The sequence below is a fragment of the Solanum dulcamara genome, chromosome 11 (assembly GCF_947179165.1).
Source record: "Solanum dulcamara chromosome 11, daSolDulc1.2, whole genome shotgun sequence".
Taxonomy (NCBI): Eukaryota; Viridiplantae; Streptophyta; class Magnoliopsida; order Solanales; family Solanaceae; genus Solanum; species Solanum dulcamara.
Window position 1 is genome coordinate 35,623,102 of NC_077247.1, and position 144,179 is coordinate 35,767,280.

General features: G+C 32.7%; 10 protein-coding genes, 1 non-coding gene and 1 pseudogene across 14 annotated transcripts; 3 read left to right on the forward strand and 9 right to left on the reverse strand.

The window, feature by feature from the left end:
• Positions 1-10,980: 10,980 nt before the first annotated feature.
• Positions 10,981-13,732, reverse strand: LOC129872532 (uncharacterized). The gene is made up of 7 exons (XM_055947496.1): positions 13,553-13,732; positions 12,654-13,001; positions 12,228-12,476; positions 12,022-12,132; positions 11,788-11,856; positions 11,575-11,685; positions 10,981-11,499 (listed from the first exon to the last, which is right to left on the reverse strand). Exons 1-7 carry the CDS (start codon positions 13,730-13,732, stop codon positions 10,981-10,983), a joined length of 1,587 nt encoding a protein of 528 aa, XP_055803471.1.
• Positions 13,733-21,892: 8,160 nt separating this feature from the next.
• On the reverse strand, positions 21,893-23,472 carry LOC129873641 (uncharacterized). The gene is made up of 3 exons (XM_055948769.1): positions 23,140-23,472; positions 22,213-22,334; positions 21,893-22,132 (listed from the first exon to the last, which is right to left on the reverse strand). The coding sequence occupies exons 1-3, from the start codon at positions 23,325-23,327 to the stop codon at positions 22,062-22,064; spliced, it is 381 nt and encodes a 126-aa protein (XP_055804744.1). The 5' UTR covers positions 23,328-23,472; the 3' UTR covers positions 21,893-22,061.
• A 14,344-nt stretch (positions 23,473-37,816) lies between these two features.
• On the forward strand, positions 37,817-37,888 carry TRNAE-UUC (transfer RNA glutamic acid (anticodon UUC)). The gene has a single exon. It is a non-coding gene; the product is annotated as a tRNA-Glu (tRNA).
• Positions 37,889-38,108: 220 nt separating this feature from the next.
• LOC129874523 (ATP-dependent DNA helicase DDM1) lies at positions 38,109-47,765 on the reverse strand. The gene is made up of 16 exons (XM_055949813.1): positions 47,643-47,765; positions 47,342-47,436; positions 45,687-45,950; positions 45,505-45,591; positions 44,758-45,104; positions 44,486-44,675; positions 44,176-44,351; positions 43,548-43,617; positions 43,278-43,467; positions 42,706-42,801; positions 42,526-42,620; positions 42,321-42,440; positions 41,445-41,564; positions 39,078-39,176; positions 38,895-38,996; positions 38,109-38,460 (listed from the first exon to the last, which is right to left on the reverse strand). Exons 2-16 carry the CDS (start codon positions 47,417-47,419, stop codon positions 38,230-38,232), a joined length of 2,265 nt encoding a protein of 754 aa, XP_055805788.1. The 5' UTR covers positions 47,420-47,436; positions 47,643-47,765; the 3' UTR covers positions 38,109-38,229.
• A 703-nt stretch (positions 47,766-48,468) lies between these two features.
• LOC129872535 (uncharacterized) lies at positions 48,469-52,306 on the forward strand. Its single transcript, XM_055947497.1, has 3 exons — positions 48,469-48,492; positions 49,620-49,771; positions 49,891-52,306. Exons 1-3 carry the CDS (start codon positions 48,469-48,471, stop codon positions 52,304-52,306), a joined length of 2,592 nt encoding a protein of 863 aa, XP_055803472.1.
• A 4,135-nt stretch (positions 52,307-56,441) lies between these two features.
• LOC129872536 (proline-rich receptor-like protein kinase PERK4) lies at positions 56,442-60,074 on the reverse strand. Its single transcript, XM_055947498.1, has 9 exons — positions 59,905-60,074; positions 59,037-59,812; positions 58,403-58,939; positions 58,157-58,243; positions 58,005-58,075; positions 57,760-57,836; positions 57,468-57,612; positions 57,206-57,367; positions 56,442-56,936 (listed from the first exon to the last, which is right to left on the reverse strand). The coding sequence occupies exons 2-9, from the start codon at positions 59,731-59,733 to the stop codon at positions 56,739-56,741; spliced, it is 1,974 nt and encodes a 657-aa protein (XP_055803473.1). The 5' UTR covers positions 59,734-59,812; positions 59,905-60,074; the 3' UTR covers positions 56,442-56,738.
• A 385-nt stretch (positions 60,075-60,459) lies between these two features.
• Positions 60,460-62,510, reverse strand: LOC129874489 (F-box protein At5g49610-like). The gene is made up of 3 exons (XM_055949781.1): positions 62,350-62,510; positions 61,821-61,881; positions 60,460-61,734 (listed from the first exon to the last, which is right to left on the reverse strand). The coding sequence occupies exons 2-3, from the start codon at positions 61,875-61,877 to the stop codon at positions 60,661-60,663; spliced, it is 1,131 nt and encodes a 376-aa protein (XP_055805756.1). The 5' UTR covers positions 61,878-61,881; positions 62,350-62,510; the 3' UTR covers positions 60,460-60,660.
• Positions 62,511-65,080: 2,570 nt separating this feature from the next.
• Positions 65,081-72,048, reverse strand: LOC129873976 (F-box protein At5g07610-like). 3 transcript variants are annotated; one of them, XM_055949185.1, is made up of 3 exons: positions 71,857-72,048; positions 66,938-67,052; positions 65,081-66,388 (listed from the first exon to the last, which is right to left on the reverse strand). In XM_055949185.1, the coding sequence occupies exons 2-3, from the start codon at positions 67,046-67,048 to the stop codon at positions 65,291-65,293; spliced, it is 1,209 nt and encodes a 402-aa protein (XP_055805160.1). In that variant the 5' UTR covers positions 67,049-67,052; positions 71,857-72,048; the 3' UTR covers positions 65,081-65,290. The 3 variants fall into 3 exon arrangements, with proteins under 3 accessions (XP_055805160.1, XP_055805159.1, XP_055805161.1); XM_055949184.1 differs by lacking the exon at positions 71,857-72,048 and adding an exon at positions 68,845-69,047; XM_055949186.1 differs by lacking the exon at positions 71,857-72,048 and adding an exon at positions 67,132-67,150.
• Positions 72,049-80,983: 8,935 nt separating this feature from the next.
• LOC129873123 (uncharacterized) lies at positions 80,984-91,445 on the forward strand. Of its 2 annotated transcripts, none has more exons than XM_055948145.1 (14): positions 80,984-81,131; positions 81,341-81,589; positions 81,696-81,762; positions 81,863-81,973; positions 82,923-83,118; positions 85,006-85,091; positions 85,282-85,477; positions 85,677-85,788; positions 86,775-86,902; positions 87,029-87,235; positions 87,354-87,463; positions 88,071-88,200; positions 89,320-89,469; positions 91,030-91,445. In XM_055948145.1, the coding sequence occupies exons 2-14, from the start codon at positions 81,496-81,498 to the stop codon at positions 91,249-91,251; spliced, it is 1,809 nt and encodes a 602-aa protein (XP_055804120.1). In that variant the 5' UTR covers positions 80,984-81,131; positions 81,341-81,495; the 3' UTR covers positions 91,252-91,445. The 2 variants fall into 2 exon arrangements, with proteins under 2 accessions (XP_055804120.1, XP_055804121.1); XM_055948146.1 differs by lacking the exon at positions 80,984-81,131 and adding an exon at positions 81,168-81,184.
• Positions 91,446-96,906: 5,461 nt separating this feature from the next.
• LOC129872537 (probable polyol transporter 6) lies at positions 96,907-97,884 on the reverse strand (annotated as a pseudogene).
• A 7,023-nt stretch (positions 97,885-104,907) lies between these two features.
• LOC129874790 (probable polyol transporter 6) lies at positions 104,908-106,555 on the reverse strand. Its single transcript, XM_055950149.1, has 2 exons — positions 106,459-106,555; positions 104,908-106,338 (listed from the first exon to the last, which is right to left on the reverse strand). The coding sequence occupies exons 1-2, from the start codon at positions 106,553-106,555 to the stop codon at positions 104,939-104,941; spliced, it is 1,497 nt and encodes a 498-aa protein (XP_055806124.1). The 3' UTR covers positions 104,908-104,938.
• Positions 106,556-116,704: 10,149 nt separating this feature from the next.
• LOC129873841 (probable polyol transporter 6) lies at positions 116,705-118,697 on the reverse strand. The gene is made up of 2 exons (XM_055949031.1): positions 118,457-118,697; positions 116,705-118,347 (listed from the first exon to the last, which is right to left on the reverse strand). The coding sequence occupies exons 1-2, from the start codon at positions 118,551-118,553 to the stop codon at positions 116,951-116,953; spliced, it is 1,494 nt and encodes a 497-aa protein (XP_055805006.1). The 5' UTR covers positions 118,554-118,697; the 3' UTR covers positions 116,705-116,950.
• Positions 118,698-144,179: the final 25,482 nt, after the last annotated feature.

Here is a 144,179-nt window from a genome sequence, read left to right on the forward strand (position 1 = left end):
AAGACTAAATGGTGCACTTGATTGAAGAATGATTTTTTTACACTATGGAGTAATTCGCATTAAATACATTTTTTTCTTTTTTTTTTAGTGGTACACCCAAATTCTAGAATTTAGAAATCCTAAATTTGCCAATATTCACGAGGCAAATTGCATACATACCACCTTATCCAAATTCCTCTTATAAATTCTGAGATACACTAGATATGTTGTATTTAAAGATCGTCTAGCTATGAAATATAAAATATTTCTTATATAAGGACCAAAAGTATGCATTTTGATTAACTGAAAGTTAAATATACTTAATCAGTCAATATGATGTTATGGTACTGATATGATAGTTATTATTCAAGAAATGCTTTCTTTATCAGTTAGTTTTCTTTTTGGTCCATATATCTTTCAAAGAGCTGGAGTCAAAAATGAGTTCATTCTATGTTTTTGCTTATTAACTTTTCCTTCTTTTAGTAGCAGGACACTACTACTTAGTTACTTTAACTTTAATTTCTCTTTTGATGATCAGTCAAATAGATTGACTAAATAGTACTCTTAACATTCCTTTTTTCTGTTAATTAGTCTGCTTCACAAATCCCAAGTGTAAATACACTCGGAGTTCGATATCCATTTTTTGGATTTAATTAAATTTAAATTTGTACTAAAAAATTTGAATTAGAGGTAAAACACTCTATCACAAAGATAATGTTATACCTAACAAAACTCGAACCCAAATTTTTTGATTAAATACTTATTACTTTGTCTCAATCTTGATTGGTACAAGTGTACATATACTTTCTTGAATATGATGATCCACCAATTCACTTTATCAACTGAAAGTTTGCTGCTATTTAGCTCGTTTCATTTCATTCTGGGCCATAATTTGTGACACTTCATGAAGTTGATACTTGTCATTGGAAAAATGATATATACTCTGCAGTTTTTCTGTCTTTTACTTTTCTACAGCTGAACATAATACTGCACAATATGGTATGGTATGGTGGATCAATCAAATATATATATATATATATACACTATCAAATGAACTACTCTTTCCGTTTTAATTTATATGGTATTATTTTATTGGACTTAAAATTTAATAAAATAAAGAAAAACTTTTATAATTTATTTATTTAAATCAAAATTTAGATATTTGAATGATATTATCTTATTAAGAAAACAAAATAATATTTTAAAATTAAATTAGTTTTAAATATAGAAAGTGACATTAATTCTTGTTTAGTTAGAATAAAAAAAATGCTATAAAAATTGTTGTTTATGAAGTATAGTAGGATTTAGGAGTTATAATACACATTGAATTTCTATACCTTGTTCCTTGATAAATATGTCATATTATCCTGCATTAATTTTGACCAAAAAGTAGAAACAAACTAGTTGGTAGTATATATTGTGATGCTTATGGAACTGACAGTGATAGTAATTATTCAAGAAATTCTTTCTTGAATATGATTATCCACCACCACTTTACTTTTATCAATTGAAAGCGTGCTACTATTTACTTGTACAATATATTTCTTATGTATGAATGATCAAATTATTGCCTAGCTAAAGCTGCTGCATTGATAAGTTATTTCATCTTAATTAGGACAGATGATTACTCTCTCTACACTTTTTTGTTTCGTTTTCTTTGTATGCAGCTGACACAACACTGTTGCACAATATGAAATCGTTCTATTAATCAATTAAGAAACACAACTTTCCATTGTTGTCCCTAATTCAATTATTTGACTCACTTACAGACTCTCCACTCAAAGTACGGATTTGATAATTGGACTGATTAGGAGATGACACATGGCAATTCGAGTCTAATCAAATTCAGCTCAGTGTTAGTGGCGCAGATGATTCACCATATGGACTTTGTTTTCAGACTGTTTAAGTGACATATTCGCGCAACTGAACTGGTTCTTGCTTTTTTCCTTGATTTGGTCTGAACATCCTTTGTCTGGACTCTTTATTTCCGTGATCCTTCTATTTGGACTTTCTCTATCTGAACCTTAGCCTTTAATTGATATCCTTGATTTGGTCTGAACATCCTTTGTCCGGTCCGTGATTCCTCTATTTGAGCTCCTTCTATCTGAACCTAGGCCTCTAATTGGTGTCCTTGATTTGGTCTAAACACCCTTTGTCTGGACTCTTTGTTTTCGTAATTTTTTTATTTGAACCTCGACCTCTACTTAGTATCCTTGCTTTTGTCCTTCATTTGGTTTGAATTTTTTTAGTAATCCCTCTGTTTAGGCTTTCTCTATCTAAACCTCAACCTCTAGTTGGTATCCTTGCTTTTGTTCTTGATTTTTTCGGAACACCCTCTATCCGGACTTATTTTTTCAGTGATCCCTCTGTTTGGGCTTCCTCTATCTGAACTTCAGCATCTAGTTGGTGTTGATGTCAGTTTTGAAAAGAAGAAAAAGAAAAAAGTTAAAGCAAAATTTTTATCCAACATCAAAGAAAAGAAGAATGGTCAATTGCTCTTGTACTCACTACAAGAAAAGGTACCTGTTGTGACTACTTGTTGGGCCGACACATATAGATGCCACAAAGAAGCCTTTTTGTGGCGACACATATAGTTACCACAATAACTTGCGGTGCGCCATTAAATTGCACCATATTTAGTGGCGACTCAACTCTTGTCGTCACAAAGAGCTACTAACTTTTTCAATAAAATATAGTTGAAATAGTATTTGTGGCGACTTTTAGGCCGTCGACGCTAAAATATAATTGTGGCAACTGTGTCGCCACTAAAATTATAACATTTGTAGTAGCCTTTTATGTCAACAAAAATTCCTTTCTGTTGATAAAATAAGATTTTGTATGTCAATTTAACATTTAATCAATAGTTGTAAAGAAACTATGTGTCTTTACTCATTTCTTATTGCTAAAGAAATAAGTGTCAAAAATACACTTAAACTATTCCTCTTTTTTGAGTTTCATACCCAAACTATTGGGAGTGTGAGTTTTATACCTAAACTGTCACTTCTCTATTTGAGAAACACACCTCAGTGTTGTGTGTAATACATTATCTCTACTCTCTCTGTTTTTTTAAATTTTTTTGCCACATAGCTAAAATATTCTATATTGATTTTTTTTAAAAAGTTATTTTTTTAAAAAAAGTTTAAAATATTTTTCTCACTCATTTGTATGTATCTAACACAAAACGAGAAAAAAATTTGAAAGCGGAAGGTTAGGTGTGGCGGGATAGAATTTTAAAAAAATATATATATATATAAAAATAATATCTAAATTATTGTTTGAAGGGGGAGGGGGAAGATGAGGTAAGAATTTTTTTAAAAAACTTTTATAAAAGAAATTTAGAAAATAAAAATAAAACAAAAATATTTGGGGGAGGGGGGAGTATGGTGAGAAAAAGTGGTGGAGTGGAGTAATAAAAATATTTTATATTTTATTTTATAGTTTTTTGAGGGTGAATAGTAATACTTTAATATTTAATTTTAACTGATTATAAGAATTTATTTAATTTTAGTCTAAGTGGAATATTTTGTCTATGTGGAATGTGATGTGACAATTTTTTTAAAATGAAAGAGAGAGTGTAGCACACATACCATTGTGAGAGTGAAATAAAAGAGAGAGATGTGTTTCTCAAACTAAAAATTGATAGTTTAGGTATAAACTCACACTCCCAATAGTTTAGATATGAAACTCAAAAAAGAAGGATATTTTAGGTGTGTTTTTGACACTTATCTCATTGCTAAATAAATATTTAGACTACTTTAATACATCTAATCATATATTTTAAATATAGTATTTAGGAATTAAATAATGTTACTGAAATTAGTCATTCAAGTATATTATATGTCTAATAAGCTTATTATTTAGTAAGTACTTAGTGATTGAAATATTTTACACATTACAAAAATAACTAGTTTTAGGCATATGTATTAGTATTACTTTTATTGAAAAGTAAATAAACTAATTATGATGATAAAGATGTAGAATTAATAGTGAATATTTTTGGTTCACTATTTTTAGTTCATAAGAAAGTCATTTTTAGCTTTTATTTAAAGGGAAGAGATAATTATAGTATATGTTGTCGTTGTATATGGCTCACTTTGAGATACTTCTTCTATTTTTTAAAATCAAATACTAATCTCATATAACATGAAATTCTATGCTTACAACTACTAATGATATACATATCTTAAGCTAAGTATATTGAAATAAAATTATTAAAAAATAATTTTAAATTATAAATAAAAGTTTTGTTTATGTAATTGAAAGATAATATCGAAGAATAAATAAATAAACAAACTAAAATAAAAATGAGATTTCTATAAAATAAAATATTATATTATAATTAATCAAAATTCAAATAACTTACTTATTTAAAGGGCAGAAAAATTATTACTAATAATTGGCGTATCTTATTGTTGACACTCAATTTTGACTCCTTTTTATACACTGAATTTCTCGTAATTAATTTGAAAACAATATTTTCTATAATTTTAATTACTTTTATAATTACTAATATTATAATATATGCAAAAAAAAGCACCCAAGAAACATTTTGAGTATTGGAATATTTCACTTTAAATTCTATTTAATTATTAGAAATAATTAAAACGTTTTACTACTCTATTTGCTAAATTATAAATTCATGCTTTCCTTAAATTAAAATACTCCTATTAAATTATTTCTATTGTAACTTATTTATGAACACGTTTTGGATAAACAATTGAGATTCTTTGATTAATTTGAGTATGAAAAAGAATGAGAAAAGTCGGATTAATTCTAAACTAATATAAAATCCAATAAATAATTAAGCTATTTACATTAATTTTCGTAAACTTTACCTAAATCCCATAATGGAAAAGTCTAATTACTATACATCCCTCATTGTATCAAAATTACCCGATATCCCCTTTTTTTCAACTTTTCTGATACATTAGTGATGTATCTGATACATCAATTATCTAATGAGTAATTAATGAAGATCATCTATTTATGGATAGTATCTTAATATAAGTGATGATTGGTTCTTTAAATCAATTACTGATCTAATTAATGGGATTAATTTGGTTTAAAAAATAACGGTTGTGTACTTGAAGATTCAAGCCAAAAAACAGAGCATAAATTCAAACCAACTACGATTTCAATTTTTTTTCAGTTTTGGTGATACATAAGTTATGTATCTGATACATCAATTGTTAAAAAAAGCAATTGTTATGTCCATGAAGATTCAAGCCAAAAAATAGAGCGTCATCTCGAATGGAAAAAACAGAGCATCAATTCATACCGAAGTTGATTTCAATTATTTTTTCACTTTTGCTGATACATAAGTTATGTATCTGATACATAACTTTAGCTATAGAATAGGTAATGCACATCAGCTATTTATGGATAGAAGAATGAGATAAGGTATGATTGGCTCTTTATATCAATTACTGATCTAATTAATGAGATTAATTGATTAAAGAAGGCGACAGTTATGTACATGAATTTTGAAGCCAAAAGTCAGAGCATCGACTCCAAGAAAAACAACAGAGCATCAATTCAAAGCAAACTTCGCGTTTCATCAATTAATTGATATGAATATTCCGATACTACTGAGACATTCTGGAGTTTAGCAATTCGATACTACTTATGAACAATACAAAAGTGATGGAATCGTTATCGGTGACAATGTATCTTACTCAAATCTAAAAGCAGCAATCGCTGCTGAATTGAGTGTGGATGAATCAGAGAAAAAAATTGAAATCTGATACATAGTTGAAGGTAACTCGTTGCCAATATATATTCATAATGATATGGGTGTTAATCTTTACATAGAGTTGAAGAAGAAAGAGCCTGGTTTCGTAAATTATCCCCTGTGCATATCAAGCTCTGATATAATAAGATGTGAGATAAAATCATTCGACAGTACATCTGGAGCAATCGTTTGTGCCGAATCAAACGTGAATGAGTCCCACATTTTTGGTTTAGAAGAATCTGGTAATGTCGCAAATTGTTATATAGCAGAATTGAATTTGACAAACTACATAGCTGATACAAATGGTGCGGAAGTGAAGGAGAATCAATTCTATAAGGATAAAGCAACTCTAGTTGATGTAATGGCCAAATATAAAATCAATAATGAATTTAATTTCAAAGTTAAAAGATCCGACAGTAAAAGGTATGCGCATATTCTGCATTTGGAAATTTTGATGTTGGATATTATCCAACAGTATGAATCAGATACATATGAATGTGTGTATCTGATACATTCTTAAATAAAATTATTTTTTTCTGTCATGATACATCAAAACTCCATTTTTGTAACTCAGTTAAAAAATGATAATAATGTTGTCAGTATGTATCAGATTCATATGACTCTATGTATCAGATGTTTTTTTTTCATAATACATACAAAGAAGCATGTATCAAGTACATGCGTTGACACACTTCCTATCAGTATGTCACTTTATTTGTTGATATTATATATGAAAAAAATTGGTATGATACATGTCATTTTTTTATACAAATGAAGTTATGTGTTAGTATGCCTTTCAGACGGCTGTTGTTGGAGAATGAAAGCTTCATGTTGGAAAAAATCCGATATATTCAAAGTTAGATATTTCAATAGTGAACATTCATGTGCACTGAGAGATAGGATTTTCAACAAAGTTCATGCTACAAAGGCTTTTATTAGTGCATTCACAGCACCTAAATTGGTTAATCATAAGAGAATTCTCACCCCTAATGATATATGAGAGGATATTAAATTAGCGTATGGAATTGATATTACCTATCAACAGGCATGGAGTTCAAAAGAGCATGCTTTGGAGATGTTAAGAGGAAAACCTGCTGATGGATATAGACAGCTGCCTGTATACATACATATTTTAAAAACCGTATATCCAAATTCGTACATAAGTATGCACAAGTCATCAACTGATGAGTTCATGTATTTGTTCATAGCGTTAAGGCCCTTGATGAGGGGTTTCAGTTTTGTCGACTAGTAGTTGTTATTGACGGTGCGCATCTTGATGGACCTTATAAAGGGACGTTTGTATTAGCTAGCACACTTGATGGGGCAGGTATTACTTTCTTATACTGTTTCTTATTGAATAACAGTGTGTCATCTCATTTTTCACGTTTGTTGTGATTCTGATGAATTCTAATAACTATTGTAACGCTATTATTGATTTATTAGGTTGCATATTGCTGTTGGCATATGGTATTGTTGATACGGAAAATGATGCATCATGGATGTGGTTTTTTCAGAATTTTAGGAATGCATTTGGTGAGAGGGACAATATGTGTGTTGTATCAGATAGGAACGAAAGCATAATCAAGAGTGTAAGCATGGTATTTCCCAATGTTCCTCATTTTGCATGCATATAGCATATATGGAAAAATGTGTGTACTAAATACAGAAGGAGCAAAGCTGTACTAAGTGACATCTTCTATTCAATGGCCAAGGCATACCAAAAAGATGAAGTCGATAAATTAATGGCCAAAGTTGAGAGAATCGATCAACGGATGGCACAATATTTAAAAAATACAGGACACAAAAAGTGGTCAAGGGTTCATGCCACTGTCAACAGGGGTAGAATGATGACTTCTAACATCGCAGAATGTATCAATGGATGTCTTGTTGGAGCACGAGAGCTGCCTATAATTGACTTTTTGGAGCAAACGGGAATGTTATTTGGTTCTTGGAACTACAAAAATAGGGAAATAGCATCTTATACAAAACATACTTTGGGTAAAAAATTCGAAGATATCCTAATTTCAAACACGATCAAGTGTTCGAGAATGAAGGTACACGATACATACTTTCTGATACATATATACTGATACATCAGTTCTGGTACACGATACATACTTTCTGATACATATATACTGATACATCAGTTTTGATACATCATTTTTGTAATTGATACATACTTTCTGATACATATATGTGAAATTTATTTCTTGGTGGCTGCTGATTCATCAGTTATGTATAACATGTGCTTATTAAATAATGAAACATCAATTATGATACATAAGTTCTACATTTGATACATAAGTTCTGATACATATATGTAAAGATTATTTTCCTTCAGGCTGTTGATTAATCAGTTATGCATAACATGTTCTAAATATATACTGATACATCAGTATAGATACATTAGTTGTGTAGATGATACATAAGTACTAATAGATATATGAGAAGTTTATTTATATCAGTTTGTTGCTTCGTCATTCAGGTATAGCCTGTGCTCATTATACACTGATATATCAATTCGAATACATCAAATGTGTAGTTGATATATAAGTACTGACACATATAAACATAACATGTTTTAAATATATACTGATACATCATTTCTGATACATCATTTCTGTAATTAATACATACTTTTTGATACATATATGTGAAATTTATTTCTTGCTGGCTGTTGATTCATCTGTTATGTATATCCTGTGATAATTATTACCCTTTTACATCAGTTCTGATACATAGTTGTGTATGTGAGGAAGGAGTACTGATACATATATTTGAAATATAATTCCTGCAGGTTGTTGCTTTATCATATTATCTTTATTCTGTTTACGAATTAGGTATAAGATACATTGTGTGTCTAGAGAGAAAAACATGCACTTGTGGTAGATTTCAACTAGACGAGATACCATGTCCACATGCAATTGCAGTGTTGAAGAGCAAGAACATTACTGACCTGCACCCATACTGTTCTGATTACTACAAACCAGAGGCGTTGGCAAATACTTATGAATTACCAATGGTTCCAATGCCAGATAAGAAAGACTGAATTGCTCCGAAGGAAATTTTGAAAGAATTTGTCTTGCCGCCAATATACAAAAGGATGCCAGGAAAACCAAAAAAAGAGAGAAAAAAGTTCGCTAGTGAGAAGATAACAAGTAGCACAAATTCTTGTGGACGTTGTGGCCACGAAGGCCACAACAGAAAGACTTGTAATTTCATTCCTAAATAGATATGATGTTTGTGGTATCTCGGTATACATTCTATTTGAATCATATAATAACATCTATTTTTATATTTTATATTTGAGTTTGACACGTGACATAAATATAAAAATCTTTTTTCAGTTGATATGTATCAAGATTAGTACATTTTATTGCTATAATATTTTTTAAAATAAAATACAGGACGTCCATCGATTCTCCTTAACTTGGATTAATGAAATCTCACATGGTTTATTTTTTGGATCGTTATTTTCCCAAACATAAACATTCTTGTCTTTTCGACAACTATAATTACACAAGAGTTGTGGGTGATACATAAGATCTTATTTGATATAGGTTGTAGATTATCATATGTAGTAAATCTTGATAAATGCGAATTTAATACATAAGCAAGATGTATCATAAACGTTAAATCTTGAGACATGAAATTCTTATGCAAAAAAATAATGTATCGGAATCATTAAATGTTGAGAAATGAGAATCTGATACATGTGCATGATGTATCATAATAAATAAATCTTGATTCATGAAAATCTCATACACATATAATATGTATCAGAATTCATAAAATGTGACACTTATGAATATTATACTCGATACAAGTTTGATACAGAAGAATATAAAACATAAACTTTGATTTTATATTCGAGTTTGACACCAGAGAAAAACATATTAAATCTGATATATGAAAATATTAAAACATACTAAATCTGATACATTACAGTTTATGTATCAGATACATTAAAAGTAGCAAAAACACTTAAAATGTTTACTATCAAAAAAAAACTATTTGACATCAATCAGTTCTCCTTGGCTTGGAGAGATGTCTCTCCTAGGTTTTTTTGGATCGTCGTTATCGCTAACATAACCATCCATGGCCTTCTGACAATCATATCTCCATAAGAGTTCGGCATATCTTGAACGAAAGAATTGAGCGTTTAGTCCAGTATTTGAAATAGAAATTCCATCACTAAGATATTCAGCAAAAATGGCCAGGAAAACTCCACAATCCCTGCAAAGAAAGGAATACACAAGTTTAAAAAAAGTAAAATTGACATATGAATGATTTAGGTATACATAATTGTTAATACTCACAAGCTGTCACTTCCCTGTTGCGCAATTCCTTCAACATACTCAACTGCAAATGGGTGATGTGGTTCAAGCATGTTACCGGTTGATTTTTCCTTGTATGAATCAAGAGACGACCAATCAGTACGTTCGTTGTTGTCAAAGAAACCACTGTCTTGCAGGTATGTTGGTAGCATTGCTGCTATCTTTTGGATCTCTAGGGAAGGGTTGCTATTTCTTCGTCTAGGCGATGAATCATACACACTTATCAACCTCTCTTTCAACACAACTACCGCAAGAACCCAATGAAAATCCCTGTCGCAGTTTACTAGAATGTATACCTCATCTACCAAATGCCAAGGCAAACCGGCTGGTATTGAGAAACCTCTTATTATGTTCTTCACGGATCTCTCGTGATGAGCTGTAACAGTGGCCCTTGCCATATCTTCTTGTGTAGAAATATTAGGTGGAAGGTGATAGTAGCGTGTGCGTGTATATTCGATGTAAATTTTGAAAATGCAGTTTGTCGTTGTGTATCGATACTGATTGCTCAACTACATCTTCAATTTCTTTCGAAGGTAGTAAAATATTACATCGATGTGCTACACATTTTAAGAAAGTATTAGTTATATAACAACTAGCATCATGTATCAGATTATGTATGTATCAGATACATTAATCTATGTATGTATCAGATACATTAATATGTATGTATCAGGTAGTAAGTATGAGTTGTATCATATTATTTATGATGAAAATTTTACCCCATCGTTCCAGCATCTGTTCGGCTGTGACATTAGGTAGAACCAGTTCTTATCTTTAGGAAATGCCACTACAAAGTCTATTTTTTCAAAGCCGAATGAAGAGCACTTAGATCTGTAATGATCCTCCTTCGAATTTCTGAATGGAAGCTTATAGTTTAATAACATAACAAATATAATACACAACTTGTATGGGTATAAGTTGAATATATCATACTTACTTGTTGCCATGTGATTTTAGTAGTCCTTTATCTATCCATTGAGAGTAGTCTGTGACAAGCTCGGATGGAGGATGATAGCATATGCCAAAACCTTTAAAAGGGTGTGTCTGATGCATAACAGCTGACAAATTTTCCTTTTCCTTTTCACTCGACCCAAAGTTTAAAAGATACGGCGACTGTAAGATCTTCGAAGGAATCCTGCTTCTTCGAAATGGTGTCTTCGCATCGTCAGACAATACATTGGCTTTTGATGGAAGAGTGGTTGGTAGCTGGCTATCGCGTAATAGACATTCATCCTGAACTTGCTCATGACTAACAGCTGTCAATGGCATGGCTGGTAATGGAAGTCCGTATATTAGAGCATCTATCACATCCAGAGTTTCGGTCGAAAATGGTGCTGAAGTATTGGATTCTGATGTGCTTGGTTTGATTTTTTCTTTTTCAATCTCCTCAACTTGCTCTTCTACTTTGTCAGTTTTATCATCGGCTACTCTTCCATCTTTCTTTCCAGTGTTCTACATGTAATGTATAACGTCATTAAAAAACTTAATAATGTTGACTTTATCTCAGTAATGTATCTGATACATTACCTGTAATGTATCAGAATCAGCAATAAGTTGATCAGTATTTGCTCTTTGTGATTCCATTTGGCGTGCTGATACATCCTTCAATTGTGGTGTAAAAATTAATGTTTTCGATTCCTACAAATGTTAAAAAAAATAATTACTTAATAAAAAATTGCGGATATCATACATTATCTTAAAAAAACCAATTACTTAATAAAACATCTGCAGATATCATACATCATCTGCTACAATGTTATGTTGTGATACATCATCCACCTTTTGTATCTTGACGGATGGTTCATCTTCCTGGAAACATAATAACATTTACTTATGATATATATGTACTAAATGTCTAGATATATATATATATATATATATATATATATATATATATATATTTAAAGAGGTTGAGCTTATACAATATATATATATAGCATCGAATTGTTCATCAATTTGTTTCTGATACATTACCTTTAATGTATCAGAATAAACCTGCTGATCAAATAATTCTGGAACATCTGCTGAAATGTTTTGTTCTGATATATTATCCTCCTGTTTTATCATGGTGGATGGTTCAGGTCCCTGAAAACATAATAACATTTACATTTGATACATGACAATGAAAAGTATCCAGAAGTTTAAAAGCATAAATATCAAATATTACATGATGTATGTACCTTAATATGTTTCTGGACATTAGATTTGTCATTTTTGGGGGGTGGATCAGATTTATTTGCAAAATTGTGCACCTCCAATTCAGTAGGTGCTTCTTGTTGTTCAACCACATGGAATGTTTGATCAAAATCATCTGTTTTAACTTGAGATGATGTGCCAGTCATTCGATTCGCCATACTGTCCATGACTTTCAAAAGATCAATGTGATTTGAATCAATTTTATTCTCCAAACGCTTGAACTTCTGGTCAACCTTGATACATGTATATGAAAAATCAGAATATATCACCTAATTAAAAGTATATTGTATGTGATACATCTTAAAGTAAAAACTTACGTATCTCTTTAGAGACTTCTTTATGGACTTCTTCAATGCTTTGAATTGCATATGAATAATTTGATCCGAATGACCGGAAGATTCACCTCCTACAGCTGACTTCGCCCCTGGTACATTGTCAGGAGAAACAGGCTTTTCTGATTCATTTGGTGGTATGAAATCCTTGTGCATGTTGGCTGTTTCTACTTGAATTGGCTTTTTAGCAGGGAAAGTCTTCATTCTTTTAGAAGGAGGTGAAGAAGATGTATCAGCGACATGACTGGATCTTTTTAATAATTCTGTGGGTGGTGGTGTTGAAAAGTCCTCAAATTCGGGGACTTCATGAGGTTTTCTGAAATTGACCTTGGCAGCCGATGTTGAAGCTTCAGGTTTCTGTTGGCTGTCATGAATGACAATAGATTTCATTTCATGTTGAGATTGGACAATGTTGGAGCATGGATACTGCAAAAAATATTGATTGATTGTCAGAAAACAATTGAATAATTGATACATGTTAATGCTGATACATAAATATGATGTATCAGAAACATTAAACCTTCATACATGAGAAACTGATAGAAAAACAACATTATCTGATACATAAATGCAGATGTATCATGAGATGTAATTCTTGATACATTATAATTTGATACATAAGATAGAGTTTTCATGAGCTGTAAATACTGATAAATGAGTTTCTGATACATACAATTATATGTATCAGAAATGTTATATAAAGTATATGTATCAGATACATTATATCTTGATACATTTATATCCTGATACATAAATATATGAGCTGATACATCTACTTTATGAATTAAATTATACTGTATCAAGGTAATGAATATATAATGTATCTCAGATTTTATGTATAATGAATCAGTGCATAAACGAATAATATTCAAAGCATGTACCTCACTGAAGATGGTAGACATGAAGGTCTCAAATTTTGGCTTCACAGCGATAACACGTCAGTTAAGAATTCTGGGAATTTTATTACCCACTCTTACAGCAATTTCAGAGGTAACTTGAGATGCACATTCATATATCCAAACATTCAGAGCGTATGGCATGCCGCCTAGACGATACATTTGTTTGGCATTTGAAAACTCCTGACGCATTCCTTTTATCAATTTTGAAAATGCTATTTTCCCCCATGGATATTGCTCATACCTACCATCTTCTACCATCTTAAAATCATCAACTGATATAGGTGCATCACCTAGTTGAGAAAAAATAAAAGTGTGGATGAAATAGAGAATGGCCATCTGAACAGCGTCTTCGTTTGTTTTCCATCCTCCAACTAGAAAACGCTCAACGAAACGAGCTTTGTTGACCCCATTTTTGACACCAGGAAAATATAAAGACAATAATCTACTTGTTTGATCATCAGAATACCGAAAGTCATTGATATTACCAATACATCGCAAGCCAGTAATGATAGCAAAATCATTTATTGTAAATCGTAGTATATTATCCTGCGCATGATGAATGTGCAATTCTTCTTTGTTTTTTTTGTCTACCTCAAGAAGTAAGAGGCATTTGATGATTTGCCCTTGAAAATTGCAGTTTGGCATATCTAAGTAGTGACCAAATATGGATTGCCTAAATAACTTTACACCTTCTTCACCTATTGATGATTCAAAATCATCAAGAAAATTAGCCCTATATGCCGTTCCGAATCTCAATGGGTGGGACGGGATCTTCTTGATGACGTATTTCATTCTCTGCATTGACATAAAAATGGTTAAATACAATTTCAACTTTATACATAAATACGATGTATCATATGCATTAAAATATCTGATGCATAAGATGAGATTCTGATATATACAGAAGATGTATCAGAAACAATTATATAGTATATTCTGATACATAAATGTAGAAGTATCAGATTCATTAAAACTTGGAACATCAAAAAATGACACTAACACATGATGTATCAGAAATAGTAAATCTCCAAAAAATTGCATTTGAAAAAAATATTATGTATCTGATACATAAATGTAGATGTATCAGAATTATTAAAACTTGAAATAACAGATACTAAGACTTAAAGATGATGTATCAGAAATAGTAATTCTCAAAAAATTGCATTTGAAACAGACATTATGTATCTGATACATAAATGTAGATGTATCAGAATCATTAAAACTTGAAATAACAGAAATTGAGACTTAAACATAATGTATCAGAAATAGTAAATCTCAAAAAATTGCATTTGAAAAAGACATTATGTATCTGATACATAAATGATATGTATCAGCTTCATTAAAATTTGAAACAACATAAAATGATCAGAATATTATGTATCTGATACATAAATGTAGATGTATCAGAATCATTAAATCTCCAAAAAATTGCATTTGAAAAAAATATTATGTATCTGATACATAAATGATATGTATCAGAATCATTAAAACCTTCACAAAATTTTCATTCTAAAACAAAAAACTTAATTGAATTCATACCTTTGGAAGATTAGGGCGTGTTGAAACCCCTTCAATCTTGTTGTCTATTTCTTTGGGTGCATGTTTAACTGTAGCTTTCGACTTCAATTTCTCACGTAGCTTATTTATCACTGCTGGATCGTTAAGGATGTTTGGATCTAACTTCGTCGTAACCTTCCCAAGACAAATCAGAACCAGGAGAAACAAGAATTCCTTGATTTTTATTGGACTGTTTGAGACCATTAACGGATTCCATATGTATCATTGAAGGTATGAAAAACAAAAATAGAAAGATTTACAGAAGAAAGCAAATGATACAAATTTAGAAGATTTTTCAAAGATTTTCAGAAGAAATCAAAATATACAAATTTTAGGAGAAATCAGATTGAATGAGGATGAAGTGAAATTCCATATAAGGAAAGATTAAAATATACCTTAGTTGGAACCTTGAAATTGATTAACGGTTGAAGAAAATCAAATTAACTAGAGCATATTAGGGCAAGGATGAAGGAAGAGGCGGATGTATCAGTGAGGTATAGAGAGAGAAAGGAAAAAGAGGGAATTTGGAAATTTTTTGGTGTAGATGAAAATAAAAGTAAATATAGTAGGGGAATATGTGTAAAAGGGTAATTTAACCTTAATTTTCAGCCTCAATTTTTGCCCCCAATAAGCCCTGACCCGGCCCAAATAACCCAACTAAATACCCCAATCCTTTCTCTATTTTCATTAAACCACAATTCAGAGCCAAAAATCGCCGCCTCCAATCCTTCGGCGAAAGACCAGCGACACCACTCTCTAGAGCCCCAATTTCTTGGTGAAAAGAGTTGTCGCCTTTAAATCATCTAAAAAAGAAAAGAAGGAACATCTCCCTAGGGTCATGGATGAATTCCACTTTCAACAGCCTCCCAATGGTTCCAAAGAGCTCTGAAAAAGTGAGTTTTCGCTCTTTTTTTCATCATCTCCTCTCAAAATCACTCGGAAGATTTTCCCTCTTATTTTGGTTTTCATAATTTTAAACTCTTTAGCTTCATTGAGGATCTAAGTTTTAGTTTTTAGGCTACTCAGTTGAACAAGCTTTTCATAGGTAAAGACTCGACGACAATTTACAAGTTCACTGTCCCGGATAAGGTCAGCAACCTCCAATTTCCTTATTTTCCATTCTTGGTCTATAAATGAATGTGTGGATACTTGAATGTTCATGCTGCTCAACTATTTTTTTGTTTTACACATACAAACTTTTCATTTTTATTTGATAAAAATCAGCATGTGAAATGGCTAATATGAACTGAAAACCCTAAAAAAAAATACTGATCAGTTTATTTATCAAATAGGTGATTAACATCGTTGCTCGTCTAGTTTTTGTGTTGAGAATCACTAGGATGTGTTTTACTTCATTCTTGTTTTTGAAATCTGCATGAGAGTTTTAAAATATACTTGAACACTTGAGAGGCAACCACTAATTCATAGAAGAATTTAAATTTGTCAGAATTTGTGACTGCGAGAACAATATTATTGCTCATCTAAAATTTGTTTCTAATGCTCTTTATGAACATCCTATTGACAATAATAGAGAGAGGGCTGAGAAATTAGGCACCTAAACCTTGGATTTCAAGATTCTCAATATAGCACATCCATGTCATTGAATACTTAAAGAAAGCAAAGAAGAGTTGCTTGATGATGATGGAGATGTCACTGGAAAAGAACATAAACATATGGAGTGACAAAATACATTTACCACAATTAACTACATTTCGATTGTTTTGATAATTGAGTTCGAGTAAATGGTCATAAATTCAGTTTTAACTATATGCTTGTGATGGTCATAAAAGTGATCTTGTGTTTTTTCTAATAGGGGCAAGGTTCTAACATAATCTCAAAAGGCGTCGACAAAGGAGGAGCTTGAAGGCACTTGATATTCTTTTTCATGTGTATGTATTAATGAAATTGAACAATGAAATATTGTGAAGTATATATTTTATTGATTTCTTAGTAATGAAAGTACTTATGATATTCGGTTTGAGAATTATTTTGGTGTTTCTTGAATTACAATGGATGATATTGATATATGAATAGGTAATTGATAGAATTATATGAGGATATTAATTTTAGAGGAAAATATTTAAAATTGGTTATTGTAGTTGAATAAAAAAGTTTTAGTGATGATGAAATTATGTCACTATAAAAGAAGTAATTTTTGTAGCGACCAACAAGCTGCCACCAAATCTCAAGATTTAGTAGCAATTGCAGTTGCTATTGCAAGAATTACACATTCGGGCAACAATAATCGCTACTACAGTCCTTTATTTAGTGGCGATGAAAGTTGCCACTGGTAGTATAATACTTTTTGTGGCACCTATAACTGCCGCTAAAGGCCTACTTCGGTGGCGACTTACCTAACATATACTTTGTAGAAGTTTTTTTGTGGCATACTTATTTACCTTTAGCAGCGACTTAAGTCATCACAAGAAACATTTAGTTATGAAGGTACTTGCCACAGTGTTAAGGCGGAGATAGTCTATTTCTTAGTTCAAGATCCCTCTTACTAACTGGAAAGTATTAGTAGATCTATTCTGGGACTTTCAAGGCTTCTATAGCGACTTCTATCGCCATAAAGGAACTGATTTCTTGTAGTACTTATAAAATGAGATTTACTCATTTGGTTTAGTACATCACCAAAAATTCAATTCTTTGTATACTGGAGGAGAGGTTTAAAGATAATTCTCTTGAAAATATCTTTGGGAATAGTATTTTAGGAATTGGGATGTGTGAAGAAAAATATTGTTTATTGTATGGTGTAATAATTTCTATATAGTGAATATTTTTCTAGGAGGCTCGTCGTTTTCCTCCAATTGGAGAGTTTTTCACGTTAAATCTTTGTGTTGTTATTCTCTTTAAATTTTTCTGTTATTTTCTGCTTGAAGGCGGTCTGAAAGAGATGAAAATTAGTCAGTGCTTTTTATCAATAAGTGGTATCAGAGTCTTGGGAGTAGAATAATTCTTTTGAAATTTTAGTATGCTCTGTGGTTGCAACTTTGTCTGATCTTCCACATCAAAAAAATTCTGAATTAGAATTATTGTTTTCAAGCAGAAATTTAGTCCTAGTGGAGTAGCAAGCGGAGTCTGATTCCGGTGGAGTTTTCTATTCTAGTAGAGTTACTTTGAAGTACTTGTATATTTGGTAATAGTGGAAATAAGTACAATTTAAAAAGGTTTTCGCTAAGGAAAGACTTGACATTTAAGTGTATCCGTTGTGATCCACATCTCTTTCCTGGAAAACTAATTTAGTGGGTACTTTTTCATTATCATTGTCCATTTATTAGTATTGTTAAGCATGTGGGGAGAAGATTTGAGAATTTTGGTTAGAGAATTAGTTTTTGAGTTTAGTGCGTGAGAAAATAAAGTCAAAGCTGTTGAAAAATTATCCGCAGGTGTTGTCAAAATCTGATATCCATTAGTTAAAAGATGAAGAAGCTTCGGCGATGGTTCTCAAACTATGGCGATTGTGATTTATGACATGTATGATTGCGGTGGGGATGTAGCTTTGGGATTTTGTAGTTTTCTGCTAACGCAAGGAGGGATCAAAAGAGGTGGTCAAATATTCAAAGTCTGGTCAAATGGTAAGAATAAAATTGAGGATTTGACTAGTGGAATTTTGAAATCTTTTTGAACTGAAAATTTTGATCAACAGCTAGTAGACTCGGACAAGGTAGGATTGTAAGAAGTTGTTCGGCAAAGGCACCGACAGTACGCTGGGATAGGTATCCTTATGACATAATCTCCAAGATTGTCATAATAAAGGATGGAATAATTCTAACGTGTCCACAATTTGCACATGGGCATTGATTGATTGGTGATGCCAAGGTGTATGGTGGAAAGAATGTCGATGACTAATGAACTCTAAAGAAATCAACAAGAGAGTTGCACCACAAGTTATTGGCAAGTTTTTTGACATGAACCAAAATTGAAATTCTTGAAATTGGGAAGTGATTTCAAGTGAAAATTCTTGAATTAATTTTTTTAATCTGAGTGGATGTACTCTTTATGGTGGGGCTATGATAATTCTTGAATTTAGAAATATGATTTTCAGTAGCAGATGATGTGAAAGTTGCAGTTGCACATGATTGGCCGAGTTTAAAGTTAGGTGGAGAACTAATTCTATTATGTGTAGCTGAACAACTTTAAATCCAACAGACTACATCTTTTTCTCTTCAAAAGGTGGAGATTTGTTGATGTCAGTTTTGAAAAGAAGAAAAAGAAAAAAAAGTTAAAGCAAAAATTGTCCCACATCTAAGAAAAGAAGAATGGCCAATTGTTTTTGTACTTATAAAATGAGATTTTCTCATTTTGTTTAGTACATCACCAAAAATTCAATTTTTTGTATACTAGAGAAGAGGTTTAGAAGTAATTCTCTTGAAGATCTCTTTGAAAGTAGTATTTTTGGAATAGGGGTGTGTGAGAAAAAATATTGTGTACTGTATGATACAATAATTTTTATATAGTGAATATTTTTCTGGGAGGCCCGTGATTTTCCTCCAATTGAGAAGTTTTCCACGTTAAATTTTTGTGTTATTATTCTTTTTAAATTTCTCTGTTATTTTTTGTTTAAAGGTGGTTCAGAAGAGACGGAAATTAGTCGATGCTTTTTTCCAACAGTTGGTATCCTTGCTTTTATCCTTGATTTGGTCGGAGCACCCTCTCTTTGAGCTTCCTCTATCTGAACATCGACCTCTAGTTTGTATCTTTATTTTTGTATTTGATTTGATATAAATACCCTCTGTCCGGACTCATATTTTTCGTGATCTTTCTGTTTGGGCTTTTTCTATCTGAACATCAGCCTCTAATTTGTATCCTTGATTTGATCTGAACACCTTCTGTTCGAACTCTTTTTTCCCGTGATTCCTCTGTTTGGGCTTCATCTATCTGAACCTCGACCTCTAGTTGGTATCCTTACTTTTGTCCTTGATTTGGTCTGAACATCCTTTATTCGGACTCTTTTTTTCTTAATTCCTCTGTTTGGGCTTCCTCTGTCTGAACCTCAGCCTTTAGTTGGTATCTTAAACAGGGGTGATTTTTTTTCTCCTCAAAGTCACCACAATCTAGCAGTCAGCGTCGCAACTAACTTCAGCCTACCAACACATATACGTTTGACACTTAGTTTAATTTCGTATCAAACTCAATATAAACAAATGACACGCAGTGTTACAGGCAATGGCCAACCTTTTTATTATTATCTCTCACTCAGATATACAAAAAGGAACTCATGAATTTGGAAGGCCTACAAAACTCTTGCTACCTGCCTTAACCAAATTTTGCCTACATATATATAATTTGCCAGGGCAGTTACAAGCAACTACAAGGGGAGGGACGTGCATGGCATGTGCCAGCTTTTACATGGGGATCATGGGGAAATCATGGTCTACATACAGGCCCTAACATTTTGCCCATGTCTGCAAAGCCTTCAGAGAATCGGGCATAACTATCGCATGTGCCTCGCGCGTGACTCCTCTGCATGTGTCGCGCGCATGCCTCGCTCACGTGCCTTGCGCATGCCTTAGCCTGATCCTCGCCTCAGAGCTTTGCGCCAATGCCATGCCAACACCATGCCAACGTTTTCCCATGTCCATCTGCCTTGGTCTAGTAAACGCCTTGCCATATCCATCTACCTTGGCCTCGCCAACACCTTGCCATGTCTATCTGCCTTGGCTTTGCCAATGCCATGCCAACTCTTGCCACGTCCATCCGCCTTGGGCCCAGCCAACCCATGTCAATCTCCATGTCTGCCGGTGCCCACCTGGTGCCATGCGCCTATCACGCGCATGTCCGCCTTGTGCCATGTGTCTATCCGCCCAGTGTCGTGCGCCTGTCGCATGCATGCCTATCTGGTGCCATGCACCTATTGCGCGCATGCCCGCCTGGTGCCATGCGCCTGTCGCGCCACTGACATTCGTCAAGCTGCTTTGCCAATACCCAAGCACTTTGACTTAGCTGCACACCATGCCATCGGCATTCAACTCCGCACATTGCTTGCCATAGCCGCATAGGCCCGTGTCAAGGGGCAATATACAAGCCTTTGACACTTTCCTGGCCCGCATGTGTCTAAGTCCGAACTTGGGAGTCTAACAGTATCCTTGCTTTTGTCCTTGGTCCGAACTTTTTTTCCATGATCCCGCTGTTTGGACTTTCTCTATCTATACCTCGGGATTTGGTCTGAATATCCATGGTCCGGACTCTTTTTTTTGTGATCCCTCTATTTTGGAGGTTTCTATTTGAATCTCGGCCTCTAGATCCCTCTATTTGTGCTTCCTCCATTTAAAGCTCGGCCGCCTCTAATTAATATCCTTGTTTTTGCCCTTGATTTGGTCTGAACACCCTGTGTCTTTAATTTTTCATACACGATCGGTCTCATCTTCATCTCTAAGAGATACTTTGTCTTTGAACAGAGGCCAAGAGGCCAAGGTTCAGATAAGAGGAATATTCTAAAAACACGCATCCACGACTCTCACTTTCAAACTTGTCTAGTATTCTTTCGTCAATGACCAGAGCACTCATAAACTTGTCATATGTTGAGGAATTTCGAATACACAAAGTTTGGAATATGACTCTTGCTGTACAATCCTAAGTTAAATTCTTGTTTTCGATGCAAAGAGTACTTTTGAGTAATAGGAAATCATAAGGTCTTAAATATTTTCCCTGTTCTTTTCTGTTTGGCAATTTCAAATTGTCTTGATTCATCACATGCTAAGCAATAAAAGTATCTAGAGTTTCTGTTGGAGTCCAAATTATGTATCAATAACACGACATCCTTTATATTTTAGACTTTTAGTATCAAAAACTTATTGTAGCTAGTCAATAATTTTTTTCTTATTAAAACTTCAAATCGAACATTCTCAAAACTTTCCATTGACATGACATGTCATTTTTATCATTCACAAAAAAACTATAACGACGAAATATTAAATGATCCTTAATAAATTACAAGAAGATTAACCGTTACATAACAAACCTTGGTACATAAATATTATCTAGGAAAAAAGAAGTAAACATTTAAGATAAGGCATGGCAATTTAGTTCAAGCTGTTTGACGTTGATTACGAGTCTTCTCCTTCTCTTTGACTTCACTTCCTTGTTTAGCATCATACTCTATATTTATTATCAATAAAATTAATCAGAAAAATTATAGTGTTTAAAACATATAATATTTAATAAAGTAAAATTAATACCAGGGGCTTTGCAATGTTTAATGTTTTCTTCATCCTCTTCATTTCCACCATAGATGCCTCCAAAACCTTCATCATCTGATCTTGTTGCATATGCATCTCCATAGCTGCTCGACATCGTCTCCCTTCAATCCAATTATAAATACACACATATTATTATTATTATTAAGTTTTATGTATAGATAGTACTAGAATTTTAAGTCGAGACGATGAGTAAGCGGTGGGAGAATACTACATCTCAGCTGCTCCTGCCTCTATTTGAGACAAATTTTATAGTGATAGAACATAAGTTACAATTAGAAATAAAATAGTAAGAAAGCAAATTATTGGTACAAATCTGTTTATCCCTTGAATCCTTATCTTCGTGAAGTATTTGATTGCCAAAAAAAATTTATATCAATCTCAAGAGTTTGTAGAATATTCAAAATGTCTTTTTAAGGCCTTTATATAGGGATGAAAAGAGATTTAAGATTAAGAGCCCGTTTGGATAAGCCCTTTTTAAGGTATTGTGGTTATGTCAAAAATAAAAAATCAGCATTCCTAACTTTTTTTTTTAAGGGCTTAAAGTCATTTTTTTTATCATAAAAATTATTTGTATATCCCTTATATTTTAACTAAATTCCCAAACTACCTTTTTTATTCTTTTAACTTTAAAATTCACATTATTTTTCTCATTTTTTTGAGATAAGCACTTTTATCCAAACACTCAACTGCTTATTTATAAAAATAACTTTCAATACTTTAAAGTTCTAAAAAACCTACATACATAAAAATTATTTTTTTAAGCCAATCCAAATGAGCTATCTTAACTGAAATTAAACTCATCCCATAATTTTTTGATATCTACAAAGGCAAAGTTAGAATTTCAATTTGATTGATTTTGAATTTTAAGTGATAATAACAAAGTTGTGTAAATTCAATGAAACTTACGAGGGTTTGTCTTGTTTAGGTTTCTTAGTTTGATCCATGTTGTTGTCCGGTTGTCCAGCTGAGGTTACGACTTGTCGGAATCTGATGTCAGTTACACCTGAATTTCGAGCAATATGGTATGGCAGTGGATTTGACAAAACAGAGGGTGGTAGTTGTGTTCTGTTTGCTAATCTTATTGCGTTGATCATTCTTAAAACTTTGGAATTGGATTTTCTATGTAATAATAAATAAAAAGGAAACGAAAGTAGAAAGAGATGATTGAGGGCTCTGGTTCAAACCTATTCTTGTCTTTTCAGGACAAGTGTAGCGCCTTTAAAGTCGCCACACAAGTTTATTTCTTCTCCTCCATGACACGTTTAAGCTTTAAATTCTTCGCCAAAATCATTTTTAGCGAAAATAAATATATAAATTAATAAAAATTTTATTGATATTAATTAATTGTTATTGATGTTAATATTGCTATAGATTTTTGAAATATTTACGAAGAGTACTAATTAAAATTAAAAATATGTATTTAATAATGATTTAGCTATTATTATTAATTAATTATCGATAAAGATATTTTTAATGCAGTGATATACACCTTCTTGTTTTTTTTGGTCATTTCAGATAATGACACATACTCAAATTATATTCTATTATATTATGCAACAGTACAAGAGTCTACGATCTTCATCGACAGCTGTGCTTAGTGAAATTAAAATTGAATTAGAGGATAATTTTGTCTATTAACTTTATTTAAAAAAAGCTTTCAAAAAATTATATATTTAGAAATTAAGTAAAAAAATATTATAAATTACATTAATTAATAATTTAAATCTTTTTAAAAAAATTATATAAAAATTTAATTGACTCTAAATATTAATTGTGCTATATTACGTAACGATATCGAGACTCGTGAAGATATGACTTTCTGTTTTTTGACACATTGAACACCAACTCAACTAAAAAGAAAAAAAAGGATACTCACTCGTCGGTAAGGGAAAATTGAGACGATGAGGATAAAGACATTCCCATTAATTTATATATTTTACAAATTGCATTTAAAATATTATATTATAATAATTAACAACTTATAATAATGAAAAAGACATTCCCATTAATTTATATATTTTACAAATTACATTTAAAATATTATATTATAATAATTAACAACTTATAATAATGAAAAGAAATTACAAAAATCATGGCCAAAGAAAAAAAATTATTGATTCTAGAAATTCTATATGCATCACATAATATGTTATAAAGGAGTAACATATACTAGACTCAAAAATTACATTATAAATTATAATAATGAATAACTTAAATTAATTTAAAATTTTAAAAGATTACAGTCAAAGCAAATATTTGATCAACATATATTGAGATGAGTTTCATATCTTTGAGTATCTCAGTACTTATTTCTTAAATATCTTTAAAATTCCTTCAAACGTATTTTTTGCAATTCGAATATTGAATCAATATTTAATTGAGTGAAGTGTCAAAAGTATATTTAAAATATTTTTTTGTGTGTGTTTTATACCTAAATTATTACTCTATGCATTAGTTTGAAAAACACACTCACTTTTTATTACACTATCTTGATTGTGTGAGTACTTCTCTCTCTTTGTTTAGGAAAATATGTCACGTACACTCTATATGTACAAAATATTTTATCTTGACAAAAAATAAATAAATTATTAATATTAATTAAATTTAAAGATTAAAGTATCACTATATAAAAAAATAATTTTTTTAAAAAAAGAAATATTTTTCTTACCCCACTCCATTATCTCCTCCCACGTAACCCCCACCCCCACCCGAATTTCTTTTACAATTTTTTTAAAAAAGAATCTTACTTCATCCTCCCCAAAACACCTCCTTGTTGACACCCAATTTTAGCTGAGTTGGTAAAATTAAATAGTTCAAAAGTGTATTTTTATAATTTTAAATTAATTTTATCGATAATTATTCTTAAATGAGAATTTTACCAGTTTATTTTTTAAAATTTTTTAGTTATAGCTATTTTTTATCATAGTTCATTGATTTGCACTTTTACATGTCATTTGTTATATTTGTTCATATTCATTTTAGTATTTTTAGCACAATTTAGAAATACATTAAAATACAGATAAATATTAAATTTTTTTCCACAATTATACCTACCCCACTAATCACACAAATTTTTCACACAATTATACCTACCCCACTAATCACACAACTTTTTTACACAATTTTACCTACCCCACTAATCACATACAATTTTCTACACCTATATAACTATTTTCAAACTTTCTCTCTCTCCTCTCTTATTCTTCTTAAAAAAAACACATCTACCAACAACTAAACAAAAGTCTAACACTTATACACTACAATTTTCTACACCTATATAATCATTTTCAAACTCTCTCTCTCTCTCTCCTATCTTATTCTTCCTAAAAAACCACACTCATCAATAACTACAACAATTCCAACACATATATACTACAATTTTCTACACCTATATAACTATTTTCAAACTCTTTCTCTCTCATCTCTAAAAAAAAGACTCATAATATTTATTTTTCTTCTCTACTCTCTCCCTCACCCTCACTATAAATAACATCAATTTTAACTCTTCTTCATTACTTTTTATCCCTCTCCTTCACATTTCTCCATTAAAACCAACCAATAACCACCAAAATTCTTTTTTTTTCTAGCCAAAAACACTTCATTTTTTGTGAGGTTTGAGCTTTCACTCCCAAATCTAACTAGACATAAATGTTGTTTCACTTTGTTTTATGATTTTGTTGTTCTTGATGCTATGTTTTATTATTATTATTTATTCATTATTAACACGTTTACTAAGTGTCTTTATAGGTGTTGGAGCACAAACCGACTGATATACAATCCATGTATATCTGATATACAAGAAAACTGGTAGTTGTATATGTTGATATACGATGTATATACAGCTGTGATATATAACAGAATTGGGCCAAAAGCTCAAAGCGCAGGTGGCCCAGCAACTTAGTCCAGGCGTACAGAAATTAAGTGTGGGCAATATTTTTATGTGTTATTTATTGTTTATTTAAATTGATTCAAGTTGTAATAATTTATTTATTTATGTTATTTATGCTTACTTAGATATTAATTTTAATTTATTTTAACTTAATTAGATCCCCCTAAAGATAAACCAATTCATGTTAATTTACTCTTTAAATGATTTTCTATCTTTACTTAGTCATTTGATAAACTTTTTACTTTTTTTATACACATGTATATTATTTTCAAATGTTTAAGTTTGATCATTTTTCTAAAAAAAATAATTTTAAAGTCTTAGTGTTCTTTTAAATTAATATTTTCAAAAGTTAGTCAAATAATTTTTTAAATCGTCGGATAATCGTGCGTTAGCGGCCACTTTGAATGTTTAACACCTTCTCAAAGTAGAAATAAGAACCTCGTACCTTTTTCTCTGAATTTTTAAGACTTAAATCTGTTAGGGTCTTTTAAATTAAGTTTTCTTAATTTCTTTAAAAAATTAAGTGGCGAGTCTCCTTTTTCTAAAATTGATTCTTTCTCTATAAAGTTAAAATTAATTTTAAACCGTCTTTTTCTGACATAACACCCCTCCCAAAAAAAAATTAGATATACTTTTATTTTTTAAAAAAAATCTACCCCACTCCACCTTATCCTCCACTTTGATTTTTTTTTTTCATTTTTCTCATTTTTTTGTTATATATATATAACAACAACAATAACCCAGTGAAATCCCACAACGTGGGGTCTGGAGAGGATAAAGTGTACGCAGATTTTACCCCTACTAAGGTAAGACGGCTGTTTTCGAAAGACCATCAGCTCAATAAAAGCATAAAAAGAGGTCAGATAAAGCTAAGAAATTCAAAGTTATATGGGAAAGCAAATAACGAAAGCGACACAGATAAAATAGACTAATCAATGTACAAACAGTAATAGATAATAACAGAAATTAGAGCACAAGAAATTGTAATGCGCTTTTTAATAAGGACGAATAAAGAGACTATGTACTAGCCTTCTACCTTAATGTGGGTCCTCCACACCCTCTTATCGAAGGTCATGTCCTCGATAAGTTGTAACTGCGTCATGTCCTGTCTAATCACCTCTCCCCAATATTTCTTCGACCTACCCTACCTCTTCTGAAACCATCCATGGCCAACCTCTCACACCTCTGCACTAGGGCATATGTTTCTCTCCTCTTCACATGCCCAAACCATCTTAGTCGCATTTCCCGCATCTTGTCTTCCACCGAGGCCACTCCCACTTTATCCCGAATAGCCTCATTTCTAATCATTTCGCTCATGTGTGCCCACACATCCATCTCAACATTCTCATCCTGAAAACTTTCATCTTTTGAACGTGAGAGATCTTAACTGGCCAACACTCCGCCCTATACAACATAGACGGTCTAACCACCACTTTGTAGAACTTGCCCTTAAGTTATGGTGGCACCTTCTTGTCACATATCACTCCAGAAGCGAGCCTCCATTTCATCCATCCTGCCCCAATACGATGTGTGACATCATCGTCAATCTTTCCGCTACCTTGTATGATAGACCCAAGATACTTGAAACTAATTTTCTTTTGGATGACCTGGGCACCAAGCCTAACTTCTACTTCAACCTCCTGAGGTGTCTCACTGAACTTGCACTATAAGTACTCTGTTTTGGTCCTACTCAGCTTAAACCCTTTAGACTCCAAGGTTTGTCTCCAATCCTCCAACTTAGCGTTAACTCTGGTACGAGTCTCATCGATCAGGACTATGTCTTCTGCGAAAAGCATACACCATGGCACCTCACCTTGAATTTATCGCGTCAATCCATCTATCACCAAGGCAAATAAAAATGGACTAAGAGCTGATCCTTGATGCAACCCCATCACATCTGGGAATTGCTCTGAGTCCCCTCCTGCTGTCCTATATATATATATATATATATATATAGGAAAGTATTTTCTACTTGCCGCGAGATTATTTTTAAAATAATTTTTTCATTTTTGTTATGTTCGATATGCAAGTAAAAAAAATATTTTTCTCAAAACATATGGATATATCTAACACAAAACGAAAAAAAATTAAAAACAAAAATATGAGAGAAGGTGTAACGACCCATTAGGTCGTTTTGAGTATTAGAAATTTTTAGTTCATAAAAGACTCATCCCATAAATTTTTAATTGGGTATTTTGGACTTTTCCATAAGTATGATTATTTAGTTGAGGGATAATCTCTCAATTACCTATCCTGTGCTCGAGAAGGTCCCTCAGTTCCTCGGCAGCACCTCGAGGTGCATTTAGTTGTCTTACATGAGACGAGGGCTATTCCCCACTTAAATAACTAATTAAATTAATGGGTTAAAGTGGTAATTTAATTAATACCCTATACCACTTATCCATATTTATTAAATTAAAATTAGTAGGGTTACCCACTTTTAGTACTTAATAAATTAGAGAAGACAAGAAAAGAAAACGAAAGAGAAAATCTCACATGCGCGGCGAGCACGAAACAAAACCATTGAAGGCTGCAGGTAAATGAATATATATATGTATATAACCAAAAGTTGAATAGATGATATTATTTAATTAGTGAAGTTAAGAAAGAAAGGAGTCAAAATGTCAATTTTAAAGTTGTGCATAGCTAATAGCATTCTCTAATTGGGGTGTGGGGTCATGAGTAATGATTACAAGTTATACATATTAGGGATATTGTAATGTGAAGCACACTTTCTGCATTCAACCGGATTTCTCGTGTACAATGTTATTGTTAGATGTTTTTTTAAAAAAAATTATTTTTATTATGTGGTTTAGTGTTAATTTACGTAATTTTGTTTTTGATTTGAAATTGTTCTTATGGTCATCATATTATAATTCAAGTTTTAAAATATTGGTATAGGTAATTAATTTTAGGTGTATTATATTATATAAATATCATTAGATTTATGATATTGGAGGAATTGAGGTTTAACCCTAGGCTTGAATTTTAGAAAATTATTTATAAATTTAGGTGAGCTTTTGGGTCTAGGCTAGATGTATAGTAATATGGATGTCTACATACTAGTTTACTTACGAATATTGTATAATTGATAGATTGGAAACGTGAGGCTTTGAAGAAAGGAAAGACATTCGTGAATTAGCTTGCTTGGATTCGGTTCTTCGGTTGAGGTAGGTTATGGTTTTTATTCTATATCATAGATAGACTCTTAATAGTGGTTGATATTCATTGAGTGATATGTGTGAAGTTTACTACGCATTTAATTATTGTGGTTCGGATAATTGATATGTTGTTGTGATTGGCCTAAAATCCCGAGGCCATCAAATTCATAATCTTGATCTTATCCTATCAAAAATGATGCTTTGAATAAAGAAGGCTTGGTGAAATATCGTTAATGAAGTGGAATTTAATCATGAAGAATGATAAATTAATTATATTTGGATCGGGTGTCACGTTCCGACACGGTATATTTAGATCGGATGTCACATTCCGACACAATATATTTGGATCGGGTGTCACATTCCGACACAATATATTTGGATCGGGTGTCACGTTCCGACATGGTATATTTGGATCGGGTGTCACGTTCCGACACGGTAATATTAAAGAAAAATAAATTAAAATGACTTAATACTACCCAATCTCCATAACTCATTTTCCAAAAGAGTGTGATGTGGAGGCTTGAGTCCTCATGTGTGATCTTTATATTGTTGACTGGTTATGTAATTGTTCATTGGTTGCCTCCTATTAAGTGTTATGGTTGATTTTTCACTATTATTTTATGCATATTAATTCCTATTTTGAGTCGGCCGATGATATCTACTCAGTACATGTTGTCCTGTACTGACCCCTACTTGTATCTTTCTTGTTTTATTTTGTGGAGTGCAGCGAGTGTTCCACAGACTTCGATTCGACCTCAGCTCTAGTCAGTCTCAAGATCATCGGATTTCAGGGTGAGCTATCCTTCTAGCTCACGATGAATTCTCTTAGTCACGACATGATGTCCTTAGTGTTCGGACACGAACTATGTCACTTATTTTATTTTAGTGTTTGATATTCTAACCTTAGTATTTTAAAAGTTAGATGTCCTTAATGTGATGACTTTCAGGTTGTGGGGAAAACGTATTTATTTGAGCTTCCGCGTTATTGTTATATTTATTAGTTGGGGTTTGTATCGTTAGTTCTCCCACCTAGGAGGTTAAGTGTGGGTGTCACTCATGGCCCATTTTGGGTCGTGACAAACTTGGTATCAGAGCTTTAGGTTCGGTGATCTCATCACATAAGGACAAGTCTAGTAGAGTCTTGCGGAATGGTACGGGGACGCCTTTACTTTTCTTCGAGAGGCTACGGGACTTTAGTAAAACTCCATTCTTTCTTTCTTTCGTGCTATTACTTGAATCCAATTAGTATCTAGGTGATACAAATTGATATCTAACCTTCTTCACTCTAATTTTGCAAATGTTCAGAACTAAAACAATAGCATCGCTTGAGCCAGCCATTAGGGCTGTAGCTAGAGGTGGTTAGTGACGAGAGATCGTGGTAGAGGTTGCAGGAGAAAGCCCACCAGGGGCAGAGATCAGGCAGCTAGGAAACGTCTTCTGACTTTTTCATAGAGAAGTATATCCCCGGACCTAGAGGGATAAGAAGAGAGATGAGTTCCAAAATATAGAGCAAGGAAAGATATTCGTTGTAGCCTGTGAGATCAGGTTTCGTGCCTTATCCAAATATGCAACTTTGCTTCAGTCCAGAAGAGCGGATTTTGCCACTTTGTGAAAGGATTGTGGTTAGAATCTCTATTGCAGTTTCATAGATTGAGTGTATATCAAAAAGGGTCAGGATATGACTACTATAATGATATCGATGCTTACTTGGTTAGATTATGGATTGTGTTACTTCTACTAGCGACCTGACCTATGATAGAATGTATATCACTTGGGATAGAGATAGAATGGGTCGAATTTGATAATGTTTTGTAGTTATTCAATGAGTAAGAATGTGCAGATCATTTGAGGTACGGTCTTCTCGATAGGTGTAATGTGTTCTAGAGGTATATCTTAGATACGATTAATGCGTTTAGGTTGTTGAGTATATTTCAAACATTTTAAATAAGGATTGGTGACTTTATCGTAAGCTCTGAGAGAGTGGATCGATATAGGAACGACAAGATTATAGGTACAGGAAGACCCAACAAGTAAACTTGGGTAAAGGCAATTGAAGATTTTAGTAAGAACGTGCATATAAAATTGGGTTAGACCTTTAAAAGTGGTTTATTCTGTGATAGAGGTGGAGGGGGTGAAGCTAGATAGCTTCGCTACAGAGCCCATTATTATACTTTCCCCGAGAGGTCAAAGGTAGAGACATCCGATATTGTTATCACAGGTACTCTTCTGGTCTGCGATAGCTTGGCTTTCGTATTGTTTGATCCTGGATCCACATTTTCTTATGTATTTTCCACATTTGCTGATGGACTTGATTTATATTGTGACTTACTTGACATGTCTATTCGTGTTTCTACACCTATTGGTGAGTCTGTGCTAGTTGAGAAAGTGTATCCTTGTGACTTTTGTGGGGAGCAGAACTTATGTAGATTTGATAATTTTGGAGATGGTTGACTTTGATATAATCCTGGGTATGACTTGGCTCTCTCCAAATTTTGCTATCTTAGATTGCAATACTAAGACTGTGACATTAGCCAAGCCTGGGATGGATCAGTTGGTGTGGAAGGGTGACTATCTTCCCGCCCCAGTTCGGATTATCTCTTTTCTTCGTGCTAAGAGGTTGGTGAGTAAAGGTTATTTAGCCTTCCTAGCACATCTCAGGGATGATAGTTCTGAAGTGCCATCGATTGAGTCTATTTCGATAGTGCGTGAGTTTATGGATGTTTTCTCCGCAGACTTACCTGGTATGCCACCTGATAGGGATATAGATTTTTGTATCGACCTAGAGCCCGGCACTCGCCCAATTTCCATTCCACCTTATAGAATGGCCCCGGCTGAGTTGAGAGAGTTGAAGGCCAAACTTCAGGAGTTATTGGGTAAAGGTTTTATTAGATCGAGTGACTCTCCTTGGGGTGCTCCAGTCTTATTTGTAAAGAAGAAGGATGGTAGCCTTCGTATGTGCATAGACTACAAGTAGCTGAACAAGGTGACTATTAAAAATAAGTATCCCCTTCCTCGCATTGATGACTTCTTCGATCAGTTGGAGGGTGCTTGTGTTTTCTCAAAAATTGATTTGAGGTCTGGTTACCATCAGCTGAAAATATGGGCAATAGATGTACCGAAGACGGCTTTCCGAACCAGGTTTGGTCACTATGAATTCTTGGTAATGTCTTTTGGGCTTACAAATGCGCCTGCTGCTTTCATGAGTCTGATGAATGGAATCTTTAAGCCATTTTTGAACCTCTTTATTATTGTTTTTATTGATGATATATTGATCTACTCAAAGAGCCGAAAAGAACATGAAGAGCATCTGAGGACTGTTCTGGGATTGTTAAGGGAGAAGGGATTATATGTCAAATTCTCCAAGTGTAAGTTCTGGCTTGATTCAGTGTCTTTCTTAGGGCACGTGGTTTCTAAAGATGGAGTGATGGTGGATCCCCAGAAGATTGAAGCAGTGAAGAGTTGGGCAAGGCCCACTAATGTCTCAGAGGTAAGAAGTTTTATTGATTTGGCTAGCTACTATCGCCGGTTCATCAAGGGATTTGCTTCTATTGCTTCCCAGTTGACTAATCTGACCAAGCAGAAAGTTCCATTTGTGTGGTCGGATGAGTGTGAAGAGATTTTTCTGAGACTCAAGACCTTATTGACTACTGCACCGATTCTTGCCCTACCAGTAAAAGGTAAGAATTTCATTGTTTATTGTGATGCATCATACTCTGGTTTAGGTGCAGTGCTAATGCAGGAGAAGAAGGTAATCGCCTATGCTTCAAGGCAATTGAAGGTGCATGAACGTAATTATCCCACTCACGATTTAGAGTTGGCTGCAGTTGTATTTGCATTGAAGCAGTGGAGACATTATCTATATGGGGTAAAATGTGAAGTGTATACAGATCATTGCAATTTACAACATGTATTCACTCAGAAAGACTTGAACTTGAGGCAGAGGAGGTGGATGGAATTGCTAAAGGACTATGATATCACTATTCTTTATCATCCAGGAAAAGCTAATGTAGTGGCTGATGCCTTGAGCAGAAAAGCAGGGAGCATGGGGTGTTTAGCTCATTTGCAGGTTTCAAGACGTCCATTGGCTAGAGAGGTTCAAACTCTGGCTAATGACTTTATGAGGCTGGAAGTAACTGAGAAGGGAGGATTTTTGGCCTATGTGGAGGCAAAATCTTCTTTCCTTGACAAGATTAAAGAAAAGCAATTTGAGGATGAGAAGCTGAGTCGAATTCGTGATATAGTCTTGCAGGGAGAGGCCAAGGAAGCCGTGATCGATGAGGAAGGCGTCTTGAGGATTAAGGGAGGGTATGTGTGCCCCGTATTGATAATTTAATTTAGACTGTTCTTGCAGAGGCTCATAGTTCGTGGTACTCTATACATCCTGGTGCAACCAAGATGTATCGCGATCTGAGACAGCATTATTGGTGGAGCAGAATGAAGCGTGACATTGCTGATTTTGTTGCCCATTGTCCAAATTGTCAGCAGGTAAAATATGAACACCAAAGTCCTGGAGGGACACTTCAAAGAATGCCTATTCCTGAATGGAAGTGGGAAAGGATTGCAATGGATTTTGTGGTTGGACTTCCAAAGACATTGGGTAAGTTTGATTCTATATGGGTGATTGTTGACAGGTTAACTAAGTCTGCTCACTTCATTCCAGTCAAGGTGACTTATGACGCTGAGAAGTTAGCCAAACTCTATATCCGCGAGGTTGTTCGATTACATGGAGTTTCGGTTTCTATCATATCAGATAGAGGCACGCAATTTACTTCTAACTTTTGGAGGACCTTGCATGCTGAGTTAGGTACTAGATTGGATCTTAGTACTGCATTTCACCCTCAGACCGATGGGCAGTCCGAAAGGACAATTCAAGTGCTGGAGGATATGCTTCGTGCGTGCGTAATAGATTTTGGCGGTCATTGGGATCAATTCCTACCCTTGGCAGAGTTTTCGTATAATAATAGCTATCACTCGAGTATTGATATGGCTCCATTTGAGGCATTGTATGGGAGGAGATGTAGGTCTCCTATTGGTTGGTTTGATGCATTTGAGGTGAGACCTTGGGGAACTGATCTTTTGAGGGAATCACTAGAAAGGGTGAAATTTATTCAGGAGAAGCTTCTAGCAGCTCAGAGCAGACAGAAGGAGTATGCAGATCGGAAGGTCAGGGACATGGATTTTATGAAGGGAGAGCAAGTATTGTTGAAGGTTTCACCCATGAAGGGTGTGGTGAGATTCGGTAAGCGAGGTAAGCTCAGTCCGAGGTATATTGGGCTGTTTGAAGTTCTTAAGCGTGTTGGAGAGGTGGCCTATGAATTGGCTTTACCTCCAGGTTTGTCTGGGGTGCACCCAGTGTTTCATGTGTCTATGCTAAAGAAATATCATGGTGATGGAAACTATATTATTCATTGGAATTCGGTCTTGCTTGATGAGAATTTGTCTTATGAGGAGGAGCCTATAGCAATTCTTGATAGGGAGGTCCGTAAGTTGAGGTCAAGGGAGATTGCGTCTGTGAAGGTTCAATGGAAGAATCGTCCGGTTGAGGAGTCCACCTGGGAGATTGAGGCTGATATGCGTGGAAAATATCCCAGTTGTTCGTCGAGTCAGGTACCATTTTCTATCCTCACTCTTCTTTTGACCGTTCTGGGACGAACGGTGGGTAAATTGGTATCTGTTGTAACGACCCATTAGGTCGTTTTGAGTATTAGAAATTTTTAGTTCATAAAAGACTCATCCCATAAATTTTTAATTGGGTATTTTGGACTTTTCCATAAGTATGATTATTTAGTTGAGGGATAAATTTAAATAACTAATTAAATTAATGGGTTAAAGTGGTAATTTAATTAATACCCTATACCACTTATCCATATTTATTAAATTAAAGTTAGTAGGGTTACCCACTTTTAGTACTTAATAAATTAGAGAAGACAAGAAAAGAAAACGGAAGAGAAAATCTCACATGCGCGGCGAGCACGAAACAAAACCATTGAAGGCTGCAGGTAAATGAATATATATATGTATATAACCAAAAGTTGAATAGATGATATTATTTAATTAGTGAAGTTAAGAAAGAAAGGAGTCAAAATGTCAATTTTAAAGTTGTGCATAGCTAATAGCATTCTCTAATTGGGGTGTGGGGTCATGAGTAATGATTACAAGTTATACATATTAGGGATATTGTAATGTGAAGCACACTTTCTGCATTCAACCGGATTTCTCGTGTACAATGTTATTGTTAGATGTTTTTTAAAAAAAATTATTTTTATTATGTGGTTTAGTGTTAATTTACGTAATTTTGTTTTTGATTTGAAATTGTTCTTATGGTCATCATATTATAATTCAAGTTTTAAAATATTGGGATAGGTAATTAATTTTAGGTGTATTATATTATATAAATATCATTAGATTTATGATATTGGAGGAATTGAGGTTTAACCCTAGGCTTGAATTTTAGGAAATTATTTATAAATTTAGGTGAGCTTTTGGGTCTAGCCTAGATGTATAGTAATATGGATGTCTACATACTAGTTTACTTACGAATATTGTATAATTGATAGATTGGAAACGTGAGGCTTTGAAGAAAGGAAAGACATTCGTGAATTAGCTTGCTTGGATTCGGTTCTTCGGTTGAGGTAGGTTATGGTTTTTATTCTATATCATAGATAGACTCTTAATAGTGGTTGATATTCATTGAGTGATATGTGTGAAGTTTACTACGCATTTAATTATTGTGGTTCGGATAATTGATATGTTGTTGTGATTGGCCTAAAATCCCGAGGCCATCAAATTCATAATCTTGATCTTATCCTATCAAAAATGGTGCTTTGAATAAAGAAGGCTTGGTGAAATATCGTTAATGAAGTGGAATTTAATCATGAAGAATGATAAATTAATTATATTTGGATCGGGTGTCACGTTCCGACACGGTATATTTGGATCGGATGTCACATTCCGACACAATATATTTGGATCGGGTGTCACGTTCCGACACAATATATTTGGATCGGGTGTCACGTTCCGACACGGTATATTTGGATCGGGTGTCACGTTCCGACACGGTAATATTAAAGAAAAATAAATTAAAATGACTTAATACTACCCAATCTCCATAACTCATTTTCCAAAAGAGTGTGATGTGGAGGCTTGAGTCCTCATGTGTGATCTTTATATTGTTGACTGGTTATGTAATTGTTCATTGGTTGCCTCCTATTAAGTGTTATGGTTGATTTTTCACTATTATTTTATGCATATTAATTCCTATTTTGAGTCGGCCGATGATATCTACTCAGTACATGTTGTCCTGTACTGACCCCTACTTGTATCTTTCTTGTTTTATTTTGTGGATTGCAGCGAGTGTTCCACAGACTTCGATTCGACCTCAGCTCTAGTCAGTCTCAAGATCATCGGATTTCAGGGTGAGCTATCCTTCTAGCTCACGATGAATTCTCTTAGTCACGACATGATGTCCTTAGTGTTCGGACACGAACTATGTCACTTATTTTATTTTAGTGTTTGACATTCTAACCTTAGTATTTTAAAAGTTAGATGTCCTTAATGTGATGACTTTCAGGTTTTGGGGAAAACGTATTTATTTGAGCTTCCGCGTTATTGTTATATTTATTAGTTGGGGTTTGTATCGTTAGTTCTCCCACCTAGGAGGTTAAGTGTGGGTGCCACTCATGGCCCATTTTGGGTCGTGACAGAAGGATTAGATGGAGTAGGGTAGAAGTTTTTTTAAAAAAAAATTTAAAATAATACCTAAATTTTATTTGAGAATGAGTGGGTGGTTTGGGGGTGGGGGGAGGGGGAAGGGGCGGTTGAAGTAAGATTTTTAAAAAAACATTAAATAAAAAAAGATTATGAAAAAATCAATGTGGGGTGGGGTGGGGTGGGGGGTTGTCGAGGGTACGGAGTGAGGAGATCGTGGAGTGGAGTAAGAAAAAAAATTAAAATTTTATTTTTAGTGGTGATACTTTAACCTTTAATTTTTAATTAATATTAATAGTTCATTTAATTTAATCTTCAATTTTGGGGGGACAGTGATAGTTTCATCTTTAATTTTTAACTAATACTAATAGTTAATTTAATTTTTGTCAAGGAGGATGTTTTATCCATGTAGAATGTTATGTGACAAGATTTTTTTACAATAAAAGAAAAAATGTATTACACACATTACTAACATGTGTTTTTTAAATTAATGAGTGATAGTTTAGATATCAAACTTACGTCCTCAATAATTTAGATATGAAATTATAATTTAAAAATATTTTTGACACTTCACTCAATTCAATTTAATGTCCCTGTACAGGAGAGATCAAGCTCCTAATTTAGCTTGGTTAGGTAAAATTTTAGCTCGTAGATACTTTATTGTTTTTTTCTAGCACAATTATTAATCTGTTTGCCTTATAAGTTTACTAGTTAGAACTTTTTTCAATCACAAATTTATTTGTAAGATCGACGTTTGACATTGTTTGCGTGTCAGCTGAAATCAACTTTTGATTTAGAATGTTCGTTGTCAAGAAAATAGAAATAATCCGTTATCGTCCAGCGGTTAGGATATCTGGCTTTCACCCAGGAGACCCGGGTTCGATTCCCGGTAACGGAAAATCGTTTTTTCTTCAATTGTTTTTGACGTAACAAGACAGGGAAGTGGGAACATCCTACTGCAGGAAAGGTGGGGACTTGCACAAAAAATACTACGGAACTTGAATAATAAAATTAAACTTAGCTCTGGTCATTTTATGATAAATAATCTGCAAAAATCATAAAGGTTTACAAAATTCTGCTAATGTTACCAAAAAGACATTGCAGTGATACGTCAATGGGCAATTAGGTGCTCCAAGACCATAAATTTGCAAAAAATAGATTACAAAATAATCAACGTTGCTTAGCTCCCAAAAACATCTAATTTCTGCAAATGTACCATACTGCCGCGTCCCTTCATTATCAGCTATTGAGAGTAGAAAGCATGCCTCCGCTTGCAGTTGGAATAACAACATCCCAACCGGGTCCTTTAAGTGGAACCACATTTACACTTGATTCATCTTCACTTGGAGGACCAACAACCAAATCACTTCGGTCTAAAAGACTCTGTAGATCCTCATCACTAATATCCGTCTGCGTCAACTTGTCCTCTTCGCTATCATCGTCTCTCAAAAGAGCTAACAAGTCCTCTTCCTGATACACCAAAACACTATTAGCAAAAATCACCACCTACTTCATTCAACACTACCAAAGATTATCCCACCCATCATTTCATTATTACGCCACTAACAACAGGTGTAACAGATTATATTAACAAATATTTTTCATTACAACTACGGAAAGGCTATACAGTATAAGTAACCAGGACATCAAGCCCCAGACTGTTTTATCTGCCAAATCAAAGCATGGAAGATCAGTCATCCAATGTAGGCACTGCTAGAAAAACTGGCAGAGGTTTCAACATGATATACTATTTAAAGGATGTCAAATTCAATTACAATCAGTTGAAACACAAAAGCATCTTAAAACTATAGCAGCTAAAAAGCCATACAACGTACAATGACAAAAACAACTCGCTGCTACAGCATAAAAGGAATAAGCATCTTGCAGGGGTTAAAAACACAAACCTCCATAGCATCTGTAGTACTTCTTTCTTGCTTAAACTGTCCTTTTCCAATCACCACATGCTCAAGCTTCAACTTACTAAAAGCTCTTTTGAGCATTCGACCCTGAAGCACACATTTACCTCATTAGAAAAGAGTACAACTCAACAACAGCTAAAACATATCTTTAGAAAAGCTGTGTAGTACCTCCACAGAAAGAGCAGTTGCAAGCCTGTAAACATGAACAGGTTTTGTCTGACCTATTCTATGACACCTATCCATAGCCTGTAGATCCATTTGCGGATTCTGAAAGAAGAAATGCAAGTTACTGATTGATCTAACTGACCGTAGTATGTACTATGTAGTACCAAATATAGTTAGTAAAAACCATAGGAAATGAGAATTCAAGCACAGGATATCAATAAAGTGATGGCTGCATGAAGAGACAAGGCAACATGCAGTAAAAACTTTTGATTACTTTGTTCCAAATGGAATCTATTTAAGTGGCATATCACCACAGTCTATCATATCAATAAAAGGATGGAATGGGTCATAAATACAGTAGTTCCCTAACCACCCCACCCACAAACATAAGCCAAGCGCTTATACATGCTTGAAACCTAAATAATTGGTTCATCATATGCTAAAATCTTACCATTTTCTGGAAGCTGTCCTTCAGCCCTAAATAATGCATGTATTTTCAGTTTATTAATATCACAAAATCATGATAACAATTACGTTTCAATCCCACAAGCTAGTAGGGTTCGCCATGTAAATTTTCAATATTGGTTCCACTCTATTTGGGATCATAAACACTCAATAATTACAAATTTTCTAAATCTCACACTTGCCTCTTCACTGAACACTCTCTACCTAACTAAAGATTCCTGTCAAACACGAGACCTCATGGAAGGTACCAAAAATGACTAAGCATTAATCGTGACTTATTGGTACTGCCTATAATGATACCTCCACTGTGTTCTGAACTTCTGATTTTCACCAAGTTCAAATGAATTTCAAGAGCTTCCCTCCATGATATTTTACGGCTATCTCATTCCCTTTGACATCTTCAAAAAAATGGTGTCACCCAGAGCATTTGGAGGTCAACATAGAATGTGACAAAACCATCTAAGGTGAACTACTCTCAATTTTCCCTCATTTTGTACCCCTTGCAACTTCTGTAGAATGCCCATCTAATCTTGTACAATTACGTATTGATCTGAGCATATGTATTTCTATTTTCTACGACTATCTTGTTGATATATTGGGTCTTTTAAGGCCCAATATTCACTTCCACTTAGCATTACTAGTCTTAAATCATTCTATCGAAGTTATCTTTCACTCAACAGGTATTCCCTGACCGCCTGTAAGCTATCACATAATAGTCATGTCGCAAGCCTCTCTTTCAGTTAATCTTATTTACTGATATGTTACATCTAAGTCCATCATGTTATTCTCTTGAAAAGTTTAGCCAAAAATCTGGATTGTCTGCATAAGGCATCACAATCTCATCTAATATCAACTCAATTTCTTTCTTATGCTAGCAGAACTTACAACGCATACGTTCTTACTTCTACTTAATCCTAAAACCTTTAAGGGTCGTTTGGTTTGAATACAAGTTATGATGGGATTAGTTATGATAGGATAAGTTATGTTGGAATTAGTTATGATGGGATAAGTTGTGTTGAGATTATTTCTTATTGAGTGTTTGGTTTGAAGTATTCAAAATAATATGCATTGCATAAATTTTAAGAATAGGTTGTTTGTTTACAAAGATAAGCCTTAACTTTATTTAGTTTTTTATATTTTCTTTGCAATCTTTAGTTATTCAATATTCATTCTTAAAATAAAACTTTCATCTTCTTTACCTTAAATATTTTTATGTGTGTATTTCCATGATGTCCGTATGTATTTAAAAATAAAACTTTCTTATTTAATTTAAAAATAGAATTTTCATTTTAAGTTTGTTAAAGTAAAAAAGGATTTATGAGAAATCAAAATATAAATAAACATAAGAATTAGTCAAATAAATTTATAAATAAAAATTATATTATATAGTGTAATTTTTTAATAGAAAAAATATGAAGAATTATCATAAAAATGAGTGAATGTTGTTATATATGATATTAAAAATAATGTAAATATATATGAATATGAAAAGTGAGGTATAAAAAATATTTAAAGGGATATATTTGTCATTTACCTATTTTATCCCGAGATAAGTTATCCCGTAATTAGTATACCACCCAAGAGGAGGAATAACTTATCCCGGTACTATTTATTAATCCCGGGATAAGTTATCCCGGACTTTCCAACCAAACACCAACTTAAGTGCACTATAATTTAATCCCGGGATTATTTGGTGATATCCTTCGCACCAAACGACCCCTTACTCTCTAGACCATCATTGGTATAATGTTATTCTTTATCCTAAAATACATTGATTGTGCAATGCTTGTACAAAATTGCATGTTACATCAACCTTTATTGAAGTATTGAGTAAGTGTGAGAGCTTCATTTAGCCACATAAAAAAGACAGACAACAAAGAAAAACAGAGGGGTGCAAGAAGATACCCAGTCACTGTCATATAAAATGCAGGTGTCTGCAGCAGTAAGATTAATGCCAAGGCCACCAGCCCTAGTGCTCAGCAGAAATATCCTGCACTCACTGTTAACATCATTGAACTCCTTGATCTGTTCAGAGCAACAAGTGAATATAATCAAATCTTTTACTTCATTAAAAAAAAAAAGGAGTATAATTAGATCAACTTAATCAAAAGCTTGCAGATAACCCAATGATTTCATGCTCCTGCTGGGCCAATTAACTCCATCTGTTCAAATCTTATTATTTGTTATCAAGAAGAATACCTTTTTTTATCTCCTTTTAATAGGTATTATCATGTGAAATCCTAAGATTAAACCTTGCAACTTCAGAATAAAGGATTAAAAGCGAGAGCAAGTAAACTGCAAGGAGGGGAAGGGGGAGAGATCTAAAAGCAATAAAGAAGAAAGAAGCAACTTTGAGTCTAAACAGAATACATAAGCAACGCAACTATGAACCCCTCTGATACTGACAATGTGCATACTTGATTAATACAAAATGGCAATTCAACATCCAATAACAAAGACGTTGGCAGAAATCTACATGATAAATCTGACCAGTAATAGTGCTGTATCATCAGATTTCTTCCTTACGCAATGAAGTTCTACACACAAGTAGAGTTCTGGAGTACCAGAAGATAAAAGACAGATGTGTTCAAGGATATGTTTGTAGCCTATGTTGATCACGTTCCGTGAGTTGCTTACATTTTTCTTGAGCAAGAAAAGTTATATAGCCTAAGATTCATTTCACAATTGGCATCATCAATGAGCAGCAATCATGGTGTAAAGTGTTATCAGAAGCTAATAAACAACATACTCAATCTGCATCACAATTGAAGTACCAATTACCTGTCTTTTTCTTTCATCCAATTTCACACGGCCATCAATTTTACAAACATCAAAACCCCTTTCACTAAAATAGTAATCCATTATGTCCAGTATTTTAGTCCACTGAGAGAATATCAGGACCTGTATGGACAACAAGTAAAAATAATAGAAAAGTTTTAGCAAGGTGGGCACACAGAAAAGCGCAATAAGCACTGTCAGCACATACTTTATGCTTGCGAGCAAACAATTCTGACAAAAGCCTTTCCAGTAAGCGGAACTTGCCACATTGCCCAACTATTTGTTCTATAGGTGGATAGCGATCTGCCAATAAGATGAAAAATATGTAAGGCCATTGTCAACATACCTCAACACAAATAATCAGTTCAATAAACCATAAGTCACTTACAAGAACCATCAAATGCTGACTCCAAGAGGTCAGGATGATTGCAATTTTTGCGGAGTTGAATCATCAAATTAGTGAGCTTTCCTTTAAAATGATTCCCTGCACATTCAGAAAATGAACTTTAATACAGCAAACCCTGAAGTGTCATGAGGGATATCGTGCACTTCGATAAAAAAATTTGTTTGCTTCACCAGAGAAACCCACAATGCATTCCAAGATAAATTACAGATACCATAATAAAGCTAATCTGGATAGATTATTGTATGTATAATCATATCTAAATTCGAGTACAATCTACATCTGCTTGCCAATTGAGAAAATATTGAAGTTTTTATACAAACAAATACTTAAAAAATTTCCATTGACAGTCTAATTTCCCTTTAAGAACTTATTTGTTGGAGAATAGAACCTTGGATCCGGCAATACTTCAGCAGCAAGTTATAGAAAAAGAATAGTGAAGACAGTGCAACTGTGGGATAGAGGATACGGACTGTAATGTTAACTCTCAAATGAGGAAAAACAAAAGACACTTATTTTCTCTCAGAATTAGACATTTATACAAGTGAGATAATTACCAATGGACACGTTCTCAGTCAAATAACCCTCCAACGTCCTGTTAATTAGATGGTCCTGGAACTTCCTCTGGTGCTCAGTCATGGTAGCATATAAAATTATCTCTTTCTTTCGGGGAAGCATTTGCTCAACATCTACTTTCAATCTCCGAAGGAGAAAAGGACGTAAAATTGCATGGAGTTTCGCAACAACCTGCAATTATGACACTCATAATCAAATATCATCTTCTATAAAATGGAAAAAATGGATATACTACTGAACAACAATCATACTTGTGTCCTCCTTTTCTCTTCCATTTCTTCCTTTTGGGCTTCATTGCCACACCTCCCAGATAGGTCAAACCTGATATGCAAATAAGAACAAGGTCATGAATTAACACTTTGACTTCTCATGATGTCATTTGACCTACACTAAATTCTTTACATGACCATTTGAGGAGAAGAGTGAGTCACGTGTTTCAAATGATACACTGTACTCCAATAAGGGAAGTGCAACATAACATCTTCTATGAGCTCTAAAAGGAACCGGGACAATTACCCAGATATTTGTGACTAGTCTACCCTGTGTGTTACACATCAGTGCTCTAAGGTAGAACTGTCTGATATCACAAACTAAAGCACTTGATCTGCCATATTTACAATTTGGTTTCATCAGATACGCACAGCATTACTTCTGAAAACTATGTCAATATGTTAACCAAAATTTTGCAATTCAGGGCAGTAAATAACCGGTACGGGAGATAACCAAATTATATGCAGGATAAAGATAGAAAAAATTGCTAGCAAGGTAGGCTCATTAGAGAAAATAATAAGACAAGCATCATTTACAATTAAGAAATACTTGGCCATCAAAACAAGCACTTCAAGGAAAAATGGTAGAATGGTTTAATCAGCTGTTTACCATGACTCAAATTCTTCTAGGGATGAAAATATATCTGGTAAGATGAAATTTAACAATGACCACAACTCAGCTAAGTTGTTCTGCAGAGGTGTTCCAGTTAATAGAAGTTTGTTTTCAATTGGCAACAGCTTGAGTTCCTTGAACAGTTTGCACTTTGAGTTTTTTAACCTGTGCCCCTTAGAGCGAACCAAGAAACAAAATATCAGCATGAAATGCAGAACAAACTGCCTTCTAAATTAAAGCACAAACTTCTGGATTAAAACACAGTATAAATGTGACAGGTTTAAGGTAAACTATAAACCAGCGGTACCTCATCGACCACAAGATACTTCCAAGTATAATGCCTCAAGAATTTCTTTGCATCAATCATTGCAATCTCATAAGAAGTAACTACAATCGGAAATTTGGGACCTATGGTCCTCGGCATATGCTTCCTCCTTATTTCGTCTCTTTGTTTCTTGTCACCGTGGTAGATGATTGCATTAATGGATGGGACAAACCTATCAAGCAAAATAATAAGCACCTGCATCAACTAGACACGGATAGCACTTCTACTAATTTCAAAAAAGGACATTAATGTACCTTTCTATCTCATTCACCCAATTTGAAAGAGTTGACAGGGGAGCAATGACCAAATAAGGCCCATCCAACCCATTTCCCTTTAAATGTGCAAGAAAAGAAATAGTTTGAATGGTCTTTCCAAGTCCCATTTGATCTGCTAGAATCCCATTCAACCCATTTTGCCATAATGAAATCAACCACTTAACACCTTTCAGTTGATAAGATTTCAACTTTCCACCAGTCAGCAAGGGCACAAGCTCAGCCTGCTCCTTCTCAGCTCTCTCCTCCTCCGTGAGGGCTGAATCCTCAACAGAACCACCTTCTTTAGATCTTGAAAGCATGGCAGCAACAGCTCTCTTGGCCTTTTTCTGCAAAGACATCAAAACTATTTCACAGAATGGAAGAAGGGCAACATCTGACAAGATGCATAGAAACTAAATGATCTGACCCGTCCAACAAAAAAGAAAAACTAGCTCCAATAAAGCTCTCAAATTAACTTTGAGGCTTGAAATATCAAAAACTAAAGACCTCCAGAATCAGGCAAGTGCTACTCAAAGCAATACCAAATGTTATGTTAAAATTCATGCGAGACAAAAGGGAAAACTTAAATGGTTGCTGGATGGTAATAGAACTCACCTAATCAAATGCCACATATGGAACGTGCAAAAATGCTCTAATAATTAACTAAATTGTTGTGCATAATGTTTCACAAGATGAAGAAAAACTCAATGTACAGCTATTTCTTAAGGAGGACAAGAGAAGAAATACATTATTATAACTTGTAGCCGCCTTTCTTTTTCTGCCACGACCCCTCTTCTTCTCTTCACTGCCTTTCTCTTCATCTTCCACTCCAGTCTGCAAATGAAAAATGCAGAAATGAACTGGATTAGCAACAAGTGACAGTGTTTCGCACTCAACAGGCAAGATTCTTCACAAAATCAAGGATATACCACTGTAATGTTATCCATCTTCTCCAGCAGGAACTCTGAGTAAAGCTGGGTTTGTGTAAGAAGCTCGTCCAACTTACTAAATTGAAGGTCATTCAAGTTTGGGGCCTCTTTGGGATCATTTACTTCTTCCTCCTTTACACGCACTTTTATCAAGTTCTCCTCTTCCTTCGCCATGGATTCAGATAAAAGAGAGACATCCCCATTTTTTGCATCAAGAAATACTTCATCCTCCAATTTAACAGCAAGCTCCTCTTTGCATGTATCCTTCAAGTTGAGAATACACAAGTGTAATGCATAAGCAAATATTTTGCTAAACATCCCTCCGAGCCAGCAACTGGCATTCGGACAAGGAAACAAAGAAATTATCAGTTTGAAACTTAGAAGAGGGCATCTAACTTGAAAACCAACAAAATTAAAGAACAATTATATTTCTCATTCAAACTAATTCCAACCCACAGTGTATCAAAGGCGAAAAGCGAAAAAAAGCTCAAAGGTCCATTGGGGCTTTAAGTGCAAAGCGCATATAAAGTGCGAGCTTTAATGAAAAAAGTCGCAAATGGATAAAAAGATACAATTATATATGTTTAGTCCAAGAACAATAATTATAAACATGAATGACAAATATATGACCAAAGAAATTGAAAAAAAAAAGTATGATAAAGTGAAATATTAATTGTTTAGTGTCACTTCTTCAAAAGAGGCTCATTGGCAATTGAAAGTTTGCCTTAGAACCTTGACGACCACACTGAAGCGCACATAAGGCGAAATGAAGTGCTCAACAGGTTTTGAGCCTTGCTTCAGGGCTTAAGCGCTATTAAAGTGCGCCTTTGACAACACTGCCAACCCATACAGATCATATTTACTTTTACCTTCAAACGGTAACGCGTACAAGAACTGTATTCAAGGAAAAGCTGAACAAGCTTTAAAACCCTATCAATAAGGTATATTACTGATCAAGTACATCAACAGAAAAATAATTGGTAAATAATCCAGGCAGTTGGCATGTGGCTCAAACACATAAACTCAAATCAAGATAACTTCATTGTCTTGGTTTGAACACATTTCAAGAAACAATAAGGTGTCACTCTTATCTTATCCAATTACCTAGATTTTTAAAAAGTATGTTAACAAAACCACAAGACAGAGGTACTAATGACAATTAAGTGAAATGTCACACCATACACATTCTAGTACATATTGCAGCCATATAACTCTATTCCCCCAACCCACCCAGACAAAAATGGCAGATTCCTTCAAAATAAACTTAAAGTCCCCACCCACCACCCCCAAGGAAATGTCATAGGCTTTTATCAATAATCAGCAGTAACAACACAAGGCAAGTTTTTCCATTCCGGTACTTGCTTCTACTTTTTCCGTCAAAAGGGACAAATACGCACGACGAAGACACAACAATAATGAGTAAAAGGTTTTAAAAGACTAAAAGAACGCAAATACTAGTCACAGTACCTAAAGGGGGAAAGACCGATGACAAACAACATCAGCAAGAAGCAACAATTACTACAAAAGCCTCAATCCCAAACTAATCAGGCTCCAGTTAAACTGAACCTTCTATATCCACCATTCCACTCTATTTTGGTTCATTTCATTCCTACGCTCAATGAGATAACAAAGCAGCTAAAATACAAAAGCAATACCTCCTCTGCAAGGACGGAAACAGGAGAATTCGCTTTAGTAACAACATCCTTCACTCCGTTATCAGCGTTAGCAACCATCTCTGTGTGTCCAAACCCTAACCTCCAAAAAACAAAAGATTTTTCACAAAATGCATAACGCAAAAGCCTCATCAACTCGAAAACGAACCTATTTTTCTATCTCTACGAAAAATAAGTTCAAAAAAAAACAATGTCCGAACACCGGAATCCAACAAGTAGTCAGAAAATAGGGCAAAATCATGAAGGATTTAGGCGAAAATGAGATTGTAACAAACGAACATACCTACTCAACTCCAGCAATGAGAAATCGGAATCAATGGAAGAGATTCAAAGAAAATGGGCGGCAATGAAAATGGGGAGTAGGGATTTTGTAGCACAATACCCGGGACGTCTGCGCGCGTGGGTGTGAACGTATGGGCTTAATATTTTATTTCCTTGCCAGTGTATGAGAGACCAAAAAGGGCGGGAAATCCATGTTGTGAAATTGCCCTCTGGAGTTGGATGTAATAACGAAACTAGGATTGGTGGGACATGGATAGCTCTTCACGATGTGTAGATTAAATAGAAAAATCAAATCGAATTAAAATTTAATTTGAATTGATTTTTTGATTTGATTTCGGATTAAAAAAAAAAAAAAAAAATTGTTTCAAATTCAGACCGAGAGACTAATTACATATATAATATATAGGTTTAGAATTAAAGTGTGAGTATCCTTCCGTCCTTTTTTAGTTATGTGTCTTTTATTAGGTATATTTTGTAAATTAGAGTTATTTTCATTGAAACCATTATTATGATTTAGTTTATATTTTAATTTTGGACATTTATTAATATATTTTTAATTATTGTGTTTTAAAGTTCTAATCGTAACTTATATCAGAAAGTATATTTAAGAGATTCAATATTATTATTTCTTCTTGTATATAATTTTTATTTTTTTTATCATGTAAATATAACTTTAATTATGTTATTAACTATATACATAACGGAATAGTCGATAAAAAAAAATCAAATTGAAAAGAGAAAAATCAAATCAAAGCAATTTTTTTTGTGTGCATTGACTCGCACTTTATCAAAATCAAAAATCGAATAATACAAAACGAAACTAAAAAATGGCATGCACACCCCTAGCTGAGGTACATAATTTTTTAAAAAAATTAGTTGCTTTAAAATTGGTTTCAAATTTATATGTTTAAGGTTAGGTTTGATAAATTCTTTCTTTGAAATTGACATAAATTTATGTTTCAAATATTTCATTTTAAAGTTAGGCTTGACAATATCTAATTTCAAACATGATAGAATTTTTTATTATTTCAATGTGGCATTGCTCGAAATGTTGTTGAATTCTGGGAAGCAAAGATTATTATTTTTACAATGGTAAGAATATTTTAGACCTTAAATTAAACTACTCAAATCTTCATATTATTAGATTAAAAAAAAAATATGCAACAGCATCTAAGGCAATGTATTGCATACACATGGCTAATCTATTAATTTGAAATAGCCATAATAACATTATTACTATCAGATTTTTGTTGTGAACTTAAAACTATTATAACTTTAAAAATATTAGAAGTACAAATAAAAAAAATTGAGGCCTCATATTAGAAGTTAGCTTTAGCATACTAATTTATTAAGACGATAATTAGTTATGACTAATTTTTTTACCATATTAATACTTGGCAATTATACCGACTTCATGAAGTAGATCAAATTCCAACACCTACTTCATTTATCTACTAATATTGGATATGAGTTTTAAGTATTGTTTATAGGAAACCACTACCAAACAAAGTTTACCAAACTGCTTAGCGACGATATTTTGTTTATTAAATCTACATCGACGCATCCAACAACAAATAGGGGTATGCACATCTTTTTATGATTTCTAATCATGGGCGGATCTACGTTGAGTCCAGGGGGTTCATCCGAACCCCCTTCGTTAAAAAATTATACTGTATATATAAAATATTTTTTTTAATATATGTGTATATATTTAATGTTGAACACCCTGAGCATAAGCCAAAGGACTAGCTCAGTGGCAAAGAGGGTTCAATATTTTGCTTGCATGCCCTTGCGTCGCGGGTTCGAATCCAAAAATAGCCACACTTTTTTTTATTTCTGCTTTTAGGTGCGTTTTTAGATTTATTTTTTTGGCGTTTTTTAAATTAAAAAATGACTTCTTAACATTTTAATTTTTTAAATTTTAAATCTTTAATTGAAAACTTAACAAATAAAAAAGCCCTCTTCTTCTAATTTCTAGGGATTTCTAGGGATAAAAAAGCCTTCTTTTTCTCCTCAACTCTTCTCTTCTCCTAGCTGCTCTTTAGTCTTTGCTGCTGCTGTCCATTCGTCACTGCCAGTTGCTGCCAGTTGCTGTCCGTTGCCGCTGCGCCTGCTCATTGCTGACTTGCTGTAAGTTCTTAGCTCTTCTTCCTTTTTTGTGTGTTCTAAAAATTTTCAGATTTTATATATGCCTTTGGCTTTGGTATAATGGTATTTATTGTCTTATTTATATGCTCTTTACTGTTTAGTCTCAACTATCAAGCTTCAATGAAGAAGTATTTCACCAAAGTTTCGAAATCAAGTTTAGCCTCTCATAGTCATAGTCAATCTAACCAAGAAGAAAATGCTAATCATTCGGAAATATCATTACACTCTTCTCAAGAATTTGATTTGGATTCTTTAAAGTTTGATCCTGGTGAAAGAATCTCAATATTGAACTATCATCCAAATCATCGTGATGTTATTAGAAGAACATACCTTTTGAATGGTCCTTGCCAACCTCGTCTAGCGGTGCATGAGTATCCTCAAACAAATATTTCTGGATCAATACGTCGTTTTAATCATGAATGGTTTGATGATGTATATCATGATTGGTTGGAGTATAGTGTTAGCAAAGATGCAGTCTATTGTTTGTATTGTTATCTATTTAAAGACCATAACATTCATCAAGGAGGATGTGAAGTATTTTCAAGTGTTGGGTTTAAGAGTTGGAATAAAAAGAGTAGTCTTGACAAACATATTGGTCTACCAAATAGCATTCATAATCAATCAAAAAAGAAATGTCAAGATTTATTACGACAACGGCAGTCTATTCAATTTGCATTTGAGAGGCAATCTAATCAACTCAAGTATGGATATTGGATTCGCTTAAGTGCTTCGGTTGATGTAGTAAGACTTCTCATAACTCAGGGATTTGCATTTCGAGGTCATGATGAATCTAAATCATCACTTAGTAGGGGTAACTTTCTTGAAATTCTCTCATGGTATGCAAAAAAATGTGATAAAATATGTGATTATGCACTAGAACATGCTCCTAAAAATGATCAAATGATTTCTCCAATAATTCAAAAAGATATTGTGAGTGCATGTAAAATAGAGACCGTTAAAGCTATTCTTGAGGAATTAAATGGTGATTACTTTGCCTTGCTAGTTGATGAATCCTTTGATGTGTCACGCAAAGAGCAAATGGCTATTGTATTTCGATATATTGATAGAAAGGGATTTGTGATGGAACGACTTATTGACATTGTTCATGTTCAAGATACTAGTGCTTCATCTCTAAAGGAGGCAATTGTTAATTTACTTGCTAAACATTCTTTGAGTCCATCAAGTGTGCGTGGACAATGTTATGATGGTGCAAGCAATATGCAAGGTGAGATCAATGGCCTTAAAATGTTGATTAGGCAAGAAAGTAGATCGGCTCATTCCATCCATTGTTTTGCTCATCAACTTCAACTAACTCTTGTTGGGGTCTCTAAAAAGTGTGTTGAAGTGGGAAAACTTGTAGTATTGGTCTCAAATATTTTAAATGTATTGGGATCTTCTTTCAAACGTATGGATGAATTACGTGATTCTCAAAAAGAAACGATTAAAGAGGCATTAGATATGGGTGAACTTACAACCGGTAGGGGCTTGAATCAACAACTTGGTCTTTCAAGAGCTTGTGACACTCGTTGGGGATCTCATTATAAATCCTTTAATAATTTTATTATTATGTTTGGCTCTATTCTTGATGTTCTTGAATCACTTGCTCTTGATGCACGAAATATGGATGAAAGAGCTAAGGCAATGGGACATCTCGAAGCTTGCCGAACATATGAGGTTGCGTTCATGTTGCATTTGATGAGAGATGTCTTAGCAATTACAAATGAGCTTAATAAATGCTTACAAAAAAAGGAGCAAGATATTGCAAATGCCATGCTACTTGTTGAAGTAGCAAAGAGAAGGTTGCAAGTTTTAAGGGATGATGAATGGGACTCTCTTATTGCTAAGGTATCTACATTTTGTATCAAACATGATGTTTTGATACCTAACTTTGAGGAGCCATATGTTAGCTCTTTAAGATCACGACGAAATCTTGCTAACTATACAATCTTACATCATTATCGTGTTGAAGTTTTTTGCAATATTATTGATTGGCAACTTCAAGAACTTAATGGTCGTTTTGATGAGGTGACTACCGATTTGCTCCATGGAATTGCTTGCTTAAATCCAATTAACTCATTTTCAAGTTTTGACATTAAAAAAGTAATGAGAATGACAAAATTATATCCGGATGACTTTGATGAATCTAATATGAGTGCTCTTGAGAATCAACTTGCAAGTTATGTTGTAGATGTTCGTGATGTTGATGAAAGGTTCTCCGATCTAAATGGGCTTTGTGATCTTTCCAAAATATTAATTCAGACAAAGAAACATTCTACTTATCCTTTGGTATTCCGCTTAGTGAAACTTGCTCTACTTCTACCAGTTGCCACTGCCTCCGTTGAAAGAGCTTTTTCGGCAATGAAGTATATCAAGAATGACTTGCGGAGCAAAATGAGTGATGATTTTTTTAGTGGTTGTTTGGTGCCTTATTTAGAAAAAGATGTATTTGATAGTATTTCTAATGATGCTATTATTAAGACATTTCAAGATATGAAACCTCGTAGAGTACAATTGTAGATTTGTAGTAGTGTATGTAGTTGAATTTCAATTGTAAAACAATGTTTTGATAGGCTTATTATTACATGCTTTCTAATTCAATAGAAAATGCCTATAACTCTATTGTTCAGGATGTTTTTGTATTGTTTTGAAGCCATTTTATGTCAAATTATTTTTCCGGAGGAAGAGTGCTTTTACTTTGAGTTGGTGTTTATTTTAAGTCTTTTTAAATGTAAAAGTTTATGTTTGCTCTTCATTTGCACTTTCAGGAGCTAAAGAGAATTCAAAAGAAACTGAACAACTTGTAGAAAGACCCCAAACTTCTTGCAAAACAGGTATATTTGACCCGACCCGTTTTTTATGAATATAATTAGCATGTTTAATTTTTTTTGAACCCCCTTCATAAAATTCCTGGATCCGCCACTGTTTCTAATGCTTGACGCAAAAATAAAAAAATTATATATTTATAGAGAGATATCAAGCATTGGAAATCATAAAAAAAATATACAAACCCTCATTTGTTGGATATGTTAATGTAGATTTAGCAAATAAAATATTGTACAAAACCTCATTTATGAAATTTGCTGATATAGATTTAAAATATAAAATAATATATATTAGCACCCCCAAATTTTAAAGAAAAATATAATAAATTTATTTTGATAAATCAAACATCAAGCAAAAATATCTCAAAGGTTAAGCTTTTAATTACATTCTAATGAATGAACATGGTTGATATGCTCTTCCACGTGGAGTGTGTTTGGTACGGAGAAAAATATTTTTTAATTTTTTCATATTTGGTTGGTCAAAATGTTTGAAATATATATATTTTTGAAAAAAATAATAATATTTTCTCTAGGAAAATATATTTCAAGTTAATTATTTTTTCCCACCCACCCAACACCTCCGATCCCACCTCTTGATCATCCCACCCTTCCCTTGACCATCCCACTCTTCGCCAACCCCAAATCCCCATTCCCCACACCGTCGTACTTTATATTATTTTGCTATATTACATAGGGAAAACGCTCAAATGTTATCAAATTTGAGGGGGAAAAATCATTTATGTCATCCATTAAAAGTTTGATTCATCTATGTCAGTTTCGTTTGAGAAAAGACTCATCCATACCATTATGGGTCACTTAAAAATTCATTGATTTTGTAAAATCATTTTGTGCATGTGGCGAATGACGATTCAGCCATGCCATTAATATTCTTTCATAAAAAAGCAGCCAAAATTCTAAAACCCATTTTATTGATTTTTAAAAAAAATAAATTGTAAATTCATTCAAAGAAATGTCTCAAATACGCATAATTTTTAAAATTTTCCTTGCATTGTATTTAAAATTTTCTCAAATAGGCGTATTTTATTTTATTTTTTCTAGGAAAAAAAACATACCTATACTAAATAAGAGTTGTTATTACAAACACCTAACTAAGTTTTTACTTTCAAAATATAACAATAGAATTTTATCAGCATCCAAAAAGAAGGCAAAAAATAAAATACAAGGTAAATAATTTTTCCTTCAAAACAAAATTAATATTTTTCCTTGACATTCATTTCATAAATTTTTGTCTTCCTCAATTTGATTTATTTTTTTAGAAAAGCAAAATAATTTTATTCCTTCAAACATGAAGTAATATTTTTCCATGATATTCATTTCATAAATCTCTCCTAGATTTTTGTATTCTCATATTTTCTTCTTTGAATAGAAAATAAAATAAACAATATTTTTTCAATAAAAATAAAATTCATGATAAAAATTATCATGCTAGTCAATATTTAGTGTGTTTTTCATTACATAAATTTCTCCTACATTTTTGCTTTCCCATATTCTCTCCTTTGAAAATCAAGAATTCCTATTATACATTCTTTTTCTTATTTTTTCAAAACTCCATTACTTAATTGAATCACTCCATTAAGTAGATAACTTTGTATTTATCATATTTCATACGCAAATTATAAATTAAAACATGTTTGTATAAAATTTGATATAAAAAATTTAAGTAAATCAGTTTATATGTCATATTTTATACCCAAATCATACATTAATACATTTTTATTATAACGTGGTATAAAATTTTATATGTAAACCATGTTGTATGAATAATTATCTAATTTATGGTATACAATAGAACAATTGTTGATGTCAGTTATCTTCATGGCGAAACAAATTATATATCAGAATGTACACCATTTTTGATACATATAAATTGGTGATTTTATAAAGATTGATATTTCGTATATGAAATATAAATTGGTATTTTCTATATAAAATTTGTATTTTCATTAATAACATTGGTGCTAAGAATAGTTTGTGGTTATGTTGTAGAGCAACTGTTGATGTAAATCATCATTATGGTAGAATAGATGATGTACACCAACTATATACCACAATGTACACCATTTCTATACATATTAAGTAAAACCGTTTGTATATCATATTGTATATCCATTTCATATAATACATAGTAAAACTAAATCAATTTTCATACACATTAAATACACATATCAGTACTGAAAAAACTTTCATTGCGAATGTCTACATAATTTATATGCAAATTATACACACATCTCAATTTTCTTATACACAAATTACATGCAACTTAGTGGAGAATTGAACGAAATTGGAATGAAAAATCACACCCCAATCCATTTATAATTTCCGAAAATCTATTAGACTGAAACTCTAAAATTTCAACTTGAGATTTAAAATTTACGTTAATGATCTTTTCTCAATTCGAAAATTATTGAACATTGTAGTAGCGATAATTTACATTAATGATCTTTTCACCTAAATTGTTATGTTTGGTAAATTAAAACTATGTTTAATAAATAAAAGAGCGTACTCCCTCCGTCCCATATTAGATGAACACTTTCTATTTTACACGATAATTAAAAAATTATTAATATATTGATTAATTTACTATTTTGCCCTTTATTTTTATCAATGTACATAAAAATAAGTTAGAAAAAAAATATATACATAGAATATATGAATAGATAGTATTGAAAATTGTTCACATTCAAAAGACAATATTAGTTGTAGGGGTAAAATAGAAAAAAAATTAATTAATATTATTCTTATTTAGTATGTGATTAAGTAATATAAGATAACTATTTTTAATAAGATGCTCATCTAAGACAGGGGGTATATTTATATATTGTATTTTAAGGTCTTAAATGCATTAGGTATGTGATTTTTTCTTTTTTCTATTGATTTTATTTGTTCCTTTATTTTTTTCTGTCTTTCCATTGTCATGATTTCAAATTTGATTTCAAATGTCTTGTAATTAAAATAAGTTAATTTTGGAAGAATACAAAAAAAAACTGAATGAAGTGAAATAAGACATAAGAAAATTCTAAACGTTAAAAATAAATGACACTTTTTAAAAATATATTATTATTTTTTAGGTGGTTTTATTTTTCATTTTTAAATTGAAATGGATTTAGAAATTTGCCTTTTTTTTAATGATATGATTGAATCATTGTTCACCAACCGGACAAAATGATTTTGCAAAATTGGATGAATTTTCAGTTAACCTATAATGATATGGATGGGTCTTTTCTTAAACGGAAATGTTATAGATGAGTCAAAATTTTAATGGATGACATAAATGAAGATTTTCTTAAAGTTCGATGGTGTATTTGAGCCTTTATTATTGCGATAAGCCCTTGGTTTGATAACTTTTCATAAAATAATCTCTCACTTGAATTTATTAGTGCGTATTTTTCATGAAGATTGTATTTGTTTAGAAGGTATTTTGTCTCTCCTAATTTATGTGATTCATTTTGATTAGGTTTGATTTTTTTAAAAAAAGTTTTTTAAATTTTGTGATCTAAAATAGATCAAAAATATTTATGTGACTATAACTTATCTCGAGTAAAATTAAATGATGAAGTTAAATTATTTAGAAACATAGAAATGTATACGGTAATAACAGAAACTGTTGATTGCATCTTTTTTTTTTTTTTAAAACAAATAGGAATTGTTGACTGTGTCTTTGAGAGTACAATGAAATCTTTCAAAGCTAACCTCTAATAAAGTTAAAAATAAATTATTCAAAATAGACAAGATTTTGGTACATTGATTATTTTTGTAATTACATATGAAACAAGTTTAAGAACATCAAATAGCAAGCAGATCACTATATGGTAAACATAAAGATGTTCAACATTTTTGTAGTAATAAATTGTATGTGAATTGGAAACAAAAAAGTATAATTGTATTCTGTTCTTATAATCTTTGTTATTCAAATCAAGATATGAGTAGTGAATGTACATCATAAACATTAATTGTTGTAATCCCAAATCTCTGTTACCAGTTCCAGCCAAGAATATCATCTTTAAGTGTTTTTGAAAAATATCTCAAGCTTCAAGTACATTCTCTTTTTTTACTCGTGCCTCCGAGTGGAACCGCTGCTTGAGGAGGAGGAACAAGGGTTGATTCAATTACTCACTTGGACTGCTGCTGAATTCTTGGGTTGGCATAATCATTTTCCTGAACTTCATCATGTCAGCATTATACATACCAGTATCATAGCTCTGAGTGGGTACCTCATTTGACGTGGCAAAGCTAGGAACTTTGCTAGGTTTTGGATTATCGTTCAAGTCCTCCAAAGATGAATTCCCTTCCAAGGCACGTACAATCTGTTCACAATACATAATATTTATAAGTGAAACTAGTCACTTTGTCCAAACGAGAATGAACCTGACTCTGATACCATGTAAAAATATGGGACCTAGGCCTTACTCGACCCCAAAACTAGCTCATGAGGGGATCAAAAATGTGGGACTCTCTCACAGAAAACAAGGAATGCTATATGCTACAACATGTTAAATTATAGTGTAAATATATATGTAGTATTTGTTATCTGTGTGTTTTAAGTTTATTCTAATTCTAGAGAGGGCAATCATACCTGACTCATTTTGGGACGTCTTTTAGCAGAATGGCGAATGCTAGAAGCAGCACAGCCTATCATGCGATGTAGCTCATCTGTATCATAGTTCCCTTCAAGACGCGCGTCTACCAATCCATCATAGTTTCCCTCTTCCAGTGCTCTTGTAAGAAGGGGCCTAGCCTGTATAAATTCATATATTAGATCAATACCTGAAGCAAAAGTTGAAAGTCTAAGCACACCTTAGCGCAATTAAAATGTGAACTGAGTATCTAGAACAAACCCAGTCTACTAAACTGTCCTCCATCATATTACTAGGATCAACAGGTTTTTTTGCGGTTATGAGCTCCAACAGCATGACTCCATATGAAAACACATCTGATTTCTCTGTTAGCTTGCCACTAGATGCATATTCAGGAGCTAAGTACCTGCAAGTAATTTTCTTGCTTAGAGACTTATCATGTTGTATACATCTGAAGTATGTTAAGATACATAATTGCTTCTGATTGTTGAATAGAAGTTTATAAGACTACTTTCACAGAAAAAGTTTTAAAAAGTAGTTATGCTTGACTCACCCGAATGTTCCCATTACACGAGTTGATACATGAGTGCTGTTATCCGAAGTAAGCTTAGCCAATCCAAAATCTGCCACCTGATAAACTAAAATTATTCCTTAATGTGACGGTTAATAAACCTTTCTTAAACATAAACGTGAGGTTTTAACTTATTATTCATATTTTCATTGACATATCTAATGAAACTAAAATACATGATAGTGAAAGTTTATCCACAAATCAAATGTGGCCGATCATTTAATTACCAAGGCTTCATAATTGAGGTCTAGTAGAATGTTTGCAGCCTTGATGTCGCGGTGGATAATTCTATGTTGGCCTGCATGTATATAGCAAGAAATGAGAGAGAGGCAAAGAGTGAGAGAGAGAAAGGTGAAAGTGTAGATTAGAATGTTCATACAATCTTCATGGAGATAAGCCAGTCCTTTGGCTGATCCCAAAGCAATTTTAAGTCTGGTTTCCCAATCCATGACAGGTTGATCTTTTCCTGCAAATAACGGATTTGATTTCACCCTTATTAAGATTAGAATTACGATATATATTGAATCGAAATTCGGGAATCAAATAGGAAAAGGATTCTCTGATTTCACAATATAACATAATCTTAGAAGAAGTAGTACTGAGTATTGAATAGGAAAGAATGTACCATGAAGGTGGAACTCCAAGGTTTTGTTGTCAACATATTCATAGACCAACATGCGTTGTCCATTAGCAATGCAATATCCAACAAGGGACACAAGATGACGATGATGAACTCTGCTAATGATCTCAACCTCAGCCTGAAATTCTCGTTCGCCTTGCCCACTTCCTGCTTTCAAACTCTTTATGGCAACCACTCTTCCATCATTCAACACACCTTTATGCACGTATCCGAAACCACCTTGTCCTAACAGATTAGCCTGAGAAAATCCATTTGTTGCCTTAGCTAGCTCCTCATAACTGAATTGGCTCTGGGAGAACCCACCAAGTCCACCCACGTTAGCTGATTGAGGAGGCAATGGCACTGCTTGGCCTGAACAACCTGAGCCAAATTCGCCGCTTGAATTAGCTCCCCCCTGCTGATGTGGAGTAGCTGCAGCCCAACCACCCTGAGTCCCCATTTCACTTTGTGGTACCTTCATAACATGATCCATAGACTGACGTCTAGTCCATTGATTGTTATTATTGTAGTATGGATCACCACCTAGTTAAATCAAAAAATATATCGACTAATTATTAATTAAAAAAAGAAAGGAATATGCTTTAAACAACACATAATAATTAGTAATTCTGTAACAGACCTTTAGGCCCGGGAGCCATATAGTATCTCTGTTTCTTCTTTCTTCTACTACACCATACACAGAGAATGATCAATGCAATGATGACTATGCCTCCTGTGGCAATTCCAGCTACTATACCAACAGTATTTGAGGAATCAGAGTCGTTGTTTGCAGGTGATGGTTGATTAGATCCCGGGTGTGAAGGAGGAGACAAATGTGCTTGAGGAGATGTAGGCGATTCACGTGAAGAAACAGGAGGTGGTGGAGAAAATAATAGGAATGATGGAGGATTTTTTGGACCATTTGGGGGTGATGGAGTATTGGGCAACGTAGATGATGGTGGTGGTGATTGGGAAGGTGTATTAGAAGGAAGATTTGGGGATTGATTATTATTATTATTATTATTATTATTATTATTATTATCATTACTATTATCTTTTGGTGGTGATGAATTAGATTCGGAAGGTGATGGCGGTGGTGAAGCAGGCGGAGGAGAATCATTTTTCGGAGGTGGTGATGCATCAGGGGATGGAGGAGGAGATTGTGGTGGTGGTGATGAGGAAGGTGGAGATTCATCTTTTGGAGGTGGAGACGACGATGAAGATGGAGGAGAATCATTTTTTGATGGTGATGAAGATGAAGGCGGAGTTCCATTTGAAGGAGGGCTTTGGTTAGAATCAGTATCATTGGAGGAAGCAGTACCAGGAGATGAATCCATATTTATCAACAAATAATAAATTTCCCTGCTGGAAACTCAATATCTCCCGTTAACTGCTCTTCTCAACGATTCAATGTCCCTAAGATATTGCCATGAATAATGTTACTATTTGTTGCATTTATGGGAATTGGTTGTAAAGAAAAAGAAAGAAAAGAAAAGAAAAAGATTTACCTCAATGAAGAACAAGAATGGCTAGTGATTGTCAAATGGAACAGAGAGAGAAATGTTAACATTGCAAAATTTTCATCTTAGTCTACCCGTTTCCCCCCAGCCCCAACCCCCAAAAAACAATACTTGGAGTACTGGTCCTGAAAAGAAGGGGGCCTCTCTCTCTTGCCAAATCTTTAGAGGGGTTGGCATTTAAGACCTCTAATTTGAGCTAAGATCATGAGTTAGTTATTCCTCTTTGCAGAATTATAGTTCCTCCTTGTCTTTGTGCCTTTCTTGTCTGATTACCTTACAATTGTCATTGGCCAGCTCTTCCCATTTTAAACAAGCTAAGGTTGTTTACTTGTCACTCCATCTTTGCCTCCCACATTAGTTTCTCATTTTAACGAGACCAACCGTACATGATGAAAACAAAATACAATAAAACTAGTGTTCTTTCATTTAAATATCAAATGTCTTATTTATATTGACATACTCATAAGTCGTATCCATGATTAATAGAAATGGTGTGTATGAATAAGCCTACAGGAACCAAAAAATGAAAATCAATAAAGTGAAATAGGTAAACAATAACCGACATTACATTCCAAGAAATTTCACTACTCAAAATCGTTTATGTACCAAAAGAGAGAACGTACATATTCGTTTTTATACATCATCCAAGCCACAATGTAATCAGAGACTTCAAAGAAGTGTAAAATCAGTGATTTTCTACTGTAGGGAAAAACAATGAACATAGTGAATCAAGTCTCCTTCAGCTCAATGTATCATACCAAGGCTGTTTATGTAAGGCAGGAACTTTTTGCCAAGACCCCTACCTCCTGGACTTGTTATAAACTCAACTTTCTGCTCCCTGATGTGATAAAAGTATATGAATCCGTCAACATGAATCGCCACAGCATCACTGTTAACACAGGGTAGTACCTCGCACGCTTGAGTAAAACTCCTATCAGGTCCAAGATTGATGATAACACTGCGCTTCAGGCTCATTTCCATGCCTTGGTAGATATCTATTATGAAAACATTTCCACTCTCGTTATTAGCAGTAACGTAGCACACCTCACTTTCCATCTGTGTTAAGGATCCATGCCTCCCAACTTGAACAGGTAAAGATATAATTGCAGGAATCTCTTCTTTTACATCAAAGGCCAATACTTGATTTGATTTCATTTCATAGTAAGCTACCCCCTTCATAAACAAACCCCCACCAACAAGACGCGGATTTCCTAAATCAGTACAGTGTGCAGAAGAGCAGCTCCAAGAATTTGATTCTGAAGAGTAAATATCAAAGCAGATAACTGGCTGACCAATCATAGGAAATGCACAGATAACATGATAATATGCCTCAATGTTATGAAGAGAAGGCTCAAATGCAAGAACAATTGCCGGTTCATCCCCATGATAATACTGAGGAGGAGGGAGCATTTTCCAGCCTCGTGTTGCAGGATTGCAAACATAATACTTGTCTAACCCCTGACAAAGGAGCAACCCACAGCAAGAGCTTAGAATTTTGACAACTTCAGGCAAGAACTCAAGAGCTGGGCTAGGAACTCCAATTGTAGAATGGTCCAGAGATAAAAACATAGTGTTGGATATTGATTCCTGATAGAAGTAGCCTGAAAAACTCTGGCAAGAGAAACTTTGTTGATGGGCTAATAAGGGGCTAGCTATCCATTTATCCCATTCTTTGGACACAGACCTAAACTTCATAAGCGATTTAGCAGGAAGGAAAGAGAGCACATGTTCCTTCACCACATCTTTTATCTTCAGTTCCTTTTTTGTTGCAACGTGTGCAGGAAGTTCATAAGAAATGAAGCTGTTAAAGTAATCAAGCTGCAGTTCAAGAGGGAAGATTTTTCAGATATGTAAAAAGAGAGCAAATTAAGCTAAAAAGAGAAAGAAAACGGAGTAAATCATACCTTATGAGAATTATGGTGAGAGTCATCATTGATGTAGTCTGCTTGAGAGAATTCCATTTTTCTGCAATTAGAAAATAGTCATTCCAATAATATTTCTTGATTCTTGGAAAACTAGTATTACTCATCAAACCTCCGCGACTAAGAATATGAAATCGATCAAGAAAAGAAGTTATTCAGCAGGGCAGAAAAATACTTATTCCAATAGGATACAGAACATAGCATACAGAATTTCAATATGATACAGAACAGAGCATGTTATCAGATAGCAGAATTAAATTCCAAGACACATATAAATTAATTTCACGAAGATAAAGCGTCTAACCATGAACAATTTCGCAAGAACCCATGAAAGAGACGTTCGTTCTTAGAACATCACACACATAAAAAAAAGAACATTGGAAACAGAGAAGAACAGAAAGGAAAAAAAGACAAAGGAATGAAATAGTAGCGAAAACACCAAGATCTTGGGAATTCGAAAATAAAAAAAACATCAAATTCTTGGGAAAAAACAGAGAGAAGGGAGACGAACCACCAGAGAAATATGGAGACGAGAGATTAATGATGAGAGAAAATAATCGAGCTGAGGATTCTTGATTTTAAACAAGCAATGCAGCGGGCTTTGTTGAGTTGAAAAATTATACCTTCTATTATAAGTAGTACTTATATACTATGCCTATTCTTGAGACACAATGAAAATATTCACTCCGATCAGCGTAGACCGGTAAAAATATTATGTACTTTATTTTTGTTGGATTTGGCGAGTCATTTCCCCCTTGGAGTATTCCTAGCGCTTGCATTGCATCACAAGTAGGCACTCTTCGGTAAGCATGCACAAACTATGACAAATTCGATTAAGATTTAATCATATTAATACTTTTTTTAACATGAGTCCAATAAACTTGAATAACTAATGTTCAAAATTCTTGATAAATTAGAATTAGTATTGTCCAAACTTATATCATTAGATATTTTACTTATCTAAGAAATTGTCATGGATATTAGAAAGAGAGACAAGCTAGCAAATGTGATATAAAGTTAGATATGTCAAAAACTTATTCTTCAACAAATTTTAAAGTGACAGAAAAATAAATTGCAATTACAAAAAATATGAAGAAACAAAAATATTTTATTGATAAATAGTGCGGGTACAATTATGTTCCTCCATTGATTCTTTTCTCTGGATTTTCTCCTTGATTCGCAAGCTGTTAGTGACATATTTCTCGAATTAGGATGATTTGGATTTGATCTCTATCATCATTCGAGGATCGTTAGTGGCGTATTTCTCGAGGTCGTTAATGACGTATTTCTCGAACTAGCTAAGATGATTTGAACTTGATCATCATGAAATGATTTGTGGATCTTCTTAAAGTATTTGATTATTAAGAAGAGTTTGACATATTTTGATTGAATATTCCATGAGTTTGTGGAATTTTCGAGATGCATTTTCAAGAAAATATATAGTACCCTTTATATAAGACATGAATTAAGGTTTAGGGGAATAGCCTATAAAAAATCCTAACTGAAATACGATTCATCTACAAAAATTTGATGTCTACACTTATTATTTTGATTTTACTTGATAAAAGTTTTGAGGGAGATGAAATTTTTCAATGTTTTAATAAATGGACAAACTCTTGACTTTTTAAATTCCACTAAAGGAGTGAAACAAGGAAAATCCTGTGTCTCAAGCATTGTTCATTTTAGTTGCAAATGTTATATCCAAAGATTTGAATGCTTTATTTGAAGATAATCATCATATTTACATATACACACAATTTTTTTCATAAGTTATACATGTATTATTTATTTATTTATAATAAAAGGTAAAATGATAACCAAGTTATTAGATGATATTGAAATCAATGCAGAAAAATTGATGTTTCTACACCCAACCAAACAAAACGAATAGGAAATTTGGCAGATAATTCATGGAGTCAGCCACTGTGTTGCCAAGGAAAACTATTAACAATGACCTGGTTTTGTCAATATGTTTAGCTTGATCACGGCATTAGACGATTTACGTCATGCAATGCATATTCGTCATACTCAGTACATTCTATAGTACTGACGCATATGCCCATCTAGTGCAGTGGCTTGGAAGCAAGCTATCTTGACCATCTTCCGAAGTTCTAAATAATTTACTGATCAAAGGCATATTCATTTGCCTATATTATTTCAACACATTAATATTTGACTAAAGACTTGTAACAAAGAGTTGAAATTGTATTAGTTATATTATTATTGGGTCCATCCCATTTAATTGTAATAGGCAAAAGGTGTTTACGTCTCGGTTTGAATTGATTTTTGATCAAAATAAATATTAAATTTATTTTATTTTATTTAAGTTTTAAATTATTAAACTTAAATTAAATATATTATATTTTATCAATTTGGTTTGATTATTTGGCTATATTAACTATACATAAATGCACACTCTCCCCCCCCCTACTATTTACATTAAAAAGAAAATATTAAGTAAATATAATATCATTTCATTAAATATACTCAGCATAGATCAAATATATTTAACTATGTAGTGTCGTATTTAGAATTGAAGGCTTTTAATGTGATGTAATAAATTATGTGTACATTAAAATACTCAAAAGCTAAAGATTTTTTAAATTTTGTATTCCATATGACACAAGAAAAATTGGCCAATCCCTACGAGGAAAGAGACGCAAATGAACTTTGTGACTTTCATCATAATTTTAATCTACTTAAGAAATTACAGATAATTTATAGCCCAAATTATATATATATATATATATATATATATATATATATATATATATATATATATATATATTTATATAATTTGTAGGTTCGATTCGATTAAGTTTTTTATTATTTGAACTAATGTACGTGCATACGCAAAATTACTTGAAACCATTTGAGGCAATGCTCTGAAAATTACTGCATGGAGCTAGTCTAGATAGCAATACTTTATGTTTTAGGAAAGAGCGTTTTAGCAATGCGTGTCATATATATATTTTTTCACAAAAGAAAAAGCAACCTGAAGTATTTGATATCCTATCCAAGAGAACATGTTGAATAGCCTTTTAATTTGTACTATACAAAGTGCACTATAGTACTCGTAACTTATAAGATTGATTTCTCTTAACTCTAACAACATGGTTGAATATATTTGTTGTTTGCATTAAGCATTGTGTGCACAACACTCAAATGATAAAGTTGAAAAATGAAATAACAAAAATGAATAAATAAATATTCAGGGCAAAAGATAACAAAGAATGTCAATATCCACATGAAAAGATAACGGAGAATGTCCCACATGAAACAGCTCCTTACACAAAATCCTTAATTTACCAAAAAGAGAATGTCAACATGCATATTCATTTTATACATCCAAGTCACAATGTAAGCAAAGATTCAAAAGAGCTGTAAATTAAGTCATTTTCTACTCTACGGAAAAACCATGGACATAGTAAATTAAGGCAGGCTCCTTCCGCTCAATGTAGCATAGCAAGGCTGTTTATGTAGGGAAAGAACTTTTTCCCCGAACCCATAGCGCTTGACCTTGCTATACACTCAACTTTCTGCTCCCTGATGTGATAAAAGTATATGAATCTGCCAACCTGAATCGCTACAGCATCACTGTTAACACAGGGTAGTACCTTGCACGCTCGAGTAAGCCTCCTTTTGGGTCCAAGATTGATGCTAACACTCTGCTTCAGGCTCATTTCCATGCCTTGGTAGATATCTATTAAGAAAACATTTTCACATTCGTTATAAGCAGTAATGTAGCTCAGCTCACCTTCCATCTGTGTTAAGGATCCATGCCTGCCAAATTGAACAGGTAAAGATATAACTGCAGGGATCTCTTCTTTTACATCAAAGGCCAATACTTCATTTGATTTCGTCTCATAGTAAGCAACCCCCTTCATAAACAAACCTCCACCAACAAGAGACGGATTTTCTAGATCAGAACAGTATGCAGAAGAGCAGCTCCAAGAATTTGATTCTGAAGAGTAAATCTCAAAGCCGATTATTGGCTGATCAAGCATAGGAAATGCACAGACAACATGATAATACGCTTCAATGTTACGCAGAGAAGGCTCAAATGCTAGAACTACTGCCGGTTCATCCCCATGATAATACCGAGGAGGAGGGAGAATTTTCCAGTCTTGGGTTGCGGGATTGCAAACATAATACTTCTCCGACCCCTGACAAAGGAGCAACCCGCTGCAAGAGCTTAGAATTTTGACAACTTCAGGCAAGAATTCAAGGGCTGGGCTGGGAACTCCACTTGTAGAATGGTCTAGAGATAAGAACATAGTGTTCATATCCCATATCTCCATATTTTGATAGAAGTAGCCTGAAAAAATCTGGCAAGAGAAACTTTGTTGGTGGGTTAATAAGGGACTAGCTATCCATTTGTCCCAATCTTTGGACACAGCCTTAAACTTCATAAGCGATTTAGCAGGAAGGAATGGGAGTACATGCTCCTTCACCACATCTTTTATCTTCTTATTCCCTTCCCTTATGATGTGTGTAGGAAATTCATCTTCCTTCTGATAAGCGTCAGCCTTAAAGCCATAACCTGCAAGCTGCAGTACAAGAGAAGAGTCTTCTCAAAATCAAGAGATTTTGCTCTCATAGACTCTTTTCCTTGCTTATTCTAAGGAGAAAGATTACTTCTACAAAGCCGAATGGTCTAGAAGAAGACGCTATAAAGGAAACAGGGGACTAAAGATTGGCTCATCATGAAACATAATGGGATATTCAATTAATTGAAGCCTGTACATTGCATGACTTGTTAGTCAAGAGCATTCATCATCAAAAAGAAAAGAAAATGATCGAAGAAGATGGTAATACATGAGAGCTAGGCTACACCACTAATCATCTGAAGAACGCTTCGAACTTTTATCCAATATTTTTGCCAAACATGATTCAGAACTAACAGAACATGTCCATTTTAACTGCTGTATTAAGTCACAAAGTTAGTGCATACAACACAATTATTAAAAAGAGAAGGCTTTAACGAGCAATAAATAGCGAAAACAGTTGCTACATTACTCTTTGCAGATAAGTTGTACTACCTATGGGCCTCTTTTTATGGAAAGAAGATCAATCTTTCATAAACTTCTTGAACATACCTGGTGAATACCGTGCCTCTGAGTTGAAGTTGCTGAGGGAAATCCCTTGAAGATATTAAGAGAACTATAGTCAGAGTCATCATTGATGTAGTCTGCTTGAGAGAAATCCATTTTTCTGCAATTAGAAAATAGTCATTCCAAAACTTGTATATCAGCAAGAAAAAGATCAAAGATTAACAGTTTAAGAAATTTACAGGCAATGTAAGAGGCTGATTCCGTGAAATTTCTATTAAATTCCAATATATTTTTTTCTTTTTCAAAAGAATTACAACAAGAACCCCATGAAAAGCAAACAAAAAAAAAGATGGAGAAAACAAATAAACAATGGTATCAAAAACACATTTAACACATTGGAAACACAGAAAGGAAAAGACAAAATAGTGAAATTATTGATGGAGAAAACGATCTCTGAAATCACAATCACAATCACAATCACAATCATAGAGCAATGTCTAGTCTTTTCTCTGCAAAACAAATTTCACCAAAAAAAAGAGAGAGAGGATTATCGTTACAATTAATTCATGTACATCTAACACTTTCTACATTATTATTCATTTCTAATACTCAACTCTTTTTTTTATCAAAATATTATTCAATTTAATTATTAATTTTTATATATATTTTCTCCTAAAAATATTTTTCACTCATCCACCAAATATCAAAACTAGAATTGCATCATGCCAACTACCAAATACAGTCAAACTTTTTTGCAACAAAATCCTTTGTTCCGACATATTTTGATTGTTATAGGTTCACCATTGTACACCTATAACCACATTAAATATCCAAAAAATAATATATACTCTTCATCTCTTAATATTATAAAAAGTTTAAAAAATATTTATTTAAATTTAAAATTTCTAATAGATATTTAAATCTAGGACCTCATAATTCTTAATCCACTTTATTAATCACTAGGTGAAATCCTTGAGTGCTATCCAATTATTACTAATATCATCATTCTTACTCTAAACTTTATCTTACTATAAGTCATACAAGCATCACTTATGACGAGAAGTAAAATGATAACTAAATTATTTGATATTATAAATTTTAAAGTAGAAAATTAGTGAAACAAAACGAATAAGAAGATTAACAAAGATAACTAGTTTTGTCAACGCAAGCAAATTTGACAAAAACTTTGTAACAAAGAATTGAAATTCTATCATTATTGGGGAGTCTATTCCCACTTGGTTGTAGTTAATAGGAATGTACCAAATTACTTGGGATCAAGTTTTGCATTATATGGAGGAAAATTACAAAAAAATAATTAAAATCATAAAATTCAAAAAAATTCTTTATTTTCTCAAATTCTAAATTTTGTATCAGATTAAAATAAGAGAAACAAATTAAAACAGGAAGTATATGATTAGTCCATTTATTTATTCAGCCCATCAAGAAAATTGTTTTGATATGCTGTTCAAATTGATCAATAGAAATTTGTGTCAAAATAATTTCATTTTTTTAATTTTATATGTTATATATAATTATAACAATTTTTTTTTTTTACGTTTCTGAGTAATAGATTGAAATTAATAAAAGACGGAGGAAAACAAGGGATTCAAACAGGGGCAGAGCTACGGGATTCATCAATAAAAAATTATGTCATTTATATTTATATATAATTAAAATAATATTTTTTACACACATACATATGTAAACATTAAAGGTTTAATCCTTCTGGCGTCTTTGCGTGTTTAATTTTTATATTTGGAATGGAAAGAAGTTATCGAATGCATCAAAACAGATACAGTATCATATATCGAAATAGAGAAAGACAACCAAAAAGGTAATTCTGATTGCGAAAACGACAACAAAATCTCGGCAAAAGTAAACACAATCAAAGATGAAATCACAATTAAAACATGATCGGCACCTCTGGATGAAAAAAGAAAAAAAAAACTCACAGAGATAGCGAACTGTAGTCGTTTTCTGATCAACAAAAAAATTAAATCCGGAGAAAGAAATTTGAGAAATTGATGATGAAGTTTGAGAGTTTTTCTGAGATTTTTGGTTAAGATCAACCTTTTTTAAGAATTTTTTGTGGATTTGAGAGTGATGGAGTTCAGAAATGGTGTGTGAAGAGTAGGTTCTGTTTAGGAGACTGACGAGAAAAGGCAATGTTGGGCAATAAAAGAGGAAATTCTCGTTGCGGGGTGGGGTGGGGGTACGTGGCGAATCTTTATTGGCTTTACGCCGTCCTCCTTTTTAAGTCAAGTCTCCCTTTGCTTTTTTCCTAGTAGTTTTCTACTCCATTTTTTTTTTCTAAATATGAAATGAAATGGAAATCTCAGCGCTTGAGAACTATGCACCTTTTTCCCTAATAATAGGAGGGGTTACGGAATTTTTTTCTACCTTACTTATATTTACACTAAATTAAAGAATATATAATGTATGTACATAATTTTATTAGTTCATCGCCATATATTTTGAAACTTACAAACTTGTACTTTTTTTTGGTAAGATAAATGATGTGTATTTTCTTAAAAAAAATAAAAGATAAACTAATGAGTTAATTTTACATTTTAAAAAAATTAAAAATCATGGTTTGAAATCCTAATTTATTTAATTTTTTTGAGAAATTGGAATTTGTGATCATCATCATAAATCGGATGTGGAGAAGCTGATTTGAAAACATGACTTCATATTCGTGTTTTAAAAAATGGGGCATGAGGTGAGACATTTTATGCAGTATAGGGCGGAGTGTAAGCCTCGAGACACAAGGCTTAAGTCTCATGGATCCACGGAACGTACATTTTATGCCCAAAATTTATGTTTTTACGCTTGAATTTACGCCTAATAAATCTACGCCTTTAATTTTGTGCCTCAGAACATTTTCGATATGCCCTCCTCGAGACTCGCCCCAAAAATATTTTTTAAAACCCTACTTCACATAACATATCCAAACGCCTATGACAACATTTGATATCCAAAAAATAACTATTTTTTTTTATTTCGTCATATTATAAAAGGTTTGAAAAATCTATATTTGAATTTGAAATATCTAATAAATATTTAATTTGAGATCACAATTCTTAATCCACTTTATTAATCCCTCAGTTACATTCTAGAGTGCTATCCAATTATTACTAGCATCATCATTCTTATTCAAAAACTTTAGCTTACTGTAAGTCATACAAGCATTACTTATGATGAGAAGTAAAATGATAACTAAATTATTACACATACTAAATTTAAAGTCGAAAATTAGTGAAACAAAACGAATAGGAAGATTTTCAAAGACGACTAGTTTTGTCAACGCATGCAAATTTGACAGAGACTATGTAACAAAGAATTAAAATTACATCATTATTGTGAAGTTTATTCCCACTTGGATGTAGCTAATAGGATTATAGGAATGTACCAAATTACTTGGGGATCAAGTTTTGCATTAGACGTAAGGGTGTGCAAAATTTGATTGAATCGAAAAAATATTATTAAGTTATTGGGTTAACGAATTTTTAATGATTTTATAAAAAAATAATTATTGGGTTAACGTTTCGATTTCGGTTTTTAATATTGAATTATTGGGTGAACCGATAAGTCATTAAGACGGTAGTATTTTACTACTTTACTCTTCATAAATATTAAATATTAATAATTAACTTAACTAGACAAAATATGTCTATATCACTACCCTACACAATCTACCTATTTTACAATACTAATTCACACCACTTTAGTCTTTATTTTTTTCTCAAAACCTAAAGATTAAGCGACGGTGTCAGTGAGAATTTGCAAGGAGGGTTCGCAAGAACTAAAAACAGCGATGACGATTTTCTTAGAGAAGTGAGAAGTCATATATTTATTTTATGACCATTTTTTTATTGGGCAAATCGAAAATCAAACCGTTAATGACCCAAATCGATAAATCGAAAATTGATATAAAAATATCTTATTTGGTTTAACGTATTTAAAAATCGAAAATCGATAAACCGAACTGATAATACATAAAATCGAATCGAACTGATCGATGCACATGAGAAAATTTAAAATCATAAAATTTAAAAAATTTATCTACTTTTTAAAATTTCGTATCAAATTAAAATAAGCAAAAGCAAATTAAAACGGAAGTATATCATCATCACATATAAACTGCACGTCATTACCTAACCAACTTGACTGAGTTCTAATATATTAGAAAACCACCAATATATTCTTCTATTAAGATTTTATACACGCAAACGCAATATAAATAAAACGAAAAAGAAAAAGCCTGTAAGAAAATCAAAAAGCAGATGGTGAACATAGAATCTATTAGATACCTGTGTTAAATTTCCATATAATTTCATGCAATAACAGGGACATATAGAATTGGCAAAATTAGTTCATAAAATATAATAAATACAATTCCTTCAAGTTTGAAAGGATTATTGATTCTTAAGTCGTTAAAAGAAATTGTTTTGATATACCTTTCAAATTGAACAATAAAAAATGGTGTCAAAATATTTTCAAGAAAATATTATTATTTTTTGATATGTTAATATAAACATACTAAAGAAAAAAAAAGACATTTTTGAGTAATAGAGTGAAATAATAAAAGACGGAGAAAATGAAGGACTCAAACAGGGGTGGAGCTAACAAAGATCGGGTCAAAAATTATATATTTTATATATGATAATTTTTTTACACACGTAGAGAGAGGTTGAACTCCTTTGATCTTGTGTTTACTTCTTATATTTTCATCCTTTTGCTAAATTTTTTGGATCTGACACTGAATTCAAAGAAGTTATCGAGTGCATCAAAAGAGATGCCATATAATCGAAACAGAGAAAGACAAAAAACGAAAAAAGAATTCTGATTGCGAAGACAATAACGAAATCTCAAAACAGAAAACAGAATCAAAGTGGAAATCACAATAAAAACATGATCGGTAAGTAAAAAATATAACTTTAGATGAAAAAAAAGCAAAAACTCACAGAGATAGCGAAGTGTAGTCGTTTTCTGATCAACAAAAAAAATTAACTCCTGAGAAAGAAAGTTCAGAAATTGATGATGAAGCTTAACAGTTTTGCTGAGATTTTTGGTTGAGAGCAACTTTTTTTAAGATTTTTTTTTTGGGGGGTTTGAGAGTGATGAGTTCAAAAATGGTGTGTGAAGAATTGGTTCTGTTTAGTAGACTGGCGAGGAAAGGCAATCTTCGGCAATAAGAGAGGAAATTCTCGTTGGGGGGTGGGTCGGGGTACGTGGCGAATTTTTATTGGCTCTACCCCGTCTTCATTTTAAGTCAAGTCTCCGTTTAGCTTTTTCCAATACGTAAATAAAATTTAGTTGCTACTATTACAGATATAATAATTACTCTCACTAATCACATTTATTAACAATTCAAACTAATGTCTACTTTATTTATTAGTACTAACCAAATTTATTATTTCTCACCAAAAATCATATCGCATGATGATACAATTATTAAGGATATTGACCAACAAACAACTTAAAAGTAATAATATTGATTTGTCTTCTCGGTCATTTGCTCAAGAAATGCATACTCAACATGAGGAGATTGTGTGTGTTATGTGGGAGGATTATATTAAATAGTTAATAGTACATTACAACTCATGTACAATTTAATTTTTTTACTGAACTAAAGTTCGATCAATAAATATTGTATATTTTTTAGAATAGTATTGTGAGATTGTATTATACTCTTGTTTTTAAATTTTGATTATTTGGTTAGATTGTATAAAGAATTTTGATAATTTTCACAACTTATAGAATTTTATGTTTATAACCAAAAAATACAACTTAAAAGTTCAAATTGTACATCCAAACAAAATTTCAACTTCATGTTATATGATTTTATATCATGATTTCAAATCATGATTTAATCTCACTTGACCAAACGGGCCCTAAATATGAAATGAAATGGAAATCTCGTAGCTGAGAAATAGACACCTTTTACCCTAGAGATAAAAGGAAGGGTTATGGTGGAAAAAAATACCTTATTTAAATTTACACTAAATTAAAGAATATATGATGTATGTACGCAAATTTATTAGTTAATCGCAATATATTTTGAAATATAAATTTATGGGTTAAGTTTTACATTTTAAAAATTAAAATTATGATTTGGAATCCTAAGTTATGTTTTTTGGGAGAAATTGAGATTTGAAATCATAATACCAAATATGTTGATTTGAAATCATGAGCTCATATCACATGTTCAAATGCAAGCTTAATATAATCCATTGGTATAACTAAAAGGCTAGTCCGATACACTTAAAGTTCTCGCTATGCATGAAGTTTGGAAAGAACCAGATAAAAAAGATCTATTGTAGATAATTTTATCATACATTTATGTACAAGATTATTTTCACGACTTGAACGCTTGATCTCCTGATCAACAATTTTAATTTATCAATTACGCCAGAACTTTCCATTGATATAACTCTTAATCAAGTTTATTGTAAATAACAAGTGCAAGTAATTTTTGTTGAAGAGAGCAGTAGAGGGATGCCTATGATAGAGTACTGGATTTATTTAAATATTTATCGAGCCAATCAATACGACAATGAAAGGGAAACAAAATTTCCTTACTTGGAATATAGGTTTATTTAAGAACAAGTCTTAATTCCAGTTTCACACTAGCCCATTGGTTCTATACCCGACGCATAAGTGAAAGTTTTTCCGGCCCTTTGCTAATCGGGGCGAACACTCCGAAAATAAAAAATGCCCATTTTTTTATAGAAAAAGTCAAAGGGAAAATAACGGAGTGAAGGAGGGAAAAAGTAAGGAAACAAATTTCTTCCTCAATACTATCTCAACAAATTTCTTCCTCAATACTACCTCAACTTTTTCTTGGTCAACATACGGCATAAAAAGGGGAAAAATATCACCATTGATTGGCCCCAAATGTTTTCCTAACAAGATGTAAGAAAAATAATATGAGAAACTTCATCTTTGATTGGTCCCTAAAGTTTCTTATTCGGTTACCTTATATTAACCCCAAATTTGATCCCAAGGTGTCGTTTGGTTTCAAATGTTTTTGGAAAGAACTTGAAAAAAACTTGAGAATTAGTGAGCGTTTGGCCCCAGGTAATATGATCTTTGATCAAAATAATGAACAATAGACTCAAAGTAATAATTTCGCTTTGTCTTCTCGGTCACCTGATCTAGAAATGAAAGCTTGTCGGGAAGAGATTGTTCGTAGAATATAAAAAAAAATTATAAAAGAATATTTTGGTATTACCTCCTCCGAAAAAGAACAGTTTGAATGAAAAAAATTGAAAAAAAGAATAATTATTTTTAATTCGATTAATGTATTGCTTTTGCCTATAATGTTATTTTGTTGTTGTTGATTGTTATAAATTATGTTATAAGTTTTTTTTAAACGGAACATGTTCGTTATAAAATGATAACACAAACTTATGATATTTTAAATAATTTTTAGAACGTACAGATACAAAATAATATTTTTTGAAATTTCACCAAAACTTGAGAAAATTTAGGGTCAAACGCATGATGAAACTTCACCAAAATTTCTCTTAAAAATATTTGGGAACTTGGGGCCAAATGGCACCCAAGTATTTGGCCATATAATTTGTCATTACTTGGCAAATATAGAGTTGGCGAACATCCCAAGTTCTCAAGTTCTACAAAAAAAACTAGGCTAGCGTTGGCCCCCAAATTTTCAAATATTCTTGGCAATTTATTTTTGGGTGAAGTTTCACCATGTGTTTGGGCACAAATTTTTTCAAATATATTTGGTTGTTTCAAAAATATTATTTTATACCCATAAATTTTAAAATTATTAAAAATACTCATACGTTTGTGTTATCATTTTATAATTAACATGTTCCATTAAAAAAAATATTATGACATAATTGATAATAATCAACAAAACAAAATAACAATATGGGTAAGAACAATACATTAATCGAAATAAAAACAAATTATTCTTTTTTCTCAGTCTTATCACTCAAACTATTATTTCCGAAATAGTCTAGTTATTTATTAATAGATAGAGATGTTATTTAATGGTGTTGGTCGGCCATGTTAATGGAGTAAGTTGATAGATAAATATTAGTTTGATTTTAATAAATGAAGGTTGTTTTTATAAAATATAAAAATTTGGGGTAATTTTTTAATTTTTAAAACTTCCCAAATATTAGAACTTGGCTCAAGTTCTAGCTTAGTTTTTTCTAGAACTTGAGAACTTGGGATGTTGCCAAATATATTTGTCAAATAATGGCAAATTATATGGTCAAACACTAGTTCTCAAGTTTTTTTTCAAAAATTATTTGGGGCCAAACGACACCTAGTATTTGGGCCAAGTTTAATATTTGAAAATTTTAAAAAATACCCAAACTCTTATATTTTATAAAAATACTCATCGTTTATTAATTTCAACTAATATTTATTTACTAACTTACTCCATTAACGTGGCCAACCAACATCATTAAATAACATACCTATCTATTATGAGGAAATACATCAAAACCCTCCTAATCTTGACAGCAAAACTTACTTTAGCATTTTAAGTACACGGGCGTTTAAATATCCCCCTTAACAACTTTGAAATGATTTAAATATCACCCTGGGATCATAATACCACTCTCAACTGCTACATCATCACCATATAAGCACCACATCACTGCTATGTCAGCACCACGTCATTAATTTTATTTATTTAGTTTTATTTATTCTTTAACACTTCTTATATTAATTTTTCCTAATTGATTAATTAAAAATATATATTTTTTTAAATCAAAATATAAAATATGACCCATTTTTATTTCCCCCCAAACCCTAGCCCCACCTACTCCTCGCTTCTTTCTTCTTCCTTCTTCACCATTTTTGTCCTTTCTTTACTGTTTTTTTTTTCTCTTCAGATTTTTGACTCTTTTTTTCCTTATCTTTTTCCTTTCTTTCTTTTCCCTCGAAATGAGATAAACAAATAAGAATGGAGACTTTCTTCCTCTAAAAATAAATCACCATTAATATATCTTAATTTCTCACCAAGATGTTCATCAATGGCGAATTTGAGAAAATTGAAATTTCAAAGTAAATATGTAATTGGTATTTCAATGATCAGTATGCCGAATGGGTATAGTAGAGTTGAAGATGAAGTTGGAGGAAAAAATTATGCTTCTATGAAGAAGAAGGTATAGTGGGGACGAATAAAGAAAGAAAAAGATTTAAGAAAAATTGTGGCCAATAAAAAAATTTACATATCATTCATAAAACTTTCATTGAAATCTCTTGAAATTCATGGTCATGATTCATTAAGAACATACTTGAAACTAGCATATAGCATATGGGTCATTGAAATTCATCTTGAAATCATGCAATGTGATGTGAATTATGTATAATTTAATCAATAATAATAAGATATATCATGAGTAAGAAGATCTAATGCAAAATCATGAAATTGGGGCTTTTAAAAGAAGAATTGAAAGAGATTTTGAGAGAAAACTTGGAATTTCATGGGTGAAAGGGACCATGGATGAATTCTCACATCCTTTGATCTTAGGAGCCCTAATTCGCAAAGAATTGAAGCTTTAACCTTGAGGAAATCCTTTGAATTGCTTGAGGAAGAAGAAGACTCTCGAGAGAACACTTTAGAGAGAATATTTTGTGTTTTAGGTGTTTGGGTGAGAATGAGAGGGTTAGAAGGGTTTAGGATAGTTAATAGGTTAGGACAAACCCCCCAAAACTGTCCACATTCATTAATGAAAATATAGAAAAAGACCAAAATGTCCCTGAACTTTAAGTGAGACTGTACCTGGACAGAGGACCCACCACAGTCCGTGAAGCTCACCACGGCTCGTAGTGAGTCAATTGGACTCTAGTCTGGAGAGGCCACCTCCACGGAGGCTGCCACGGCTCGTAGTGTCCACCACGGATCGTGGTCCCTCCTCTGGTACTCACCCTAAACTTGAAGTCTGGGGGTGGGTTCATGGAGGTCATCACAGATCATGGTTCATACCACGAACCGTGGAGCCATTCGTGGTTCTTCCTCCAGGATTCCATGATACCAGTGCACCTTCATGGTTGCTTTCCATGGCGCGTGGAGTGCACCAAAGCCCGTGAAGAGCTCCGTGAAGGACCACCTGGTGCCAAAGCTGAGATTTCTATAAAAAAAAAAACTTTGAACTCTATTTTTTGACTTTCCAACTTTCGGGGTTTTACGAAATGGAAGAAGGGTTTATGCAGTAATTGTGATAAACGTTAATGAGGAAGAAGATGAGGAAGGGACTTTTTGGATCATGTTAGAATTATTTATGTATCTAGCATATTATTGATATATCTGACACATTATTGAGTTAAAATTATATGTATCTAATTTTTATCATTATATCTGATTAAAATGTTTATGTATCCGAATAATTATACACATGTATTGGAGATTTGCACATTATTGAAGATTTACGCATGTATCTACCACATTGTTGATGTATCTGGTATATTATTGATGTATCTGACATATTATTGAGTTAGGATTATATGTATCTAATTTTTTTATAAATGTATCTGATTAAGTGTATGCGCATCTGATAAAATATATGGATGTATCTTAATAATAGTTCATGAATCCGAGTTAAGAAGTCTGAACTTTGCTAAATCGCCCAAAAAAAGATTTTGATTGTTTTAATTTTTTTAGGAGTTGTGATATGGCATATCTTTTAAAGTTGTTGCAAGCGAGATTTTCTGCTTAATTAATGACTTTTAGTTATCCCTTAACTAAGACACTCAATTAATGACTTTCAATTATATCCCTTAATTAGACACACTAATTGATATGTGTATCTATGATACATGTATTATAGACCCAAAATATGATAAGAACGTAATATTGTAAGCTAACGTAAATCTAAGTAATGAGCTCCTATAATACTGAGATTTGAATAGCGGATATAATTATTTTGACCGATCGGCTAAATATATAACCTGTCCTTTACAACAATGAGGTGTTTGCCAATAATTCTATTGCACAAAAACAAATGTGATATTCAGAATTGCAATAATTATAGAGATATTAAGTTGTTAAATTTTAGGGAAAACTACAGAATATATCAAACATTAATATGTTTAACATAAATAACTATAATTTATCTTTTTTATATTATATGGATATAATTAATTATTAAATAGCAAATTTAATTATACATAAATAATAATTTATTTATTTATATACGTAATTAAATAATTATTTAATTCAAGAAAGTTAATGGACTCCTAATTGTCCATAAATCTATCTTTTTTCTTCTCTCTCCAAATTAGTGTATAACCCCAAATTAGCACCTTCCACCCTCTTTCATGAATGATTATTTTTCTTCTTCTTTTCTTCTATGAATGATTCTTTCAAATATTTTTTTTAAAAAAAATTCAAACTTGATGACGCTCTGCTTACTCTTTTTTTCTTCAATAAAGTGTCGTTATTATTGGCTCGAGATGATGTACGAAACTTTATTGTCAGTAATGAGAGAAAGTTTTGAAGCTTAAGTTCAAATTACGGATTGATGAAATTGTTACTAAAATTAATGGGTGATGTTTTGAAAGATTGGATATATTACTAGGAGTTCATATCTCAAATTTGAGGTGCCAATTTGAAGTCTTTACAAGGAATCAAATATACGCATATATGCATTCTATTCACGTATCAATGTATTTGTATTTGTAGTGTATTCATGTGTTTGAGTGTATTTATTTCACTGTTGTTGTATCAAATGTATTTGTTTGTATCTGATATTGATTACACATTTGTATTAATGTATCAAAATGTATATATTCCTTGTTATTCATTTTGTAGCAATGTCTTGTGTATAATGCAACTTGTTATACATTTGTATCAATGTATTCAAGACTATTAGGTCCTTGTTTTACATCTATATCATGTATTTGAATGTATTTTTCTTCACTATTATATATTTGTATCAATGTATTTGAGTATTTCTATAGTGTATTCATCAACAAAATATATTTATATCAATGTTGTACCAATATATTCAAATTAAGAAAAATCTAACAATAAAAAAAATTATGCATCAATGTCGTACAAGTAAGAGTTGGTGATGCAACAAAATTAATGAAGAAGAAAATATTTTGTAGTGCTATTTCTTTATTTATTCTGGAAAAAATATTGTGAGATTTTATAGTTCCATTGATTATGGAAAATTGAGCTATTATGCTAAATGTCCTTATTATATTGCTGCATAATTTATGCACCGCTAATGGGAAGTTTAGAGTTTTAGGGACGTAAATATAGGGCTGTCCGTTACACTAACAAATTTACCTTATTTAGTGCATTATAATTATAATTGTATTAATGTAAAAATTAAAATAAAATAAAATTTATACATACATACATACATCTATTATAGATAGAAAATGTAGTTATTTTTAGTAAATAACATATTTATACCTATTAACATTTAATAACCCTATAATTATAGCTATTTATGTAAGTTTCTCTAAATTTTATATAGATATATGGAAGATTTAGTTTGTCTTTTGTAATTGCAAATGATCTTTTCTATCTAAAGATTTTTAGAAGTTTTTTTTTTTAATAATTGCGCGAAATGCGAACAAGTTTATTAGTACATTTATAACACTTAATATATATATATAAATTTGATAAAAAAGTAATTATTGTTAAAAAAAATTAGACCATTAATGGAAAACATTTTTTAAAAAAATGTTTTTTAGAAGTTCGTCAAAAAAGATAGTAATAATTTTTTTCAGGGGTCGTTTGGTGTAAAAGAGAACACTAAATAGTTCTAGGATTAAATTATGGTGCTACTTATTTTGTTGTTTGATTGGTAAATCCGATATAACTTATCCCGAAATTAACAATTAGCATCAGGATAAATTATACATCCCCCTGGGTGGTATAGTAATTTCATGATAACTTATCCCGAGATAAAATAGAAAAAATGACAAATATATCCATTTAAACCCTTTGTATATATCACTTTTCACATTCATGTATATTCATTTTATTTTTAATACCATGTATAATAACATTCACAACCTTCACTACTTCTTATTTTTATGACAATTCTTCATATTAAAAAATTGCACTATATAAATATAATTTTTATTTATTGATATATTTGACGAATTCTTATATTTATTTATATTTTGATTTCTCTACTACTAATTACATATATTTAATTATATATATTTTTAGTCATTTTATAAGCTTTTATTTTATATATCAATTAAAATGAAAACTTTAATATTTAAGAGTGATATGTGCTTAAATGAAGTGATATAAATAATAAATCTTCTCTTTTACTTTAACAAATTTAAGATGGAAGTTCTATTTTTTAAGTTAAGAAAGATGGAAGTTTTATTTTTAAGAACGAATAACTAAAACTTGCAAAAAAATAGAAAAAAACTAAATATAGTGAAGGGTATTTTTGTAAACAAATTATTTATTTTTAAAATTTATGCAATGCATATTATTTTGAATACTACAAATCAAATAGTCAATAAGAAATAAGCTCAACATAAGTTATCTCATCATTACTAATTTTATTATAACTTGTATTCAAACCAAACAACCCTCACCCTTTGTTTGGATGGTTGTTACCCGTGTATAACATTGTATATTTGTATTGTAAGTTTAAATATAATGTTTTTTTATTGTTACTTAAATTATGTTGTATGGTATCGTTTAAATCTATCATTAGGTAACGACGAACCGATCCATTTTGTATAACAATCAATTTGGTGTGATCGCTTCATTACCTAGATATTTTCTTCTCATTTTGTCTTTATTTATTATTTAATAATTATATATTATCAATTACTCTATTTTTTTCATAGTAGTTCTACCCATACTTTATAATTTTTCATAAATTTATCATTCAAATTATGGATATGTAACATTATGTAATATTAGAGAAGGATACAATTTATTTACATATTATATTTATTAAAATAATACATTATAATACAATACAATATAACATAATACAATATATTAGGAAACAATAAATAACAACCATCCAAACAAAGTGTGAGAGTGTAGCTAGTTTTATTTAACGCCATTGTCTATGGTCGTCTTCTTTGTTCTTCCGTCTGTGCACAAAAAGGGCGAGAATCAAAGATCCAAATAAACCCAATTATTTATTGGGCTTATAAGCACAAAATAACTTTAACTTTTGATTGCAAAAAAAAGAAGAAGCGGAAAACAGATTACAAGCTGCTTATAAAGCTAATGCCTTTATACTCAAACATTACGCAGGTACTTTGTCGAATCTATTTTCACAAATTCATTCTGCCATTGCAGAGATTATAGTTAGGGTTTTCTTAAATCTTTCAATTTGATTCATAAATACAGATCTGAAAACTTTGACTACCTGATTGCTTCATATCTGAATGTATTTGAGCCATTTTACAAACAATGCTTATTGTTATTGTTAGTTTCATTTCGCACGGATTTGTTGTTTTTAGGTTGTGTCCCAAGGAGAGCATGGAAGAATAAGTCGAATGAGAGAGTGAAACTAGTTGTATTAAGGGATACAATGATGATTAAATAGTTAAAAGTAAGCATCTCGTTAGTCGCCCCCAAAAATTATATCAGAAAACGCTCTGCTTTAAGCTCAACAATGGGAAAGCAGAAGGAAACTTCCGCCATGGAAATTGAGGATCAGAGTTCTATTCCTTCTGATCAGATCAACAACTCTAAGTTCTCCGTCAATGGTACTCTCTCTCTCTCTCTCCCTCCCCAAAGGATTATCTGCTGGTTCCTTTCTCCAATTGCATTGAAAATTGTGGAGATTTCACTGAATTTAGGTGCATTTTGTAGTGTTACAGCTTTTAAAATCTGCTCAAATGCAGCATGGATTGCGATTCGGTGATTATGCTCGTTACAGGTGCTATTCTGTCACACCCATGTTCCTCAAAACAATGAATAAGTGATTTAGGTTTTGAGTGATTTTGGTGTAAAAGGTTTAAGACAATTGGAATTTGCAGGAGATATTGTACTGCTCGATTAAGGAGATTATATAAATCCCTCAAGTTCACTCACGGACGTGTGAAGTACACTAAGCGTCAAATTTCAGTAACTACGGTTACTGAAGTGAGGTGCGTGTATTTGTAGTTTGTTTGTCATGTTTTGTAATGCTAGTGTTAGTTTGGTTTACTATTCAAGTGATGGATTTGTTGAAAATTTTGGGTTCTCTTTTTGATTCTTCGAAGTAAGGGACCCCTAGAATGCCATAACATATAGAAATATGTTTTGAAGATTGTATTTACTTATTACAAAAACAAAATTTATCCATCATTCTCAAACTAATTAGGGTCAATTATATGAATCATCTGCATTTTGTTCGGTCCAAAATTTCACTCTTTTCTTTTTTAGATAGCAGTGATGTCTAGGTTAGCTTGCACATCACTCAACTATTTCACCATACTTGCTAACTCCCACTAGTAGAGTTATTTGGTAACTTTATCCACCCCAGTTTAGGCAATTGAAAAGTAATCACCTAGTGTTTCTCTATTGAGATTCCAATCCCAGTCTCACATGATTTTCATCCCTCTTCATTGACCTCTAGACTGAACTTGTTACTGCAATGATATATGTCTAACCATACTAAAAACAAGATCAGTTGAAAATTCACGCAGGCGTTGCCTATTGAAGGTTTGTCAGAGAAGGGAAAAAGAGAGCGGGTAGAAGAGTTTCTGCTGTATTGGGTTATTTTATTCAACAATTGTATGTTTGCAAGTCTAAAGTTCTAATTTCTGTCTTTGTTTGATGTTGATGAAGCTATCATGGCGCCTTTTTTGGAGCGTTTAGGTGCAATTTCTTGAGTTACTTTCTAAAAATTTGACATGTTAATGATCTAGTTCCTTGAAGAAGTATAAAGAGAGAAGTGTTATACTTCTTTTTGTAGTGTGATCTATACTTTTTGCGGAGATTGGATTCTATTGAGTTATGAACAATCACACTCTGCCTAATATGAGTCATATTTTCTTTGTTATCTCCTGAATGTACAAACTTGACTAACAATGTCAATGATTTACACTTTTGTAGGTTTCTTCACTTGGTTCTCTATACAGCTGAGAGAGCTTGGAGTCATGCTATGGAAAAGAAAACATTGCCTGATGGACCAAATGCACGCCAAAGAAGTTATCTCATTGGTCGGTTGAGAAAGGCGGTTAAATGGGCTAGTCTTTTCCAGGAATTATGTTCCATCAAGGGAGATTCGAGAACATCTTTAGAAGCAGAGGTATTCTTCTTGTGTCATGATTCTCATATACATGGAATTATGCTTGTTCATGAGAACATTTGATTTTAGTCATTAGTTCAAACCTTTGGTCATCCGACCCCTGAGGTGCTGCCTGAGTTGTTGATCTTCTCAAAATGCTTTTTCCTTGCTATATTCAAAGTCTTTTTGTTCATTTTATTTTATCTAGGTACAAGTGGATAATCTTTCTGAAGTACATAACGTCAGGGAAATGAAACTCCATGTAGTGGTGGAAGGAAAGCCATTAGGTCCTTTAGAATAACTGTGTTACAGATTTTGGTGGATAAGCTTGATTCACATATTAATATCTTATGCCTTAAAGTTATACTAAAAGGAAACAGATGCTTCTGTGACTAATTTCTCTATTTACCTTTCAAACTTTGCTTTTGTCAGTGCTAAAACTGGATTTGTTTCACTCGCAAGGGTGGCCGAGTTGGTTGAGCAGGGGATCTCCCAAATGGGGGGGGGGGGTTATCAGGTTCGACCCCCCCCTTCATGCTTTCTCGGTCTAGCTCGTCGCACCGGATTTGCCTATTGCGGTTTACCTTTCCTGTTGTTATTGCCTATATGGATGTTTTGCTTCTACTTGATCAATGAATGGATCTTTTGCTTCTATTCTGTTTTATTCTTAGTTAAGTCGTCAGTGTTTTCTAAAAATTGTAGACTTTTTGAGACAATTTCTCTCCTTGTGGTTTTAGTTTTACCTTATGGTGCACCTATAAGCGGATATGACTCAAACTAATATTACTATGAAGATTCATCACAGTATAACTATTTTTTTTATGCTGATTGCACTTACCACAATTATCTTTAATTTGTTAATGGAACTGGCTTTGAAGCTTACACTGTGAAGTTGTCTTGTACTTGCTAATGACTTCATAAATTAAGTTCCTAAGTGTTAGCGTCCTTGTTTAGGTAGTAGCTTATACTCTTGGCAGCATAAAACAAACTAATCCAAGTGACTTACTTGAATAGAAAGGATAAAAGCGAAGAGGAGATTCATTTGGATGACAATTAGGGGGCCAAACTTGCTGTTGAAATTCTGAGGAAAAGAAATATACATATATTAGCTGGTGTTATGTGTAAATGCTCTAGAGAAAACTTGGTTCACTTGTACCTACATTGAGAGGTCGTTACTCAGTTGTGGTGCACGGGACAGTAGTGAATCTGTTCGACTACAGTCGTTAATGTTGGCTATGGTCAAGGATGTGATTTTCAGTTACACTCTCAGAAATTGAAAACATGTAGCTCCTTTCCTATCAATCTGGTTCTAAAAAATGGTTTCAAAGCTGGCGTTTCCACTAATCTATCTGCCCTTTTGTGTGGCTAATCACTTACCTGACCCGGTTGATCAATTTTGTTTGCTTAATGAGAGCTTAGTACAATGTAAAATCTGTTTTTTTAAGTTTATATAATTGGTAGTGCCTTTCAGCTTGCCTTTATATGTTGGTGGTAGAACAGAGAACCAAACGTAAAGAATCATATGATGTTGTTAATTCTCTACTTTTTAATGTACTGCTTTTATGTGGGAGATTTTTGTATGATTAGTAAAATTATTTACCTTGTGAAAAAAACAGAGAATCAAACTTTGCAGATCTGCAAATTTTCGACATAGGATTTTTCTTCTTTTTGGAGATTTTGCATAGACAATAGTTAATCTAATTTACTGAACACCCCAATCACTCCATTCCTTTCTAATCACATCCTTTAAGCATTGTCATTCTTTTTTTCATTGTTCTTGTGTAGGCGTGGTGTTTCATTTTGTGTTTCAATGCTTATAGCGATTCAATATAATTTTTAATTATTGAACAATTCTTCAAGAGTTTTATAATTTAGTGTGATTCAGCAATCTTGTTTCCTAATCTGCAGGCTTATGCTGCATACATGGAAGGGAGTTTATTGTTTGAAAAAGATCAAAATTGGGACGTTGCTCTAAAGTGTTTCAAAAGCGCAAGGTACCGTAGCCTTTATGGAGATGTAGACTTATCTATTGCTGACAGTATAATGGCCAGAGTGTCTAGTTTGTTTTCAAATGATATTCCATAGAGGAAGTTTTCATACTGCTCACAATATCCGCTTCTCTTATTTGAATTATACTATTGCTTCAACAAGGTCCTGAATGCTCACTGTCTCTAATTTGGATAGGGCTGTGTATGAGGAACTTGGAAAATATGGAGATCTGGAGAGCCAAGTATTGTGCCATGAGCGGGTTGAGGAACTAGAACCTAGCATCAGATATTGCTTACACAAGATTGGTGAGTCTAACTTACAAACTTCTGAACTTGTTTCCATCGGTGAAATGGAGGGGCCTGCACTGGACCTTTTCAAAGCAAAGTTGGAGGTGAGCTGCCATTTCTAAGTGTTATCTACGATTTACTTCGATAAAATAAAAGTGTGTACAGTTTATAGGCACTGTTTTTTTGTAAGATAATGCGTCCATTGTAGTCTGGGTGCTGTCTTTCTCAAGATTTTATTGAAAAATGAGTTTTGAGGATTATTTACTCCTAATTGATTTAGCACTCTTTTTTCTTTGTTTGCAGGCTGCTATGGCAGAGGCAAGATCTCAGCAGGCTGCATCTATGACAGAATTCCATTGGCTTGGAAATAGATTTCCAATTTCAAATGCAAAGACACGGGTGTCCATTCTGAAAGGTGTGTAGTTACTCTGATGCAAAAGGTAGCACTTCGAAAAATGCATCAATAGCCAACCTACTGGAGGTTCTAACATTAGTAATTTTTTTGTCTTGAGTTTGGAATTGTTCCAGTCTACAATTTTTGAACCAAATTTTTTTCTTATAATCTTGTTTCAGATTTTGGTCTACATACTTGTGTTCTTTATGCAACAAAGCATTTCTAGGGAATTCCTTGATATTTTTCACTTAGCTTTTGTATATCTGTACTCGAAGTCCTTGTAGGCTGCAGAGCACTCTCTATGACCCTTGTAAGTTGCCTTTAATGTTAAGGATGTTAACAGTTGCAGATTTGCATGCCCAGTCTCAGCGACAGTGATGATAAATATAACATAGTGTAAAATATGTAACAAGATGAGGCAAACCAAAAATTGTAAGGAGTTGTCCACTAGGAATGCTATGTTATACAATGCAACAGGCCTGTTATCTTACTAAGAATGAAGTATACAGATGCATAAATTATACCTAAAAGAATTGCATCAACGTTGTTGCTTTTGCTAACTTGAGTGGGAAATGAGAATTTTCACTGGCTTTAACTTAAGAAGTTCGTAATTTAGTTTTAAATTTCTCCTCATTTTTGCATCTCTAGTGAAATACTCCATTTGTTCCATTTTATGTGGCGTTCTTTCCTCATTAGTTTGTTCCACAAAAAATGACACCTTTCTATACTTCGAAACAATTTGACTTTAAACTTCTCATTTTACCCTTAATGACATACATTTATAACCACAAAAATATCATGGCATATATAAGACCACAAGATCTGAAATAAATTCTTTCTTAAACTTCGTTTTCAGTCAACACTAACAGATAAATTGAAATGGACAGTGTAACTTTTAATCACTTTGGATTTTGGTCAACTAATTGCATATTTGCATATCTGCCTTTAAAACATCATGTTGGTTTTAACTTTATTTCAAGCTTATATCACACACTATCATTCATCAGCCCAGGAACTGGAGAAAGATATCCATGGCTCAGCCGCTGATTCTCTTCCAGCAGAGAAGAAACTTGTGTTATATGACAAAATATTTGCAGCATATCATGAAGCCAGGAGTTGCATCCGGAATGACCTGGTGAGTGACTACTCCTAATGTTACATTATAGTAGCTGACTTTTGGAAATTTCAGGTCGATCTTGATAATGCATACATCAAATTGAAGTCCTGAATTGGTTCATCTTACTCATGGTTTTTCTTCTAGGTTACAGCTGCTAATTCAGAAAATGTGAAGGATGAGTTAAGTGGATTGGATAAAGCCGTTGGTGCAATTTTAGGGCAGCGAACTATTGAACGGAATAAGTTGCTAGTTAAAATAGCTAAAAGCAAGCTCAACAAGGTCCGTGATGATAAAAATGAAAAGGTCACAAAGCCGGAGGAGCTTGTTCGGCTGTATGATCTACTGTTACAGGTTATCGAGTGTTATTTTTTAATTACATTCTTAATCAATTTAGATCAGAATTGACAATCTGACAAGGCTCACTTATATGGCTATTAGACTGGACTGTTAACTGGTTTCACTTGTGCAGAATACTGCTGATCTTTCTGATCTAGTTAGTTCTGGTAGAGATAGAAAAATGGAAGAAGTTGCCTTAGCTGAAGAGTGCGAGTTGGAAAGTATGGTTTTCCGAGCAGAAAGGTTTGACTTTTATTACTTCATTTGATGAAATGTTTTCTTTGAGCCAATGGTCTATCGGAAACAATCTCTCTACCTCCCAAGGTAGGGGTAACGCCTGTGTATACACTATCCTCCCCACCCCACTTGTGGGACTATACCTGGGTATGTTGTTGTTGTTGTTGTGCTGTTTCTTTCATTATGTTATAGTTGAAATAAAGTTTCTGGTGAGAAGAGAAGAGTGAAAGACTATCTTCATATGGTTTTAGCATTTCTTCTACCCGTCTAAAACTAATATTATTGGTGAATTTATGAAAAGGAGATCCGGAACTTTTAGTGTCCCAGATAAGGAAGTTGTACAATTTTCATGTACAAAATGCTTAACCGATGATCAATGAAATTATGGGTCAGTGATACAGTGTAAGATTGTACTTTGCCTGTTTGGAGTAATTTTTGAAATCGTGGTTCCAGTGTCAGTATCTATTTGAACCATAATAAAATGTTCATTATTTTAGCTTCAGGATCTTACTGGGTTTATGGGGTTGCAGCTTCGTGTATCTTTTACTTGTCCTGGAATGAATATTTTCTTGTTTGAAATCTATTAAAAGCTTTCATTTCAATTTCCCTCCAGGTGCTTCTACTTAGCAAAGTCCTACAGTTCGGTGGGAAAGAGGACAGAAGCTTATGCCTTGTACTCTCGAGCTCGTTCTTTAGCTGATGCAGCTCTTATGAAACTGCAGTCCGCGACTGCTGCTGATCAGGTAAGCACTTAATCTGTCATACTACCTGCTTTTATAATTGTTCATTGATAGAGCTTCCTAGCTGTTTCTTATAGGATGTAGTATGAAGATGCCCGTGCTAAATGCCTGCCCAACTCCAAAATGTTCAAATTTGTATCTTTATGTTTTCATGATTTTTCCTGACTTTCTCAGAGCTTTTAATCTCATCTTAAGATCTTTCTTTTAACTTATAGTAATACTACAGTTTCTACAATATTAAACTTAAGGTGCCTAAATTTTTCCTTAAGGATAAAATTTGATAGAAACTTTTGCGGTTTTAAATCTAGTAATGTATTTTTATACTCTTTAATATTTACAAATCTTTTTTATATGTTACTAAAAATTAAATATAATGGATAATTCAAATTTTCTTTAGATTTTGTGAATCATTATTTAGGTATTAATATTTGGTCTTGAGAAAGTACTCAATATATAATATAGCAATCCAAATACAACAACAACGTACCCAGTCTAATCCCAAAAAATAGCAATCCAAATAATGCCTTTTATTTTCTTAATACTGAAATTTAAAAGTGATGATAAAATAGTGAAATGTTGCTCTATTATACATTTTATAAATAAAAAATACATGCTTGATTTTATATTTTTTAAATAGTTGATATTATTATTAATGAGTTAAGAATGTGCTTGAGGAAATTGGGTACATAACAAAATGTGACTAAGATCCAACGTTAAAGCTATAATATTGTTATTCTGTTCGTCTCTAAAAGAATGATAATGGCACAGCATGAACAAAGCACTGAAGCCTTTATAACAAGTAAACAATGCACAAAGTAAGACAATGACCATTTCATTTTATAGTACCAGTACTAAAAGAAAGTAAGACAAAAATGACCACAATGCCATAAAAATGGATTTTACTACTTTAAGCAGCCATGTTGACCTTCAGCTGCTAACTTTCTTTTGTATATCAGTACTAAATTCTGATGCATAATTATTGCATTCTTATATTTTCTACTTATGTCACTTCAATCAGTAAAATGAGTGAATGATATGGGTGTGAATGATTCTTCTTCTCCGTCTCTCCTTTTGTCATTGTTTTCTCTCCTTTTGTCATTGTTTTCTCTCCATCTGTATCAGGTCATGATCAAGGAACTGACAACACTGTATAACGAGAGCAGATCTAACAGCTGTGTTGAGCATGCCAAAGGAATTATGGAGGAGGAAAAGGCTCCAGAAAATCTCTCGAAAAAGATATCTAATATCTCATTGAATGGAACTGATAAGAAGGTATGATTTGGCCTTCCATGTCTGTTAATTACTTTTGCAGTCATTCCCATTAGTTAATTTCTCTTAGTATTCACCTTTTCTTTGATGTTCTTGGTGCATATGGAACCACATATTCCTGTACGAAACCAGGGAAGAAACCTATGGAGATTTTCTGTGGTGTTGAACTACTTCCAGCCAACTTCTTCTTTGACTTTTCCTGATTGGGTTTGACGACATTGAAAAAAGAAAGTTTGGATTTCTTCTGAAGAATAATTATTGTCTGCTGAAGTATGTGACTTGTGAGAGTTAAAAATTGAATTCTTGGTAATTCAAAATCTATTACCATTAGATGAGCCTCTCGCTTATCTTAGTAGAAGCATTAATAGTTTTCTCCATCTCGTGTCCTACAGAGGATACTGCATTTTGTGTGCATGATTCCTCAAATTGATAGGCATATTGTGAAATGAAACTGTAAATTCCATTGTTTTCAAGTGTTTGTGCTAAAAAGGGTTTCAACTCAATGAAATGATTTTGGTAGAATGTATTAGAAGAAATAATGCATCAAAGCAATGCATTGTGTATTAGTAGTACCTTGTTTCGTGTACTTTCTCAACCTAATTATAACTAATACTTGCATTTGTTATACACTATTGTGTATTGAGGTGTGTATTACTAATACGGGGAAATCCATGGTATTAGTAATGCAAGGGATTTTAATGTATGCATTAGCATTGTTAAAGATCCAATTGCCCCTCAAAACCTCTTTTTATACATATTTTTCACCATATTTGTGGAGGGTATTTTTGTAAATAAATGTCTTAAAAAAAATTATGCAATGCATGCTATTATTAATATGCCAAACCAAACAATGCATAAGGAATAATCTCTGCATAATTAATGCAAGTATAACTAATGATTAGTAATACACTCTATTTGTCATTATCCTTATACACCCTAACCAGCGACCCCTTAGGAATTACATGTTACCAATTTCAAAATTAAAAAAAGTTGGGGAATTTCTTCTGGTGTTATAATTCTACTTGTGTCCCCCCAAGAGTTAAACATAAACGCGTAAGAATGGTGTTTCTTCATTGATAAGGAGCCCTTCAGCATTGTGTTTGACACAAATTCCCCCTCTTCTCCCCCACCCCCCACAGTAGAAGTTTCAGTTTTACAGTTCATTTCAGGTTTTATCCATTTATTACCTTCTAGTTTTAGTTTGGTACACATAATTTTACCTTTATCAAAAAAAAGTTTGGTACACATTAGGGTAACCTGATTGTTTGAAGCACCAAAGTATGACAAATAATTCAGCCTTGATAATTTTTGATAGTCGATGTGTGCTAGAAGCTTAAAGTTTTCATGATACTTCTCTTTCATTAATTCCATGACTGTTGATTGCCTATCTGTTTTGTATTCCAAGAACTGGGTCCTTTATCATTTCCTTATTTGTTCGGGGTTGCTTTTAGGCATTTAATTTTGCATTCTTCCTTTTCTAGTTTGTCTAGTTTCTGCTTCCATTTCCCTTTGTGTTCTTCTGATCTCCCGTCATGTGTACTCCATGTTTTATACTTCTTTCAGATGGAGAAACTTCTCTTGGAAAAATTGGATACATACGAATCAGCTGTTGGTGAAGCCAACATGAAGGTTGTTCCTCGAATTGAAACTTTTCCACCTGCCTTCCAACCAGTTCCTCGTAATCCCATTGTATTGGACCTGGCTTATAACCTTATTGAGTTCCCATCACTGGACTCTCGTATGAAGAAAGATAAGAAAGGTTTCATTAGTAGGTTTTGGGGCTGAGCTTCTTTTTTAATTGGTCATTGATTTTTCAGTTGCACCATCTAGTTGAGACAATTTTGTCAAATTTTAAGCTGCGAAATTCTTCAACATGCCTTTAGAAATTTTTTCTACACCTGAGAAGTCAGAAAATTTCATTCTATATGCACTGTGTTTTTTCTGAAATTCTAATTTTGGAACAGATTTCAAAAGAATCATTAAGAGGGCCTTCATTTGGTTGCATCAAAATTCAAATGGCTTGCTTGAACAGACGGAACATATATATATATATATATATTTGAAGTGCATTGTTCTCCCAAGTTGCATCACATTGGTCCATGTTATGTACGCACTTTAAATTTGCCCTTTAAAGGGTGTGTGTGTGTGTTAAATCTATGTTTTGTTATGGGTATGTGCCATCTGAGAGTAGAACTAAACAGTCTCTAGATTGATTTTGGTTACATCAGCTCGAGTCCAGAGCTAAAAGGGCAAAATTTAGTGCAAAAATGGCAAAAAGGTAAACAAATTGAGAAAGAAACCACTCCAGTAGTGTTTCATTGTTTTCCCCTTTTCCTTGCTTGATTTTTTGAAGGTTGATGGAAGAAAATATGAATTGTGATGAGATCCAGTTAATTTGTTCCAAACCCTATCCAACAAGTATCTAGGCAAAAAATAAACTTATGTTACTCTAATTAGTTTGACTAGACACAAGCTAAGTATTTAACTTCATATACTCTATGGGACTAGATCTGTGTATTAGGACTGGAGTTTCTTGTGAATAATTTTGTTTTAAGGATTCAATTAATTAATTAGTAGTCACCATTTAACAAGTTCGTTAGTTCCTCATCATTTTCCTTTTAATTCTCTTTCCAATTAATTGATCTATCCTATTTTTCCTCATCAGGTTCGTACTACTGCACACACTTATCATAAATAATCTGAAACAATCAAATTCTTTTTCCTGAGAATAAAATATGAGTATCCATTTGTCCACTGGATAATTAATATAGTCCTCTCATAATAAGATATATTTCTTAACTTTTTTTTCCTCCTCATTTTTGCCAGTCATTGATATATTATTATTCACATTTCTTCTTTTATCAAGCTCTTTTTCCTACATGTGCCTTTGCCCCTTGGATTTCTTTCTTAATTTGTTTATCCTTTTGGTATTTTTACAACAAAATCTTGACGTTTTGTCTTCGGACACACATCAACTTTACTGAGAGAGGGGCTCATGAAGTTTACTTTATTGAAAAAGATACTTCTTTTTTCCAACCAACAAAAAACTTGGTAACAAGTGTGATAAATAAAAGCGGATTGTTCCTGCTTTAAAAAGAAAACTAAATCTACATGTATACCCTAGAATCAAATTAAAACGTTTGAAATGTGTTTGAGAATAGGGAAAAGACATAAATTCACTTCTGAGCTTGTCCTGAAAAGTCAGTTACAGGGAGTAATAAATTCATTTTTTTTAGTAGCATAGGTGTGTGATAGATCGACACAATAATTTAAACGTGTAACTGATTTTTCGAAACAAGTTCAGGGGTGAATTTATGTCCTTGCTCTAGAGGATACTACATTATTCCTCGTTCAAAAGTATCACATGACAAAATTACTAAGGGGTTCAAAATATAAAAAGTAAACAGACAAAGAAGTTCAAAAACGGTACATCATCAATTAAAATATACATAAATATTTTTTAATCATATATAAATAATGTAATATTCTGTCGAACAAAATTTGGATGGATCCTTTGACCCTACCTGACTCTGTCCTTGATTACTCCCTCGTCCAAAAGTATAACAATGACAAGAACCTTTTTCCTAGTTTCATCAGGAAACATGACATGATAAAAGAGAAGACCTTGCCGTGGTGATCAACTATCCAAGTTTGACAGTGGAAGGAAGCACAAATATTAATCATGTACTTTAGTCAAAAACTTCAAGAATTGTCAAAAATCATTTGCCAATCGAAAATATGACATTACTGTAATTCACTGTATGCTAAGAGGTGTGTTTCTTTTTTGTGTTTTTTTTTATGTAGAATAAAATTTATTAAATGAGAATTGCAATTTTAAAACATAAAATTAGGGCAAATTGGTCAAAGTTTACATCTTTTGCATTAATACTAATCATTTTAATATCAATGATACAAAACAAGTAAGTGTAATATTGTAAATTATAAGGGATACGTAATTGAGTCAAAGTGGTTAGTTATAACTTTAATTTTTAACCTAATATTATATATGTAATTAGTTTTTTTTGTATGTGTATATATATATAGAAAATAATTCGATTTTTTTGGTTTTTCAGATTTTATTTTTCTAAATCCGAAACCAAATCATAAAATCAAAAAAAAGTAAAATTTTAATTAGAAACCAAACCAAAAAATCAATCCAAATTAAAATTCAATTTAATTTGATTTGATTTTTCGATTTAATCCAAATAATGCAGAGAAAAGAACAATGACCAGTTCACAAAAAAAAACATGTTTCAAATTGATAAATATTCCTGGATTCAAGATTTTTTCCTTAATCCTCAATATTTCTTTCTCAACCAATAAGATCCTTCACCAATATTACTATTATTTTTGCCAAAATGATTAGTAGGAAATATCTGGATCTTCAATTAATTGCTTAATCAAATGTTCAGATTTCCTTTTACGTGATCAATCAAATCTTGCAAGACTATAATTACCTCAAATCACTACTTGACCGCAAATCTTGGATAAACTCATATCATCATTTAATTTTTAATCTGAGTTCATGGTACGTGGGGCCTTAGGGGTGTTAATGGTATGATTCGGATGGTTATTTTTTAAAATTTATATTATATTATTTTTTTAGGGTTATTTTCGTATAATCAAAATTAGACTTTAAAATTGTTCTATTATCTCGCTTTTTTTTCCTGATATTTGTATTGTTCGGTTAATTTTTCGTATTCTTTTAAATAAAAAAAATTATAAAGATTAGAACAAACTACCATTTATATTTGTGTATGATTTTGGCAAAATCTCTCTAGACATATTTATTGTTTAAAATGTGATGGATCAAGAAAACAAGACTAAAGATTCATCTCATTATATCATGATAGTGTAAAACAATATTAAGCAAAAACAAAAAAATATAATTCACATCACACGTGAGGAAAGAAATCAATCAAAATGAAACTCAAAAATCGAGTCTACTTAATTTAAGTGTTCAATAAAAGAAAAAGTATCTAATAACTTGTAGTTTGTTACCCAAATCTTTGGAAATACGTTGTAGTTTACTAATTATTATTCGAGAGTCGAGATGTTAGAATTAATTTACTTTCGAGCGGAGTAATATAAGAAGTTTCAATGTTAGGACTTTGAGTGTTAATTATGCATGTTGTCGCTTCCATTATCCTGGGTCTAAATAAAAAAAACAATATTTTATTATTGTAAAACTTAATAAGTAAAAATATTTTACACATATATTATTCGGTATAGCTCGATATTTTTTGATTATTATTTATAAAATAAAAAAACGTACCTAGTTATTTGGCAATCTTGGATCATAAATTTATATAAAAATCGTCGACGTTTATTAAAAAACCCTAAAAATTGATTCGGTACGATTTGATTTCAATCGATTAAGTCAATTTTTTAAAAATCACTGACACCCCCTAAGTGGGGGGTTATCTGAAACATTCAATAATTTAAATATGAATCTCACAAATAATGATAATTTTGAGAGATTTTAATCTGTTTACTCTTAAGAATTTATTACTACTTGATCGGATTTTTTCCAAAAATTATAGAGATGCGAAATTCTAGGACTAACATGCTTTCATTTTTAGCCCAAATCCGTGATCCAATAAAATTTTGATGTTTATTTTGAGTTCATTATCAAGTACTATATAAGAATATTTTTTCATAAATTCCGTCAGCAAATTAAATAAAGAAAAAATTATTTTAGGGAGATTTTTTTTAATAAATAATTACTGATTTTAGCGATATTTTTTATTTATTATTATCTATAGCAATATTATGATATATCTGCCATGTATTAAAAGTGAATTATGCAGGCAATATAAATGTATTTTAAGTGTTTTAAAATATATTATACTTGTTTGGTACGAAATTGACACAATATATTATAAGTGTATTAAAGTGTGTGATAAATATATTATCCATGAATAAAACTTGTATTATATAAGTTTTATAAATTATTCTCGCTAATATATGTATTAAAATTGTATTAAAATCGTATAATAAATGTATTATAAATGTCTAGTGGAAAAATTATTATTGCTATAAATGGTAGATACTATTTTCTTAATATAATATATTTATGTAAGTTCGCTTAAATAAATATAGTAATCTCATTCCCAAATGTGATAGTTCAATATTCTACTTAATAAATGTGTTTCCCATTAGAAAATATTATTGAACGCACGCTTAATATTACATTTAATTAAAGTCGTTTCTTCTTAACGTTTGGGAGTCATCCTCATAAGTCATAAGTAGGGGCGTTGTCAATGTGTTGGTTAGAGATTCGACTGAACTCAATAGCTTTAGTTCAATAGCTTTATTTTACTACTACATTGGAATCTATCTTGTGTGAGTTGTGCTATTCCACATATATGTAATTATGCATGCACTGATGACTGAGGTGGAAAATTAAAATTTGGTTATATATACCAAAAAAAGTATCAAAATGTAGGTAATCATGTTACCATTCAAACATGTATAGTACTTAAAAATTATATTATTATTACTCTATTATAATGCTAAAAGTCAAGGAATCATGCATAGAGAACTAATGATGGTTATAAAAGGTAAAACAACCAAATACAAAAATTCAGTTATAAAAATAGATAGAATATAGAGTTTCCTCTTTAATTTCATTCCCTCTTTTTCCTTTTTCTTTTTCGGGCAAAACTCATTACTAGAAATAGAGATTTCTATCAAATCAATAAGAAATTTGTAAGTACTATGATGGAAAACAAAATCTCACTTAAACGTTGAAAAGCTTCCTTTTTTTTTTGTGTAAAATCACTACTATTTTTTTCTCGCTGATTTAATTAAAATATTTATGGAAATAACATTTTTTAATAAGAAATTTTGATAGGAAAAATAGTAGTAAGTTGCTAAAACATTCTGTTTAGAAAGGATAAGAGTATCGACTCTCAAACCATAAACATAAAGGAAGAGAAAAACACATTATTTTACTCTTTTTAATCAAAGTGAGCGTGTGGATCTTTGAATACAGTGTGTTTGGATTCTCATAACCCAAGTGCTAAATCACATTGCTAGAGTGTTTGGATTAGGTTAAAAACTGATCAAATTAACTTCTCAACACTTCTGGTTTATTTTTGTATAGCCAAAATTCAGGTTGACATTTTCACTACTATATTTCTTTTTTATATTTAATTTGATTATGCTTTACTAGAGTCAATCGAGGGTCTACTAAAAACAACCTCCCTATCTTCACATGGTCACTTCACTTATGAATTAATTACACGGAACATGTAACTTTTATAGACTGAAAAGAGAAGTTTATTTCCAATATTATGACTTATATATTAGGAACAAAATCGGAAAATTCTTTCCTTGAAATAAGTTACACTGGTACAGAAAAACATAACTACTTCTATACTAGGCGCAATTTTTCAAGGATAGCTACACAAAAATTTAAAGCATGATAATAATTGATCAAGCCTCAACATTCTTAGAAGATCTGCCTTTAGTGAAAAGTGCTTCCATTTCTTCCAAAGATTTTCCTTTAGTCTCAGGCAAGAAAAAGTAAAAAAAGATCAAAGCCACCACTGATATCCCAGCAAACATGAAGAAAGCACCACCAGTTGTAATTGCTGATGAAATTGACAAAAAAGTCATAGAAACTGTTGCATTCATCAACCTATTAACTGCAACACCAATTCCAACTCCTAAACCCCTATACCTAAGAGGAAAAATGTCAGCAGTATATACCCAAGTAACAGGACCAAGCCCAATGTTGAAAAACATCACAAATCCATAAGTTGTAATTATGCTAAGGACCAACGCCCATATAAGTTTCCCACCAAAATGCTCTGCCAAAGTCAAGAAAATCCCAAGTCCAGTTAATGTCACAACCATACCACTTAAACTTGTCAACAATAGTTTTCTCCTACCAACTCTGTCAATTAAGATAGTGGACAACACTATGAATGTGAGTTTAGTTATTCCAACACCAACTGTGGCAAGAATTTGTGCTTATGGTCATGTACCCCTGCTTTAGCAAATATTTTGTGACTATATAATATCACTGCTTCAATTCCAGTTGCATGTTCAAAGAAATGAATTCCCACACCAGCAATTAAAATCCATCTAAGTGATTTTGTTGGTTTTAGCAACAATTCTTTCCAAATTCCTTCGCCTTGTGATTTCACTGAATCCGGAATCTTGACAATATCATCATCACAATTTTCGTCGATGCCTATAGCTTTTTTAATCTCCCTCAATCGAAATTTAGCTTCTTCAGGATCGTTTGAAACTTTGTACATTATTTCCTTGGCTTCTCCTAGACGGCCTTTCATGATCAGCCATCTAGGAGTCTGGCATTCTGAGAATGCCAATTGCCAAGAAAAGTGAAGGAATTGCTGCAATACGTGGGCCTATTAATAAAACTGCGTAACTTGGACCGTATCCCATTACAACAGATCCACCTAAGAAAATTAAGGAAAGCTATAACTATAGTGTAACGTCGGCCAATATAATCAGAGGTTTTTCCAGCAGTAAGTCAACCAATTAAATCACATAAATTTAGTATCCCTGCTAGAACTTCTGTTTTTGCATAACTTATTTTGAATTCTTTTTTCACAAAAATCATTGCTCCACTCATCACTTCGGTATCTGAATTCAAACATAAATTCTCGTTAGGCTATTTATGAAAAAGAAATTTCTTGTAATACGTAGTAACTTAATTATTCGTGTAATTAAGGAGGTTGATTGTAATAGAAGTTGAATCCGATCCCCTAATAAAAATTCTGACTTTATCTGATTCAATGCGATTATAGATTAGTGGGGCAAATGAGTTTCAAATACAGACATGCCTAAAGAAAAAAAAATATATACATGATGGAATAAGAAAAAGAAGAATGAAGAAGTAGAGAAAATTGACCATAGCCAAAAATAATAGATATCATGGAAGCAACTAGGAGTGTACATGGACCGGGTTGGTTCGGATTTTTTACAAATCAAACCAAATTATTTGTGTCGGGTTATTAAATCTATAAACCAAACCAAACCAATAAAAATCGGATTTTTCGATATCAATTTTTCTCGGGTTTTTCGGGTTTTTTTCGAGTTTTTCGGTTTTTTCGGGTTTTTTTGGGTTTCTCGGGTTTTTCATAGTATTTAATAAAAAACACAGATCAGTACTTCTTAAAAAGAGTTCTAGTACAAAATATCAACATATAAGATAGAGACAGAACACTGTTTGAAGTTTTAACTTTATAATATAATTTTATAAGATGAACTTTTTTTGTATATTATTTAGATGGGCTTCTCAAATCCAAATCTAAATGTAAGAAAGAAAACAAAAATTATGAAAAAATTTTAAAAAATATTTATAAATTACATTTTAATAAATATTTTTTATGTATAACATAATTTAAAAGTAGTATATCTATAATTGAGTTGGTTTGAGTCCGGTTTGACTTTCTTTAGTTAAAACCAAACCAACCCTATAATGGTGGGTTTTTTTTTCCAAACACCAAATCAAATCAAACCAAACCACTAGTCGGTTTTTTTTTTCGGTTTGATTCGGTTTGTCGATTTGGTGCGGTTTATCGGTTTGCCCTGTACAACCCTAGAATCAACAATAGCACAAGCACAAGCATATTTGTTAATCCTTGTGGGATTTTCTCCTCCACCCTTCTCCATAATTTTTCAATGCAACAACAGCTTTGATAGGAAAACATATCCTCCAATTCAATAATACATGTGTATATATATAGTAGTAAAGTAAAATCCTATTGACACTTGATTCACTCGAGGAACAGACTCACAATTTGTGACAAGTTTTAATTTAGTGCATGCATTACAGCTACGGATTAAGGAAAATGAGATCTCTGCCCTTTTATGAACTTTACTAATTTTGGGTCTATATATAGAAAAAAACTAGATAAGACAATCCTATTCTAATTATATACTTCCTATTTATTTGGGTTTTCAGTTTTCTAAAACGTAATAATATGTCTTAATTAATTAGTTAGTAGAATATTTTTGGATAAGAATTACAAGTCTTACCAGTCCTCATGGTACTGACCATTGAACTCCCGTCCAATTTCTGACATGTTTAAGGCGACAAGATTAAAAGACATTTTGGTACATTTGACATGACTTTAATTTATGATCATAAAATTAAAAAATATTATTTATTTTCTGAAATTTCGATATAAACTTTTGTTGTTATTCCATTCTTCAAAAAAATGTATTTTTATCCTGGAACTCGAAGAAAAAAAAACTAAATTTTGGTAAAAATGTATTGGGCCATATCAGGATTGGAGAATGAATGAAAACCCAATTCAGCAATATTGTGTGAGTAAAGAAAAGAAATACCGATTATAAAGCATTTTCATCGAGTGTGCGATAATGACAAGATTTCGGCTTTCATTTGATGAAGGAAATCCCTCTTTAAAGGTGTAAAGTTTGCGTGAGAGAAAATGATCAAAATTGTCACTTAATTTGATTTCATTTGATCCTTAATGTATAAACATGATGGAAATGGTCCATCTAATATACTTCAATTTTGATCTTAAGTCATACCAAAGTTCGTGTGCATGAACCAAAAGCTTTTATGGATTCGCGAACTGCAAAGGAGTTGGAAAACTTTCTTTGGGACATGGAGCAATATTTCACGACTGCTCGTATCGCTGAGACGGACAAGCTGAACATTGCCACAATGTACTTGTCGGGCGATGCGAAACTCTGGTGGCGGACTAGAGATGCAAATGATGAATGTGCTGGCAGGCCTAGAATCGATTCTTGGGAAAAACTAAAGAAAGAATTGAGGGACCAGTTTCTTCCTAGCAACGCGTCGTGGGTTGCTAGAGATCGTTTGAAACGCTTGAAGCAGACGGGTTCGATTAGAGACTACATCAAGGAATTCACTTCTTTGATGTTAGATATCCAGAATATGTCCGATGAGGACAAACTCCATAATTTCATCTCTGGTATGCAAGCTTGGGCCCAGAACGAGCTTAGGAGGCAGAACGTAAAGGACCTCCCAAGCGCGATTATAGCGGCCGATTCCTTGGTGGACTTTCGCTCATTACGGGTACCTTCTGAAACTCCTACTTCTTCTAAGTCAAAGAAGAAGGCTGAAAAGAAGAAAGAGTGGAAGAAGGACGAGAGGAAAGGAGGCGCTGATAAGGGCAAGGCTGTGGCAGATTCCGGCGGTTCGAGGAACAAGTCAGCAAGTGACAAAGGTTGCTTGACGTGTGGAGGGAATCACATGGCCAAAAATTGTCCAAATCGTGAATATGTAAATACTATGATTGCGGGTGGAACTAATACGAATGAGGAAGGTGGTGTGGTGGCTGCCTTGGCTAACCCATTGGGTTTACTCTTGAACAACCATATTTTATTAGTAAATGCAGTGGGGGAGTCCTCCAAGAACCCGCACTCTTTGCTATTACACATTGACATAAAAGTAAACGATAAGGTATTATGGCCATGGTTGATACAAGGGCCACGCACACCTTTATGGATGTCAAAATTGTGGCGAAATTTGGGCTAAGGCTGACAAAGAGCCCAAATTATATGAAGACTGTGAATCAGGTTGCTCAGCTCATTGAAGGCATGGCTTATGATGTGAAGATAAGCGCAGGGCCTTGGGCAGGCAAGCACAGCCTGATGGTGATATCGCTCGGGGATTTTGACATGATCTTTGGGATTGACTTCTTGCGCAGGTACTGTTTTGTGCCTATGCCTCACTTGGATGGTGTGATGGTGATGCAGGAATGCATGACTGGCTTTATAAAAGCTGTCCATCTATTTGGTGAAGCGGAGAAAGTGCAAAAATACAAGAGCCCTATCATATCTGCCATGACGGTTGAGAAAGGACTGAAGAAAGGCGAGAATACTTACCTTGCTGCCTTAGTGGATGTGAAGCCTGATGTGAAGGTCGATGTGCCTAAGTGTGTGGTTTTCATTTTGGAGGAGTTCAAAGACGTGATGCCCCCAGAAATCCCCAAGACTTTGCCACCTAGGAGAGACATTGATCACAAGATCGAGTTGCTGCCAGGTTCTATAGCTCCAGCGCAGGCTCCTTATCGAATGGCTCCAAAGAAATTGACGGAATTGAGGAAGCAGTTGAATGAGCTGCTGGATGCTGACTAATTCAACCATCAAAGGCTTCTTATGGTTCCCCTCTTCTTTTCCAGAAGAAGCAGGATGAAACACTGCGGATGTGCGTGGACTACCGGGCTTTGAACAAGGTAATAGTGAAAAACAAGTATCCTGTTCCTTTAGTTCAAGATCTTATGGACAGGCTAAGAAAGGCTAGTTGGTTCACTAAGTTAGATCTTAGTTCAGGCTATTGGCAGGTTAGGATAGCCGAAGGGGATGAGCCTAAGACTACATGTGTAACTAGGTATGGGTCGTATGAATTCCTTGTAATGCCGTTTGGGCTAACCAATGCCCCAACAACTTTCTGCAATTTAATGAACAATGTTTTGTTTGAGTATCTTTATTATTTCGTAGTAGTATACTTAGACGACATTGTCATTTATAGTCATTCACTGGATGAGCATATTGGCCATTTGAAATTGGTGCTGTCTCGTTTGCGAGAGTACCAATTATATGTCAACATGGAGAAGTGCGAATTTACCCAACAAAAAATAAAATTTCTTGGGCACTTGGTGAGCCAGAATCAAGTGCGGATGGATTCCAAAAAGGTGCAAGCAATCGTGGATTGGAAGGCTCCTAAAGGCGTGAAGGACTTGAGGTCTTTCCTTGGGTTGGCGAATTACTATCGCAAATTCATAGCAGGGTACTCGAAGAAGGCAGCTCCCTTGACTGATTTGCTGAAGAAGGAGGTGGTATAGGCATGGTCTGAGCCATTACGTCAGAAACCTATACTAAGGTTGCCTGACTTTGAGTTGCCATTTGAAGTTCACACGGATGCTTCAGATAAAGCTGTGGGTGGTGTCTTGGTGCAGGAAGGGCACTCTGTGGCTTTTGAAAGTCGAAAATTGAATGATGCTGAGCAGTGGTACTCTACTCATGAAAAGGAAATGGTGGTCGTGGTGCATTGCTTACAAACATGGCGGGTGTACTTGCTGGGGACTAAGTTTGTTGTCAGGACAGACAATGTTGTGAACACTTACTTCAAAACGCAACGCAAACTAAGTCCTAAGCAAGCTCATTGGCAGGAGTTCCTAGCTGAATATGACTTTGCATGGGAGCACAATCCAAGAAGAAGCAATCAAGTTGCCGATGCGTTGAGTCGAAAGAAGGTACTTGCTGCTATGTATTCGATTTCTAGACTTGAGTCTGATTTTATTGACAAAATTAGACTATGTGCTGCAAATGATTCGTTATATGTAAAGTTAATGAATCAAGTGAAGGAAGGCACAGTGAGACGGTATTGGATCGAGGACGATCTGCTCCATTTTAAGGGGGGAGGATCGTGGTGCCTCAACGTAGTGATCTGCGAAAAGAGCTCATGAAGGAGGCGCATGACACTACGTGGGCTGGCCATCCAGGTATTGCAAGGATGCTAGCACTACTGTCTCGTGTCTATTACTGGCCAAATATGGAAGATGATATTGAGGCGTATGTCAAGACTTGTCTAGTCTGCCAATTGGACAAGATTGAACGCAAGAAGGAAGCTGGGTTGTTGAAGCCGCTTCCCATTCCTGAAAGGTCAATGGACTTCTTTGGTGGTCCCGAAAGGGCACTTTTTTTTATGAACAAAGTTTTATTACTTTTCATATTCTGATTCCTAAGAAAAACATTAAACATTATAGAAAACAATTTTCTTTTAGAAAATAGATATAATGTCCTTTTAACGGAACAGAAATCAATAACATGTAAATTGTCTTGAAATATAAGTACTGTTTATGGGCTTTCTGGATTTTTTTTCACTTTATTCTTTTAAGTGCTATAGATTGGTTCCCAAATAAGGGAATTACATAGTGGATTATCGGATGTTTGATGCACTGTAACAATAGTGAAGGAAAGGAGAACTTTGTATTCCTGACGTTGGACAAAATGAAACAACAGATGCATTGATGTTTTTTTGAAAATTAAAGACAAATGGCAGTAGCAGCCGCTAGAAGTCATCTTTGTCGACCGCCATTACTTCACGAAACGAAGTGACAGAGGAAATCATACATACAGTAATGGAAAGATCTGGTAATTTTTGTGGTTGTTATCCCTATTTCACATTGTTGTAGGATTGATATAAAAATGGGACATGATCCATCAGTTCATAGTTATATTAGACGTTTATTGCTAAGCCAACTCATATTGAAATAACGAATGATAATTTTGAAGCCACATTTAATTTTATTTTGGCTTCTCCTGGTGTTCGATATCCGCATTAGAGCTCTCTGACAAAATTTGAATTACGCGCTACAAGCCCATTGGGGTGGCACTTCCAATGAAATTTTTTCCTTATCAAATTCGAATCCATGATCTTTGATAAAGAATGAAACAGTTCTGCCACTGCACTACAATTTATGTTGATTTTGAAACCAAATTATATCCTAGGCAGAAAAGTTCTTTTACTTTTAAAAAATGTTTATGAAGCAGTCTCTTCAGTTAGACGAAACTATAATATACATTGTACTATATATAGAATTTTAACTTTCAGTTTAAAGAGAGTATACATGGAAATTGATGGGTAAATATACATTAATTTCACATGTTATAACTTATAATCAATATATTTCATCGTAAAATTTTGCATAGGTTTTTGATTGATGGATATTTTTTTATATGTCAGAAATTACAGAGTCCTATTTTCTTTACTTTTTAATGACAGCGTGAAGCTCGATTACATTTACTAGTTTAATATATAGAAAAATATTAGAGAAATACAGTAGGAAGTTGCTAAAACATTCCGTTTGAAAAGGATAATGAGTATCGACTCTTAAACCATACAGGAAGACAAAAAAAAATGTATTATTTTACTCTTTTTTAATAACAGTTAGCATGTGGATCTTCGTTAACACTTTTGGTTTATTTTAGTAATATATTTGAAATTCATGTATAGAAAATTATTAGATAGTTGAGTCTTGTCTAATTATTTTTATATTATCTTAGTCTTCAATTTTATTATTATATGTTGTTATTTTTATTTAAATTATCGTATTATTTGTTATTGCTACTATTCTCATCTCCATTATTGTCAGGTTGACTTTTCCACTATTGTATTTTCTTTTTATATTTGATATTATTATATATGTTGTACTTGAGTCGATCTAAATTTTATCGAAAATAACCTCTTTATGCTCACAAGATCACCAATTTATGAAATTACAGTGAACACGTTATTATTGTAGTGAAAAAAAAGATAAGTTTATTTCCTGACATATATAAAGAGAAGCAAAACCGGAAAATTCTTCCCTTAAAAATAAGCTAAACTAGTAAAGAAAAATAGAAGCAACTATTTTTATACTAGTCAACTCTCCTCCTTTATTAAGGTTGTGCATAGGCGCCCAATTTATTGCATACTAATTGATGAAGCCAGGCATCAACGTTTTCCAATCTCCACCTCTTTGCTAACGACATTCTTAGAATCTTTAGATTTAGTGAAAAGAGCTTCCATTTCTTCCAAAGACTTTCCTTTAGTCTCAGGCAAGAAAAAGTAAAAAAAGATCAAAGCAACCACTGATATCCCAGCAAACATGAAGAAAGTACCTGCAATTGTCATTGCTGAAATCATTGACAAAAAAGTCATAGAAACTGTTGCATTCATCAACCTATTAACTGCAACACCAATTCCAACTCCTAAACCCCTATACCTAAGAGGAAAAATCTCAGCAGTATATACCCAAGTAACAGGTGCAAGCCCAACATTGAAAAATGCCACATATCCATAAGTTGTAATTATGCTAAGAACCAAAGCCCATATAAGTTTACCACCAGATTGCTCTGCCAAAGTCAAGAAAGTACCAAGTGCAGTTAATGCCACAATCATACCACTTACACTTGTTAACACTAGCTTTCTCCTACCAACTCTGTCAATCAAGATAGTGGACAACACTATGAATGAGAATTTAGTTATTCCAACACCACATGTGGCAAGAATTTGGTGCTTATGGTCATGTACCCCTGCTTTAGCAAATATTTTGTGACTATATAATATCACTGCTTCAATTCCAGTTGCATGTTCAAAGAAATGAATTCCCACACCAGCAATTAAAATCCTTCTAAGTGATTTTGTTGGTCTTAACAACAATTCTTTCCAAACACCTTCCCCTTGTGACTTTACTGAATTTGAAATCTTCACAATTTCATCATCACAATTTACGTCAATGCCTAAATTTGTTTTAATCTCCCTCAATCGGAGTTCAGCTTCTTCAGGGTCATTTGAAACTTTGTACATTATTTCTTTGCCTTCTCTTAGACGGCCTTTCATGATTAGCCATCTAGGAGACTCTGGCATTTTCAGAATGCCAATCGCCAAAAAGAGTGAAGGGATTGCTGCAATTCCTAACATAATTCTCCAGCCAACCCTCAAAGGCAATCCGGCAAAAACATAATTGGACAAATAGCCAAGTAAAATCCCAGTGCTAATTCCAATTTCTGGAAGAGATGAGAGAAATCCACGCGTCGATGGAGATGAAACTTCAGCTGAATAAACTGGTGCAATCATAAGTGCAAAACCAACACCAACTCCAGCAATACATCGGCCTATTAATAAAATGGTGTAATTTGGACCGTATCCCATTACAACGGATCCTAATAAGAAAATTATGGAAGCTATAACTATAGTGTAACGTCGGCCAATATAATCAGAGGTTCTTCCAGCACTGAGTGACCCAATTAAAGCACATAAATTTAGTATCCCTGCTAGAACTTCTGTTTTTACATCACTGATATGGAATTCTTTTTTCACAAAAATCATTGCTCCACTCATCACACCCGTATCTGAATTCAAACATAAAATTCTCATTAGACTATTTAACAAAAACAAAGAAATTGTTCGAAAGACATGATTAAAGAAGATAAAATAAAATATATATATATATATATACATAGAAAACTGACCATAGCCAAAGATGATAGATATCATGGAAGCAACAATGGAACAAGCACAAGCATATTTGTTAATCTTTGAAGAACTTTGTCCTTTACCCTTCTCCATAATTTTTCAATGCAATAATACGTTCGATAGGAAAATCTTTTGTTTTTATGAACAATATATCTTTAAATAGTAGTAAAGTAAAAGCCTATTGATTCACTTGTGATAGTGTATGTGATAGTGTATGCATTAGAGCTACGGATAAAACAAAAACAGATGTGTACAGCTTCACTAATTTTGGGTCTATATATAGAAAAACAATAATCATATTCTAATCATCCTTCCTATTTATTTGGGTTTTCAGTTTTCTAAAACGTAATGACTGTGTCTTAACTAATTAATTAATAGAATATATGTGGATAAGAAATACAATTTCGGATGAAGCATTTGACCAGTGATCCATTTGCATCGGGAACAAAGTTACCTCGCTTTTGATCTTTACTGTTTAGCATCAATTTTCACTTTACTAAAAATAAATGCTTATTTTTACTTATTTAATTTTAAAAATAACCAAAATAATAGTAAATTTTATTATATTTAAAAAAATGTACCGAGTCAACACTATAAAAATTAAAAATGGAGCAAGGAGTGTGAAAATTCAAAGTCTCACTGATTTATAGAACTGACTAATGACCACACCGTACCCAACGCCGATTTTAGATGGAGCATAAACTTCACATCATTTCTTAGATGTTAACGGTAATTAATTAATGATAATAATTTAATTATTGGTAAATATATATTTTTAGGGGCAATTAACACTTTTTGTATATGTGTCTAAAGACGATAGCAATATTGTATCTAATAACAATTAATTAATGCCGATAAAAACTTTAACACTATTTGTTAATACATATATTTATTGTCGCTAAAATCTATTTTTAGTGAAATTTGACTTTAATTAGATAGTCATTTGCATAGGAATAAAATTTGCTCGCACTGACGAACGTTTGGCCAATGGATTTGGACCTCAAAAATTAAAAGAATTTAAATTATACATTAAAATAAAATTTCAATTTCAAATTAATCTGAAATCATGTCATGTCCTATTAATGTCAAATTTCTACAAATATATATGATATGTATCTTGCATAATATTCTCTTTATTCCATATTAGTTGAATTTTTAAGGTAATGCACATATATTTAAAAAAGAATTTAAGGACAAAATTTGAACCATATTTTTCTCAATTACCCTTTTGTTAATCAACATCATAAAGATGATTAAATGTGAAATCATAAATACAAGTAGTCCTTTATTGGAATATAACTTTTTAAGTAGTGTAGTTTATTCCTAGGAAATTACAAAACTTCATTAATGGAAAGGGTAAACATGAAAAATGTTTCAAACATTTCTCTTGAACATTGAAGAATTCAACTATTTTGAACAATGAAAAAACTCTAGAAATACAGTTAATATGGAATAGAGGGAGTAATTTATATCGCTTAGATATGATTAAGCGTTATGTATTTCTAATTGTATTTATGATTCTTAAAGATAAATTGTTTTGGTATGAATCATATGATGTATTTCTAATTGATGCTGCCGATCTCAAGACGTATCCAATTATCCTTACACAATTCACGTTAGGAGAATTAAATGTGGGTTAATCCTAAAAGGTGTTGGATTTAGATTAGGTTTTGATTTAGTATTTATTTGGAAAATTAGTAAAAACATTGTGTCTGTCTTTACATCTTGCAAAGGAGATTTATTAGAAAACATTAGTCTTGATGTTTATGAATATTTACCTTTTTTCAAAATAACAATAATATTAATATTAATATTAATAATAATATATTATTATTATTATTATTATTATTATTATTATTTTGGTTTGAGTTTCAGAAATCAAATTTTATGTTAAAAACTAATTAACCGCTTAACTAGTTTTCGATTAAAGTGAGCCTAATATATACTCCTTTTGATCCATTTTACTTGTCATATTTGTCAGCCTATATTGAAAAATCATTTTTATTAGAAGTGTTTTTGTTAAAACAAAAATATTTGGAGAATAAAAATGTGTGTTTAACTAATTAATTTGAAAAAACACTTGTGGTCGATATTAGAAAATAAGCACTTTTATAAGGATTTTTTTTTTCATTTTTCAGAAACTTGGCCAAACAGGTTATACACATCTTTTAAGAAAACATTAACTAAGAAAATAATTTGAGTATAATACTCCTTATTTATTACTTAAATCTTTATTTAGTACTATTTTTTTAATTATAATAATCTCTCTCCACATTTATTAAAACAAGAGATAAATGTTGGGATTTTTTTTTAATTTTATCTTATATTTTAAAAATTACAAGTATTTTAAATAAGTTAATTATTTTTAATGTCCATGACAAATAAAATGGATAGAAGGAAAAAGTCCTGTTTTTGAGTTTTGACCTTAGTTTTTTCCCAACTTGTTAATCGTTACCTATTAAGTAAGATTCACAACTCATCTCTATCTAAACAGTCAACAACCAACCTCTTTTTGTGCCATAATTAGGTAAAAAAGAAAGCCATTAATTCTGCCAACCTATATTATCCACCTTATTTTGAGATCTCAACTTTGAATTAGTCATAAATGCAGTAGATTCTATTTGACATAGACATAATGTTTGGCTTTATAATGTTTAGTTTGTCTCTTATGCATTGTTTTTACCAAGAAAAAGATCCGGTATATCCAATTTATAACCACCTAATATACTAATATTATATATATATATATATATATATATATATATATATATGTCCTGAATTCAGTGGTGAATTCAAAAATTAATATATATATATAAAAAGTAATGTATGACTTATGTATTTTGTATAAGTTTTTATATATATTATTCAATTTTTTAACGAAGGATATTCAATTGACTCTCCATCAACGTATGTGGCTACGCCACTGTATCCTCACTGTTTAGTAGTGTAATAGGATAATAACTCATGACGTATTGGTAATGGCATAGAAATTCAGAATAAGTTAAGAGGCATCCTTTTCAGCATTATGGGAGGCTAATGTTAATATTTTGAAGGTTAAGTCAACTATATATGAGTATGAATAGGTACTTGAGAGGGTGATGGGAATTAATTATGGTCATGCCATTAATTTTGATAGCTCGTGCACAGTATGATTGTTTTAAATAATTATATTAGATAACTTTGTCGTTAAAGTTTAGACAGATAAAATGAAATTACTTAATACATTATCTTTGTGGAGATTTAACCTTTAATTTCCGATAATTTTCACTTAATTACTTCATTAATTGTGTTAGGCCACACTCTTATATACTCTCTATTAAGAAAACAATTATTGATATAGTGAGTTTATCATTTTATCCCTATTAATTGATAGAGTTTTATACGTATTTACCCACTATATTTTTAAAGACATTAACTCAATGTTAATAAATTTAGGGTTCTTGATTTGTCAAAATTGACAAGTAAAAAATAAAATAAAATTAGAAAATATTTGATAAGTAAATTGAAACGTAGGGAGTATAAGTATTTATATATTGTCATAATTCTGCTCTTCAACTAGTCAAAGTCGATAGGCTGTGCATGATATGGACTTGTTTATTAATTTGCGTTAGCTCAAAATTTATACTTGTAGCGTTTTTCTTTGTCACATTTTGTTACTATACAAATTAAATGATAGGGCAGTTATATTGGCCAAGTTTGCATAGATATTTCGACCTTTGATCAACCAAGCAGTATTTAATAGGTAGGAGATAATTATAATTAATTGCTGGAGATATATGCAGAATTACTATTTTCGTGGAAAAACAAAAGTCATGAAAGATTTTTCTTTCCAAATACTATGTGTACAGTGTACGTATTTCCACAAGACGAGCCAGAAAAATTGGCATGCCCACAATATATCCAAGAGGTCAATGATCCGACGTTTGTTAGTAAACTTAATTAATTTATTTTTATATATTCCATGTAAATTGTCATGTATGTATTTTTTGTAAATTTAGAAAACCCGTAAGTTTTAGCACATAAAAACTTTTGTCTAGCGAATTTTCTGAGGCGAAGGTTAATTTTTTTTTAAAATTGTTAAGTTTCAATCATTTGTGAAATTAACCCAAATATGCTCTTGTAGACTAATTGTTTTATGGACCAAAAACAGCAGCAAACATAGACCCAAAAAAATGCAGCAAAACTGGACAAAAAGCTGCAGGAACAAGTAAATGACAATTGATCACCAAACTGCACTTTAATAACAAGAAGCTGCCTTTGAATGCTTATAGCTAATAAGGTCAAATACATAACTGAATTCTTGACTTCACTTACCAATTACACAAAAAGGGAATTTCCAACAACCAATTAATGCAAAATCAGACCAGATTAAGTTGTTGGAAATCAATGCAAAAACTTATATATTTTGGCATCAATTTCCACTAGTCTTACAACACTGTCCAAAAAATATATATTTTGACATTCTATTTGTTGCTAGTTAAGAGGTGTGCAAAGTCAATATTGGACAAATAAAAATGGACGGAATGAGTATCATAACAGGTGTGGAAGGCTGTTAATAGTAAAGGTAGATGTGGTCCCAAAATTAGACAACAGGGTTAAAATTGCTACCAAAATTGAACGGAAGGGTAAAAATGACCTATTTTTCCATGAATATGTAATAGAAACTTATCGTTACACTAATGATATATATAGCTTAAACTTAACGAAAAAACTATACTTTCATGTGAATGAGATTGAATTTTTTTACTTCGCAGTTGTTTTGCCCAACTGATAAGCTTGCTTAGAAATTGTGATATGAACCCTTCATTTGCAATGATGCATGTGTAACCAATATGTGTTGCAGTAGTACTAGTGCCCATCCAAGTTCATGTAGCATTATGAGAACTAAGATGCAAAATCAAAATACATAATCAAGACTTTTTCAAGTTTTTCTTTTCATGTACCGGGTGAAATGTCCTATAAGTAATTACTACAGATCAGTAGTCATATTTGATTATGTATTCTTACTCTTCCGTTTAGTATATATCCTTTTAACTGTCAACCCTCCTCCTTTATCCGTGTTGACATAGGCGGAGTTTTTCGAGGATAACTACACAAAAGTTTAAAAGCATAATTGTTGAAATAGAGGCTAAAGGAGATGGACGATTGAGAAGATGACCTAAGAGATTCAGAGAATTTTTTTTGGGGATTTTATTCCATCTGAGAGGAAGAAAGAGTAAAGTGAAGTCAACTTCTTTCACCTACTCACACTGTTAATATATATATATACACATAGTTAACCAACTGTTAACTCTTTACTAACAACCACTAACAGACTAATCAGTAGGGCCCACACTAACAACTAATTACACACTCATACAATGTGCATAGCATTACTAACTACCAACTACACAATACACACAATACACTACTAACTACTAACTGATTATATCATAACACCATGTGTCAATACTCCCCCTCAAGTTGAAGGGTGCATGATATCCAACACTCCTAACTTGTCCATCAAATACACATGTTGTTGTCTGCTCAGTCCCTTTGTCATCAGGTCTGCTTGTTGATCATTTGTCTTCACAAATGCAGCTTTGATGATTTCTTCCTTTATCTTTTCCCTTATGAAGTGACAATCAATTTCAATATGTTTGGTTCTCTCATGGTAAACTGGATTTGCTGCTAGTTGAATCGCTGCCTTGCTATCACTCCAAACAACTACTGGCTGATGAACTTCCACTCCAAGCTCATTGAACAAGCCCAGCAGCCAAGTAACTTCTGCAACAACAGCTGTCATGCTTCTATATTCAGCTTCAGCTGAGCTCTTGGACACTGTTTGCTGCTTTTTTGATTTTCAAGAGATGAGTGACTCTCCAAACTTCACAGCATAGCCTGTGATGGATCTTTTTGTGTTGGGGCATGTTGTCCAATTTGAATCACACCAACATGTTAGCTCCTGTGTAGGTTTTGCTCTGAAAATAAGGCCCTGGCCTGGTGCATTTTTCAGGTATCTAACTACTCTAACAGCTGCTTCCCAGTGTGATATTTTAGGCTCTTGCATGAATTGACTTAGTGTTTGGACTACAAAGGTGATGTCTGGCCTAGTGATGGTGACATACAACAGTCCTCCTATCAGCCTTTGATATTTTGAGACTTCTTCCAAGGCTTTATCTCCTTCAGCTCTAACAACCTTGTCATATTCCACAGTGGTTAACTTGCTTCCAGCTTCCAGTGGTGTAGCAGCTGGCTTTGCACCTCCTAAGCCCATTTCTGATATTAGCTCCAGTGTGTATTTCCTTTGATTAAGGATGATGCCATATTGTGATCTCAAAATTTCTATGCCAAGAAAATATTTGAGTTCCCCCAAGTCTTTCACTCTGAAGTCATGTTGCAGAATCTGTTTTGCTGCTTCTATAAGACTATTGCTATCTCTAGTGATGAGAAGATCATCTACATACACAAGTATTATGACAATGTTGTTACCTGACCTTCTTGTGAAGAGAGAGTAGTCATGAAGGCTTTGTGTGAACCCTGCAGATATCAGTGCATCAGTCAACTTGATGTTCCATTGTCTTGATGCCCGTTTTAGGCCATATAGGGACTTCAATAACCTGCATACTTTGGTCTTCCTTGTCTCTTGAACCCTTCTGTTCAGTGGCAGAACCAAAATTTTTAATAAGGGGGTTTAAAATCTAAAAAGGTAGACACACGAACTAGTCGAAGAGGGTTCGATATCTACTATTTATACATAAAAAATATTTTTACCATGTATAAATAGTATAATTTTTCGTCGAAGGGGGTTTGGATGAACCCTCTGGATACATGTTGGGTCCGCCCCTGCTTCTGGTAGCTCCATATACACTTTTTCATAAAGATCTCCTTGCAAGAATGCATTGTATATATCCATTTGATGAAGTTTCCATCCTTTTAAGGCTGCCAGTGCAATCACTGATCTCATAGTGACCATTTTTGCCACTGGGAAGAAGGTCTCATGATAATCAAGACCTTCCTTTTGACTGTATCCTTTTGCCACCAACCTTGCCTTGAATCTTTCTACTTCTCCATTTGCCTTATATTTGATTTTGTATACCTATTTAGAGCCAATCGCATTCTTACCATTTGGAAGATCAACAACCTTCCAAGTATGATTATCCTTAAGGGCTTTGATCTCCTGCTGCATAGCTTCTATCCACCTTGCATCCCTTGAAGCCTTCTTGAAATTTTTTGGTTCAGCTAAGGCAGAGAATTTTGCTAAATAGCTTTTATATTTTTCTGATGTTCCTGCATATGTCAGATACTTGCTTATAGAGTAGATATGATCCTGACTGGTGTTGACAACATAGTCATTCAACCATCCAGGTTACTTGGTTGACCTGATTGGTCTGTTGCCAGTGACAACAAGAGTAGCAATACCATGCTGCAATGGAACTTGTTTAGCTTGCAATGGTTCAGCTTCAGTAGGTTCAGCCTCATTAGGTTCAGCATCCATGATGTCTGTATCTGTAGTAGCATCACCATCATCATTGTCAGCAGTAGAGTATTCCCCCTTGCTTCTACTGGTGGAGTCTGGCAAATGTGAGTAGGAGCAGGCGAATCATATAGAGTATCAACATGGCTCAGTTGAAGAAATGTGCTATCCTCTGAGTCTGCAAGGTTGCTAAAAGGAAATTCAGTTTCATGGAACACCACATCCCTGCTAACAAAAAAATTATTAGTAGATAAGTCAATTATAATATAGCCCTTTTGTGTTTCTGAAAACCCCATGAATACAGCCTCTTTGGCTCTATGAGCAAATTTATCAGACCTGGACAATGTAGTAACAAAACATAAGCAGCCAGGTACCCTTAGATGATCAAGGGATGCCTTGTTGTGATGCAACAATTCATAAGGAATACATCCCTTCAGAACACTGGATGGCAACCTGTTCACAAGGTATACTGCAGTTTTAACACAAAAACCCCAGTACTTTGTTGGAAATGTAGCTTGAAACTTAATAGCTCTTGCCATCTCCAAGATCTGCCTGTATTTCCTCTTAACCACCCCATTTTATTGAGGTGTATAAGGACAACTGCTTTGATGATTTATCCCTAGGCTCTGCAATAACTCACAACTTTGAGAATTAAAGAACTCAGTGCCATTGTCAGACCTAATGGTCTTGACTTTGCAATTAAATTGAGTATTCACAAGGACAAGAAATTGCTTCAAAACTACAATTACTTCAGTCTTCAGCTGCAACAAATGAATCCAAGTATATCTGGTATGATCATCAACAATAGTGAAAAAATAATTCTTCTTATCAAAAGTAGGAGTTTTATAAGGACCCCACAAATCTAAGTGCAATAGTTCAAAATACTGATTTGCTCTAGAAATGCTTATAGGAAATTGTAATCTGGTCTGCTTTGCTAATGGACATATTCTACAATTGTTATGCACATTTCTGCCAATCTTATTTTGGAATTCTGCCATACTCTTCATAGTGGATATATAGGGGTGACCTTGTCTTCTATGCCATAAGTTGCACCTTTCATCAGTATCTTCTAGGTAGACTTGCCTCATATCTTCTATTCTTTGTTCATTAGAGTCTTCCACTGTCCCTTGGAAAATGTACAAGAAAAAAATGTAGTGATCAAGAAAAAAATTGACTGAGCAACATAGCTCTTGGTTAATTGTGATACTGATAATAGATTGTATTTAAAATCAGGCACAAATAACACATTTGTGATTCTCTCCTGGCCAAACAGTTCTACACTTCTTGTCTGTGTAATTGGCACTGTGCTTTCATTTGACAGATGCATTCTTACTCCTTTATTATTTTGCAGGCTATGAATATTCTTGAGCATTTTGTCATTTGCAGTAACATGGTGAGAGGCTCCGAAATCAACTATCCAGTCACATCCTTCTAGTTGGGACATCAGACAAGTCACAATACCTGTCATATGGGCTTGATACTCCTTAGAGTTACTATCATGATGCTTGTACTGATTCTCTGAATCATGATGATTAGTCTTGCCATCGCCTCTTTTGTTGTTGTCATCAGCATACTGATCATCCTTACCTGCATATTTCCCTTGAAAGCAATCTGCATTACTAGCCACTGCAGCATGTGTTTCTTTTCTCCATCCTTCACTGTTATCCCTCTTGTACCTTTCTCTGTATCTATCCTTCCTCCATTCATCACGATGGTTGTTATCCTTCCTGTAGCTATCATAAGTACCTTCCACCTTTCTGTTGGCTCTGCCATCCCTTTTTGAAGGATAGCCAACAAGTTTGTAACACTCCTTCTTTGTATGGTTTCGCATGTGATAATTCTCACAATACATTGAATTGTTTTCCTTATAGTTGACATTTCTTTTGGCTTGCATTGCTATGGGATTGGACCTTTCAACATTTACCTGTTGACTTTCATCTTGCACTATTAGATCATAGGCTTGATTCACAGATAGTACATTTGACTTCATCAGAATTTGCCGCTTAGCTTGATCGTATGCTTCATTCAAACCGCTCAAAAATTGCATTAACCTCTGCTCTTGTAGATACTCAATATAGTCCCTAGACTTTGGACAACCACAGTTCGGAGAAGGAGCTATCAAATCGGATTCACTCCACAACTCCTTTAATTTGGAGAAATACACTAACACTAGACTTGTTCCCTGTTTGAGGTTTGTAATAGCTGTGTGTACTTGAAAGATTCGTACTCGATTTACCTTGTCAAAGATTTCCTTCAAATCCTCCCAGACTAGATGTGCATTTGACGCATACACGATCCCGCTCAACAAGCTCTCTGATATTGTGTTCATAATCCACGAAAGCACAATCGCATTCACCGTCTCCCACTGTTCATGAAGCGATTCGTCAAATGATTCCTTCGTGCATGTACCAGTCACGAACCCTAGCTTCTTCTTAGCTAGAAGGGAGATCCTCATGGCTCGACTCCACACTCCATAATTTTCAGATCCGGTGAGTTTCACCGGTGCTAAAACACATCCTGATGTGTCTGATGGGTGCACATACAAGGGATGACCATGTTCTATGACTATCTTCTCACTTGATGTTTGTGATTGTGAAAGGTCACCCATGGTTTTCAGCTCCGAGCTTCAGCTTCAACGGCAACGGCAGAGCTTCAGCTTCAACGGCGAGCTCCAATTCCTCAATTGGTGACCCGCTCTGATACCATATTAAAATAGAGGCTGAAGGAGATGGACGATTGAGAAGATGACCTAAGAGATTGAGAGAAATTTTTTTGGGGATAGAGGAAGAAAGAGTAAAGTGAAGTCAACTTCTTTCACCTACTCACACTGTTAATATATATACACACATAGTTAACCAACTGTTAACTCTTTACTAACAACCACTAACAGACTAATCAGTAGGGCCCACACTAACAACTAATTACACACTCATACAATGTGCATAGCATTACTAACTACCAACTACACAATACACACAATACACTACTAACTATCATAACACCATGTGTCAATAATAATAATTGATCAAGCATCAATATTTTCCAATCTCTACTTCTTTGCTAACATTCTTAGAAGATCTGCCTTTAGTGAAAAGAGCTTCCATTTCTTCCAAAGACTTTCCTTTAGTCTCAGGCAAGAAAAAGTAAAAGAAGATCAAAGCCACCACTGATATCCCCGCAAACATGAAGAAAGCACCACCAGTTGTAATTGCTGATGAAATTGACAAAAAAGTCATAGAAACTGTTGCATTCATCAACCTATTAACTGCAACACCAATTCCAACTCCTAAAGCCCTGTACTTAAGAGGGAAAATCTCAGCAGTATATACCCAAGTAACAGGACCAAGCCCAATGTTGAAAAACATCACAACCCCATAAGTTGTAATTATGCTAAGGACCAAAGCCCATATAAGTTTTCCACCAGAGTGCTCTGCCAAAGTCATGAAAATCCCAAGTCCAGTTAATGTCAAAACCATGCCACTTAAACTTGTCAACAATAACTTCCTCCTACCAACTCTGTCAATCAATAAAGTGGACAACAGTATGAATGTGAGCTTAGTTATTCCAACACCAACTGTGGCAAGAATTTGGTGCTTATGGTCATGTACTCCTGCTTTGTCAAAGATTTTGTGACTATACAATATCACAGCTTCAATTCCAGTTGCATGTTCAAAGAAATGAATTCCCACACCAGCAATTAAAATCCATCTAAGTGATTTTGTTGGTTTTAGCAACAATTCTTTCCAAATACCTTCGCCTTGTGATTTTGCTGAATCCGGAATCTTGACAATATCATCATCACAATTTTCGTCGATGCCTATAGCTTTTTTAATCTCCCTCAATCGGAATTCAGCTTCTTCAGGACCATTTGAAACTTTAGACATTATTTCCTTGGCTTCTCCTAGACGGCCTTTCATGATCAGCCATCTAGGAGACTCTGGCATTTTGAGAATGCCAATCGCCAAAAAGAGTGAAGGGATTGCTGCAATTCCTAACATAATTCTCCAGCCAAGTCTCAGTGGCAATCCTGAGAAAATATAATTGGACAAATAACCAAGTAAGATCCCAATGCTAATTCCAACTTCTGGAAGAGATGAGAGAAATCCACGCGTCGACGGAGCTGAAACTTCAGCTGAATAAACTGGTGCAATCATAAGTGCAAAACCAACACCAACTCCAGCAATACATCGGCCTGCTAATAAAACCGCGTAACTTGGACCGTATCCCATTAGAACAGATCCACATAAGAAAATTACGGAAGCTATAACTATAGTGTAACGTCGGCCAATATAATCAGACGTTCTTCCAGCAGTGAGTGAGCCAAATAAAGCACATAAGTTTAGTATCCCTGCTAGAACTTCTGTTTTTGCATCACTGATTTTGAATTCTTTTTTCACAAAAATCATTGCTCCACTCATTACACCCGTATCTGATCAGTTCAAACATAAATTCTTGTTAATACAACAATGGGGCTAATGAATTTCAAATATATACATGATAGAAAAGGAAAAAGAAGACTATAGAAGTAGAAAACTGACCATAGCCAAAGATGATAGATATCATGGAAGCAACAATGGCACAAGCACAAGCATATTTGTTAATCCTTGTTGGATTTCCTCCACCACCACTCTCCATAATTCAATAGGTGCTTGATATGTATGTACAATATATATATATATATTTCTAGCAGTAAAGAAAAATCGTATGACACTTTTGGAACACACACACAATTTGTGACAACTTTTAATTTTAGTGCATGCAGTAAAGCTACGAATCAAAGAAATCAGATCTCTGCACTTTCATGAACTTTTTGGGTCTATATATAGGAAAAAAATAGAAAACATAATCCTATTCTAGTTATACTTCCTTAATTAATTAGTTGGAATATTTGTGGATAAGAATTACAAGTCTCATGGGACTGCACATTATTTTTTCGGTAATCCACTCGATGTTTACTGTTTAGCTCAATTTTCTACAAATTATATCTAGTTATACTCTCTGTATCCAATGTCGGTTTCAGATGGAGCATCGACTTTAAGGCATTTTTTAGAGGTCAAATTTGACTTTAATTAGATCGTCATTCACACGGAAATAAAATTTATTCACACTTGATGTTTGTTTATTAGGCGTTTAGTCAAAAAAATTGAGGCTTAAGCTTAAATTTTTTAATTTATATATTATAATAAAATTTTAATTTCAAATTATAATAAAATTTTAATTTTAAATCAATTTTATTTATGATTCTTAAAGATAAATTGTTTTTGGTATGAATCCAAACATGGGAGTGCTAATAATTATCTGCCTAATTATGGTCTTGATTCTGCCGACCTCACATTTCCTACACAATTCACATTGGGAGAATTAAATTTGGGTTAATACTAAAAGGTGTTGGATTTGGTTTTGATTTTGTATTTATTTGGAAAATTAGTAAAAAATGTGTTTTCACACCATGCAAAAGAGATTTATTACTCCCTTTTTTTTTTTTAATTGTCAAATTTTGAGTTGACACACCTTGATTGATATATGAGTTTACCATTTTACTCCATTTAATTGATAGAGTCTTAAACATATTTACTTTTTCAAAGACATTAACTCCATGTTAATAAATTGAGGGTATAATAGAAAGAAAAAATTATCTTTGATTTGTCAAAAATGACAAGTAAAAGAAAAATTAAATTAAAAAATATTTGACAAATAAATAAGAACGGAGGGAGTAGAAAGCATTTTCTTCATGTTTATGAATAATTTTACCTTCTCTACAAAAACAAAATTTGTTTTGATTTTAGAAACCAAATTGTACTTTTAAATCTAATTAAACGCCTCTGAACTAGTTTTTAGTTAATGCGAGCCTAATATATATTCTTGTAGATTCATTTTACTTGTCATGTTTGCTAGCATGTTTGATCAAACTTAAGAGTGAGTGAAAAAATGAAAATTTTAAAACTTGAAATATTTTTCAAAAATAAATTTTTAATTTTTTATGTGTGGTGGGGGTGGGGGGGGGGGCTGGTGGCGTGGGTGTTGGTTTGGGGGGGGGGCTGGGGTAGGGGTTAAAATATGAAATTTTCAAAATTTGAAATATTTTTAAAAATAAATTTTTAATTTTTTTTGGTGTGTGTGTGTGGGAAGGGGGGGGGGGGAGGGTAGAGGGGTCGGGATAAAAAAATAAAACTTTCAAAATTTAAAATATTTTTCAAAAATAAATTTTTAATTTTTTTTGTGCGTGGGGAGGGGGGCCGAGGAGGGTGTGGTTGGGGACAGGTAGGGGGGAGGACGGTGGTGGGGTAAAATAAAATTTTTAAATTTTGAAATATTTTTCAAAAAAATAAAGTTTTAATTTTCTTTTGGGGAGTAGGGTGGTCGAGGTAGGGATGGAATAAAAAAAATTAAAATTTTTAAAATCTGAAATATTTTTCAAAAATAAATTTTTAATTTTTTCCTAAAAAAGATTTTTTTTTTTAGAGACGGGGTAATGGTAGGGGTGGATAAAAGGAAAATATTGTAATTTAAGGTTGAATGAGAGTCATGAAAAATGTTTTCCTTAGTTTTTGGAAGCAAGTCATTTTTCTTAAATTGAGGAAAATAAGTTGATTTCAAAATCAATTTCCAAAATATTTAAGCCAACCAAACATAAAAAAATTGGAAACATTTTTTGAAAAATATTTTCATTCCTACAAAACACACACTTAAAATTTGCTTATTCTGGAGAAATAATTTCTATCAGAAGTGTACATGTTTTTGTGAAGAAAATACTTTTGGAGTACATTAGTTTTACTAATCAATTTGGAAAACACTTTTTTTTTCACATCAGAACAATTGTTTTCGCTTTGTCAAGGTTTCAAAAGTGTTTTTGAAAAAAATTACTTCTTTAGCTTCTAAAAAATACTTTTTGACTACTTAAAAACACTTATTTCTTCTCTAAAAGATTGACCAAACAACTCAAATATTTAAAATAAGTATTTTTTTAAAATAATAATAATAAATTTTTCAGAAGCTTAACCAAACAAAATATACATATTTCTTAAGAAAACATTAAATGAAAAAATATTTTGAATATATTACCTCTTATTTATTACTTGAATTTGATTTAATACTACTTTTTCCTTTCATTACATTAATCTCTCTCCACATATTAATCTCTCTCCACATTTATTAGAGCAAAAGATAAATATTGAGAAAGAAATTAATCTATCTTAGTTTTTAAGAATTACGCGTATTTTAGATAAGTTAATTATATTTAATAACAATAACAAGTAAAATTGATCGAATGAAGTAGTCATACTTTTGAGTTTTTAACATTAATAATTATTAACTTATTAATCATGACCTATAAATAAGAGTTATCACTCATCTCTATTTTAGCAAATAAACAACCTCCCTTTTTGACATTCTTTTATTAGAAAAAATAACGTATTGATTTTGCCAACCTGTATTATCCACCTTATTTTCAGATTTCAACTTTTAATTAATCATAAATAAGTGCAGTAGACAACATTTAATTTGTCTCTCTTAGCAAATAAACAACCTACCTTTTTGACATTATTTTATTAGAAAAAATAAAACATTGATTTTGTCAACCTGTATTATTGAATTAGTCATAATAAAATGCGATAGATAACGTTTAGTTTGTCCCTTATGCATTTTTTTTAACAAGAAAAAGATACGGTATATATACTAATATAGTAGTGTAATAGGATAATAACTCATGACGTATTGGTAATGGCATAGAAATTCAGAATAAGTTAAGAGGCATCCTTTTCAGCATTATGGGAGGCTAATGTTAATATTTTGAAGGTTAAGTCAACTATATATGAGTATGAATAGGTACTTGAGAGGGTGATGGGAACTAATTATGGTCATGCCATTAATTTTTTAATAGCTGGTACGTACTTCAATTATTCTAAATAATTATTATTTCTAATAAATATAAATATTAGATAACTTTTGTCATTAAAATTTAGACAGATAAATGAAATCATTTAATATTTTATCTTTGTGGAAATTTAAACTTTAATTTTTTGATAATTTTTACTTAATTACTTCATTAATTGTTAGATCACAATCTTATATATGAATAACTATATATTATATTGTCATAATTATGCTCTTCAATAGTCAAAGTCGATAGGCTGAGCATTTGATATGGACTACTTTATTAATTTAGGCTGAAATAAGCTTCAAAATTTTATACTTGTAGGGTTTTTTATTTGTCACATTTTGTTACTATACGAATCAAATGGTAGGTTCTGACAAAAAAATAAAATAATTAAATGGTAGGGCATTTATAACTTATATAAGTATATTGGCCAAGTTGCATAGATATTTCGACCTTTGACTAGCCAAGCAGTAGTGCTTTTTTATATAATGGGTTGGTGATAACTGATAATTATGATTATTTGTTGGAGATATTATACAGAATTACTATTTTTGTGGAAAATCAAAAGTCATCAAAGGTATTTTTTCTTTCCTTTCCAAATACTGTGCGTAACAGTATGAGTATTTCCACAAAGACAAGCCACAAAAATTGACATGCGCAAAATATATCCAAGAGGTCAATGATACGACGTTTGTTAGTATACTTAATTCATTTATTTTTATATTCCATGTAAATTGTCATGTATGTATTTTTTGTAAATTTAGAAAACCCATAAGTTTTAGCAATTAGAACAAGATACTTTAAAATTCTCACTTTAATTTTGTATTTAAAATTAAATTGATTGGTCTCGTGTAAATATCAAATACCAATAAATATTTATCCCTTATATGCTCTCCACTAATTAATTAATAATTTAATATCACCAAGTTGGGAATTGTTGGGCTGCGCGTACCGCCACACTAACTCTACATTAGTACGATAGTATCCGCTTTGGGCCAAGCCCTCACGGATTTATTTTTAGGCACGTCCCAAAAGGCCTCATACTAATGGAGTTGGGTGAGCACTTATATATTGGTACATTTCTTCTTCTTCATTTGATGTGGAATGGATTTGTTATCCAACAGGAACCGACAGAAATTTCAAGGAAATTTCAGGATATATGTGTCCCACCATTTAGGGAAAAGCCGGACGTGAGAAGGTCTACTTGTTAATTATGCTAATGTCTTTGTGGATTATGGTGATATCAAGAAATATACGATATGAGTATTGAGGAAGCATTAGCTAATTACTTTTTAGTAGTTTAAGGAAGAAAAGTGCAAGACTTCCTAGTTGTAATTAAGTAAAGATTGAATTTAGTAGTTAGCTACGATTGTTGTTGCTGCAACTTTTCTTGGATCTACTTGGTACGACATGTCTAAAAAGAGCAAAGATGAAAAGAATTTTCCCAACCTATGCGAGATAGAAGGTTCGTATACTTGTTCTTTCTCAATGTAGCTATGCCTGAGTCGTAGCATAATTGAATAGGACTAGTGTAGGCTACTTTCTTGTATTCTCATGGAAGGGGAGAGTCTCCCTCATTTATACTTTCTTAGTTGATTTGTACCGAGAGGAGTCCTCTCACAGGTTTAATGCTTTCTAGTTATAGTTAGTCTCTTTTTTGTATCGGGGATGAGTTAGCCGACCTTAATAGGTTAGCCGACTTATGAACCACCATAGGATCGGAGGTAAGGTTTATGTCCCCCTCCTTGTATTTTATTTTGATTATTTATGTTAAGGCTTGGAGGTGTTGCTCAACCCCTGACTGTGCACGAGAGGTGGGAGCCTCGTGTAGGGTCTGTTCCCATAAAAAAATAAAAATAAAAAATAAAAAAAAATGGTAATATATTCAGTGAAATTTTATAAATGGTATCTGGGAGAGTAAAGCAGTGTACACACATTTTATCACTATCTCGTGGATGTAGAAGATTGTTTTCAAAAACCTCGACTCAAGTATTATGTCGAAAAAAGACGGTTTAAAATTAATTTCAACTTTGTAAAGAAAAAATTAATTTTAGAAAAGAGGAGTCGCCACTCAATTTTTTAAAGAAATTAAGAAAACTTAATTTAAAAGACCCTAACAGATTTAGGTCTTACAAATTCAGGGAAAAAGGTACGAGATTCTTATTTCCACTTTGAGAAGATGTTAAGCATTCAAAGTGGCCGCTAACGCGCGGTTATCCGGCGATTTACAAAATTATTTGACTAACGTTTGAAAATATTAATTTAAAAAGAAACGAAGATTTTAAAATTATTTGTTTTTCGAAAAAATGATCCAACTTATAAATTGAATATAATATACATGTATTTTTTTAAAAAGTAAAGTTACCAAATGCCTAAGTGAAGGTAGAAAATCATCTAAAGAGTAAATTAACATTAATTGATTTATCTTTAGGGGAATCCAATTAAGTTAAAATAAATTAAAATTAATATCTAAACAAGTATAAATAATACAACAATAACAACCTAATGAAATCCCACAACGTGGGATCTGGCTAAAGAAGCATAAATAACATAAGTAAATAAATTATTACAACCCGAATTAATATAAATAAACATTAAATAACATATGAAAATATTGTCCGACACTTAGTTTCTGTACGCTTGGACTATGTTGTTGTGTCATCTGCATTTTGGGCCTTAAGCACAATTCCACTGTATATATCGCAGCTGTATACATATTGTATATCGTAATATATATACTGTATACAATGTATACAATTTTATTTATGTATATCAAACTATATACACACACTATACTACCTATTTGTTCCCTGTATCTGCTGTATATTACTGTATATCAGACTATATATGTACTGTATATCAGTGTATAGAACACTGTTTTTCACCTGTATTCCGTGTATACAGCCCAATATCAATATATAAATCATGAATATTACTTTCTTTTTCATTCATCAACTTTCCAGTAATTTAAACCAGATGATGGGAGACTCAAAACTCAACGATATGCAACGATGGGGGGTCCAAAGATGGACTCAAATTTATATCACATGCACCAAAATAAAATTATATGAGCACTTACTTATTTTAAGCTAAACCAAGGAACATATAACGATATTTTAAGTTATCCAATTGATGAGCATCCTAGAAGTGACTAACAACATGCATATATGTGGACAAAGGAAAGAAAAGAAGAAATATATTCAAGTAACTAAAGAACATGGATTTAATGTATACGCTATACTAGCTCAAATTTTAAATAAAGAATTTAATCAATTGGGTCATGAAAATTCTAATTAAATAATAACTTTAAGCATATTTTTGTTAACTAAATCATGTTAAAAGAAGAAATTAAAAAACATAAAAATCTATATTGTCAAAGGAAACTATTTGGAAAAATAATGAATAAAACTAAGATCTTTTATGAAATAATCCTAACACATGATAGCTAATTAATTCTAATAATTCTAACTAAAAAAATTAGACTACGAATTAATTAAATATAAAATATCAAAATAATTAAATAAAATAAAGCTGAGAAAGATTTTACCTCTTTCCGGGCAACAAGACTGAAGACGATGAGCGAAAGACAACTTCACCACCACTCAAGAGCTTGATGGAACTCCAATCTACAAAAAAATAATAATTTAGATTCGAACCTTCGTGGGTTCGACGTTATAAGAACACTGTTCTTAGTCTAAATTTTGACTTCAATCTCCTATTTTCCTTGAAAAAATATATAGATTGAAAGCTAGAAATTTTCACAATTTTTAAGCTGGGGACAAGAGTCCAAAAATCCTAGCCAAGTTAAGAAAATTTCTAACTTTGGGATGGCTAAAAAACCTCTCACTTCTTCCCTCTTCTTAATAAGAATTTGAGCCTTTATATAAGCTCCAAAAACTTCAAAATTTCTTGCAATTTTCGATGTGGGAGATTTTTTTTTTTAAAAAAAAAAAACTAAAATTTTCACAAATGCAAACTATAGTTAAACTAACCTAACTAACATTGTATTTAGTTAAAAATAAAATCTTTTTGAGATGATTTTTGAATAACTACAGAAATAGTAATCAAAGATATAGTTTATAGAAATATTTATATTATCCTAAAATTTATGTATAAAAAAAATAGTTAAGAATAACATGAAAATATCTTTATTTTTATAAAAGTTAATTATTTCAAAATATGTTTGAAATTCAAAGAAACTCGATAGCTAATTTGCGTTGTGGAGGGTCAAAATTGGGTGTCAACAGCTATCCCTTTCTTTGGATAGAATCGATAAAAAAGATCCTCGACAAAGAAAATTGACAAATCCCATTTTGACCGACTCCATCTTCAATTTTCTGAAAAGAGGTTAGTACGGATTTTGGAATTATGGCTGGACCCTGAAACAACCACACGCCTTTCGATAGGCGTGTGGTTTACTGTGGTAGAAGTCGTTCCTCAGCTCCGTCTTATGAGTTTGATATTTCTCTTCGGACTGTGTCCCAGTTCGCTGCTAAGAAAAGATTTCACATTGTGCTGCATCCTCTTTAATGTCGTTCGCACTTTCTTTCATCTTCTTTGCATGTCGAAAATCTTCATTGATCCATTGGTAGGATAATGTTGCTCTATTGGTAGGATGGTGATCCATTGATAGGATACTTGGCAAAATAAATGCATGTCCATCGGTAGGACGAATAAAAATCCATTGATAGGATATAAATACGTGTCTATCGATAGGATAATGTTGCTCCATCGGTAGGATGATAATCCATTGATAGGATATATGCATGTCTATTGGTAAGACGAATAATGTTGATCCATCGGTAGGATATTTTCATAAAATAATTATCTGTCCATCAGTAGGACGAATGAAGATCCATTGGTAGGATATGGTCCATCGATAGGACGAATGATGATCCGTTGATAGGATATGTTGGTCCATCGATAGGACGAATGGTGATCCATCGATAGGACGAATGGTGATCCATCGATAGGACGAATGAAGGTGATCCATCGGTAGGATGATGTTTGTCCATTGGTAGGACGAATAAATGTGATCCTTCGGTAGGATATTTTGGCAAAATAACTGTCTGTCCATTGGTAGGACGAATGAAGATCCATTGGTAGGATATAAATGCGTGTCCATCGATAAGACGAATGCATCATATTATCGTATACGACATCATATCATCATATACGACATTATATTATCGTATACGACATCATATCATCGTATACGATGTCATACCATCATATACGACATCATATCATCATATACATCATCATATCATCATATACGACATCATATGCAATGACCCTCTTGGCAATGTAATGAAAATAAAATGACCCTCTTGGCAATAATATGCAATTTCATCCTCTTGGATGATTTAAATGATGCATGACCCTCTTGGTAATGCAATGAAAATAAAATGGCCCTCTTGGCAAATAAAAATGCAATGACCCTCTTGGCAAATGAAAATGCAATGACCCTCTTGACAATGAATATGCAATGGCCCTCTTGGCGAATGAAAATGCAATGGCCCTCTTGGCAAATGAAAATGCAATGACCCTCTTGGCAAATGAAAATGCAATGCCCCTCTTGGGAAATGAAAATGCAAATGTCATCCTCTTGGATGATTTGACATGTTATCCTTTTTTTTGAACAATTTTTGTTCGTTGGGACTCATGTCTTTGATAGAAGTTTATATGAGGCCTCGGTGGCTCGCATCTTGAATTTGTGTTTGCTCCATTCTAGCAATGTTGGAGATCACTTGAAGTTGACTTCGAACTTCTGAAAATTCTTGACGGAATTTTTGAGATCTTCCTCAAAATTTTTATTTCAGTTAAATCTCTTGACAAATGTCGAGCTGCTGAAAAAGGATTTTGACATTCTTGTAGAATTTTTGAGATCTTCTCAAAAATTCTGTCCAGTTGCATATATTAAAATGATCTCCAATCGTGACTTGCTGGAGATAGTATCTTCTTGTGAATTTTTGAGATCTTCTCAAAAATTCTGTCTCAATTTTCATTGTAAGGGAGAAATGAAAATCTTACGGGGAACATGACCGAGCCATTGTGGCGTCTACATATCCTATTGGTGCAAGAATCAGGTCAAATGTAGTTCCAATCCTATGGATGATGAGTACTGCAAAATCTGAGATAAGATAATCAGTAGACACATGTGCAATATGAGCATAGTGATATGAAAAACTGTATTACTTACAATATTTACAGCTTAAAAGCACATATCTGAAATGTTTGATTTGAGGAAATTTTGCAAAGTGCACTCACACTCTCAAGAAAGTTCAAAGCATGCAACTGTGATACCATATGCTTGGCCTGCATGTAAGTCTCCACTAATGTGAGAACATTTGGAATGAGATCATGTAGGGCTTGTTTATTGACTTGTAATGTAGGCTTAGGGACGGGTGAGATATTTATTTGGGATAAAAGTGACTTAATCTCTCCTTGAGCATCACACCGAATTTGTGCTTTTGATGATTGATACACCTTTTAGCGCCCGATCCTCTTTGTTATCTCCTTCTTAGATTTCGACTTCTTTTTGAGTCTTTATTTTAGAGGTTTTTCTCTTTTTACCCCTTTCTTTTGTCTTGACTTCTTTGAGTCCTTATTTGTTAAACTTTTTCTATTTTCACCCCTTGCTTTTGAGGTTTCTCCTCTTTTGTTGGAGTAATTTCCTTTTTGTCTTACATCGACCTTGTAGGAGTTGTTTTTTTTTCTTTTTTTTCTTTTTTTTTTTGAAAGTCGTCTTTGCTTTCTTGACTTTGGAGACTTTACGTCTTTTGTCTTTTACAATTTCAAAGTTGGATCTTCTTCTATAATTTGCACATTTTCGGTGCGCTCAAAGAGGTTGGGCCAAGAGAGGGATAGTGCATGTAAGCACTCAGAAGGGAAAGGGCTAAGATGTGGTTGTCCAAAGAAAAGGCGGCTTAAAGTGGGAAAACTACGGATTAATGCTATTTGGTAGGCTTTGAAAGGCACAATCGGATAAAAAAAAAGTCCAACAATCCTTTCTCAAACCAAACATAACTCAGGATTTCGCTTCAACAAACATTTAGGCCAAGTTCTAGATCAACAGTGCGATACAATTGAATTTTAGTCTAAAGCTCACCACATAATGCAAATGAAGCCATGAGGTTGGTTTTATTCTTACCTTGAATGCCTGCAAGAGAATTTTCAAGCATTACAAAAGTACAAATGAATACCAACAGAAACTATGATTTACCACAAAGCCAATCTTTTTCATCATACCGAATATTTTGCATGCTCCTAACTGTATTCGTCCCAATCAAGAAGATATGACTCTTAAAATATGTACACAATTTATTATTATTATATTATTATTTTATTTTTTTTGAAAAAGAAATACCAAACCCAAGAAGGGCTGCCTACGTATCTCATTGAGATGAGAATCAGATGTGCGTAGTTCTTGCGGATATGATATATAAAATAATTTAAAGATTTGGACAAATTCAGTGTGACGTCTCGTAAGTCTAGTGCTCGTTGACATCTTCAGTTGGGGAGTGTCTTTTGCCTATTTACACCAATGCGTTTTGTGTACTCTCAACCATCGATGAGGACACCTATCATTGTATTATTTTTTAGATATTCCTCAGAGACTATACATTGGTGTGTTCTTCCAATTTCCTGCAAAAATCACTTGTTGTGTTCTTTTTGGTGATTGTCTCTTATGATTTGAATTCTTTCAACTATTCACGAGAATTATACATTATTTTAACCATCCCCGACTATTGTCGGGGACAGTTTTCCTACAAAGATATGAGAAAAGTGTGAAAGAGGGCCATTATAAAAAAAATAAGTAACAAGATATAAGAGTAAGACTTCATAGTCAAAGACTCCCCCGATTTATCTTTCAGGCTGTGTATTGGTGTCTTGTGAAATTTAAGATCATCGTTATTTCCCATGAACTCTTTGTCCCTGCAAGATCCATAAAAGAAAGGGTTATGATTTTTCTTAGATTAAAGAATTGAAAGATATAAGGGTTAAAGTTTGTGGTTGAATGTTGCAGTAGTTTTGAGATTGCCGTGATTCTCTCTCTTGAAATAATGTCGTCTCTCCTGCGTACAAAGAAAACTTCTTAGTTAGGAAGAGGGTGTTAACCTCTCAAAATTAAGATCCAATCATTTATCACATGATGTCCTTTGATAACAGCCTCTACATAGAGAAAAAAATCAACTTTGTGAACCCTCGATCTTTGATAAGTAAGCAAGTTTGATTTCCAACACGAATCAGTCTCTCTCTGAAAAAGAAGAATAACTCAAAAGCCAAAGTATTAGTCCGTATTTGTAATAATTAATGCAAAATATCACACAAAGAATTAAACATATAAATGTTGCTTTGTTTGAAGACAAACTAATCCATGGGTGAAGAAAGACTAAATGGTCAGAAATTGATCAATTTTAATTTTACGATTGATGTGTGAGAAATGTTGACTTGTGTTGAATTACAAATTTTTTGCGTTTCAACTTTTGTACCCTCATTCTTCTTAGATGCAGAAGAAGTTTTCAATTTCTTTGAAAGAATGAGGAAAAGCTGAAAACTTCAAAGACATGACCGAATTTTGAATTATTATTATTATTATTATTGTTTTGAGATGAGTGAGCAAGGTTTATGATTTAAGAGTAAAGTTTGAATTTTGTTGGAAAACTAAAGATTCGTGGAGTATTTGGACGCACTTTTGATAGTGACTCGATTTTTATGCCTATGAGGCTCTAGAAAAATTTGAAAAGAGTGGACTAGCATGTCTCCAAATGAAGCAACATATTCACAAAAACAGATATAGCATATAGCACATAAACAGTTATTGTGTGTCATAAACAGATATGTGACCCTTTTGTGCCAAGGGTAGGCCTAACGCTTTGAAGGATGTATAACATCATTTGAAATGTTCCATTGCCCCCAAACTTATGTTTATACAAATATTATGAATAAACTTAATGGGGATACATAATGGGGAAAAATGGATACAAATAATCTGTTCCACGCAGGGGTACAATCCTAACTAAGCCTTCGTTAAAAATCTTTCTTTGTTGACTTCTTGACATCTCCAAACATCAACCCTTTTTGGATAGAATAGCAACTTGTGAAGATCCTTTTTTTTACTTAGCTAATATAAAGGGAGAGATTAATGATCTCAAAACATTGATTATGAAATATAGTCCATCGGCATATTATATTCATTGCTTTACTCATCAATTGCAACTAACACTAATGACTATTGCTAAAAAATATTTGGATGAAGATTTTTTTGATCATGTTAGTAATGTGTTGAATGTTGTTGGAGGATCTTTCAAGCGTAGAGATTTACTTCGTCGTCATCAAGCCAAAAAGTTAGAGCAATTATTTGAATGTGGTGAAGTTCATAAAGGTCAAGGATAACATCAAGAAGTGGACTTCAAAGACTAGGTGATATTTGTTAGGAATCACATTTTAAAACGTCAGATAAACTTTATTGTTATTTTTTCATCTATTGTTCATGTGCTTGAAGTGATGGAACTTGAAGGTTCCACATCAAGTGATAGAAATCAAGCGGAATATCTTTTGATAAAGATTAGAATATTCAAGTTAATTTTTATTATTCACTTGATGGTTAAAGTGTTGGCAATGTCAAATGAGTTGAGCAAGATTTTACAAAAAAAAATCAAAATATTGTTAAGAAAAAATCACACCATATATGTATTTAAGAGTTAATATTACAACTTTTAAATGTAATTTTAGATATTTACTACTTATAACATTTTATTTATAGGTCTTAACATATCTGTATTAATTTAAAATTGGTTTAAGTTAATTTCTTTTTAATATATTTAATTAGAACATAATTAATATGAGTGATAATCTTAAATACAGCGCATTTATTGGAACAATCTAATCACTATAATAAATTAATTTTAATTTATTAAGAAATTATTTAAATATCAGCACAACAAATAAAAAAGAGAAAAAAACATGTTAGAAAGAAAAAAAAGTTGTGTTTTCCTTTTGCAACTATCCATTACTATCTTTAAGTAATCTAATTTTATATTGCACACATTTCTCCACCCCCACATCTCACAATCAACAATAATTCTTTTCTTTTCCCATCATTAACAATACTGTTCAGCATATTCCATAAAATTTCATCTCAACTAACTCCATCTTGTCGTTTAAAAAAATATATTTAGCATAAGTATCAAAAACATGTTCTTACACCTAGAAAAATGTAACACCCCTCAAAAATTTTCCCTAAGATTCGGACCCTTCTTGTATACGGGTAGGGTCGAACTCGAGTATTGTGAAGTATATGCTTGATTTAAGATGAGTCTCTGAGAAATTAAGCAGTGTTAGAGATGAAGTGGGGTTACAAAGGACCCCTAGGACTAAGCTAAGTTCAAAAGATTCGTCGTGACTAAGTTTTAGGATGAGTTCGTATAAGGGGTCGACTTCTAACGATCCTACCTTTTGAAAGACGACAAACTGGATGGACCACGACCTATTAAATTAAAGATCGTCGAGTCTTCTTTCCAACGCCACCAAGAATGTAATTTTTGGAGTTCGGAGTCAAAAGATATGACGATCCTAAGACAAACTAGCTCGACAGGAATTTTAGGCCTGGGTTGCAACTGCTGGGAATATGGCCTTGGCGCTGCAATGGCGCGACACGCCTCTATCACGCCAGGAACAAGCCTCAGTAGTTTGGCCCCTGGCGCGGCGCGCCACTACGAGGTGTGCAGGGTTTTCAAGCCTATTTTCCAGAACCCAGAAAATCTGGCCTTGGCGCTGTAAGGGCGTAACGCGCCACTATCACGCCAAGAACATGCCTCAGTAGTTTGGTCCTTGGCGCGGTGCGCCACTAATGGGTGTGCAGGTTTTTAGGCCTAATCGACCTGGCGCTGCAATGGCGCGATGCGCCACTATCGAGCCAGGAGCATTTTCAGCCTATTTTTCAAAATTTTGGAGAAAGGGCAATTTGGGAATTGCCCAAATTATATATGTATCAGCCTTAGCATGTTTTGGGACCATTTTCAATCCCTCTCCCTCTCTTTAAAAAGCCCTAGAAAATCCCTCTCTCTTCTTCTTCTTCTTCTTCTTCTTCTTCTTCTTCTTCTTCTTCTTCTTCTTCTTCTTCTTCTTCATTTCCAACAAGGAATTGTTCCAAGAGCTTCAAGACTCCAAGTTTCCATTGAAGACCCAACAACAAGGTTTCTTCAAGAATCTATTCTAAGGTATGTAAGGCTACTCAAAGCATGGGTTGAGTCCACCCATGTGCCCTACTCTTCTTTAAGGTTAGATGTCCATGAGAATGGAGTTTCTTGATATGGTTTATGTTTGAATGAGTCTTGTCTCAATTAATTTGATTCTTATTGTGTTGAAGTTGTTGAGCTAAGAATTTCTAAAACCTTTATGTTAGCATGAGTGGATGGAAATGGTTTGTTAATAGGCTCAGTTGATTTCCTTAACCATGTGATTATGTTGAATGTGTCAATTTTCTTAAACGCGTTATTCCTCTTGAGTTGTTGGTTTGAAATTCTTAGAGTTGTGTTGAGTGCTAAGGAGGTGATAAATGAGGAGATGAATGGTTTGTTATGTTTGTGAGATGTTATAAATGCATATTTACTTTAGACTTGAATGAGTTAAATTGAGGATAGAGTTGACGAGTTGGCAAGGTTCTAAACGAGACTTGCCATTGTGACTTGAATGAGTTAAATTGAGGATAGAGTTGATGAGTTGGCAAGGTCCTAAATGAAACTAGCTGTGAGGGCTTGTTTAAGATGATTGGATGGAGTTTTATGAGCATAGAGTCATGGGAGAAGTATCGAGCACCGAAGCGGGTGAGAGTACAGTCCATACTTGAACCCCAGAAACTACGCCGTCAACATAGGTAGGGATGGAACCGTTAAAGTCGGATGCTTTCCATGAGATCGAACCGTTAAAGTCGGATGTTTCCCATTTTATTGTCCTGAAATGATAGAACTTGACTAATCGATGAAATTCATGATTAGGTAGGCGTTCATGCCCTGGCAAGGTATGGACGGACGTGGCAACAACTCTGATTGTTGTACTATAACTGGCTCATAAGTGATGGTTGTCGGATAAGAGAAACTCCCATTTACGTCTTGATAGTACTCCGAGTCAGTTGAGTTGAGTGGCATGTGATTTGGTCCCATCTAAACCATTTCTTGTTAGACTTAGGACCCTTGAGTGAGTTTTCACTTCTTTATGAGTTGAGGTTTCCGAGTTGGTTGATCCTTTTATGGTGTTGTTTTATTCGGCCTTTTTACATACTCGTACATTTCATATACTGACGCCATTTGGCATGTATTATTTCATGATGCAGAGACAGGTACCAGAGATAATCAACCGACACACCGTTAAAGATCTACACACTTCCCGCTACTTGGTGAGTCCTCCTAGTTTCCGGAGGATGTTGAGCCCCTTGTATAGTTTGGTGTTGTTCTTTTATTTTTATTGTTGGTAGCCATGGGCTTGTCATTGGCACTTCCTAGACTTTGATAGAGGCTTCATAGACAAGAGTGTGGGGAGGTTGGACTGGTATTTTGAGGAGTCTTATCATATCTGTTTTGTTGAGTTGATATTGTTTGGCCTTCGGCCCCCATAATATGAATAGTGTGTTTATGATTAAATCCTCCATTGAGTGAATGTGATTGAATGATAGTGTGACTGAATCAGGTGGTTCGCTTGAAGGCTAGAAATGACTTTTGAGTGCCGGTCACGTCTAGGGTACCCTCCCGGGGCGTGAAAAAAAAGTCTTAGGATTGTCGAGGATAAAACATTAGTCAATAGAAAGCCATCAAGTTTTCACATTTTAACTCAAACACCGATGAAGAAAAATGTCTATTCAGTGAAGAAAAATATCTCTTCTTTAAAATAGAATCAAAATCCAGCCAAAAAGATTCAAATCCTTGTCATGGAGATTGTGCTGATGGTGAAGAAAATCTCAACTTCTTCAAACCAAAAGGGACAAAAACAGATGAGCAAGATCGTGCAATTTTCTCCATCTGATTATTAAGATATTAATTTCGATTTTGTAGATCAAAATAAACAAAAAAAGTCAAAGAGTGTTTCGAGGGGAGTGCCATCAAAATCCTCAAGAAAAAGATATAGTTCAACATTGAAAGAGGATTCAAAAAATTCCAAGTCAAAAAAGATTGAACATGTTGTGAAGGTATTTTAAAATAAATTAATTTTTTAATAAGTATTATATAAATACACACACACACACAATGATATGAAATTGGAGTGAAATTGATACGAAATTAATAGAATTTATTTATTGACTGTGATTTCTGTGTTGACATGAAAATAATTTTATTTTGGTGCACTGTGTGTATATGCAAAAGATGCAAGGATGAAATTGTTATAATGTGTATATTACTTGGTATGAAATTAGTAGGAAATTGTTATAACCTGTGCGTATTATTTGTTATGAAATTGGTATGTACCTTGTGTTTGTAATTAGCATGAAGTTGGTATAAATTTCATACTATGTATACTGTTATAATGTGTGTATTTTTTGGTATGAAATTGTTATAATATATGTAATTTCTATGAAATTGAAGATTCATATTCTGCATACTGTTATAATGTATGTATTATTTGGTATAATATTGGCATGGGTGACATTGACATTGATGCAAAATACCAAGGTATGACACAATCATCTGGCAATATGGAACATACAAGATCAGTGAGGGCGCAATTAGCAAAAGCGAAGTAACCAATACTATTGCTAGAAATTTGGTGGACCACACATAGTAAAAGAACAGGCTCTGGACACCACTAATTATCCTACACCAAGACCCTTGAAACCATTTGCAGATAGAGGATCAACTCATATCTTCCTTCCTTTTTTTGTTTTAGAATATTATATTATTTTTTACTTTAGTTTTTGATATGTAATGACCCGTTGGGTCGTTTTGAGCACTAGAAACTCTTTTCAAAAAAATTAAATAAGAATTTTGAACTATCCGTTAAACTATGGTTATTTACTTGAAGGGTATTCTTTTAAATAATTAATTTATGTGGTGATTTAAATTTTTGTAATTAATTATTAGTGGAAGACAATAGTTTTTTTAAGAAAATTTAAAAGTAGGTCATATCCACTACTTTCTTAAAGTCCTTGTAACTAGGTTAGATAAAATAAGAGTAGTTATTTTATAATCTGTACTTTGAGAAAAAAAATAGAGAGGATGAGGTACCTGCGGCATGGACAAAGAATTTTCTTAGTGTGCTTCAGGTAAGAATCAGTATATATATTTTTTTATATATGAACTGAAGGTATTATTGTTATATTGTATAGTGGAAGAGTGGAAAAAAAAAGAGAGAATAAACAAATATATAGTGGTCATTATGGTGTTGAACAGATTGAGGGAAATTTGAATTGAAAAGCGCTGCTATCACGTGGGTTTCAAGGTTTGAGAAAATGGGCAAAAAGGCAATTTGGCATTTTGCTCCATTTCAATTTCGGTTTGTTTGTTTTAAGTTTCTTTGCAGTCAGGCTAGAATTAGTATATCTTGTACTGGGTTTACGTCTACAATTTAAGTTTAAAGAATTAGTTATTTAGTCAGAACTAATAGGTTGATAATATGTAAGGGTTCCAATAATTTGTTAGTGAATTCGAAAGTTTTTTGTAGTTAAGTTGGTTTTGACATGTTGGTCTATATTTAATTATTAGGGTATGATAATATACGAAAATCATTAGATTTATGATATTTGAGAAATTGAGACTTAACTCTAGGCTAGAGACTTAGATGACTGGTTATAGGTTTTTTGGGTGAGTTTTTGGGTCTAGGCTAGAGATATAGTAATATGGGTATCTGTGGATTCGTTTACTTACAAATAATGCATATTTGATAGATTGGGAACGTTCTGAAGCTTTGCGAAAGGGAAAGTAAAAATCTTGAGGATTCGTGACACGCGTTCGGCATTCGAGGTATGTTAAGACTTTTAGACTTCGTTGAAGGATGTTTTTCTAATTTAAGATTAAAAGTTGACATAGATAACAGGTAAGGGCGAAAGATGGGTCTCTCGTATCAATGGTGTGACGGGCATTGATACGAGTACCGGTGTTATAAAGAGAAAGCTTATTACTATAGAATGAAGGATTGTAATTTGAGAATGTCAAAGCATATGGGCATTAACTGATGTATTATTGATTGATTTCTTTTGTGTGATTGTGCTTCTTATTTGAACCCATATAATAGTGATAGTTGAGGTTATTATATGTCATACTGATATTTGATTTATTGAGATGCATCAGCATCCCCTATGTTGTTGAAATTATATTGTGCACATGCATTGACATGAGATTGAGTATGAGTAAAGGTCTGACAGAAGGAAAATCATTCATGAGAGAGAATTTATGGTTATAAGTTGGGCACGTGGAGATCGTCCGTGCTGGGGATGGTTTGATTTTATGATAGTGTGTTGAGATCATCCGCACAAACACGTGGATATCATCTGTGTCGGTATGTGGACCTCTCGAGTCCCCCATGGGTCACTAACTCTTGAAGTATATTCTAAGAAGTATTGTGTATATACGGTTGTGAGGTTACTTGGTATTGAGGCATATCATCTCATGGAGTTGCTGTGACACCCCGGATTTATTTTTGCAAAGACTCGAACATTTCTTCACGTGTGGGTAGACTCGGACCAGAGGACTTGAAATTTTTCACATGAGTTAGGATGAGTTCCTAAGTAATTAAAGAGCGTTAGAGGTGATGTGGGGTCATGAAGGACCCCTAGTGTTGACACTCAATTTTGACCGACCTATAATTATTTTTTCGAATTACTATCTTAATATAAAAAATATATTATTTACTAAGTTCATTTTATAATTTTACTTATTCATATTAATATATACGTATTACATATCTATTTTAATATGTTTTATGTGTATATGTATATAAAAAAGGGGTTATTATTTAAGTTTATTATATATTTTTACTTGTTTATGTTAACATATCTATTTTAGTATGTATTATAAACATGTGGCATTTTATATGTATATACGCAAATATTTATATTGTATGTACATGCATATTTACTTTATATATATATATTAGTATAATTTTATAAATTTATGATTTTTTATTCAACATATATTTGACAATTAATTAGATAACATTTTATTTTTATAACTACTTATAATTATATTCTAATCAAATTTTAATGTAGTCTATTTTTAATATCAATTTCAATCTCAACCGTAGATTGCATTTGATCGGACGACTCCCATTCATTCTTTTTTTTTCCTCACAAACCACCACCACCCCCGCTGCTTTTTCTCCTCCGAGATGCAGCGAACAGAAGCCACCAAATTGGACAGCAACTCCGGCGAGAATAGCTGCAGCGAGCAGCAACCAGCGCCGCCTTCTCCTTCGTTGGCCAATATCCATCGACGATCATCAACGCCGAACACCACGTAGCAGCCAGCGCTGCTGCTTCTTCTCCACGCAGCAGTCAGTGCTGCTGCCTCTTCTCCGTCGTCGCAACCTCTTCTCCGTGGAAGTCGATGAGCAGCCACGTACAGTAGCAACCAGCAGCAGCAGCGGCGACACGAACAGCAGCCCCAGCAACCTCCTTCTCCAACGGTAAGAAGCAGCAGCTCACGGCAGGCAACATCAACAAGAGCATCGATGTTGCAGCGAACTCCAGCCAGCAGTCAATCGACCCTTCAAAACTCGAGATTCAAGTATGTACTTTGAGATCTTATTCATCTTAGAGACGGATCTGTAAGATCTGTCCCAGGTAAGTTTCTTCAACCTAAATGTTACTTCATCTTTTCAATTCTTTGTTTCTCTCAAAATAATTCGATAATTTTGCAGACTCTGTTCTTCCTGTTACTATGTGTTTATTCAATTGTTTTGAGTATTGTGTAATCTTATCCTGTTATGGCATTTTTATGCCCAAGTGGTTGCTCCCTCTATTTTGAATTTGTTATGGCATTCTTATGCCCAGTAGTTGCTCCCTTTAATCCATTTAAGTGTGATAAATCATGTGTTTGTAATTTGTTTCCCTTTTATGAATTTAGCTAATACAACTTGACAAGCTTAGATTTGTTAATTCAAAATCCCCATATTGATTCTTAACTGCTTAAAAGACTGCTAGTGTTGGAATATTTCAAGTAACTCCGATACGAAATTGATTATTTATTGTTTTTGGTTTAGTACACTCCTTTAATTGATTTTGCTATCTATTTGAATTATAACAACTTGTATATTGGATTAATCATGACCTATATTTGAACTAAGTGGTACCTAAACCATAATTATTTTGGTATACGAACATATATTCCTCATTTAGTTAACAAAGGAATTATCTTGTAACTAATTGTTCTTTTTCAGTAGTATAAACAGTTCTTATGTGTTACTTTATAGTAGGCTATAATTGTGATCTTTCTTTCCTTATTTTCCGACAGATTCTCACTATTTTAATTATGATAAAACTTTGCTTCATTGATTTATTTACTGCCTTTAAATGGTAAGATAACATTATGCCCAAATTTACTCTTGCCTTTTGACTGATCTTCTTCGCTATATAAACAAGCTTTTTTCCTTTATACTTGACAACTGATATACTCTACATAGCATTCACACGAAAAGATGAGAACTTATATTTTTTTACACTTGATCACAGTTCATACACAACGCTTGGACAACTTTGACACTTTTAAGCTCTATACACTAATTTGACATCACAAGTGAACAAACATTTCATACCTCTGGATTACTAAAGTTGAAATATTTTATATTTTTTGTTTAGATCCATACTTTGATTTTGTTTACTTGCAAAATCTGAAATATTATACACTGTTGGAAGTTTGAATTTTTTTATATACTTGAATACTTATTCTAATTAAATTGCATAGTTTTTATCAATTATTATAGTGAGTCCCTTTGGCATAACTTTTGACTTTTTTAAAAAAAACATCTTTTGAATAAAGTTCTGATCAAATCTTAAAAGAAGATGTGGTTTTGATTTTTTGTGGAGAGAATTTTGAAAATCTTGTCATATTTTGAAATGAAATACACCATCATTGACTTATTTGTAAAAGATTTGAAATTCAAAATCTAGCTAGTGATTTTGTTGATTTCATTATCTTTTACCGATGGGTGTATCACTATAAAAAGAGACACACACACAGAAAAGAGAACAGAGAGAAAGACACAAGAAAAAAGGAAGAACAAAACAGAAAAAAAAATACAAGAATATCTTTTAATCCGGGTGTCTATCGGATTAGTTTATTTGATAAATGACATTTTGTTTTTCACATTTGAATTTAGGAAGAAGGTTAAATTTGTTTTACTTGATATGACAAATTTTGTTGATTGAAGTTTTAGTGTTAAAAATAATTATAGTAATTGCTAATATGATATAATCATTTTGTATTGTGTCATAATTAATTTTGTTCCTTTATGAAAGTTTAAAGTAAAGTTACTATCAACTTTAAATATTTTAATGTCCCACCACTTTAAGGTTAATGCTCTACTATTTTGAAATGAAACATCTTTTGAGTAATTTTAGGAGTAAATCTTGGAAAGTTGATAGAATTTGATTGATTGTCCACTTATTTGAAATTTTTTTGAATTAAAGTTTTTGACCATTTGTCTTTATGGACTTAATGACATTTTTACCCATAGATTGATCAATATAAGTAGACAGAAAGACACAAGAAAAAAGGGAGAACAAAACAGAAAAACAAAAAAAAAAGGGAGAAGAACTCCAAAACAAAAAGAAAAAGAAAACTTGATAATTGCTTTTAAGTTTCTTCCTTTGCCTCTTTGCTACTTCGACTTGTTTGGATATCGGATATTGCTACCGCTTTTCATTGACATAAAACTCATATTAACCGGTTAGTACTTTCTTTTCCTATTTTATTGTACTGTCTTTACTTTAGGTTCTTACATATTATATCTTGTCAAAATAAATACATGAAGTATCCAGGTTAGTTCCCATTTTCTTTGATATATTGGTTTATTATTTTGAAATGTGTTCTTGTTCTATTTGCTTGCTTTGTTGTAGCAAAATTATATAATCATGATATATCTCTATATATATTTGTATATTGATTGTGTTTTCTTTATGATTTAGCAGGGCTTGAACTTCAAAGTTCAAGACACGAGGAGTGCAAAAGTTTAAAATGTCATTATTTCGTTTACATTTTGTATTATTTATTCATTTACTTTTTATTTTAATTTTGTAATAATCTTGTAAACTCTACTCTTCATAATAATAGTAATGAAATTGGGGATAGTCTAAGGGGAGGGAAAATCTACGTGCTACTTGCAATTTATTTTACTTTGACACAAATTTTATGTGGTTGCGTGCGCTAAACAAATATACCGAAAGAAATTAGTTATTTTAATTATTTTTGTTGACTTTCAGATTTTAAATTTAGATGAAATACTTTTACCACACAAATAAATATTGATAAACCCTATACTTTAATTAGTTTATCAATTTTAATATTTTCATATAATTATATATATTAAACAACATGCCCAACTCTTGTATATTTTATTCAAACTATCAATCATTCTATTATTACATATCATGTACATACGCTTTCGATAGATAATTTGCAGCATGTTAATTAAATCATATGTCACGGTTTAAACTTAATATTTTCAGCATATTAATTGAAACTATACCTACACGACTTTAGCATGTTAAATTTTATAGAAATCATTTTTAAGATTTAATAAGTTTAATAAGCTACTTTAATAGATACAATACCTATATATTTGCTAATAAATATTTTTATAATATTATGTCATATAGAACTATGTTTATAAAATTGAATAATATTGCAAGCATATAAAATCAATATTTTCACCGTAAGAAATATACATAAATCACGTCTTTAGTACTTAATGAATATTTTTAGTATTTTATAAGAGTTAATTTACGCTTACAAGATTACAAATATTTTTATCATATTGACTCATATAGAAACTACATCTATAGAATTTAATTAATGTTCCAATACATACTTTATTTGGAAACCATGGTCATAAGATTTTTAACCATATAGAAATCATGTTTAATGTAGAATGTGGTCAATATATATAAATCATGCGTTTAAGTTAATAAATAGTTTATCTGTTATGTAGAATTCATGTCTATAGGCCGTTATAAAAATATTTTTTAGTATAATATTATTAACAAAAAAAATCATACCTCTAGATTTTTAATAAATATTTTAGCACCTTTTATTAAAACCAAGCCTCTAGAATTGTAACAAATGTTTATCATAGTTTATATATAGAGACCATGTCTATAGGATTTCATAAATATTTGTCATGTTATTTTATTTTAAAAATCATGCTTACAATTTTAATCAATTTTCAACACATCATTTTATTTAGACACCATGTCTATAAATAATATTTAAAATAAATTTCAACATACTAATCATCTAGGTATCGTTTATAGGGTTTAATATTATTTCAAGCATATAGAAAACTATGTCGGTAAGAATATTTTGAGCCTATTGGGTCCATGAGATCTAACAATATTTCTCGCATATTTTATCATATAACAATTATGTTTATAGGTATTATAATTCTAACATGTCAATTAAATGGATATTAGGCCTTCATAAATATTTTTCATAACAATTATGAGTAGAATTCATGCCCCTAGGGTTCTAATAAATATTTATCATATTATTCTATATTTGAAATCATGTCTATATTTTAATACATCTTTAGTATATCAACATTTAGAAAACCATATCCATAGCGTTTAATAAATTTTTTAGCATGCTCTTAACTAAAGTCATATGAATAGTATTCTATAAAATATTGTTAGTTAATAACTAAAATTATCAAGCATACTTCTTTTTATTATAATCACCTAAGTAATTAAATTTGTCCGTCATATTATTCAAGTTTTTATGTTTATAATACCTGTGTCTGATTGTACGCACACACATAATCATTATGACCTTCACAATTTATATGTGTTTTCAAGCATGTTAATTAATTAATTTAGAGGCTTATTTGAGATTTTATGTGCTAACTGCTTGTCCTATCTGTTTTGTTAGACGATGTGTCTAATTAGGATGCGTATATTTCCTTTGGTCTAAAACCTACTCTAAATAGTGCGTCCAATGCCTCTTGGATATTAAGTTGGGACGTTTAGACACCTTTTAAGACGTTAGTTTTTATTATTTTCTTTTAGATCGCTTTAGGGTCATAATAATAAATAAACTTAAGATGGGTAGGGGTAATTAGGCCCTTCGGAAATGATGGAAGTTGACCCGAGCAGAAAAATCACAAAAACTTTATATATTTTGTCTTCCGATTAATGAGCCGGCGCTGATCCGAAGAAAAATAAGAATGTAGATAATTTTATTTCCTGTCGACTTTTAAATATTTTGTTTGAATATATATATTTGGGGTAGTTTAATATTTTAAAATTCAATGATTTTTAGGCATCCTCAATCTTATTAGAGATTTCATCCAAATTAGATTTACAACATATTACATATTCATATATCTACACTTGTCTATTATCTTATTCATTTTCTTTTTTTATTGTGGCTACAAATAAAGTAACCATTGCTAATACTAGACATTTATTTTACCATAAATTTAGTAAGTTATTTATTCAAATGATTTTAAAATATACATTTGTATTTTTATATATTTAAATATATTATTTATTATTTATTTTACTATACAATAAATATATTATTATTAAATTTGGTTCATTCATATATAAGACGTATATATATGACATACCTTATATTTTCACCTTTTTCTCAAATTTAATAAAAACCCTTTTTCTTAATATTTCTAAAACAAACAAATGAATAAATATCCCTAATTATTTTTTCTAAAACTAAGTTTAAGGACTATCTTCGGATAGGCTCTGAGGGATGCCTAATACCTTCCCCTCGAGTAACTAAAACCCTTACTTAGAATCTCACAGGTTTCGCAAATCAAAACAGAGTTTACATTTACAAAAAAAAAATAGTTTTCCTAATATTTTCCTTAAAATTAGGTGGCGACTCTAAACATTTTCAAAATCAGAGACATAGCCATTTTTATGTTGTGAACTATTTCGATCCCGTTCGAAAATGGGGTGCGACACCTAGGACCAAATCAAGCCAAAAGGTTTGTTGTGGCTAAGTTTGAGGAGGAGTTTGCATGAGGGGTTGACTTCTAACGACCCTATCTTTTGATATATGACGATCTGGGTGGCCCACGACCTATTAAATTAATGGTCGTCGAGTCTTCTTTTCAACGCCACCAAGAATGTAATTTTTGAAGTTCAGAGTCAAAAGATATGACGATCCTAAGATGAACTAGCACAGTAGAGATTTTTAGGCCTGGGTTGCAATTGTTGGAAAACT

Coding starts and splice junctions, on each gene's coding strand:
- LOC129872532 (XM_055947496.1), bottom strand. CDS start 13,732: ATGGTAGAAGATGGTAGGTATGAGCAATATCCATGGGGGAAAATAGCA. Junction 13,002..13,552: donor AAGTTACCTCTGAAATTGCT/GTAAGAGTGGGT, acceptor TATTTTTTGCAG/TATCCATGCTCCAACATTGT. Junction 11,857..12,021: donor TTTATTCTGATACATTAAAG/GTAATGTATCAG, acceptor TTATGTTTCCAG/GAAGATGAACCATCCGTCAA.
- LOC129873641 (XM_055948769.1), bottom strand. CDS start 23,327: ATGATCAACGCAATAAGATTAGCAAACAGAACACAACTACCACCCTCT. Junction 22,335..23,139: donor CCTAAACAAGACAAACCCTC/GTAAGTTTCATT, acceptor ATTGGATTGAAG/GGAGACGATGTCGAGCAGCT. Junction 22,133..22,212: donor TAAACATTGCAAAGCCCCTG/GTATTAATTTTA, acceptor TAATAAATATAG/AGTATGATGCTAAACAAGGA.
- LOC129874523 (XM_055949813.1), bottom strand. CDS start 47,419: ATGGTTGCTAACGCTGATAACGGAGTGAAGGATGTTGTTACTAAAGCG. Junction 45,105..45,504: donor CGGCTACAAGTTATAATAAT/GTATTTCTTCTC, acceptor ATGTCTTTGCAG/AAAAAGGCCAAGAGAGCTGT. Junction 39,177..41,444: donor TTTTATATGACAGTGACTGG/GTATCTTCTTGC, acceptor TTCTTCTTTCAG/AATCCGCAAATGGATCTACA.
- LOC129872535 (XM_055947497.1), top strand. CDS start 48,469: ATGGCATGCACACCCCTAGCTGAG. Junction 48,493..49,619: donor CATGCACACCCCTAGCTGAG/GTACATAATTTT, acceptor TCTAATTTCTAG/GGATTTCTAGGGATAAAAAA. Junction 49,772..49,890: donor CTGCTCATTGCTGACTTGCT/GTAAGTTCTTAG, acceptor TTTACTGTTTAG/TCTCAACTATCAAGCTTCAA.
- LOC129872536 (XM_055947498.1), bottom strand. CDS start 59,733: ATGGATTCATCTCCTGGTACTGCTTCCTCCAATGATACTGATTCTAAC. Junction 58,940..59,036: donor TATGGCTCCCGGGCCTAAAG/GTCTGTTACAGA, acceptor TGATTTAACTAG/GTGGTGATCCATACTACAAT. Junction 58,244..58,402: donor CTTGGAGTTCCACCTTCATG/GTACATTCTTTC, acceptor CGTTATTTGCAG/GAAAAGATCAACCTGTCATG.
- LOC129874489 (XM_055949781.1), bottom strand. CDS start 61,877: ATGGAATTCTCTCAAGCAGACTACATCAATGATGACTCTCACCATAAT. Junction 61,735..61,820: donor CTCACCATAATTCTCATAAG/GTATGATTTACT, acceptor CTTGAACTGCAG/CTTGATTACTTTAACAGCTT.
- LOC129873976 (XM_055949185.1), bottom strand. CDS start 67,048: ATGGATTTCTCTCAAGCAGACTACATCAATGATGACTCTGACTATAGT. Junction 66,389..66,937: donor AGAGGCACGGTATTCACCAG/GTATGTTCAAGA, acceptor CTTGTACTGCAG/CTTGCAGGTTATGGCTTTAA.
- LOC129873123 (XM_055948145.1), top strand. CDS start 81,496: ATGGGAAAGCAGAAGGAAACTTCCGCCATGGAAATTGAGGATCAGAGT. Junction 85,478..85,676: donor TTTTCAAAGCAAAGTTGGAG/GTGAGCTGCCAT, acceptor CTTTGTTTGCAG/GCTGCTATGGCAGAGGCAAG. Junction 85,789..86,774: donor ACGGGTGTCCATTCTGAAAG/GTGTGTAGTTAC, acceptor ATCATTCATCAG/CCCAGGAACTGGAGAAAGAT.
- LOC129874790 (XM_055950149.1), bottom strand. CDS start 106,555: ATGGAGAAGGGTAAAGGACAAAGTTCTTCAAAGATTAACAAATATGCT. Junction 106,339..106,458: donor ATCTATCATCTTTGGCTATG/GTCAGTTTTCTA, acceptor GTTTGAATTCAG/ATACGGGTGTGATGAGTGGA.
- LOC129873841 (XM_055949031.1), bottom strand. CDS start 118,553: ATGGAGAGTGGTGGTGGAGGAAATCCAACAAGGATTAACAAATATGCT. Junction 118,348..118,456: donor ATCTATCATCTTTGGCTATG/GTCAGTTTTCTA, acceptor TGAACTGATCAG/ATACGGGTGTAATGAGTGGA.